This window comes from Peromyscus californicus, unplaced genomic scaffold, assembly GCF_007827085.1.
Source record: "Peromyscus californicus insignis strain IS unplaced genomic scaffold, ASM782708v3 Scaffold_21__1_contigs__length_65335640, whole genome shotgun sequence".
Classification (NCBI taxonomy): Eukaryota; Metazoa; Chordata; class Mammalia; order Rodentia; family Cricetidae; genus Peromyscus; species Peromyscus californicus.
Genome location: NW_026294514.1, coordinates 36,415,208 through 36,559,386, shown reverse-complemented (window position 1 = coordinate 36,559,386; position 144,179 = coordinate 36,415,208). Strand labels below are relative to the sequence as shown.

General features: G+C 40.4%; 2 protein-coding genes and 1 long non-coding RNA gene across 7 annotated transcripts in view; 2 read left to right on the top strand and 1 right to left on the bottom strand.

Moving 5' to 3' along the window:
• Window positions 1-5,666, bottom strand: part of Adcyap1 (adenylate cyclase activating polypeptide 1) — a 7,541-nt gene extending 1,875 nt beyond the window's left edge. The window contains exons 1-6 of one of the 2 annotated variants that reach the window (XM_052750087.1): window positions 5,530-5,666; window positions 5,082-5,193; window positions 4,601-4,711; window positions 2,391-2,522; window positions 1,839-1,937; window positions 1-790 (exon numbers count right to left, since the gene is read on the bottom strand). The exon at window positions 1-790 is cut by the window's left edge and continues 1,875 nt beyond it. In XM_052750087.1, the coding sequence (XP_052606047.1) occupies window positions 601-790; window positions 1,839-1,937; window positions 2,391-2,522; window positions 4,601-4,710 (531 nt within the window). In that variant the 5' untranslated portion in view covers window position 4,711; window positions 5,082-5,193; window positions 5,530-5,666 and the 3' untranslated portion in view covers window positions 1-600. Of the gene's footprint in view, window positions 791-1,838; window positions 1,938-2,390; window positions 2,523-2,813; window positions 2,927-4,600; window positions 4,712-5,081; window positions 5,194-5,529 lie in introns of those variants that run through there. The other variant, XM_052750088.1, reaches the window with a different exon arrangement.
• A 234-nt stretch (window positions 5,667-5,900) lies between these two features.
• On the top strand, window positions 5,901-17,361 carry LOC128117775 (uncharacterized). The gene is made up of 6 exons (XR_008220902.1): window positions 5,901-7,791; window positions 8,875-9,030; window positions 9,553-9,580; window positions 9,831-9,920; window positions 10,026-10,220; window positions 13,268-17,361. It is a non-coding gene; the product is annotated as an uncharacterized LOC128117775 (long non-coding RNA).
• A 54,271-nt stretch (window positions 17,362-71,632) lies between these two features.
• On the top strand, window positions 71,633-140,457 carry Yes1 (YES proto-oncogene 1, Src family tyrosine kinase). Of its 4 annotated transcripts, none has more exons than XM_052750084.1 (12): window positions 71,633-71,820; window positions 103,861-104,133; window positions 108,187-108,286; window positions 111,488-111,586; window positions 112,869-112,972; window positions 113,070-113,219; window positions 115,157-115,312; window positions 115,516-115,699; window positions 119,284-119,356; window positions 121,061-121,214; window positions 127,113-127,244; window positions 137,904-140,457. In XM_052750084.1, exons 1-12 carry the CDS (start codon window positions 71,724-71,726, stop codon window positions 138,110-138,112), a joined length of 1,731 nt encoding a protein of 576 aa, XP_052606044.1. In that variant the 5' UTR covers window positions 71,633-71,723; the 3' UTR covers window positions 138,113-140,457. The 4 variants fall into 4 exon arrangements, with proteins under 4 accessions (XP_052606044.1, XP_052606043.1, XP_052606045.1 ...); XM_052750083.1 differs by having other exon boundaries at window positions 71,635-71,820; window positions 115,516-115,695; window positions 119,280-119,356; XM_052750085.1 differs by lacking the exon at window positions 71,633-71,820 and adding an exon at window positions 71,899-72,263 and having other exon boundaries at window positions 115,516-115,695; window positions 119,280-119,356.
• Window positions 140,458-144,179: the final 3,722 nt, after the last annotated feature.

Sequence of the window (144,179 nt, the reverse complement as noted above, 5' to 3'; positions counted from 1 at the left end):
TTGCAATTGCCCGCAGCCAGTGGGACAATGCCCGCTTGAATTAGTTAGGCTGGGCTTCAAGGAGCCTGCCCCAGAGACTCACAGGGAAAGAAAGCCCTTCAGCAACTCCCCCAGTCATTACCTCAGAATTCCCCTGGAGCAGGGCATCATTGTTTTTTGTACAGTAGCAAATGGCCATTATTGGTATCTTCAGGCCTGTTGTGGATAAAAATACTATCCTTTAATTCCAGTTTACAAAAATAGGAGTAATATTCTAAACCACGATTGTCTATTTTTTTCTATTCATTTTATATAAAAACATAAACAGCTCAGGCGAATTTCCAATCCTTGTGCACGCTTATGAATTGCTCTCTGTTATACTTATATATATATTCTTAATATATATATTTATAATATATATCAATAATTGGTCCACAAAGTATATCTGTGCATTCTCTAGTGCTTCGTAAAAAGAAAAACAATATCATTATCAAAATAGTCATTTAATGGCTTTACTTCATACATAAATACATGTTTGGAAAGAACACATGAGCAATGACTGATCAGTCAATTTGGAAAACGATTTTTCATTTTATACACACCGTAGCTGGCAACTCATCGCTACAAGTACGCTATTCGGCGTCCTTTGTTTTTAACCCTCTGTTTATACCTTTTCCCTAGCACGGCCGCCAAGTATTTCTTGACGGCCATCTGTTTTCGGTAGCGGCTGTAGCTATCGGTGAAGATGCCGTCCGAGTGGCGTTTGGTAAGGGGCGCCGGGTCATCCGCTGCGCCGCCGCCTAGGTTCTCGCTGCAAGGAGAGGGGGTGGGGCGGGAGACACGTTAGTGTGTAAAGGAAACAAGTGTGCCCCACCCCCCACGCGGGAGCCCGCAGGACTCCGAACTTCCCGACGCGGCCCTCCTCTGCTGCGCCCCAGCTGGCGAGCATGCTGTGTCGGATGGAGACCCAGGGGGCCTTCTTTTCCACCCAGTTTCCTGGCACTAGATCTTTTAGATATTTCTAGATTATTTCTGAAGCATCCTGAGGCGTCCTGGAGAGTCCGCGCTCTTTAAGCTTTTCTCCAAAGGTTGCTTCTCAAGATTACACTACCCATGCTTCTAGATAAATTGTCCGGACTCGTACCTTTCCACCACCCAACAGATAAAGGTTCCCAAAGGCCTCGCGGGCTCCTGCCAAGTTATCAATTCTGCAAATCTAGGCAAAGAGGAGCACATCTCTCTCTTTGCCTACGTTAAGTTGAAAAACGTGATAGTGATATAAGGTGACAGGCTGTAGGCAATATTTTTCACCGCATGAATTATTCATGGTTAAAATGTAATCGGCTTCCCCGTGGGCTTTATTTAAATGTTGCCTTCGGCTGACACCAGCTTCACGCAAGACCTTAGCTCTGGGTTTGTCTGGCCTGAGCAAAAACCGTTTCTTTGAAGTATCCATTTTAGGGACTTCGTGCCCTGCGTTTGCCTTCGTAGTAAACGTAACACTCCTCCCCAAAATTATGGCATGCCCTTCCAGGAACCTCGAGGGTTTTGAATGACTGGGACGGGGGTTATCTGATTTGATTTGGTTCTCATCCAACAAGGATCCAACCCCCAATTTTCCTACCCCTCTTTCGCTCTTACAGGGTCTCTAGAACAAATTTCAACGCCCAACTTTTAGAACTCCGCCCGAGGCTGGTAGTATCCACCTAGATGCCAAGAGGCAGACACACCCTCGGGCGCACAGGCGTGCTGGCGCGCAAAAACGTAGAAACTGCCCCGCCCTCCCTACGCGCTCTCAGTATGGTCACCCACCCTGGCGCGCTCACCACTCGCGGGTTAACACTGTCACAAACTCTTACCCCACGCCCCTGGCCACGACCGACTGCAGGTACTTCCTGGCGGACAGCTGGTCCAAGACTTTGCGGTAGGCTTCGTTAAGGATTTCATGGGCGACATCTCTAATGGGGAGACAAAGTATGCGACCTGGGTCACTCACTGCCTGGGCCCTTCAAGGGACAGCCAAGGCCCCCCACTTGCTGGGTTTTCAAGGAGGCTGACCCGGCAACCACGAGTGACACGGGACCTGGGAGTTAACTTTGGGGAGTTCCTGGAGGTAAATCTATGATGGGATTTAGTCCTGGCCTCTGGGGTGACCTCGCTGGCCTGAGAGCTCCCCACCCACCGAATTGCACACTCACGGACACTTCCCGGGCCGCAGAGCTTTCAGTCCGCGGTGCGGCCTCAGGTTCACGGGGATCTGTCTGCTAATTTTCTGTGGCTTTCATGGATTCGCCCAGGGAGAAGGGAGGCTTGAGGACTTTCATAGGGGAGGGTCCTAGTTTGAGAGCCACTACCGGGTCCCTCCCGCCATGTCAGGCCCAAGCGGTAGGCGGAACCCGGGCGGGTTGTACCTCCTGTCGGCTGGATAGTAGAGGGCGTAGGCGTCACGCAGCGCGGAGGCGGGGCTCCCTACGCCCGGAGGGTCCCAGTCGTAGAAGTCCTGAAGCGGGTTTCCCTCCTGGTCGTAAGCCTCCTCTTCTGGTCTGCGGGACAGTCAGAAGGAGGGTCATTAAAAGTCCCTCCCCAATTCTGCCAAGTCCCAAGAAGGTCCCGTTGATTTTCTTTCTTCGTTATGGTCCCCCACGGAGAATTGTGATTTCTTCCAGAACGGTCCTAGGGACGAGGTAAAGGGAACTACACCCAGCAGCAGTTCCTTCTCCGCTAGGAAATTCGCTAACGTCTCCTCCGGCGGATCAATGATCTCCCCGCAAGAGGACTGAACAACCATGTAAACCCTAATACCTGGCCAAGTGAAAGGCCGGCCCTCTCCCCACCTGGTGCCCCAGGCTTCCCCAAGTAGCATTTAGAGCGCACGAGAAAGATCCTAAGAGATGGTAGGAGCCGAGACGGGGAGACCCAGTGCGGAATGGTAGGTACGATGCAGGAGGCCAACTCTGGCAGCAGCCACCCCCATCCAAGCCGCCCAGCCCAGGGGAGCCCTTCCCCGCGCGGATGTAGGTCACAGAGAACCTCCAGCTTCTATTTTGGGCTGGAGAGAATCTGCTAGGAACATGAATAATAGATGCCCCTAAAGTTAGCTAGTTTGGCTCATTCTGAGGTGCGGCGGAGCGCTCCAGTGCCTATCACCCAGGAAAAGTGCTAGGCACACGGAACTTTGAGAATAGCCGGAGGTGAAAAAAGAGGGCTTTCGAGCCCATTAAACAAAGAGTTCCTGGTGCTCTGTTAGCAATGGCGGGGAGGCTGGATTCCATCTCAACCACAGAGCGCAAGGAGAGGGTTTCCACTGGGAACTGACATTCCGTAGGTGTCCAGCGATCTCACAGTCTCCTTACCTATCGCCTCCATGCCCGACAGAGGACAGGCAGAGGAGGACAAAAAAATGCAAAGCCAGGTGGCTTTTGGCCCTTAGGGATACGCGGAACGCAAGAAGGACAAATAACCTTCTCCAGGCAGCGTCCAGTTGTACTTGGGCCGCTCTGTTGCCTTTACGCCCTCCCTGGAGAGGCCAGAGTCAGGGGAGATCTTCCGCACCGCCCACATCCAGGCTTTTCTTCCTAGTGTGCCCCCAGACCCCGAACCAGGATCTTTCTAGCCACCCTCTGCTTTTCCCGGCTCCCACATGCCAGAATCCTGATAAAGACGCTAGGATTCCTGTCTGCCAATACATCAATGGGCAGATGCCCCCTAAGGAAGAGGTTCTTGGGTGCGGCCTCAAGAGTCAGCTCAACGCCGCGTGCTCCCGGCTGCCCTGAGTGCCACCCCGCACCCATGTAACGCAGACCCACGCATTTTCACTGTCCCGCATACTGGTGGGGGGTTCTGGAGCTGCGGTAGGGAACCCGCGCAGCGTCGCACGATGAGAAGCAGATGCCAAGACAAAAGCCAGGTTTTCTGCATCCTCAAGTGGGCTAGGTTGTCCTCCCAACCCCTCCAGCCTGCTGGCTTTCTCTCCTTCGCATCCGTTTCTTCCCCCTCCCTCGCTGTCTCCTTCTTGCGTTTTCTGTCTCTCAAGTACCTATTCCTTAACTGTGACTGGCCAAGACCCCCACCCCCAAGACATCTAGGGCTCAATCTCTAGATGAAATAGGATTCATTTGAAAGAGAGCTGTTCCGGTGGAAAAGAATTCGAATGAGACAACAGGAAGGGCGGAGGAGCGAGAGACCCCGCCCCAATAGTCCAGAACAGGCAATAACAAAGCAAAGTGGAGCGAGCTTCACTCTCAGCCCCGGGCTTTGCTCAGGGAACTAAAGTTCTCCAACTCATCCGAGGAATAGGTGAAAGAAGCTAAGCGGAGGGAGGGGGCAAGCCCCCTCCCTCGGACAAGTTGGAAGAGGGAAGGTTTCTATAAGGGTCTGAAACTCACTCCCTTTACCTGGGTTCCTGGGCTCCACTGGCGAGGAGGGAGGGAGTCTTGCTGTACTAGAGCCTCCCTGACCCCTAGGCTTAGCTAGGGACCTGGTACCTAGCCAAAGGCTGTAGAAATGCCCTGGACGCGCAGGAAGCGATGCTTAGCAGCCTGCGATCCAGAACTGCAGGGAGGCGACCGGGAGGAGGTGTCTGGCAAAGGGAAGATCTAGCTCAGCCTAGGCTAGCACCTACCTGATCCCAGGGAAACGGAGTCCGGCGGCGGCAGGTGAGCAGGAAACGCTGCTATGCATTATTATCCCGTAGACCAGCAAGGCCAGCCTCGCTCCGCTACACATGGTCATTCTACGCAGGAGGGAAAAGAGGGCACGCAGTGAGTGAGATCGCCCCTGGCTTTCCACCTTCTAACCTCAAGAAACTCCTGGGAGTTGGGGGAGCCAGTGAAGCCGCGGCTCCCTGTGTTGAACGCCACTTAGCCACGCTGGTGCGTCCGGCCACTTCTCCCTTGGTATATAGTTTGAAAAAAAAAAAAAAAAAAGATAGCTATGTGTGTGCTCAGCACCCAGTAGCTAGCCAGACCTTGAACTAAACAAGGCTAACTCATACACTGATGCAGCTGCCAGCACAGGGAGGCAGCCTGTAGTCAATGAATCCGTTCGTATGGTATGGTAAGAGATCCCCCCCACCCCACCCCCATTTACTATTAGACTCTTACCGCGGCTAGGAGAGGGTTGGCTGCCAAGTAGGACGGAGGGCAAAGGGCTCCTTCGAGTTTCCGGGCTGGAATCACAACCCAAGAGGCATCACTCACTGTCTGGCGCAGGTGTCTGGAGAGAAGCCACGGGAATTAGCTGCAGGAGCTGGGGGGCACTTATTTGCCGAGGCTAAAAATTCCGCTCAAAACTTTGTAGACGCACAGAACTAGGAGGGAGCGTGACACTGAAGGAGGTGGTGGGCGAGGAGAGAGATGTAGAAGACAGAGTAGGCGAACAGCCAACGGGAGGGGAGCAGAGTGGGCTTAAGTCCGCCTGGGGAAAGAAGCTAGTGGGTAAGAAAAAGAGGGAAAGTCAAGGAAGAGAGGGGGATGGAAAAGGAGAGGGTAGCCCAGGCTGCCGGCCTCTGTGGGAGACAATCAGCAGCTTGCAAGAGTCCGAGGCAGGCACCTTCTACTCCGAGGTCTCAGGCTGCGTCTGAAGAAGATGCGGCTTCTGCTGCTGCTGACAGAGGTGACCGGCCTTCTGCTCCTATTTATATATGCAGTTAACAAAAAAAGCTATCCAAATGTGGTTTCAAGAGACACCTCTTTGTCAACATCTGTCTGCAATTGCCTTCAAGTACAGAGTATTTTGGTTGCACTGTTGCGCTCCGATTTTTATTCATGATATGACTTCCTTTTTTTTTTTCTCAGTCACGTAATGATCCGGTATCAGTAAAAGACGTCAGCATCCTAGTCCCTCAAGGAACATATTAACTATTCTGTGCTGTCCTCCAGGATGATAAGATCCGGAGTCATCAGCTTCTCATAAACACCTTTCACTCACACAATCCAATTTTTAAGAAGTCCAATTATTTTGATGATTTTCGATTTCACCCATTTCTCAAAGACAAGTGAAGAATTCGTGGAATTTAGGGGATGGTGAAGTCATGTTTTTATTGTGTCTCTGCTTCTTTTTACTTTTTACTCAAGCCCCATGGAGGACAGCTCTGATCTTTAGAATTAAGCACCACCAAGCTCTCCCATTAATAAATTTAATTTAAATCTCTTAATTTCTTGCTTATGTTGTTCCAGATAGGCAATTAAATGTGGAAGTAGTTTTGTGTTTTAAAGGGAAGTCTTAGAGGATTTTCAGTAAATGTCTAATGAGTGTGGCTGTGTTGACAGTCTGTCTCTCAGTAGATTGATGAGACAGGGAAGGCTGGCTGCCTCGGGAGCAGAGCTTGTGGCGCTGTCCAGGCTCTGGGTGCTGAACAATATTGGGCGCAGATGCTACAAACGTTGAAAATTGCCACTGGCTTAATTTTCACCACAGCCTCTAAATCTGAAGGATTGGCAGTGGTGCTCTTACTGTGGCAATTCATTGTCTAAATCGCACCGCTGTTCAGATCTATCTCCCCTTACATCCTGTGTCCATGAATGTCCCAGTGCTCAGAAACCTTCTTAATCCCTGCCTTAGATTTCAGTGCAGAGCTGTTTCTTCTTAGTTAGTCCTGGTATTTGGATCTCTACCTTCCTTGTTTGCACACTTTCACACTCTTTGTGGCTCTTACTGATTTTAAAAATTGAAACCATGGCATCATGTTTTCTGCAAGAATTGAAATTTTAAGACTGTGAGAGTGAGAAATGTGTGTCTTACACTTCTCTTATAAGTTGAATTCTGTTTAGGGAAATACAGACTGGGAATGCAGGATTCCTAGCACAAGTTTTCTTGGTGAAGGCTGCTACCAGGAACCTTTCCCTGGGAATAGTTAATAGCTTTAACTAAAAATAAAATGAGAAGAAGAAATAAATAAGGAAAGACCACATCCACTGGGAACTTTCTGAGCCCCTGAGTAGTTCCAGAAGATTCATAAATTTCTGGTCCACTAAGAGATCTTGAGTGTCTTCCTTTTCAGAGGGAAATAGAAGCATCAATAACCATTAGTGCACATTTTGACTATTTGGACCTTATACACACAAAAAATTAGAGGAAATTACAATTAAGTAGGAGTGTTTCCTGTTACTGTAATTTGGGGCTTGTGTTTAAATAAGCTGTTAGTTCTGCATACTTTTTCAAAGGCATAGTGTTTCTCATTTTTAATGCTATCCTCACTTTTTGAGATTTAATTCTTCCTCCAAGAATGAAACTTTTTCCTTATTTCCTGGCTAGGAATGATCCACAGCTGCCTGTTTCCTCTTTATTTCCTTCTAGCTTTATATTGCCTACTTTCAACAAATGACATTTCATTTCTCAGTGTGTTATGATACATCTGTTTGCTGGAGTATCTACATACCTGTATTACATGTTTGGTGACCACCTTCCCCAGCCCTCACACAAAGAGCCTGCGGTGAATAAGAAGGATAATCTAGCAGAACCGCCTTTCTTAACAAACTTGCCCAAAGCTATTGCCTACAGTGACTTTCCTGACTTCAACCTCTCTGCAAGTCAAAGGTGAACCCCATTAAAATCCTCACTTTTGCCTCCCATTTGAATTCTGAAATGAGTTCAATTTGGAAAAATCTTATAAAATCTCCAAGACTACTTGTTTAAAATTCACTGCTCAATGCCCAACTTTAGTCAAGAGAGCCACCATGTGGGGAGTTTTGATGACTTCAAGATCTGTTAAAGGAAGAAACCACAAACAGGAAAATTAAGCAAGCCTTCAAGAGTGCCAGCTTGCTTCCAGCTCACTGGGGTTGTGCCAGTCTCGCTCAATGGACCTCAAAGGTATTTGGGATCCAACACCCCAAAATCACATGAGCTGAGGTTGATTCCACTCACTAGAGTGAAAAACTCAGCAGAGAATTTGAGATTCTTGATGGATAAACTCCAGAGACCTGGTCTTTCTGGGTGCCATCTAAAGCCCACCTAGCCCTGCCCCGCAGTGGCCCAAGGACTAAAACCCTAGAGCTGGAACAGGCTCATTTCTGCAGATATTTTCATGGCCAATAGCCATCTTTAATTAGGAGAGTTTGGCCTCTGGAGATCGAGGAAACATTCCTATTGAGAGTTCTGGCCTGAGCCCTTGGTCAGAAATATTGGAAGAAGGGGAGAAGGCTGAACCCTTGGTTGATGAGAAGTGAGGGAGGCTGTATGAGAGAGAAAATAGTGAGAAGCTGAGGGCTGATGTTCTGAGAGCTGTGTGAGTTTGGGACTGCATCCTACTTGGTCAAATTCCTCCACTGGAATTCCTTTCTGCTTTGAATGGTGGGTGATATCTCAATGACCAAGAGTGGCTCCCTAACTACTCACAAGAGTAGGTATTTGCTGCTAATTTCAGGGATGTTCCAGGGCAGCCTTAAAATGCTGTGTCTGGGAGGCTTTTGAGTTTGGAGTTTTGAACTTATGTGCGGTGAGCAACTGTCAGCCAAAAAACAGTCAAGAAAGCTTCCCACCCAACACTGTCCACACTGACTGGTGTGCCAGAAAAGACTGGGTAGGAGACCAAAGCCAGTCACGGAGACTTGCTAATTAGGCATGCGCCTGGCAACTTGGACTAAGATGCAGGAAGGAGCCTAAGCACAGATCAGAGGGACCCTCAACAAAATAGCTGTTCCTGGGAAGAATAGGAAGAAGAAGAGGAGAAGAGAGGAGAATATGGGGGGGGAGGCCTTCTGATTTTTTTTAATCCGATTTCTATCCCAAGCGGATTTTTATATCCTCCTACCAGTGACTCTGTAAAGAACATGAGGAATTTCCTGATATCCTATATATAATTGCAAATGGGGGGGGTCGAACTTTCTAGTTAGATAGCACCAAGAAATGGAAAAATTTCTCAACACCCATATTCCTTCCTCTTCATCCCCACAGTTTGGTAGACTTCCCAGGCTGACCATTTCTCTCCAGACTACAAAACCCAGGAATGTTACATTAGCTGGAATCATATTATCATAGAAAAGATGGAAGAGCCAGGAAATCTTGGAATGCAAGCTCTCACCACTGTCCTCCAACAGGCAGTGGCTGAAGGTACCTGAGTCTAAGCCCCCTACTCTCTGACCTACCTGGAAAACAATCTTCAGAAATGTTTATTAGAAATGTAGAAAAGCCCTTAATTTCAAATTCCTAATATGTTGCCTCTTGTTTGCCCTGTTAGTCCTTCAGATGTGAAAACAAGTTTTGATCCAAAACAATGAACCAGCTAAAAATCAAATTAACATATTCCCTAAATTGTTTCTCCTGCCACATACATCTGCATTTTTGTTGTGGGAGCCTTGAATATTAAGTCACCACTCAATTCAAAGAACTTTTTAGCCTTCAAAGAAGTAGATTTTTGTATCAAAACCATTTTGGTCTTTGGAAACATGACCCCTGTTGAAAGTTTGAATTTACAGGTGGCTTTCCCCTAGCAAACACAATAGCATTTGCAGGGTCTTGTCTGTCAATCAGATTCCTGCTCTTTGAACCATCTCCACCTGAGGAATCGGTTGAGTGGGAATCTTCATCCATCAAATCCATGGTGAATTAAATTATCTTTTTGCCTTTATGCAGACCAGTGAAGTGGGACTCAGTTTCCCAGGTAAGGAGATTTCTACTCCTTTCCTCCTGACCCAGTCATTCATAGCACTCATAATTTCCCTGTGTCCCTTTCTCTTTCCTCTACTTAGCTCTCCACCTTACACACTGCCACCGTCTCTATGCCCTTCTCCATCAGGTTTTTTAATCATAAAAAGGACATGTTGGCATAAAGCATCTTTACACATTCATAGAATAAGCAATATTCAATAAAGATTTCAGAAACCATATGTTGTCTTTCTATTCTTTTCTAGTTGGCATTTAGCATCCGAACCAGGCTACTGTGAGCCCTTTTGGTGAACAAGCTTAATACAGAACATCATCCTCCTTGGTGAATGACAGAAGTGAGTTATACGTCTGTATTCAATTTCACTCTAAACTTTTTCTCTTCTGACTCTTCCAGAAAATGTGATGACTAATGACTCACTGCATACTGATTCCACCTGTAGGGAAGCCCAAATGTTTTGCCACAGAACATCATGACCATGGATTACTTTGCTGCCTGCATCATTCACTTCTAAACTCACTGTGAAGTAAGGAGAGATGAGCTTACCCGTAATGTGTCATGACTTCTCTGACCTTCAGAGTGGAATGCCTCCCACTCTGAAAACAACCAGGAAAGGGAGCCTCTCCAAACCACATGAGTAAGTATTTCTCTCTAATCCAAGAAAAGAATTGCATGTTTGCATGGCTAAGAAATTTGCTAATTTTTGAGACACAAAGCAGATAACATAATAATAAAAAAAAAAAAACCAGGAAGTGTGCTTTATGTTGTGGAGTTAGATCATTTCAGTAGCTTCATGGACATCTCTTCTAAGGCCTAATTAAGCTGCACATGAATCTACTGGTCACCAAAAACTATAACCCAGACTTCACTGTGTGGCTCCTGCCAAATTCTCCAGAGATTTTTAAAATCAAGAAGAAAGTGCTCTTAACTTGAGCTCCATTCTCTACTCACATAAGGCTTAAATATAGAAGTAAAATCTTGAAGAGTATCTAGCAAATTCAATATCCTAAATAGTTTAGCTGACAGCTTCTGAAAACACTGAAAGAGGGATATATGTACAAAGTCTTTGTATGTAAGTCAAAAGAACATCTTACTCTGTGGCTTTTTAACATCCCAAACCTCTGCCCGCTGAGCTCTGAGTCAGTCCTATCTGTCAATGAATATATGAATATTTGTAATAAGATTTTGTTTTTAAATTTGTTTTTATTATCCTTAGTACTAGTACTGTGTAGTAATATCTCTGTAAATACATTTTTAATGATGGGAATCAAAACCATAGTGTGTCATGCAAGTGCTCTAACACTGAGCTACATCCCTAAACCAAGTAAATACTTTTCAAATAATATTCTTTCTACTCAAACATATATTTGCATTAAAACAAACAAGCAAATAAAAACTATCACCTGTCTGCTTAGACTAAAACTACATTTGTCATGAGTTTAGTCTTTGATACTTATTAATTCTTTAAATTGTTTTAAATCCTTCTTTCCAAAATGGTTCTCTGATATTGCCACTCCCCATTAGTAACAACAATAATTTAGTGAATACTTGCCATGCTAGATGCTTGGCTAATATTATTTCCCCTCGTAATAGTTTTCTTTGTGGATACCAGTGCTACTTCTATTTGACACATGAGAGGCTCAGACTAAAAGATGCTAGGGAACTTCCCCAAATTCAAATTAAGTCTAAAAGACTCTGACGAGTTTTAATGTCAATGGTAAATTATATTGGCTTACATATTTATTTTCTCTAGAGTTATTATAAATGTAAACTACTAGTTTAATATCAGCTTTAGTCCGTGCCTTGACTCAATAAGAAGAAAGTCAACTTCTTATTCATTTTCTAATTAAAAGTCATGTATAATATAATAGAAATCAAATTCTGTTAACTTGGTTGGTACTGGCTAAGTTAGAACACAAACATATTGCATACTGCAGGGAGGGTTGTTTTATAGACTAGGCATTTATAGTGCACCACATATTCCTATTTCTATTTACTAAGAGGCTAAAGGTTCAGAAGTTTAAAAATATTACTGCCTTAAACCATTGTTGAAGATGATTTCATATTTAATAATGCGGCAAAAGTTTTAATACTGTGTTTAGTTAAAAAAAAATCTATGTTGTTTAAGTTCACCATTTAATATCCATTGTATCATTGTATCTTATTAAATCATCATATAATTCAATACCACAGAAGCCATATAATCACTGGTGACTCAAGACTTCAATGAGTCAAATGAGGTGATGTGTATAGAAATGATGCCACTGTAAACCCTAGGCCAGAACTGAAGGCAACCTGACATTTTCTTTTAGCTCCTTTGTTAATAGTCTGTGTTAGTAAATGTATTTTTCCCATCTAATCCTTTTCACTGACCTGGGAAACAGGCATGATGTTATTATTGTTCTGTCTTTACCAGTGGCTGAACTAGAATTCTTAAAGCTTCATCATCATGCCAGCAGCTCACAGCTAACAAATGACAAGGTCAGGTTTCAAACCTAGAAGCTTTCCCAAGTCAGAGTGTTTTCTACTATCATCCAGCCTTCCCGTTGTGTAATGACCATTAAGTCTAAGTGTAGATGAAGCAGAACCTTTCAAACAAGCACGGCTGTTTAACAAAGCACCAATTTTAAGGCTAACATGAATAAATCATTTTTGAGAGGTTTGTTGTTGTTTGTTTGGCTGGCTGAGTTTGAGTTTTCTGAGACAGGATCTTGGTAGGTAACCTAAGCTGGCCTGGAAAACTCAGTTGGTCTCAAACTCATGGCTTCAGCCTTACAGGTACTAGGATAAGAGAAGTGTGAGGTACTACATCCAGCAAGTTCTTACTTTTTCCCTGGTATTTGAAGATTGAATGGAGTTGATATCCATCATTTCCACTCACAGGTTTTTGTTTGATTGGTTCGTTGGTTGGTTTTTCAAGACAGTTTCTTTGTGTAGCCCCAGCTATCCTGGAACTAGCTCTGTAGACCAGGCTAGCCTTGAACTCATAGACATCTGCCTGCTTCTGCTTCTTAAGTGCTGGGATTAAAGGTGTGCACCACCAATGCCTGGCTACTCATGTGTATTTTTAAATGTGATAAGTATAGCATTTAAAACAGTATAGTGCTAGTGAAATAAAAGATCTTAGGAACAGTAAACCAAAACATATAGATATAAATTCTACTATCTAATTTCTAGTTCTAGTATCTAGTATCTAATTTCCAGTGGAGAAAAAAGTAGAATAGTGGGACTAATGGCTATACTAGATTAAGATTTCGTGTTTTCAACAATATGTTCAACTAGGTTAAGGACAGAAATATGTGAGAAAAATCACAAAAGTATTAGAATCATTTGTAAATAATTTTAGAATCATAAAAGAAAGTTTAAGGCTGGTAATTGAAAAATGGTTTCATAAAAAGAGATTGATAAATTTTGACTAAAATATTTTTAAATTATGTTTGGAGGGACTTCTAGGGAAAAGGGAGACTTCCACTAGTGGGCTTATTGCTCATTGGAATGGCTGCCTGGGGCAAGGTCCTGGGTATGGTATCCTAGCATTCACATCTTTAGAAGGGCATTGCTGTGGGTATCTTCTCCTCACAGCCGCTAGTGGGTGCTGTTAACCAATGTCAGCTGTAGATATTCTTCTACATGGTCATCGTTGGTTTGGCTTTCATCTTCAAGTTTGGAATCTCTTGCTCACAGCTGTCTATTGGTCAAAGTAAAAGAAACAGATGGCATCGCTGCTTCCTGGAAGGTCATTAGCAACAACAGCATGAACTGGAAAGACGTTTTGACTGTTGCTTGCTCAGCCTTACAGCCCTCTAAAACTACAAGATGATTCCTCCTGCAACGCAGTCTGCAACTTCAGGAATTCCATTTGCCAGATGTATGGGGGGGGAAAGTTTGTTAAATATTCAGATGAAGCCTTGAGACTCCTAGATTTTATTGGACTCTTTTTGTTGTTGTGGGGTTTTATTGTTTTTGAGACAGGGTCTTACTATGTACTCCCAACTCCCTGGAACTCACTATGTAGACCAGGCTGGCCTCAAATTCATAGATATCCACTTGCCACTTGCTTCCCAAGTGCTGGGGTTTAAAGTATGTAGAACCACCATACCTGGATGGACTCTTCTTTACAGAAACTTTAGATGTTTCACTAGCAGTGAGATTTTGGAATGGGAAAGATCCTCAAGCCAACCTCAGTGGATTTCTAAGAGACTTTTGGTCCTATTTATTTATTTGCTTTTGCACAGGGTCTCACTAGCTAACTCTGACTGACTTAGAACTTGCAATGTAAACCAGGCTGGCCTTGAATTCAGAGATCTGCCTGTCTCTGCTTCCTCAGTGTTATGATTAAAGGCATCCTCTAACCCAAGAACCTTCATTAGATAAGACCTTGTAACCCAGACCAACCTTGAACTTCCTATGTATTGAAGGATGACCTTGAGTCCCCGATTCTCCTGCCTTCATCTCCTAAAATGCTGGGATTCCAGGCAGTTAACAGGCTTTAGATCCTTCTGACTTTGCCCTGCCCTCTCCCAGCTTTAAAAAAAAAATGTATCTCCTCCCCCCTCTGTGTGTGTCTGTGTGTGTGTGTGTGTGTGTGTGTGTGTGTGTGTGTGTGTGTGTGCTCACAAGAACCAAAAGAAGGCCTCAGATCCCCTGGAGCTAGAGCATAAGCAGTTGTGAGCTGCCTGAAATGAGTACTAGGAACTTGGCTCCCATGCAAGAGCTGCAAATGCCCCTAACTATTGAGTCCTTTCTCCAGTCTGTCTCCCAGATTTCAATAGTCCCTTAATCCCTTAGTTTCTGGGAAATGTAAGGCCTTCACTCCCCACTGTAGTGGGTAGCCATTCCAGCTTTGATCTGGAAGTTCCAACCCCCATTGAGACTTCCGCAACTGTCACGCCTACAAGGCGGGGCCAAGGGAGGCGCCTGGAGACCTGAGATCTGGATGGGCTGCGCTCTCACTCGGTTCCGGGACCTTGGACGGTGAAGGTGGGCCAAGCAGAGCTCCAGAGAACACCGCTGGACTGCGATACACCTTCCCCAGACCCCGCGACCTACCTATCCCTTAACTTGTAAGGTACGCCATTAAATAAATCTCCTTTTAACTACGTGGAGTGACCTTAATAATCTCACCAATACCCCACACCTTTTTTTTTTTTTTTTTTAAGAAAAAAGGCTCTTTGCCACATCTCTTAATACTGATCAACTGAGAAACTAGGCTTTCCACCTTTACATATTTTGATGGGAGAAAGATTATGGGAAATAGAAAGGAAAACTTTCTGCCCCTCCCTAAGAGAAGAGAAGAGGGCTGGAGTCGGTCGTACCTGTTTCCCTCTCCTCAACAATCGAGCCTGGCTCCAAGAACAAACCAGAACAGCACCAAAGGACAGATGCAAGAATCTGTGTGAAAGACACTGATGGAGATGGAACCCAGGACCTCACCCATGTTAGACAAGTGCTTCTACCACTGGACTACATCACAGCCCCTCCCAAAGTTCCTGTAAAGGCAGGGTCCAGAATAAAGACAGTCAGTGGATATAAAAATAAATGCCATTTTAAAAATTATCTGGGTCAGTGAGATGGCTCTTGCCCTCAGACGTGATGTCCTGAGTTCAATCCCCAGGACCTGCTTAGGGTAATGAAAAGAGAGAACTGACTCTCACAAATTGTCCTATGACCTCCTCGTGTGTAGTATGGTACAGATGCATGTACACATATGCACATGTACACATGAGTAAATAAACATAATTTTAATTTTTAAGATTTGTTTAATATGTGTGTTGTGAGGGAGAGGGTGTACATGAGTTCAGTCTTCCACAGAGGCTAGAGGCATTGGATCACCCTGGAGCTGGAGTCATAGACAGTTTGAGCTACCTGACATGGCCTCATGAACTCAGGTCCTGTGCAAAAGCAGTTTATGCTCCTAACCTCTGAGCCACCTCTCCAGACCCATTAAAAACCATTTTCAACTTTCTACATTAAAAAAAAAAATCCACAAGCCACTAAAATCCCAGGTACTTGAGAGTCAGGGAGCCGGGGAATCACATGAGCTCAGAAGTTGGAGGCCAACCTGGGTAACACAGACCCCTTCTCAAGCAAGCAAGCAAACAAACAAACAAAATCTATAAATACATTTAAATGATACACATATAAACTTTGAGACAATATTGGCATCATTTGTGAAAATATAAGGCATTCAAGATTGCAACATAAAGGAATGTTTATTTATAAAGAAAATGCAGTCACACTAAATGTGAAGTTGGTGGTTGGCAGTGGTGGCGCAGGCCTTTAATCCCAGCACTCAGCAGGCAGAGGCAGGAAAATCTCTGAGTTTGAGGCAAGCCTAGTCTACAGAATGAGTTTCAGGACATCCAGAACTACACAGGAAACCCTGTCTTGAAATTTTTTTTAAAAAAGTGAAGTTGGTAAAGAGCATAAGTAAGCAATTTCAAAACTAGAAACATGACTGGGCCAGAAGATTTATGAAAATACTTCAAGAGAATTTTTTCTTTTTTCCAAATGCATGGGCAGTTGTGTTAATTACCTACTCCTCTTTGGAAACCACATAATAGGGCTTATTTACTTGATAATTGTGTACTTTATATTTGCTCCTTTGGTCAATTAGAGGTAACACAATGATTACATAAATACAAATAACAATACCTGTTTTCTCTTGCAGTTCTAAGAGTTGAACTGATTGACTTGAGCACACTAGGCAAGCACAGATATATCACATTATAAATCTGGGGAGGATTCATTTTCTTCTACTATGTCCTGTTGTCAAACATACGCTCAAACACTGCTGAGGAGTAGGTATTGATCCAGCCTATCCAGAGGACAGGTTGTCAATTGTGCATAAATTAAACTCACTGATTTACTGCTGGGGATTTATGCTGGGGAAATAAGCAAGCATGAACCAGCCCAAAGATTAACTGCAACCCTATTCATAGCACCATTGATTATAACACAAAACCTTTGAAAAATAAAAAAAAAAAACTAAGAGGGTGTCTTTTAAGAGGGAATTCATTCAACTTCTCTTAGTGTAGCTCTTCAAAGATGCATAATTTCCACTATGAAATTAAATGATTTTGTAGAAAAGTCCTTAGTGATGAGAAGGTATTTATAATATGTCATCAAATAAAAAGAGTGGGTTATAAACCCCAATATTTAGTAGAATACCAAACTTGTAAAAAACACAACACATTTATAGCTATACATCTGGGCAATGCATAATAAAAACATCCATTGTTAGTGTTGGGAATTATGGAAAGGAACCTGTGCTGTATTAATTTTCTTTTCATGCTTTTCCATTTTTTCTGAGTTTTTAAATGAGTGTTTTTGTGATTCTTCTTTTTTGCTTTGTTCCAATTACTTGCATTCTTGTTTTAAGATTCATTTTAAAATACATGTGTAATGTGTGACTTTTCCTTGATACCTGTTCAATAAAGGTGTACTTTCTCTTTTGTTAAAATTTCCTTTGTTTATATGGAACTTAAATAGTTGGGGTTGTACTTCCTTAGTGCCACCCTTTGACCTCGAACTGGAAGGAAAGCTAGAAGTAAACCATATCAGAGGCAAAAAGAAGAGAATCAAACCAACCATTAAGGGAGCCAGCTGAGCTGTAGCGGGTTCAAAAAGAGACCAGAGAGGAAGAGTCAAGCAGCATTACCGTCAGCCATTACTAGCACACAGACTAAATTACCTTGTGTTTAAGTCATTGTCGATGAGATTAATTGAATGTGTTGAATGAAATTTGTGCTGCATGAAGTTGAACTGTATCTTGGAAATCTACTTTACCCTGCATTAATCAGAGATGGATCATCCGACTCATGCTTTACTCACAACTCAGTGTTTTATGACCCAGTTCTGTTGTCCTGTTTTATGTCATCGTAGAGATCCAGGTACCTGATCAGTGTCTTCTGATTCCTTCTGACCTCCATAAAGTATATTCTTCTATGTCAGCGTTCAGGGCTGATTTGTATAAAAGCTGAATTATAGCTAGCAAGCAAGTGTGGCCAAGTGCTGGGTTTGAGACAATGAGTCAAAACTTCCAATGAGTGGTATTTGTGAGTTGAATTACGTACCTTCCCCCCGCCCTGCAAATTATGCTGATATCCTATAACCCAATACTTAAGAATGTGGCCTTACTTAGAAGTAAGGTCTTTGCAGATATAATGAAGTTAAAATGAAGTTGATAGGGTGGACCCTAATCCACCATAACTGATGCCCTTATGAAAGTGAGAAATTGGCCACAAACACAGACATATACAAAAGGAAGAGTACAACCATGAGATGGTTCACTCAGTAAAGTGCTTGCCAAACAAGTATTAGGAACCAAATTCAATCCCCCAGAACTCACCTTTAAAAAGCTGGGTATGACAGTACATGCCTGCACTCCCAGTACCAGGTAGGTGAAGACAGGGAGGTCACAGGCACTTGCTGGCCGGTGTAGCTGAAACCAGTAAGATCCAGGTTCAGTCAGTGTCAGACTATCTCAAAAATTAAGATGGAGAACAATTAAAGAAGACACTCAATATCAACCTCTGACCTCCACAAGCACCTGTATATGCTTATGTAACTGCACTCACATACACCCACCTACAGGAACACATGCACCCTCACACATGCAAACACACACACACACACACACACACACACACACACACACACACAAAGACTACATGAAGATTGCAGTTACGCTAACATAAACAAAATTTCTGAGACTTGGAAAGCAGGAAGAGGCAAGAGAAGATCTCTTCCCTCCAGTGTACACACCAAGAATGCCTCCAAAACCTCCACGGCAGAATTCTTGCCTCCATAAGTATGAGACAAGAATTTTCTGAATCACTTTATTACAGCTGACCAAGAAACTAACACAGGTAATAGAGTACCCCTTCCTTTAAAAAAAAACTAAAATGCAAACAACTCTGAAGAAGTACAGGAAACCTCCAGAACCTTCCAGTCTCGGTGGTTGCTGTAAAGCTTATCGTAGCAAATTCTTTAGCAGAACACCTTAATTTCTGTTTTGTGTCACATTTTATCTTTAAACAGATTTTGTTTGCCTTCTTGTTTGTTTGTTGTTTGTTTTTGGAGACAGGGTTTCTCTGCCCTGGAACTCACTCTGTAGACTAGACTGGCCTTGAACACACAAGGATCTGCCTGCCTCTGCCTCCAAAGTGCTCAGATTAAAGTTGTCAACCACCACCACCACCCACTGCTGTGTCTTTTAAAATTCAGTATCAGTTTTATTCATTTGAAAATTTCACAGATATGTAGGAAGAGGGCATATATATGTAACAATTATGTCACTGAGAAAAAAGACAAAAAGAGGAGTAAGACTGAATTTGACATGGAAATGTGTGTATGAACTGCTCACTTTAAAGCATGTGCTTCCTAACATGTCTAATGAAAGGACCAAGAAACAATGACGGAGTGACAGTTCTCCATTTCAAACATTTGGGTTTTGGTGCTCAAATCCCACTCTCTACTAAAAGCAACCAGAACTCATTGAAAACATGGTGACAATTTGAGAGAGAAATATACAAAATAAGGATAGAACATCTTTTACTCTAGAAATCAAAAAACCTATCAAATTCTAAAGAAGTTCTCACTCTCACAAGATGGGATCAGCTGCACAGTACAAGGCATATTGATGTAAACGGAAGTCTCAACTGCTTTAAAACCCTGGGTCCACCAGGTGGTGGTGGCGCACGCCTTTAACCCCAGTACTTAGGAGGCAGAGGCAGGCAGATCCCTGTGAGTTCAAGGCCAGCCTGGTCTACAGAGTGAGTTCCAGGGCAGAAAGGGCTACATAGTGAAACCCTGTCTTGAAAAAACAAAGCAAAGCAAAGCAACAACAACAAAAAAAATATGGATCCATAGCAATGTCTTTCTTTTTAACTTTTACTGATTCTTTGTGGATTTCATATCATATATTTTGATCCCGCTTACCTCCTGTCCCCCTTTCCCCTTGAATCTACCCTCTGCCCTTGCCAACCTCCCCCAAAAACAAAACAAAATTTAAAAGAAAAAACAAAAATCAAAGAAAAACCAAAGAAACAAACAAACAAAAAAAACCAGTTTGCCCTTTAGTCCGTTTATCTTTACTTGCAAGTGTTCATTGCAGTGAGTTCTTGGTCTGGCTCAAGGCTTCTGGCTTCTGCTCAGTCACCAATAATGGGCACTCACTGGGGCTCCTCTTGGATATCCTGTTGTTGTCCTGTGTCGTGGAGATCCTGCTGTTTAGAATCTGTAGGTTCATTCCCTTCACCTTCTCCAATAGCTCATAGATGAAGTGGATGTTAGGGTGGGCCAACTCTTAGCCGGGTTCTGGGCCTGGGTGGTAGCTGGGTTGGTCAGCCTGCCAGCTTTCCCTCATTGTCACTACCAGGGTGAGCTCTCCTGCACTGCCTCAACTAGCTCACCCAATGCAGTCTGTAGCAAGGGGAGGGGGGGGGCCTAGTTCTTCTGCTGTCGGGTCCTCAGATCCAGGTCACCCACACTCACAACACCAGGGCCGGCTCTACTGTTTTGCCCAGGCTCTCCCTCCTGATCATAGCAATGTCTTACAAAGTAAAATGAGGACTGAAAAGGTGGCTCAGCAGTTAAGAGCATTTGCTGCTCTTACAGAGGAGCTGAGTTCAATGCCCAGCTCCCACATCAGGTGGCTCACAACTTCCTATAAATTGAGCTCCAGAGGATCCAACACCTTCTTCTAGCCTCCTCACACATCCTCGTATATGCATCATACACATACAGGCACAAACATAGAAATAAAAATAAAAATTTTTTGAAATAAAATGAGAAGAATCTCACTGATCACTTCAGTGAGTGCTAAAAAGCCAAGCCACTGTTCTTATTTGTGTCTCTTTCTTTTCTTTTTCTTTCTTTTTTTTCAGAGCTGAGGATGGAACCCAGGGTCTTGCACTCTACCCCTTAGCGAAATACCCAACCCCATTCACTAGCTTTTCTTAAGTGGGCATACAACATGATGGATTTCACTATGGCATTTTCATGCCAACTTTCATCTTCCTCCTCCCTCATCCCCGACTCCTGTCCCTTTTCCCCAGTCCACTTCTGCTTTCCCCTCCTCCCTTTAGTAGCCACCCCTCATCGCTCTGCTTCCGCCTTCTTGTCATAAGTATTCCATTAAAGATCTTCTCATTTTTCCCTCCTTACCCTTACTAAGACTTCTACTATCATGGCTACCACCTACACACACACACACACACACACACACACACACACACACACACACACAAATAAATGTTTGTGAAAAGAAAAGTATACTCAGAAAAAAAACTTAGTGTGTTGTGAACCTAGACATTGTCCCAGGTTCTAAAGATCGATTCTTAACTAGAACCAAGGGGACTACAGAGATGGCTCAGCAGTTAACGATACTTACTATTCTTGCGGTGGGCCCAAATCTGAATTCCAGAACCCATATTGGATAATTCATATGCCTGTACTCCAGCTCCAGAAGATCTGATACCTCTGCCCTCCATCAACACCTACTTTCACACACACACACACACACACACACACACACACACACACACACACACACTTAATCAATCAATCAATCAATCTTAGGGGGAAATATGGGGGATAGGGCCCAAATGATCGTGGAACTATACCCTGGTGGCAGGGTGACAGAAGGTAAACACATCAATAAATAAATTACTAAGAGATTTTCAGACACTAGTAAGTCATGACTCATGTATCATACTTCCCCTCACTGGCCTGTGGAAGACAGATGTGATTAATCAACACTCCTCCCTCCTGAGCTGAGCTCAGAGTCAGAACCCTTCTCAGTGTGGCACTGGAAGCACATGAAATCCATCCAAGTTGTCACTTCAGTGAAGTTTCATTATTATCCGAAGCCTAGACTCTTCTATAAGACAGCTGTTTTCAAATTCCAAGAACCAGCTCTGGCAAACAGAATCCCAAACCATCACCAATTTCAGTGTTCCCAGAATTTGATAATCCTTGCTCTCGCTCTCTCGCTCTCTCGCTCTCTCTGTGTGTATCTCTCTGTCTTTCTCTCTGTCTCTCTGCCCCCTGCCCCCTTTGTTCATTTTGGAAATGACAAAATTGCATGTTAGCTACACAAAATTACTTTTATTCCTTTCAAATAATCCCTACTAAAAAATGATAAACATTCCTTTTTTAGATAGCCTCATATATCCCAGGATTTCCTCAAACTTGATATGTATCTGAGAAGAATCCTAACCTTCCAATCCTCATTCCTCCAACCCCTGAGTGCTGAGATCACTGGTGGACACCTCTACACTTGGGTGGGTTTTGGGTCATTAGTGCAATGTATTTTCAACATATTCACCCTTCCTTCCCCATTTCAACTTTCTTGTGTGTTCCCGCAAATTCATGTCCCCTTTTATAATTATTATTCACACACACACACACACACACACACACACACACACACACACACACACACACACACACACACACACACACACACAACTTGTGCTACTGAGTCCAGTAAGTGTTGTCTTAGGGGTATAGACTGATCACTTGCACATGGGCATCCTATCAGGAAGGTTGTTCCTTAAGAAAATTAACTCTCCTTCCCTTAGCAGTATGGACTTTTTGAAGTTCTTTCACTGGGATAGGGAAAAGCTGCAGGTGGGGTGCTGCTGCTGCCTTGAACTGGACAAAGACAGCAGCAGATGTTTTAAGGAGAAAAGGGAACTCTGTGCTAGGGTGAGTTGGTCAGTCCTGATTGGACAGGTTAGCCAGTGTAGCCAAATAATGAAATTTGATTGCTGGACCTTGGTGTCTTGATAGCTGGACCTTGGAGTTTTAGTCATACATAAGGAAGTAGCCAAATAAGGAAACAGACCTTGGTGACTAACTTTGGGAATATAATCTAATGGTTTAGCAAGGGAGAGGGAAGGAGGGAAGGCAAGACTTGCTGACACCATCTGCCGTGCTTGGGCCTTCTAGACCCTTTCATCCATGAGTCTCTAAAATAAAGAAAGATAATTTGCTTTACAGCCAGCTTATTCAAATGCTAATCTCATCTGGAAATACCTTCACAGACACACTGAAAAACATTTGACTAAATATCTGGACATCTGGCAAACCACTCAAATGGACACATAAAAACAATAGCATAACCAATCTCATCATACCCACATTTGTTTGACAAGAATACATAGTATTTGAAATTCAAGACCTTGTCTCTCACAACTATTTGATTATAGGGGTGTCCATTACCAATATTTTCCTATCTCAGCTGCCACATCAGGCCATAGATAACAGTCTATGTGTCCTCTTTACAACTGGAATGGATGTTAAAAGTAATCATATTATATAACCAATTCAGAAGACTCTTCCTAAAACGCATTCTTCTAAAAACCATGCTCAGTACCCACATTTCTATTAATTAGTCACGGCTCTCCAGAGTGGGATCAACAATCAGAGAAAGAGAAGGAAAAACAGACAAAGATAACAGAAAGAAACAGATTGACAGAGCTCTCAAGGAACAGGCTTATCAGTGGTGGGAGTAAGTAAGTCTGGAATCTCAAAAGAAGCAAGGAGGCTAGAAATGCTGAGCCAGGAGATAATGTATACCTTTAAGGGGATTTTTTTTTTCAATAAAAATGTTGGGTTTTTTTCCTATTAGTTGAGGAAGGGTTTTGTTTTTGTCTTTTAAGAGAATGAAGACATCCAGCTAAGGAATCTGAAGAACACTGGACAAATGAGACATGTGAAGAAAAAGGACAAATTGTACAGAAAAAAATGTCTCAAGAAAAAGAGTATCCCAGGTGGTGGTGGCACACACTTTTAATCCCAGCATGAGGGAGGCAGAACCAGGCGGATCTCTGTGAGTTCAAGGCCAGCCTGGTCTACAGAGCGAGATCCAGAACAGGCACCAAAACTACACAGAGAAACCCTGTCTCGAAAAATTTAAAAAAAAGAAAAAAGAAAAAGAATAAATTGGCCTATTGATATATCACATCTCCAACAGGATAAAATTTCATAAATCTTCCCAAATGTTTGTTTCTGCTGTTCTCTACAGACACATAATGCAAATGGTCTTTTTGTAGTCCTAGTTCAATTGAAAATTAAAGCTAACTTTAGAGTGTGGCTCTCTCCTTCTCTAAACCCAAACATGCTTGTCAAAGTAAAATCCAAAATATCTGTCTCATGCCAAGAGTCACCTGATATGGAACAGAAGAGAAACCAAAATTAGGGAAATTTTTATTGCCACTAATCTTATAATCCTTTGGTTTTATTTCGATTTCTTAATACTTTTCTTAAGGTATAAATATTATCTCAAAATTTATAAAATTTATATATATATATATTTTAAACATTTTGTCATGATATTAATGGTCATATAGAGTACTAACTAATTCTAGAAAAAGGCTTCATTTAGCTTCCTGTACATGATTTCAGGTTTGAGTCTCTATCAGGTAACTAGGAATTAAGTTTTTGTACTCTGGATGTACATAACAAATATTGATCCTTTAACCTCTTTGAGATCTGCTGCATATGACATTTAAAAAGTTTAAGTTCTCTGCAGTGAACCATGACCATGCTTAACAGCAACCTTTGAAGTCTCCAAAAGGAGGATGTGGTCCCACAACAATGATTCCACTTGGACTATGGTAATACCCCTAAGCTGACAAACACTACCTAAAGATCAGCTTTGGACTACAAACTACTCAAGACAATTTCAAGGTGGCTAGCTGAGATGATCCAGCCTCACAGACTACTCTAACAAGGAATTGAGTGCATTTTCCCATTACGCAGAGACTGGACAACAAATGGTACAGCTACCTCTCCCAGGACTTGATAATTAACCCAACTTTTTTCTTTTCAGGATCCCCTAAAGATGCCACCACCCTCAGACAGCAGGAAGTAATTTTAAGAACATAATGCCAACATTCCCAAGGGGGGTTGGTCTTTGGTCTTTCAGTGGTTTATGGATGTTTATCATTGTTTAGGGTGGTTGGTTACAAGTTGTTATTGGTAATGATTTTTTAAAAAGCTGAACAAAGGAGATTAGAGTTCTTATTCTGAAAAAAAAGAAAAAGAAAAAAGGGTGATATAGATATGGTAGGATAAAAGGGTAGATTATTGAATCTACTTTTAAAAACAACTACTTGTTTTAAATATTTTACATTGATATGGTTCTTGGTATATTGATACAAATTTAAGATTATTTTTGTTAGAACATACTGTGCATACATATCTAATCTAACTCAAAGTATTGTATCTATACAACTCATTTAACAATACAATGCAAATTTATAGTACTTGAAAGTTATTAATACCCTCTATAATAAGGAAATGCAGGTCAGTAGTTAGTCACCTACTACAATCAAACTTTTAGTCATAATTAGGCATGTTTTCAAGGTCAAACAGATATATTTTATATAGATAAGTCACCTTCAAACACTTCAAAGATCTACAGAATATTAAGATGTTTTAATAACATAGGTTCTTTTTTATGATAATGAGACATGTCTGCTCCTGGCAGTACCAATCTACTTTGAAGAAGATAATGGACATCAAAGAAACTCCACATGGAGTTTACTTTTTGTGGCAAAAGTTAGTCACTGGGTGAGAACGTGCTCTTGCCTCAACTGCTGACAGTATGCTATCCAAACTGGACAAGCAGGACACAAAAGAAAGTGACTGCTGAAATTTGCCAAGACAAGGTAGGACAACAATTCAGAATATCTTCACAGAATGCTTCACAGAAAAGTCTGTCAGATATGCTAGGCCTGTAGGCTGAAGATGGATGCTCCAACATTGCAGAAGAACCTTGGGTGACTGGCTAGGGAACCAGCTGTTTCTGTCATTTCTCATATTTTTTGGAAGTCACTTGCTTGCACTTCCTGCTTATTCAGGTAATATTATTTCCTTCTTGGGTCTCTGATGGAGCTGAAGACTTTATAGTTATAGTTAGCTTTCCTTGTTACCAGATTCAGAAAAGAAATTCACTAAAGAAAGAGGCGTGAAGTGTATAAGGTTGAAAGACATTAAAAGATAGTTTTGGTAATGCAAGTTAGAATAGAAAGTGAATTAGGTACAACCTTTTGGACTCACCAAGACAGGATAGATAATGGAGTGTTTTTTTCTGAATCTGTCAAATGTTTATGGACTAGACACATTGTTGATGTATTTATTGCCTGTATATAGTGTATATAGTTATTGTACTTATTTTATGTAGTTTTTCTCATATTAGTTATAACCTTTTTTATTTTAGACAAAATGGGGGGACGTGGTGGTATTTTGTTTGTGCTCTAAAAAATAAAGCTTGCCTGAAAATCAGAGTGTAGTGCTAGCCATTAGCTGACCACAAAGGTCTGGAGGTCTGTATAGACAACAGACAGGAAATGATGTGACTCGGCAGAGAGAGGAAGTGATGGGGCAGAGACAGGAGCTCAGCCCTTTTTGGTCTGAGAAGATGTGGAGGTAACAAGTGGCTTTGGCTGCTTCTTTACTTCTCTGATCTTTCAGCATTTACCCCAATATCTGGCTCCAGGCTTTTATTATTAAGATCATTTAAAATTTGCAATACACTATTAGATCTTTCAAGTGATTGAGGCCTCCCCACAATACTAAAAATAATTTCCTGTATTTAAAGTAATTTAATTATATCTACTAACCACATTTACAAAATAACCTCATAGCTACATTTAGCTTTGTATTCGACTAAAAATCTAGGTGTTACAGCCTAGCTGAGTTGATAGATAAAACTAATCATAATTTCTAATAATGGCTTTTTTAAAGCTAAATAGTGAATGCCAAGGTCCTCAGCATGCCAAACAAGTACTCTACCTTTGAGCTTTAGTACTCAGCCTTCCCATAGCAATTTCTGCTTTCATTATCACCGGAGTTTGGATCTAGAAAGTCACACACACACACTACAAAAGACTTCTGTGTTCAAGGTTTGCTCACCATCCCTACTGGGAGCTGGTGGATTCTTAAGAAACATAACTTAGTGAGAGGGCCTCAAGTTGAGGGGCTCACAGGAATAGTGGGGCCTCCATCTCTTCCTCTTTTTTTCCTGTCATTTCTCAGCCATGAAGCAAATGGCTTTGCCAAACCATATGTTCCTGCCATGATGTACTGGTCACCAGAGACCACAAAGGAGCCAGCCATGGACTGAAATCTCCAAAACTGTGAGCAAAAATTAGTCTGCTATCTCTGGCACCTGTCACTAAGACAGAAAGCTTACTAACAATTACAGTTAGTAGATAGCATAATTTTTTCCGTCATCCAATTTGCAAAAAGATGATTTTATCTAAACTGTGTTCTTAGTTCCCCACCCTCCCCAAATCATGAGGAAACTATCCTTTAAGTGGAGTTTACCTGATCACTATTTTTGCATGGTCAAACCCTACCTAAAGTCAGCAATCTCATATATAACAGCCCTACCACTAGGGAAAAACCATTAGTGGTTTGTGGATAATGTTCTGAAAACAGTTATTTATAGTTAAGATTTGCCAGAAATAACAGTCAAATTAATAATTAAATAGGAAGATCTTGTTGCAAAAAGAACAAAGCTAAAATAAATAGGAATTATCTGAAATTTTTAATATACAAACTCATAGAGTTTTTATTTAACTGAACAGTTATTATAATAATAACTAACAACCTAACATATTCCAAGTCCCCTGGAGCACATGGTCTAAATATGAGAATGTTGACAGGAATCGCCTACTAATTCACCCTACATGGGAGGAAATACAGGGAATCAATGGTATGATGTGGGGGAACTCTGATTTGTTTTGTATTATTACTTTAGAGGAGAATAATTTTTTATAGTAATAGACTCAAATGTGCAAAAATGTTTTTATTCTTCTATAACTGACATTAAATGTCTGCCCTGAGCTTCTAATACCACCCAATTATAGAAATTTTAATTAAATAATTTCTAGGTAAATTAAGTGACTCTAACAACTCAGTACAATGTTTTTAGTCACTTAATTGGGGTGCCAGAGGGCTTTCAAAGTGCCTGTATTCCAGTAGTTGTGGTATATAGCTTTTGATGGTTTTCCATTTTTCCAGAAGCCTCCATGGATATGTTAGTCATCTTGCTGGGTCTTTCATAGTGAATACCTGCCTATCCCTGTTTATCCCAGCTAGCGTTTCTCTTTCAAATGGTCCATTCCCCTGTGGACTATTTCCCTTTCATCATGATGTGAGTGGGGCAGGCACTTCTGCTTCATCAGTTGCTCTCAATCTTGCAACTCCTTTGAGAGCAGGGGCACCTCTAACACTCTCCTCTGGGACCATGAGAGGGGTAACCTCAGGCTTTCCTGTGCCCCAAAGACATTTACTACGGGCAAGAGGAACTGCAAAGTTTAGGCCTTACTGGGAAAAGAAGTAGCAACGCAGTCATAGCCTCTCAAGAGAATGATAAAGGGTAAGGGAGGGGGGAAACATCAGGGTACCATAACCTTCTAGTTTATAAATGTGTTCACCGACTGAGATGTTCACAAGAGTCTCCGTGTCTAAAGTTTTTGTTAAGAGTCTCATTAAATATCAAGCATGATTAATTGAATCACGGACACAAGAATGACTCTGATACCCAATCCTCTGTTGTCTCTACAGGTTGGAAACAAAATCATCTGATTCAATGTTTCAAACTGCTAATCACATTCGCTGTTTCTGACACAACCAGTCCCCATCCTGAAACTATTTAGAGACCCACCATGGTTACCTTGTTAATAAATGCAGGTTTTGCCTGAGTGCCTCGCCATGAATTATGGATATGTTTATCTCTGCATAAATCACAAAGGTTTAAAATCTCTGTCCCAAGAACCTGAAGTAAAGACCAGAAAATACAATTTGTTATGTAATGTAAGCTAATGCATACATCATAGTGAAACCCATTGTTTTATATGCCAAATAAAAATTAATTAGAAAGGTAACTAGCATAGAGAAATAGAAACTTTTTAAATCAGCATTATGAAACTCTTATACACTGCTTTATTGTATTCCCTATAGGTCTCATTTTACCAGCCAAATTACTTTTAATTCATGATCTCACAACAGGTATTAGCCAGCATTGAGGCATCAAGTTACTATCAATTAAAATTTAAAGGAAAATTTTAAGCATTGTTTCATTATTCCATTATGTGTTTTTTTTTTTAAAATTCTCCTTTGAAGTATTCAAAAAACTTTTCAATCACTTGAAGGTAAAATCTCTCTGGATAATTTTTCCATTTTTCTCAGAACTGGAAAGAATCAGATTTTCTGATCTAAGATCTTTGATAGTAAGAAGGATATGAAATGAGTCTTTAGCTTCACTAGTTATAGAGAGAAGCCATAAGCCCTTAATAAATAAGAAAGCTGTCCCGGCCGGGCGGTGGTGGCGCACGCCTTTAATCCCAGCACTCGGGAGGCAGAGGCAGGCGGATCTCTGTGAGTTTGAGGCCAGCCTGGTCTACAGCGCGAGATCCAGGAAAGGCGCAAAGCTACACAGAGAAACCCTGTCTCGAAAAACCAAAAAAAAAAAAAAAAAAAGAAAGCTGTCCCAACATCTATAATAGAAGGCTTGTTTCTATTATGTCAAAGTAACCTGATTTTGAATTTATCATAAATATGAATCCAATTAATAGAGTTAAGAAAAATTACCTGTCTCAATTGATATGTAATGGTATTAGATATGTTATTTAGCCAGATATAGCATGACCAATGTTAAGCAACTACATGTTCAGTTCTTTTATTGTGACTCCTAAGGCAGATTATTCCACCCAATGACTATGGACCAGCACATGATGAACTGTAGAGCGTCTGCCATGTTCCCGAACTGATGTTGCACACTTTTATTGAAACAGAATGCATCATTTTCATTTGATTCCACAAATCCAAACCATGATCCATAAAACTCCAGGAATCACTTTTGTGCAGAAGCCCTTGGCTAGAAATAGCCAGGGCTAGCTTGGCATGGTAGTGCACACCTTTAGTCCCAGCACTTGGGAGGCAGAGGCAGGCAGATTTCTATGAGTTCAGGGCCAGCCTGGTCTACATAGCAAGTTCCAAGACAGCCAGAGCTACATAGTGAGACACTGTCTCAAAACAAACAGACAAAAACAAAACAAAACAAAAAGAAATAGCCAGCCTTTATCAAAAAATAAACAAATAAAATTTCTATTATCATAGCCCAGAGGGCTGATACTAAATGTTCTCTATTTCTCCAGCCTACCATGATAATCATTTCACAAATTAGTAGACTTAAGCCTGCACCCCACATGATGTCTATAGATCTCCTCAACTTTTTTTGAGAACACTTAGTGAGTAGTTCTTATGTTTCTTCTGTTTGGCTTTCACTTAGATTTCCTATTCTGCTCACCTAGTTCCCTTTATTCTCTAAAGTACTGTTCCTTGCCTAGCAGAACTCTACTGAAGATTTTGGGGAAACTGAGTAAGACCATTTGTTAACCAGATCTCCAGCTCCTGTAACTTAATGCTCTAATATCCTTCCCATGCAAATGCTGGTCATTCCTTATTCTGAATTACAATATATTGACTGAGTGAACTGCCTCCTTCATTGTCTCTGCCCACAGGAAGTAGTCATCAAACAATCATTAATCTATACCCCCAACCATCTATTTTATGGGTTCTGCAGTCTAAGCTGCCACCACTGAGGTGTTCTAATCACCCCCAGGACCAGATCCTAGACAAAAAGGATCAACCCTATGCCCAGAATCTTCTGAAATGACTCACCAAATCCATCCTTCCACCCTAACTCAACAAAGTTTCCCTCCCACACCACAACCAAAGTTCATGGCCACAGTTCCCTGGAACAGAAGTTGTGGTACATTCTATTTGCTAGAATTGGATCTAGAACAGGCACATTTGACCTGCAACCATCAAGCTTTTTGTGTCCCAAGATAGTTATGAATGTGCCCCCTCCCCCTTACTCAATTTGTAGATAACAGCATCATGTCCCAATGTCAAAAAGGTTGGACATCTCTGATTATTCTGGAGCTTAGAAGCAGCCCATACTGTAGCCCTGTTACAGGAAATAGTAATCAAGAATATCACTCGACTTCAAATATCCTACTTGGGAAGGGAAAGGGAAGTTGGTTGTCAGAATCTACATATCTCAAACAAAAGATCATCATTAACATCAAATTACCCCCCCCTCCCCCCCTCCCCTCATCAACAATGAGGACGACTTTGTGATGTTTTGATTACATCAAAACTGTCCTTGCTTCTACATTGCACTCACAGCAAAACCTGTGTCATTCTATGGCCACGCTATTTGTTCCCTGAACTCTTGTCCTCCAGAGATGATTTTTTTACCCCAACAAAAGATAACAATGAATCACCGTTCCTATGAATATTTTCTCTATTATTTGGTCACAGCATGAATGATAGATTTCAGTACGTTTATTTCTTACATAAGCAAAAGTTACCATGAACTTAAAATGGTCAGTATCACAAATACAAACCATTGCTTTTATTCTCCTAAGGAAATTGTATTTTCTATGAATTACAGAAAAGAAAGACAAGTTTCACAAAGAATGGGAAGTCTATTGATATTTAAAGTCTTTTTAGAAGCAACTGCTTAGATACTTCAACAACTGAAAGAAAATATTACCCAGTGTTTATTCTACAACTTTTCTATAGCAACTATGATTAACACTAAAAATAATCTACAAATGTTCCCAGGTTGCTCAAGAAAAAAAATAAAATAAAATGTATTTAACACAGAAATGCAATGCTTTGTCCTGTGTCTTGTTAAAGCATTAGTTTTATAGGGCTGAAGAGTTGGCTCAGCAGGCAACAGCATTTCCCAAGGACCTAGGTTCCCTTCCCAGTACCCATAGGGTGGCTCACAACCATCTATCTGTAACTCCAGTTCCAGAGGATCCAACCCTCTCTTCTGACCTCTATAGACAATATACTCTTACACATTAAAAAATAAAAAAATATATTTTTTTTTTAAAAAATCTATAGCCAGGTACAGTGGTGCAAGCTTTTAACCCCATTATTTTCAAGACAGAGGCAGGTGGTTCTCTGATTTGGAGGCCAGCCTTGTCTATAGAGTGAGCTCCAGGACAACAAAGGCTACAGAATGAGACTCTGTCTCAAAAAAGAAAACAGAGTTCTTTTCCTGTGAATTTGCATGTGCAGTTTAAACCACCATCGGAGTCTCTTCAGAAACAGGTCATGAGTAGAGTGATTTTTTATCTCCCTGTGTGCTCAAAACGTGTACTTCTCCAGTTCCATCACTTATCACCTATTCTTGTGATTGCTCACTCACTGTCATCAGAAAAACACAATCTCTTTGAAGGTAGGGCCCATTACTGGTTCTCTCCATATGTGAGTAAATTATTTAGAGAGAATTTAGCAAGCAAGTCAAGAGTATGTATACATATAGTACAAAATATATCATGTCTCCAGGAGAGATCTTTATATAATTCTTCAATATTATATATGTTATTTGAAAATATGAGTGTGGTTTCTTTTTTTTTTGAGACAGGATCCTTCTACCTAACAACTCAGGCTGGCCTCAAACCTACAGTCTTCCTGTTTCAGCCTTTCCAATACCTGGGGGCAGCTTCTAATGTTATCAATGGAGGCTGGGATGAAATAGGGTGACCTGTAACCCAGACTGGCCATGAACTCTCTATGTAAGTGTGAACCATCACCCTTGGCTAGTCATATGACTTCAAAAGTTGCAACTAGAAGGTCATTGGCTTTGTTTTATTATCATCATTAATGCATACTAACTGCACATATTAATAGGTGTCACTGTGAATGTTCCATGAATGTGCAAATCACAGCTTTGGTTGTATCCACTTCCCCAGCTACGTTCATCTAAACTCCTCTTCCTCTCACGTCCCCCTACCCTTCCCTGGCAGCCCTTTACTTTCACATGGTCTTTTTTCTTTTCAGATGCCAAACAGGAGAGAAAACATGCAATGTATGTCTTCCCCCTTCTGCCTTATTTCACTTGATGTAGCGACCTCCGGTTCCATCCACTTTCCTATAAATCACATGACTTTTTTTTTTTTTTTCCCTATTTCCAGCCAATTCACACTACGGACAAAGAATGGGTTTATGGCCAATTTTTCTCTACGGCCAATTAACACTCCAGTATATGTGTATATGTTCTTTATCCGTTCATCTGATGGCCAGCACTGAGGCTTGGCTATTGTGAAAAGTGTCAGAAATAGCAACGGCTGTGCAGGTGATGTCCTAAGACTCCTTTAGGTATGTATCCTGGAGAGGTATAGCTGGGTCATGTGAGAGTTCTAAATTTTAGCTTCTTTATGAACCTCCATGCTGATTTCCAAAGTGCTTACCCTCATTGACATCCATGCCAATGATAAAAGGTTCCTCCCCCAACCCAGTGTCCTCCCCAATATTTGTGCATTTAAACATCTATTTTTAAATCCCATTGCTGAGATGGCTGAAGAGGTCCATTAGACAGGGCCTCATCTTCTCTTTTCTATTCTTTTTTTTTTTTAAGATTAATTTATTTTAAATCCCATTGCTGAGATGGCTGAAGAGGTCCATTAGACAGGGCCTCATCTTCTCTTTTCTATTCTTTTTTTTTTTTAAGATTAATTTATTACGTTGTTCTGCCTGCATATGTGCTTGCACACATGAAGAGGGCACCAGATCTCACTGCATATGTGCTTGCACACATGAAGAGGGCACCAGATCTCATTACAGTTGGTTGTGAGCCATTATGTGGTTGCTGGGAATTGAACTCAGGACCTCTGGAAGAGCAGTCAGTGCTCTTAACCCCTGAGCCATCTCTCCAGCCTCCTTAAACCTATTTTTATATTGAGTATTCTGACTTGAGGTGAGATGGAATCTCAATGCAAACTTGATTTGCATTTCCTAATAGGTGGCAAGGTCAAAAAAAATTTTTTTTGCATGTATCAGGTATTTGTCCTTTTCTTGGAAAGTGGTTGTTCATACCACTTAAAGCTAGGATTCCTAACACACTTAGCGCAAAGATAAAGTCTGATTTAATACTGTAGATAATTCCATTAAGGTCTTTTCTCTGGTGTTGGGGATTGAACCCAGGACTTGCAAAGCACTTTACTTACCACTGAGCTGCATCCCCAACCCTTTCTTAAAAAATCTACAGAATTATAGCTACTCAAATAAAATTTTGAAGTTTTCACACTTAAAACTGTAGGAATAAAAATCACTTCTGTAACCAGAGCATTATTCAATATATGCCATACTGTGAAATTTTTTTTTTTAAAAAGTGAGTTTCACATTTTACTTATTTTGTTGTTTGTTTTTGAGACAGGGTCTCACTAAGTACCTCTGGCTATCCTGGAATTATGCAGACCAGGCAGTCCTGAAACACTGCCTCAAGAGTTCTGGAATGAGAAGGATGTGCCACCACGCCCTGCTCACCTTTTCTTTTAGTAAGAGTTTAAGACTAGATAAACTATCCTTAGAAACGACTCCAGAGGGCTATGGTTCAAAGCCCTCAGCACTGCAACTGAGGAAGGGCCCAGAAAGTAGATCTTACGGAACCACCTGCCAGCTCCGTATTTAGCAGCTGATGTGCTCAGCTCCCCAGACCCCTCTAGCCACCGGGAAGTATTTCTGGCCACCTGAGGCCCCTTTGGCCACCAGTTTCTTGCCTCTCCATTCAGCTGTTTGGTGTCTCCAATTTCAGGAAAATTATCATACAAATGAAATCATAAATTGGTGTTTAAAAACTGAAATGTACTAGTAATTTTGACGTAGTGAGATTTTCTTTCCCCCGCCCCCCCCCCCCCCCCGAGGTTCTTTCCAACTTTTCCCAAGGGGGAAAAGTCTCTAGACAAAAGCAGTTTGTGGGCTTGACGAATTTCAGACCCAACAAAAGCTTAACAGGGAATTCTGTTGCCAGGCATCTGCCTCTAAAGACCATCCCTGCTTTCAACCTAGTTGTGAGGGACACAATTCTCTCTGCAATTACTTCCCAGGAAATGTAGGAGCAATGATCTCTTACGGTACAGCACTGCCACCTAGTGGTTATCGCCAAAACCACAGTACCTGACATTTGCTGCCTTTTTTTTTTCTTTCTTTTTTTTTTTTTCTTTTTTTTTAAGCGTTGGAACTAACTCCTGAAGCAATTTCTAACTTACTACTTGAAATCCTCTCACACACTAGGAGCCGTCTATATTAAACCCGTCTGAGACCAGTAACCCTTCACGTTGAGCAGAAGCTCAGTCATGACTCTCACTTTCAATATTTTAAGTATTCAAACTACATTGGTATTAAAAAAAAAAAAAACCTCATAATGCAGAAATGAGAACACAAAAATGAAACAGGGAAACACAACATTTGTTTGATTCATATCAACTGATAACCAAGGAGCCGTTTGATTACCCCCAAAAACATACAAGAATGGAAATCTTGCTTAATTTACAGGTTTACTTTGCTGTTCATGGAATGCTAATACTGAACTTGATAGCATTTGTTCTTGTACTGTGTGTTTGTGTGGACACTTGAGTTTTTGATGTATGGCACAGGACAGTGCAAGAAACAAAATCTCATCCTTAAGGGCTGGAGATGTTGCTCAGTGGTAGAGCCTTTGTTGAGCATGTTCAAGGCCCTGGGTTTGATCCCAGCACTGCAGAAAATAAATGAATGAATAGATAGATGAAAGAGAGAGAGAAATTTCAAAGAAAATGCCCACACCTTTAAAAATAGCAATGAGAGATCAGATCTGAAGCAGCCTTTGAGTGATAGAGCCCATAAATTCTATTTCGAATTAAAAAAGATTGTTGATGGGATGGTACTCTATAGAAAAAAAAAAAAAAAACAGAAGGATAACCTGAACCTTTCACCTGATTAATGTAAGAGCAAATCTGGTCATTTCAGATGAAAAGATACTAAAATTACTTAAGTTAGTGCCTACACTGAACTCATTCATAAAAGAACGTCTAATACATACAGCACCTTATTCAATCTTGGGGATAATACAATGCACACATGTATAAAACACTACACTACATTAAAATGTACAGTTATTTCTGTCAATTAAAAATAAAATAAGGGGAATCAGAGTAGCTGAGCATGACATGTGAATAATATGCACAAGGCTCAGGCTCAATTCCCAATGGCACAATTTTAATTTAATTTATTTATAAATAAAAAGAAAGCCAGTGGGTTTGGCTCAGTAGTACTTGTCTACTATACTACTATTCTAGCATACTACTATTCTAGGGATATGAGTACAGGAACAGCATCATCACTAAGGAATTAGAAAATAGTAACATATATGAAATTTTCTCCATTTATTATATGAAAAAAAAAAAAGACCCGCCATAAAGGCAGCAACTCTCTTAACTGAAGAAATCACTAATTTTGTGTGTTTTCTTTCGGTAGTAGATACATAAAATGATGCATGCATGTATGACACAAAAGTAGGGGTGAAACTGCTTAAGGTAACAAGGATGACAGATGGGGAAGGGGGAGAGAAAGAGGGGACAGAGGGTATGGAGGGATAGACTCAATATGTACTCCTATGAAAATGTCCTTGTGGGAACTAGTGAGACGCTCAGTCAGTAGAGTTCTTTCCATACAAGAATGAGGGCCTGAGTTTGGATCACCAACACTCATGGAGAGAACCAAGTGTGTGATGGAAATCCTAAGTGGGGAGCCGGAGATAGGCAGGGTCCTGGAGCTCACTGGCCAGCCAGCTTAGCCAAATTGGAGAGCTGCAGGTTTGGTAAGAGTTCCTGTCTCAAAAAATAAAGTAGAGAGTTTATTCAGAAAAATACCTGACATCAATCTCCACGTGCACACCAACACATACACTTAGACACACACACACACATACACACACACAATTATATACACACACGAAGAAACAATATATTTTTAAATACATTTTATTGTAAGAGTAATATATACATATCAGTATTTGAGAAATAAACTACTTTCAAAATACACCAAACAGCCTCAATGTTCTATGTCTTCTTAAATAGCTTAAACACGGTCACTGGGGGCCAGTCCTCTTTTCTCATTATCTTTCTCTTTTTAATAGAGCTGATTTGTGTGACATAAATTTTGCTTGCAGGCAGAACTCAATTATGACCCTTTTCATTGAGAAAATTCCAGATGCCCTGTGAGCACTGTCACTTCCCTTTCTTTCCCATCCTGCCTTGATGGATTATAAGACTGGCTTTTGTTGAACAGCCTAAGAGAGACTTAGTAAAAAATCAGAAATAGGGCTGGGAAGGAGGGGCCATCAAGCCCGTGGCCTAAAGCACATTTCATCTCTTCTCTCCTGTGCTTTTGCAGTCTTGCCGTCTGTGTGCTTATTATCCCTAGGAAAGGCAGTCGCTCCAGGTCTAGCTGCGGAACCTTTAGCGACTGGGCTGGGCTGGGCTGGGGTGTCCTTTAATGCAACAGCCCCACAGTCCTGGTTGCTAAGGATACTTTTCACCACAAGAATGTGAAATTGAGAGACACAGCTGAAAGGTGAGGGACCCTGATCCTATTTGCCCATGAGGCTGCTTGATTCATATTGGCTTTTTTTTTTTTTTACATCCAAGTGTTGTTTGAAAATAAATGGTATTGCATTCTTAAATGGCAGCCTAAACCCAGATTGTTTAAGAATAATTCCAAGACACTAAGAAATCAGTCTTAATAAAAAGGCAGATTCTATAGCCTGCCTGAAAGATCAGGATTACCACAGCTCAAGCCGGAATTTTCTAAATGACTATAGAATTCCACATAGAGTAGAAAGTGAAACAGGGTTCCTGATTACAGCCTGACAAGATAGAATTCATACATTGTTGCTGCCTGCAATTTCATTTCCTACTACTTCCGGGTTGTTGTTGTTGTTGTTGTTGTTTGGTTGGTTGGTTTTGGTTTTTGGAGACAAGGTTTCTCTGTATAGCCCTGGCTATCCTGGAACTCACTCGGTAGACCAGGCTGGCCTTGAACTCAGAGTCCACCTACCTCTGCCTCCTGAGTGCTAGGATTAGAGGTACGCACCACCACTTCCTGGCCATTTCCTATTACTTAATCAAGACCTAAGAGATAATTTTATACAAACTAAAAGAAAGAGTCAGGCATAGTGGTAGATGCCTACCATCCAGTCCTAGGGAGGCTGACATAGGAAGATCGTATGTTTGAAGCCACCCTGGGTTGTGTAGATCCTGTTCCAAAAAGCTAATAGGAAAACACACACACACACACACACACACACACACACACACACACACACACACACACTCACACACACACACACAAAGGAAGGAGAAGAAAAAGAATTATGATGTTATTTCCTTTTGTTATACCACACAGACTTTATTATTTTCCTGGACTATCTATTGAGAACTACATCTCTGAAAATCCTAAAAGTGTCAAAAGGAAAGAATAAAGAGATAAGTGAGTGCAGCTGCCGCCCCCAGACTGTCAAAAGACAATGGGCAGGGAAACAAGTACATGAGAAGCCACACAACTTGAAACTTTCTGTTTTAAATGATCAGGAAACACGCTAGTATAAAATAGCTTCTAGGTGCAAGAGTTAGAAAGAAGGGTGATTACAGGCATGCACCACACACGCTCTCCCTCAAATCCATCACTCATCTCTCTATTCTACCTAAACTTGCCTGGGACTCCGAGATTCCAGTGAGCTTCCTGCTTCAGTCATCCAAGTAGCTGGGAGTACTACACACACTTCTGGCTTTTCTCTCTGTCCCTGAAACAGAATTATTAATTTAAAAAAAAAAAAGAGTTGCATTTAACAATCAGAAGGTCAATGGGCAGTGGTAGCATACGCCTTTAATCCTAACACTCAGGAGGCAGGGGCAGGCGGATCTCTGTGAGTTTGAGGCCAACCTGGTCTACAGAGCAAATTCCAGGACAGGCTCCAAAGCTACACAGAGAAACCGTGTCTCGAAAAAAACCAAATAAAAATAAATAAAAATCAGAAGGTCTCTTGCCAAACAAAGCCCAGATGACCTGGTCCTATTTAAAATGAGATTTAGCCCTGCCGCTTATCTGCCATGTGGTAGTGTGGGTGGGGGAGAAATGCTCCCCACTCCTCTCCTATTGTCACCTGCAGTAAGTGGGAAAGTTGGCCCCAGGGTCTTGAGACTAGGAGAGCTTGTCCTCCCCCTTATCGGCTACAGCACTCAGGAGAGCAGGCCCTGCACCTCACCTGGGCAGCACAGAACAGCTGACCCCATTGGCAGGAGCTTGGGCCCTGAAAGTGTGAGAGAGAAAGAGCTGGTTGTGCCCTTCATCTGCCATGTGTTGGCATGAGCGATGGAGAGAAGCCCCACCCTCATCTCTCACCACCTGTGGCAGGTGGGAGAGCTGGACCTGATGTCATGAGAGCCAGGAGAGCTGGCCCTGCACCTCACCTGGGCAGCACAGTCAAGTTGGCCCTGATGGTATAGGTGGGAGTGAGCCAGCCCTGAGGGTGTGAGAGCAGGAGAACTGGCCCTGCCCCTTGCTGCCTGCAGCATCGGGTGAGCTAACCAGGGCAGTGCTGGAGCACTAGCCCTGGTAGTAAGGATAAGGAAGAGCTGGCAGACTGACCAACCTAGCTACCACCCAGGCCTAGAACAAGGGATAGGAGTTGGCCCACCCCCAACATCCACACCATCTATGAACTGTTGGAGCATGTGAAGGGGCCAGTTCTGCAAATCCAAAGCTGCAGGATCTCCATGACATGGGGCAACAACAGGATATCCAAGAGGAGTCCCAGTGAGGGCCCAGTATTGACAGGGTGGCAGAAGCCAGAGGCCTAGAACCAGACCAATGACTCTTTGCAATGAATACTTGCAAGTAAAGAAGTATGAACTAAAAGGTATACTGCGTGATGCATGATTCACTGTGACATACTACATCTTCCATAATGAGATTTTTTTCTTTTAAATTTTATTTTATCTTAATTGGGGGAGAGGGATTTGCAAGGGCAGAATGTAGATACAAAGGGACAGGAAGATGAATGGGACTGGGGTGCATGATGTGAAATTCACAAAGAATCAATAAAAAGTTATAAATAAATAAATAAATAAATAATAGACAAAGAAATAAATAAAATGAGATTTGGTAACCACGAACTGCAATCTGATAGAGCCACCATGAACTAGTTTTCTAGAATTATTGAAGTCATTAGTCCTGAAAGTATCAACATACGGTGGTTTTATTGAGGTAAAACTTGGATTAAATTGAATCCCTCCAACCTTGATTCCTGTATATCTCTTTAGGGAATACTATTATGCCATAAAATCTGATGCTCAACACATTGTCTTATCAGAATTATTACATAAAAATCAGTGATCTACAGCTTCATTTTGAGTATTGTGTACTATTGATGTAAGTTCTACCATTATAGACACTCAAGAATAAAAGAAAGGGCACTTCATACATACCACAAATACATTTCATCAAAGCTCATCCCTAGCTGGGTGGTGGTGGCACACACCTTTAATCCTAGCACTAGGGAGACAGAGGCAGGTGGATCTCTGTGAGTTCAAGGCCAGCCTGATCTACAAAGCAACTTCCAGGACAGTCAGGGCTACATAGAGAAACACTGTCTTGGGAGAAAAAAACAAAAACAACCCATTCCTAAGTTCTTGACAACACCAATTCATATATTCTTTTATTGAGAAATAATTTAAATAGGGATTTTTTTTGTTTGGTTTGTTGGTGGTGGTTTTTGGATTTGTTTTTTTAAGGCAGACTCTCAGGAAGCTCAGACTCTCCTGGAATTCACTATATAGTTAAAGATGTCCTTGAACTCCTGACCCAGGACCTCTGAAAGTTCAGCAAGTACTCTTAACCAATGAGCCATCTCTCCAGCCCTGAGGTTCTTTGTTGTTTGTTTGGTTTTGGTTGTTGTGTTTGTTGGATGGATGGATGGATGGATGGATGGATGGATGGATGGATGGATTTGTATTGTTGAGATGGTGTGTCACTATGTTTCCCAGGTACCTTCAAACTCCCTGTCTCAAATGATGCTCCTAGCTCAGTTTTTCCATTAAATGAGACTACAAGCACATGCCACTATGCTTGTGGTGATATTTTGTTTGTGCTCTAACAAATAAAGCTTGCCTGTAAGATCAGAGGGTAGAGCTAGCCATTAGTTTACCATAGAGGTCTGGAGGTTTGTATAGACATGGACAGGAAGTGATATGGCTGGGCAAAGAGAGAGAAATATAAGGTGGGTAGAGACAGGAGCTCGGCCCTTTTTCAGTCTAAGAAGTGGTGGAGGTAAGAGGTGACTGTGGCTAGCTCCTTTACTTCTCTGATCTTTCAGCATTTATCCCAATATCTGACTCTAGGTTTTTATTATTAAGACCAATTAGAATTTGTGCTACATCTGGCATCCATTTTTTTCTAAGAATAATCCAAACAGAATGCCCCTCCCTTCTGGACTATACAGAAGGTGTGGCAAAGGCAGACATTGGACTAATGAATGTAAATCAACAAGGGACAGTAAAGGTAACCCTTTGCCATCAGGAAATACCTTGAGGGGCCTCTTGCAGGCCCCCTGTCAAATTCAGTTCAGTCATTTCTTGTCATCATGGAGGAAATTCCTCCTTCCCAGAGCAATTAAAGAATCTAATGCCTATTATAAAACAAACAGACTGCTCTGGATGATAGAACAGCTATAGAAGAGAAAAGAAAAAATTAAAGAAAAACCATAAAGCAAATATTTTGGCAAACTTCTATAAATGAACAAAGATCAAAATTAAAAATACAAATAAATGAAACTGTCATTGAAGGTCGTGTAGTCATAGGTGCAGATATAACAATAATTGCACCAGAATCTTGGCATCCAAGTTAGCCTCTTCAGGAGGTAAATGTTCAGCTTCTAGGGATTGGAATTTATCTCAGGTAAAACAGAGCATGAGATGGGTCAAATGTACAGGGCCAGAAGAACAGAGAGGAAAAGCCATATGTAGCTAACATAGCTTTATGGGGACATGATTTGTTACAGCAACAGAATACTCAGATTAACACTCCTCCAATCTCAGAAACAAACCATAACTTAACATATGTTTCTGGGAAAAAATATTAGACTGGGTTATAAAGAACAGTCACTGACCATTCAGGTTGTACACGAACAAGGCACAACAGCCACTGATCTTTCAAAGGCACCAACATTCCTACCTTTAAAATGGTTAACAAACAAACCTGATGGGCTAACAATGGCCTTTAACATCAGAAAAATTGCCGACCTTAGAACAGCTGGTACAGGAGCAGTTAAATGCTCAGCATACTGAAGAATCAACCAACCCTTGACATTCTCCTGTGTTTGTTATTAAAATGAAATCTGGAAAATGGAGAATGGTAACAGATCTAAGAGCTGTTAATAAGGTGACTCAGCCAATGGGCTCTCTACAGACTGAAATTCTCTATTACCTAAAGGATGGCCTCTAACAGTTATTGATTTAAAAGACTGTTTCTTCACTATACTGTTACAAGAAAAAGATAGAGCAAAATTTGCCTTCACAGTGCCTACTTATAATAATTCTCAGCCTGTTAAGAGATATCAATGGAAGGTTCTCCAAAGGGAATGTTAAATAGCCCCACTCTGTGCCAATGTTTTGTATGACAGCTGTTGGAAATGATACATAAGCAATTTCTTCAATCTATAGTTTACCATTATATGGACGACATTTTACTACTGACTTAAATGTAGATACTTTAGAAAGAATGTTTGAAAAAGTAAAGAAAAATTTGCCTTGTTGGGGATTACAAATTGCTCCTGAAAAAAATACAAAGAGGAGATTCTTTAATTACTTAGGTTACAAAATAGATCTATAAAAAATTTGACCCCAAAAGATGCAAATTAGGAGAGATGAATTGCGGACTCTTAATGACTTTCAGAAATTGCTAGGAGACATTGCCCATCTATGGCCCACTATTGGAGTAACAAATCCAGAACTGAGTAATTTGCTGACATAGGTTCATTTTGTTTGTTTGTTTGTTTGTTTGTTTGTTTATGACAATGAGACATATCTGCTCCTGGCAGCACCAATCTACTTTGGAGAAGATAATGGGTATCAAAGAAATATGGACTTCATTTTTTGTGGCAAAAGTTAGTCACTGGGCAAGAACGTGCTCTTGCCTCGACTGCTGACAGTATGCTGTCCAAACTGGACAAGCAGGACACAAAAGAAAGCGACTGCTGAAATTTGCCAAGACAAGGTAGGACAACGATTCAGAATATCCTGCTTCAAAGAAAAGTCTGTTGGAAATGCTAGGCCTGTAGGCTGAAGATGGATGCCCCAACATTGCAGAGGAACCTTGGGTGACTGTCTAGGCAACCAGCTGTTTCTGTCATTTCTCATATTTTTTGGAAGTCACTTGCTTGCACTTCCTGCTTACTCAGGTAATATTATTTCCTTCTTGGGTCTCTGATATAGCTGGACTTTATAGTTATAGTTAGTTTTCCTTGTTACCAGATTCAGAAAAGAAATTCACTAAAGAAAGAGGCGTGAAGTGTATAAGGTTGAGAGACCTTAAAAGATAGTTTTGGTAATGCAAGTTAGAATAGAAAGTGAATTAGGTACAACCTTTTGGACTCACCAAGACAGGATAGATAATGGAGTGTTTTTTTCTGAATTTGTCAAATGTCTATGGACTAGACATTGTTGATGTATTTATTGCCTGTATATATTTTATACAGTTATTGTACTTATTTTATATAGTTTTTCTCATGTCAGTTATAACCTTTTTTATTTTAGACAAAATGGGGGGATGTGATGGTATTTTGTTTGTGCTCTAACAAATAAAGCTTTCCTGAAGATCAGAGGGTAGTGCTAGCCATTAGTTAATCATGGAGGTCTGGAGGTCTGTATAGACAACAGACAGTAAATGATATGGCTAGGCAGAGAGAGGAATATAAGGCAGAGACAGGAGCTCAGCCCCCTTTTGGTCTGAGAAGTCATAGAGGTAAGATGTAACTTCGGCTGTTCCTTTACTTCTCTGATCTTTCAGGATTTACCCCAATATCTGTCTCTGGGTTTTTATTATTAAGACCAATTAGAATTCATGATACATATGCCAGGATGAAAAATAATTTTGAAAACTACTTTTTTCATTTTTTATTAGTTCATTTACAAATTTGTAAAAGCATGAAACAAATCCCTTTCTCCACTGGAAATTTCCTGAGGCTTCTTTTTCTAAACAGCTACTTTCAAACAAACAGAAAAAAATGTTTCCACTTTAACCAACCACACTGGCAAACATTAGAAGCATGACATGTGGTCTAACTCCTGTAGAAAGGGACAAAAGTGTTATAAAAAGGGAAGTGTTCTCACTCAACCCAGAATGAGCAGATAAGCCTCAACCTGACTAATCATAGGATAACTTATAACATTAAACCTCATTTTGAAAATTTGTACTCAATAAGTTAATACATAAGAAAAAGAATCACTAATAAAGTTAATACAAGCATTATTCATAATATTGCAAATAAACTGATTACTTTCTGACCCTCAACATGCCAATCTCATACATCATTACCAGCAAATCTGCATTCTTTTTTTTTTTTTTTTTTTTATGTTTTTCGAGACAGGGTTTCTCTGTGTAGTTTTGCGCCTTTCCTGGAACTCACTTTGTAGACCAGGCTGGCCTCGAACTCAGAGAGATCCGCCTGGCTCTGCCTCCCGAGTGCTGGGATTAAAGGCGTGCGCCGCCGCCGCCGCCGCCGCCGCCGCCGCCGCCGCCGCCGCCGCCGCCACCACCACCACCACCACCACCACCACCACCACCACCCGGCAAATCTGCATTCTTTTAACTCAGGTCCGTATTTAAGGTAATAGCATGTTGCTCAAAGGATAAGAAGAATTGCCTAAAAGTCTTGATGCATCAGGCTTTGTTCAAACCCATGGGAGGCCTGCCCCCTTCTGAATGGAGATGGAGGAGTGAATGGGGGGAGGTAGGTGGGAATTGGGGTTGGGGGGAGGGAACAGAAGGAGAGAAAGAAGGGGAAACTGTGGTCAGTTGGTAAAATAAATTTTAAAAATGTAAATAAAATAAAATCCACTCTAGACTTCAGGCATAAAGAGGCTAGCTGAATACCATGGCACTATTTTGGTTTATGGATGATTGCTCTCATAATTGTCTTCTACAGAAGATGTCTCAAATAAAGTCCTTCCATTGCTTACAGTAAAACCCAATGATGGGTAGAAGGCCTAGGAAAACAGATTTCAGAGTAGATGGAACACCAGCAGTTCTCTAGGAATCCTCTGGGACTCTAGCATCAGATTGGGATTTGCTGAGACATCCAGTCTTTGTGGAGCAAACAACACTGGGATCCTTGACCTTTCTATCAGGAAACATCTATTATTGGACTACTCAAACCACAACCTGTAAGTCACTCTAGTAAATCATATATATGTAGCTTGAGTTTTCCTGCCTGGCCCACAGTCAGGACAAATCTCTCTCACCTGCCAGTCCCACAGCCGCTCAAACCCGACCAAGTAAACACAGAGACTTATATTGGTTACAAACTGTATGGCCGTGGCAGGCTTCTTGCTGACTGTTCTTACAGCTTAAATTAATCCATTTCTATAAGTCTGTACCTTGCCACATGGCTCGTGGCTTACCGGCATCTTCACATGCTGTTTGTCATCGTGGTGGCTGGCAGTGTCTCTCTGACTCAGCCTTCCACTTCCCAGCTTTATTCTCCTTGTCCCGCCTACACTTCCTGCCTAGCCAATGGCCAATCAGTGTTTTATTTATTGACTAATTAGCAACACATTTGCCATACAGAACATCCCACAGCATATATATATATATACACACACACACACACACACACACACACAAGAATTGCCTGAAAGTTCTCAGCCAAAGAATAATGAAATTCCTATCTTCCTTGGACCAGTCATCATTTGAGACAGCTACCTTAAGGTATAAATCAGAAGTGTGATTGCTAAAGTACATGAAGAGAATGAAAGCGAGTTCAACTCTCTGCCAGGAAACCTCATGAGGCATCATTCTTTTGGGAAGTCAAATGTCAGATGCAATCTGTGTCACTGACTTCAGCTGTCAGCCCCAACTTGAAGCTGAGGCTTGGAGGCCCTAGTTTATCCTAATGCTTTGTGACTTCTCTGAGAGAAGTCTTTCTCAAATGCTTCTGATCTGGCCTTCCACTCTGTTCAAGGCTTCCCTTTTCTGAGGGGGCTTAGATGATAAACAAGAAAGTTGGGCTATCAGGCATTGTGGAATCCCCACAGCTGGGCAGTAGAATCGAGACAATTGTGAGTTCAGGCCAATGTGGGCTGCATGAGACCTTGTCTTAAAAAAATACAACAAAAATATAAATAGATACATGGACAGATAGACAGATGATAGAAAAATAAGCCAGACACAGAAACGCAAATATTGCATTTTCTCTCATATTGGCAACCTAAATTTAAAATTATGGTGTGTGAACACACACATGTGCACTTGTTTATTTGTAAGGCATGAAATCAGAAAGGGGATCACAAAAGGGGTGGGAAAGATATTAGCCAAGGTGGGAAATAGGAAGGGAAACGGAATTCCTTGGGTGGAGAACTCACTTGTAGAATTAGAAAGGTGCCCTCTTTTTTCATAACATTGTTGGTATTAAGTATTATCTTGACATTTGAGCTAAGAATGGTCATATACACTTGAAAGCAACATGAGGAGCATTATATATTTTAATGACTGTTTTTAATTTGTCTGAAATATTTACCTAAAACCTAATAAGTAAAGAATAATAATATCAATTTCTTTCAAAGAGTGATCCTGTTATTCCATGTTAGTAGTACAGTGTAGCCAGGTGGTGGAGGCAGCACATATCTTTAATCCCAGCACTGAGGAGGCAGAAGTAGGCAGATCTTTGTGAGTTTGAGGCTACAGAGTGAGTTCCAGGACAGCCAGGTCTACACAGACAAACCCTGTCTTGAAAAAACAAACACAAAAAATAAAAATAATAAATAAAAAACAAAAAAATAGTGCAGTGTCATAAGTTCATGACAGGAGAGTTAACATAGTCAAATAGTTTGGCCCAGGTTAAATATTTCAAAAAAAAAAATGACTGGTAGGCAGTCAGTCTTTCTGTACCAGTCTTTCTGTGGTTGAAGCTTCAAGAGTTCTAAATGTGATACTCAGTTTCTTACCACTGTTACTGCCACTTACTGTCAGGAGACTGAACACAGAAGTATCTGGAGTCTAGAATTCAGTAGCACAAGACCATGGTTGTGTTAGATTCCCCATCTAACAACAAGTTAGAAGTGGGGAGGGAGAGCTGAGTGTTGGCCATGAGATGTTAGTTTGAGGTGGTTTGGTTTAAAAGTGTTCCTTTGCAAATAGGTATTAAAACCAGCAGAAAGTTCACAGACACAAGATAATCACATTTGCTTCCCTGTAATAAATGAATTTCCAACAACCCATAGTACTGGGGAGGAGGGAAAAAAAAAGAGTATTATTAGCCCAGAAAAAAAGAAAGGGATGGAAATTCATAGTGGCTGAATTATTGGCTGTTTTTATGACCAGGACTGGAGGCCTGAGTCTCACCAGGACTAATGGACAACATTTGTATAAGTGGGAATGATGCAGTGAAGAGCCAGCCAGAAGTGAGCAGCAATAGGGCTGGGAGAGAGGAAGGACCTTGGGAAGGGCCGGTGTCTTAACTAGGGTTAAGAGCTGTCATAACCATGGAAACGCTTACAAAGGAAAGCATATAATTGGGGCTGGCAGACAGCTTCAGATGTTCAGTCCATTGTCATCACGGAGGGAGGGAAGCATTTCGCAATGGAGGCAGACATTGTGCTGGAGATAAACAGCTAAGAGTTCTACATCCTGATCTACAGGCAGCAGACAGATGGGGGGAGAGAAGGAAAGACAGACAGAGAGACTGGGCTTAGCTTGAGCATTTGAAACCCCAAAGCTCACCCTTAGTGACACACTTCTAACAAGACTACATCTGCTCCTGCAAGGTCACACCTCCTAATAGTAACACTCTCTGGTGATCAAGCATTCAAAGCTATGAGCCTATAGGGGCCATTTTTATTCAAACCACCACAGTCCACTCCTTGTCCCCCAGAGGCTTATAGCCATATAATAATGCAAAAATGCATTCAGTCCAACTTCAAAAGTCCCCATAGTCTGTAACAGTCTCAACACTGTTTAAAAATCCAAAGTCTCTTCTGAGACTCAAGGCAATCTCTTAACTATAGCAGCCTCTAAAATCAAAATCAAAAAGTAGATCACATACTTCCAACATACAATGGCACATAATATACATTACCATTCCAAAGGGGAGTGAAGAGAGCATAGTGAGTAAATATTGGACCAAAACAAAACCAAAAACTAACCATTCAAACTCCAAACTCTGTATCTCCATGTCTAATGTCAAAGCATTGTTCAGCTCTCCATCTCCTTTCAGCTTTGTTGACTACAACACCCTTTTTTCTCTTGGGCTGGTTCCACACCATTAGCAGTTCTCCTTAGCAGATATCCCATGGCTCTGGAATCTCTAACATCTTGGCATCTCCAAGGCTTCACCTTCATAGCTTCACACAATGGCCTCGCTAGGCCTTCATGCAGGGACACCCTAGCACATGGCTGGCCTCAGTAGATTTCCTTAGTCAAGAAGGGAGATTACATAACCCCTTTCTTATATCCTTGACTCTAAAGCCAGAACCACATGGCTAAAGCTGCCAAGATCTGCTGCTTGCTAGGACCAGAACATGGCCCTCTCTTTCTAATAGATTTTCACCAGCTTTCTGTTTTCTATGGTTTCCTTCACTGTCTAAGCTTGGCTATCCTAAAACTTATACTATGAACCACACTGGCCTTGAACTCAGAGTTCCTCCACCCTCTGCCTCCTGAGTGCTTGGATTAAAGGTATACACCATCACACCAGGCCCTAATTTTTTCTTTAATTTCTCGAAGCTTACCGGGGTGGTATTTTGCCCTTAAGCCACCATTCCCTTTACTCCATTTAAGATCGAACTTTTCTTTAAACTTTCCTCAGGTGCTCTTTTTCTCCTCAAACTGTACGTTTTGTATTTTTCCATGCTCAGCTTTCTCTTTTCATTACAGATCTGCATAAAAGTGGCCACTAATAACCAAGTAACACAGTCAATACTAGGCTATCTAGAAATCTTCTCTGCAAACTTTTCAATTTAGTTCAAGCAGATTTTTCTTGGACAAGGGGGGCCAAAATATCACAAGAATGGTTTCTAGGACACATGCTAATATTTTTCTACTGATATTTTTCTTCTCTGAAACCTCTTGAGCCAAGCCCCCACAGTTCAAATCACAGTTAAAAAACAAAAAATAAAAATGGCCCACATAGGCCCATGGAGAGTGGCACTGTTAGAAGATATGGCCTTGTTGGAATAGGTGTGGCTTTGTTGGAGGAAGTGTGTCACCAGAGGTGGGCTTTGAGGTCTCAGATGCTCAAGCCAGACCTGGAGTCTCATTCTCTCTGCCTGCTGCCTATGAATCAGGATACAGAACTCTCAACTGCTTCTCTAGCACTATGTCTTATTTAGGGTTTTTATTGCTTTGAAGAGACACCATGACCACAGCAACTCTTATAAGGAAAACATTTCATTGAGGTGGCAGCTTACAGTTTCAGAGGTTCAGTCCGTTATCATGATGGGAGAGCACAGTGGAAGGCCAGCAGACATGTTATTGAAGAAATAACTGAGAGTCCTACATCTTGCAGGCAACAGGAAGTCAACTGACAGTCCCACTGAGAGAAACATGAGCAAAAGAGACCTCAAAGCCCACCCGCACAGTGACAAACTTCCTCCAACAAGGCCACACTTTCTAATAGTCCCACTTGCTTTGGGGGCATTTTCTTTCAAACTACTACATTCCACTCCCTGGCCCCCAAAGGCTTATAGCCATACTATAATGCAAAAAATGCAATTCAGTTGAACTTCAAAAGTTCTCATGGTCTATAATAGTCATAAACTTGTTTCAAAGTCCAAAGTCTCTTCTGAGACACATAGCAATCTCTTAACTGTAATCTCCCTGTAAAAATCAAAATCAAAAAGTAGATCATATACTTCCAACACATAATGGCACAGGATATGCATTACCATTCCAAAACATACTGAAGGGATCATAGTAAGAAAATACTGGACTAAAACAAGACCAAGAACTGACCAAGCTCCAACTCCTTTCAGTTTTGTTGACTACAACACACATCTTTTTTTTGGGCTGTTTCCATTCTGTTACCATCTCTCCTTAGTAAGTATCCCACAACTCTGGCATCTCTAACATCTTGAATTCTCCAAGACAATGCAGGCTTCAACTTCACAGCTTCATGCAATGTCCTCTCTACTAGGCCTCCATTCAGGGAAACCCTTGATACATGCCTGGCCTCAGCAGCTTTATTCCATAACTCCTTTCTTCTATCCTTAACTCTAAACCCAAAAATGTGGTCAAAGCTGCCAAATTCTGCTGCTTGCTGGGGCTAGAACATGGCCCCCTTGTTCAATTACATCTTCACCAGCTTTCTGTCTTCGACTGCCTAAGCTTTGCTGTCCTGAAGCTTGCTCTATAAACCTCAAACTCAGAGATCCTCCAGAGACTGTGTTCCAAGTGCTGGGATTAAAGGTGTGCACCACCACACCTGGCTCTAAGCTTTTCTTTAGTTTCTTTTCACAGGTTGGAAACTTAGCTGGTAGGATCTTGCCCTGAGGTCAACATTCCCTTTATTCCTTTTCTTAATCCATTTATCTTCTTGAACACAGATTTATCTATGTTCTACTTTCTGGTGCTCTTTTTCTCCTCAAAATTTTCACTTTGTAATTTACCCTGCTCAGCTTGCTCCTTCTCATTATAAATCTTTACTACAGTTACCACGAAAACACACATGACAGAGTCTATACTAGGCTGTTTTGAGATTTTATCTCTCAATGGAATTAATCCAAAAATCTTACTTAGATAGACTCTTGGGACAAGGACAAAAAGCAGTCACTTTCTTCACCAAAATATCACAAGCATGAACTCTAGGCAACATATTAAAATTCTTCTCCTCTGAAACCTCTTGAACCCTCATATTTCAAATAACCCTTAGCACTACTGTCTTCCACACTCCTACTAGTATGGACCATTAAGCAGTGCTTAAAGCATTCCACTGCTTTCCAAACCCTAAGTACCAAAGTTCAAATCCCTCCAAACACTCACATGGTCAGGCCTATCACAATTCCCCAATCCTGATACCAACTTCTGGCTTACTTAGGGTTTTATTGCTGCAAAGAGACACCATGACCACAGCAATTCTTACAAGGAAAACATTTAATTGAGGTTGCAGCTTACAATATCCGAGGTTCACTTCATTATCATCATGACAGGGAGCATGGTGACAGACAAATAGATGTGGTACTGGAGAAATAGCTAAGAGTCCTATATCTTGCAGGAAACAGGAAGTCAACTGACAGTCCCACTGAGGGAAGCTTGAGCAAAAGAGAGACGAGACCTCCCCTCCCCTCCCCTCCCCTCCCCTCCCCTCCCCTCCCCTCCCCTCCCCTTCCCTCCCCTCCCCTCGAATTGAACCTGTGGGGACCCCAGCGCTCTTAACTGCTGACCCATCTCTTTAGGTGGACAGTGTAGTTCTTTTGCTTTGTTTAGTTTGCTTGTTTTGGTTTTTTAAGTTTTGGTTTGGTTTGGTTTGGGAGGGGGTTGTTTGTTTTGTTTTTCAAGACAGGGTTTCTCTGTATAGCTCTGGCTGTCTTAGAAGTCGTTTTTGTAGACCAGGCTGACCTTGAGCTCACAGAGATCCGCCTGCCTCTGCCTCCCAAGTGCTGGGATTAAAGGCGTGCGCCGCCGCCGCCGCCGCCGCCGCCGCCGCCGCCGCCGCCGCCGCCACCACCACCACCAGGGCATAGAATGTGTTGTTCAGGCTAGCCCAGAACTCGTGATCCTCTTGTCTTTGCCTCCTTCAGCAAATCCCACTGGTATGTGCCCCCACAACCAGAGACAGTGTAGTCTCTAATCTATAACTTTCTTATGGAAATAACAAAGAAAGAAACTAGTGGTGGGAATATATCTCAGTGGTAGAGACCATGAGACCCGGGGATCCAAACCCAGAAAAGAAGAGGGAAAAGGAGAGAAGGGGGGGGGGGTGTTCTGAAGGAGTGAAATACTTCTAAGTGTAAAGGAACTAGAACTCTATCAAATAGTTCTTCAAGCTAACTTTTCAGAAGGTAAAATTTTAGACCCAAGTTTTTCTGACAAAAACAAAAAAAAAGAAACAAAGAAACAAAAACTGTGAATGCACATGAGAACGCTGTCCCTGGCCAGAGAGGCCTTCGCATCTCTGTTCAAGGCTGAACTAAGAAAACCTCCCTCTGACTTCCGCTTTAGTCAGTTTGTTTCGTGACGGCCTTTGTTGCAGACACCCCTATGCCCTTGGGCAGGAAATTTATAATCCAAGGCCATTTTCAGAAAACTGTTCTGAGAACCCTTCTGAATCAGACCACTGGCTCTTCGGAACCAGTCATCAACCCTCTTAAAGGTCATTTTAAATTAAGAGTCTGTCATGGTTCATTGTAAAGTGACCCTGACCTCATCTCTGCTCAGCAAGGGCTCTTAGGGAGTGCATATGCATCAGAGCATTTTATAACCACATTGGGAGACAAACGTAAGCTGGGTTGAAATATGAAGACAGAGTCATTTTCAAGGTCACTGTTTCAATAAAGAAGAAGTATAATTGAAGTAAACTGATTCCAAAAAAGTTTTGGCCACTATTATCGGCCTTCTCTCCCACAGGCTGGGCAGACCATAAATTATTCACGTGCATCAATGAGCTATTCCTATTTTCCTGATGAGATTCTAGCTACCATACCATGCCCAGCTCACCCACAATCTATTCTAACAGGAGAGCACTCTTATCCTGGATAGGGTCTCATGTCCTTGAAGAACCGACTGCCAAAACCCTAGCTGAGCTTCATGACAGTACTATTTCTGTAAACCACAAGGTGGCGTCCGAAAACTTCCTTGGCGCTGAACAACCTGGCTGCTGAGTCCCAACCCTTGGAAACTCTTAAATAAAAGAGATGTCAGGAAGATCATCTAATCCAATTTATCTATTTTGCAAATAGCACACTGAAGCCTAATGAATGTAAACGACCTAATCCAAGTCACACTTCCAGTTTGGAGAAGGCAAGATCCAAGTTCAAATCCTCAAATCCCCTTGCACTTCACCAAGAGGCAGTGCTTTCCAAAGCAAAGCAATACACTATTTTTTTTCTAACAGTCTTACAAATAAAATCTACTGCCACTATCCCTTCCACCACCCCCCATCAGGAGCCAATCTGATAAAATTGGCCTTGAGGCATTGCTGAAGAACCACCAGATTGTCAGACAAGTTTGAAAATGCTTGATGGGTGGAGTAACTGAAATAGGAATCTTAACACACGTTTGCCATCCTAACTGTCCCCTCCCTCAGGCCCCCACTGCATGTCCATCTAAACCTACCTAGAGAAGTTCACAGGACACCTTAGTTCAGACAACTAGGAACCCTTAATAAATCCCCAGTCTGCCAGCCCTTTTCTGGACCAAAAATAGTTAGCCTCAGTCATGAATGTATTTGGCCTTCTCCAGTCACTTGCCTTTCTGGTCCGCTTCCAATCTAATGGCCTTCCTCTGCTTCTCCTGCTGCTGCACTCTGCCAAAGGAATCAAACAGCAATTTCTTGCTACAAAATTGTGTCCAACTTTTACTGACCCTGACCCTCATCAACAGCTCCTTTGCAGATCTGGTGGCCCACACCCTACAGAGGATGCCCTGCCATCAAGCCCTGTCCTTGCTTCTATCATTGCTGACTCAAAAGAGAGAACCGGCAGCTGCCAAGGGTTGTTCTGAAACAGTCCATGTGCTGATGCGTTGTAGTCTTCACAACGGTCCTACAAAGATTGGGAGGGGGAAAAAATCCCCTTTTTGTAGATAAGAATCTTAGGCACAGAGATCCAGAGCTGGGGAATGGCAGAAGAAATGGAATTCTAACCAGGTAATCTGACTCCAAAGCCTTCACTCTTTGTCAAAGTGTGTGTGGCCTCCAATGGCTATGCCAGAAGCTTTATTTAGAAAGCAGAAGCCATGGCATCAAGTCCCTCCATTACCACCCATCTATCTAATGATTTGTTTATATTCCTACCGTATTTGTTACTTTCTCAAGTCCCTCCATTCCACGCAGCTAGCTAATACTTTGTTTATATTCCCATTGTACTTGTTACTTTCTCAAGTCCCTGCATTTCCCTCTGTATAATGATGTATCTGGTTCCCAATGTATTAGTTACTTTCTCATTGTCCTGACAAGATCACTCGTGACAAACACACTCATGAGTTTATTTGGCTCAGGGTTTAAGAAGGGATACAATCATAGAAAAATGATTGGCTGCTCACACTGTGTTAGGAAGCAGAATCCAGACAGGAAGTAAGAGCTGGTTTTAAAACCCCAAGGCACACCCATATGACCCACTTCCTCGAGTAAAACTCTCCTTCCTAAAGGTTCCATGACCTTTGAAAAGCATGCCACCAGCTGGGGATGGAGCATGAGGTACTTTACATTGAAACCACACCATCAGTGTTTGTTTGGGGTTTTGTTTCCAATCGTAGGAATAGAACCCAGGCCCTGGAGCATCATGGAACATTCCCAAACCTTCTACCAACAGCATCCTAATTTCTTCAGCATCCCAGAGGACTTATTCTGCCAGTGATTTCTCCTTTATTCCTGCATGGGAAAAGCTCTGTCAAGGCTTCTTATAAAACCCCACTTGCAGGCCCCATGACTGCCCCTTGGTGCTTGTCCTTCCTTACTGGAAGCTTCTCTCTTTTACCTTACAATGCACACTTTTTGTTGTTGTTGTTGTTGTTGTTTTTGAGACAGGGTTTCTCTGTAGTTTGGGCGCCTGTACTAGATCTCACTCTGTAGACCCGGCTGGCCTCAAACTCACAGAGATCTGCCTGGCTCTGCCTCCCCAGTGCCGGGATTCACCACCGTCCAGCACAATGCACACTTCTTTCCTATGCTTTTACAACAGAGATCTTCACTTGCTACTTTGCTTTCAATGGTTTGATCTATTTTGCAACTGTCAGGTAATTGTGCATATTTATGAAAGTCACATGATTATCTTGGTGTACTTATGCAGTATATAAAGGTCAGTTTGAGCTAGTCAGGTTATCCACAGTCTCAAACATCTATCACTTCTTTGTGATGAGAATATTCAAAACCCTCTCATCTATGTTGTTAACTGTAACTACATTCTGTTACAGAGCACAAGAACTATCTAGCAGTCACTTTGGATCCACTCTCCCAACTCGCTTTTTTTTTTCAGTGCAGGTGTGTGGAGACCCATAGAGGTTTCCTAGTGAGATCTGAGCTTGCTTTACCCAGCAGGGCTGCATAGAGGAATGATTGGACCATGGGCTTGGTTACCAGGTATTTGGAAGGGTCTGCATTTGGCTGTGCGGTATGCTGTGATCTAGCAAGGGGGAGGTCTTTTGCCCAACCCCTTGGCATTGTTATAAAAAGCCCTTTAGAAAAGACAGAAGGGGCTGGTGGGTTTTGATCCAGGCCCTCCCGAAGCTATCCTGTGTTTCTGTTTCTTCTCCGCTATCTTTCTATCTACAGGTTTCTTATTTCTCTCTCCTCCTCATAGGAACCCTTTAAAAGGTGGGGGCTGGCCTCCCACACAGGTGTTTGACCTTTTGGTGGTCTGCAGCAGTGGTTAAATTCTGTTCCCTCAGGCTCCGACTCTTTCACAACTATGAAGGGAACTTAACTAAACCTCTGTCCCTCTAAAGAACTCATGATTCAAAGGTTAAGGTGGAATCCTGCTCTTCAGAGAGGCTGAATAACAAGCAGCTCACCTCCTCTCCTTGCTCCAGTCCTCCAAAAAGCCCTGAAGCTGCTCCTCCCCACTCCTTAAAAACCCTGCTCCACCTGGTTCCTCCCTACCACTTCCCGTCAGCTAGCTGAATTCCTGTCAGCTAGCTGAATTCCTGTCAGCTAGGTGAAATTTATTTAATCAAACACATCTTTGCATTATTAAACAAATGTTTCAGAGCATAAACAAAAGTAACGCACCATAAAATAATGTTTTTACAACAGGAGGTGTGGCCTTGTTGGAGTAAATGTGGCCTTGTTAGAGAAAGTATGTCAGTAGTGGCAGGCTTTGAGGTTCCAGATGCTCAAGCTAGGCCAGTGGCTCGTGGTCTCTTCCTGCTGCCTTCGAATCCAAATGTAGAACTCTCAGCCATGTCTCCAGCACCATGTATACCTGTGCCACCATACTTCCCACCATAATGACAATGGACTAAACCTCTGAACTGTAAGTCAGCCCCAGTTAAATGTTTTCCTTTATAAGTGTTGCTGTGGTCATGGTGTCTCTTCACAATAATAGAAACCCTAATTAAGACAGAAATTGGTACCAGGGACTAGGGTATTGCTGGATAGACCTGACCATGTTTTCTTTCTTTCTTTTTTTTAGGAATGTGGACTTTGGGTCTTTAAATTAGGAAAGCAGTGGAATGTGATGTACACCTTTAATCCCAGCACTTGGGAGGCAGAGGCAGGCAGATCTCTGAAATAAAGGTCAGTCTGGTCTACAGAGTAAGTTCCAGGACAGCCAGGGATACTCAGGGAAACCCTGTCTTGAAAAAAGAAAACAAAAAACAACCAATCAACCAACCAAACAAATAAACAACCAAACAGAAATACCATAAAACTAGTCATGGTGGGCCATGCTGCTGATGTTAGCTAATTGGAAAGCTGGGATAGAGTATTGAGTCCAGGAATTCAAGATCAACATGAACAACACTGAAAGACTCTGGAGAGAAAGATGGAGGATTAAGAGGCCAGAGGTTTAGAGAGATAGAAGCAAGACAGAGCTTGAAGAAGAGGGAGAGAGGAAAGAAGGGAAAGTGATGTATCACTTCTACTCTGAAGCAGGTGAAATCTACTCTTCCTCTTCCATCTTTTTTATGTCATGGAACAAGGTGGTAAGTCAGTAGGTGTTACAGGATTCAGGAAGCCCCCCGGATGCTACTTGCATACTAACACAGCAGATCTGTATTGTGTTACTTCCCAGAGTTCTTAGTTTTCCCTAGAAGTCCCACCTATCCTCTCCTGCCTAACTATTGGCTGTTCAGCTCTTTATTAAACCAATCATAAGGTGCCTTAGGCAGGTAAGGTTAAACAGAGGCACATCTTCACACAATATACAAAAAGATTATCCAAACAGGGGTAGCTTACAGTTTCAGAAGTTTAATCCATTATCATCATGGTGGGACATGGTGGCATACAAGCAGACATGGTGCTGGAGGAGCTGAGAGTCCTACCTTGATCCTCAGGGAACAGGAAGTTAATTGTGACATTGGGCATATCTTGAGCATAGGAGAACTCAAAGTCCACCTCAACAGTGACATACTTCCTCCAACAATGCCACACCTACTCCCAACAAGGCCATACCTCTTAACAGAGCCACTTCCTATGAGCTTATGGGGACCAATTACATTCAAACTACCACAGTAGCCAAAAGAAAGTGACATGAGTATCATTAGTTCTACCCATAAGCACTTCTTGAAACTCTAGAGTGGAGCAAGCAAGATGGCTTAACTGATATAGTCACTTGCTGCCAGTATGAGGATTTAGTTTCAATCCCTCCTGGCCCCACATGGTAGAAAGAAAGAACCAGTTCCTGCATGTTTTCCTCTTACCTCCAATGGATTGTCCTGCCCATTGTTGTGTGAGTGTGTGTATGAATGTATACACATACACATACACACACCACAAAGGGACCGGGTAAATAGATGCAATTTAAAATAATAATAAGTTGTTTAAAACCTCCAAAGTGGCCTTTATTAAATACCAAGAACCATTAGAGGGCACAAGTGAGTTTTAGGAAACTGGTCAACACTGAATTTGAAGTGAGAAACAGAAGAAACATTAAAATAATTAAACAATGCAACAGAAAATTATTAACTTTGAAACAATTTCTTTCTCTGTTAGTTCACTGGCCATCTTTTTCCCTCTGGAAAAAATTAAAATATATTTTACATTTCAGTTTTAATATACAATCAATATTCCAAAGTACATAAAATACATACAGATAGGATTTGTTGCATAGAAAAACAAGTGATATTTTCAGTGTAAAAGGAGAGTTTGTTCTTTCCGTCTATATTTTTGCTTTCTTTGGATAACCCAGTCTAGGAACAGTGGCTTTTTGGTGGTGGGCTCCTACTGTGTCTAATTTGGTCAGTTGAGAAACCTGGGATTTCTGAAGATACGAGACTAGGAGAGGAGACCAGATGTTCTACACATCAAGCTGTTACAGGAAGCTTCCCACCCACTCCCAATGTCATGCTGAGTTCTTGACAGACTTCCCTTTCCTGTTTCCTTTTTCCCCCTTTCTAATTTTTTTCTTCAAAGTTTATTCAAAGGCTGCTGTCAAAGCCGTCTTCCTCTTTTGTCCCAGTGATGATGTCATTCCCTCCCCTTACTCGAATCTGCCTTCTTCCCACGAGCTTTGATCTCCTATTTGTCCCTGACTGTTTGCTGTTCCTCACCAATTGCCACATCGGATTGCCTTGTTTGCTTTGTTTGCTGGGTTTAGCAGAGAGGGACAGGAGGGATGGTCTTCATTTGCTAAAACCGATTCTCCCCGTATAGTCCCAGGCTAGTATAATTTTAATTTTTAAAATGTTTGGGTCTTAGACAGATGCTAGAGACGTGAAATTGCAACACTTTCTCACTTCCACTTCATTCCATGATGCTGTTTGAAAATGGTATGTTTTGAGTGAGCTTCAAATAACTCAGTGAATAGCATTACATCAACAGAGAACGTGTCCTGGTCAGAACACGAACTTCCAGGGGTTCTCCTTCTTGGCCTCCAACTTGCCACAGAGGCACTGGGGTTACAAACACACGCTACTCTGCCAGGCTTTACACAGGTTCTGGGGACTGAACGCTAGTCCTCACACACTTGTGCAGCAAGCACATGAACTGCTGGGCCATCCCCCCCACTCTCCACCTACAAGTTATCACACCTTTAGACTCCGCCTAGAACTGTGCTACCTGTTCTCCAGCTCTGCTCTGTGGTTTGATAACTCACAGTGCAGAAGAACGTCCCAGCTATGGTAACTATACGAATCGGTTCCTTATGATCTGTGTCTATGTGCATGCACATCGTATTGAATCCATTTCTCTGGAGAACCTTAATGGAAGCTTCTGAAGATTCACCTATGAAATTTTCCAAAAGCCAAGAATGCAGAAATGGCTGCAGCATTCCATGCTTCCTCTCTGAATAGGACAGAAATAAATGGTTTGTGCCAGTCATAAATTTATCACCACTAGATGTTTGACTTTGAGTAACTCACTCAATCTACCTGTCCTCTTCATTCATTCATTTATTCATTCAACAAATGCTGGCAGAATTCCTTTCATTTTTCAGGCACTGAAAGTATTGAGACAGACACAAAAGTGATATGAGTCGATAAGATAAAGTCCCATTTTTTTAAAAGCTCAATGCAGTGAAAGCAAGAGGTATTTTCTAGAAAATATCACATTTGGTGTGAAAGGTATAATGTTGAGTTACTGAATGTCACTCCTTCCTATTCTCCCCCTATACAAACCCTAGATTTCTGGCACTTTGAACACACTATTTTATACACATTTGGGATTCAAGCTATACCTATGCCCCTACCTTCTCTTTTTGGAATTATCTTTTCAGATCATATACCACTGCCTTTCAAAGCTATCTGCTCTCTCTGCCTAAGAGCTAACCCAATTCTAAATTGCCAATGTTTATTTTCTAGTCCTCTCACTTTCGAAAAAGTTAGCTATTATTCATGTTTGTATATATTCTATTGTTGAGTGTCTAAAAGTAGGGTATGTTCCTACATTTCATCCACTTTAGTAAGAATTTCTTGAGTAATAAAAGATTTGCTGTTGTTGCCTTAGCAAGAGAAGCTGGGAAATCATTTTATTTCACTCATAAGCTAGACAATATTTCATACTGGAGATATTTAAGATGCTTATGATTTCTAAGTAGGAAAAAGAACTATGTTACAAATATAATTGTTTATAATGTTCTCATAATAAGAAAATCACCAATATCTTTGCTGAGGATAAAAATCTCTTCATAAAAATCACCCAAAAGTATTCCTTTATGTGAGAATTCGAATTCTCTCCTCTCCATGGTGCAAGGGATTGAACCCAGGAGCTTGGACATGCTAGGCTAGAACTCCACCACTGAGCTACACTCCCAGCAAGGATCTGATCTATAGTTAAGAATTAAGCCGGGCGGTGGTGGCGCACGCCTTTAATCCCAGCACTCGGGAGGCAGAGCCAGGCGGATCTCTGTGAGTTCGAGGCCAGCCTGGGCTACCAAGTGAGTCCCAGGAAAGGCGCAAAGCTACATAGAGAAACCCTGTCTCGAAAAACCAAAAAAAAAAAAAAAAAAAAAAAAAAAAAAAGAATTAAATTTTAACTTCCGCATAACTCCTAAGCCACATATTACTTATAGGTACAATTTACCAGCATATGATTAAGGAAGTAGGTGCTGGGGAAAAAAAAACTGCAGGGCTGGCACAATTTAACCGTTCATAGAGGCAACAGTGCAACACAAAGGGCATCAGACTCCAGCTGTCCAGTCTGGCCATCTTGGTTCACACCCCTAAACCCGTTTCCTCACCTTAAACGTTTATAAGTTAGAAGGTATTCCCTTTTTAGTTGACCCAAAGGTATTTGTCACAAATAGGATATTTCTGACTGTCCAGACTTTCACTTTCCATTGCTACCTGAAAATATAGGATCAGTATAAGGGAATTAAAGGCAGTAGGAACTTGCCTGACACTTGTCAGTTGTGAAATGAATGGTACTTGCCTTCAGAAATAAACGACCAGGAATCCAACATGTGGCTGGTCACACAGGTTCTGCATACTTTCTACTGGCTAGCATCCCTGTTAAATGTGCTCTCCTATTTCTGTAATCTTATTTCCCCAAAGAAGTTTTTACAAACCAGAAATTCATGTCTCATTTTATGCTTTATCCAAGTGTCTTTTCTCTACCTTTCTATACTTCTTACATTACCTGCTGGGACCATTATTTTGAACATAATTCTCAGGAACGGATTATGGCAAGTGTGTGGGCATGTGAGGGGGAATCCACCTCAGCCAGGAGTCTCCATTCCTCTCTAAATTCCACAAAGAATTTGCAAAATTCTTCCTGAATAGCTACATTATTCCTGGTCTCTTAGGCATTAGCAGCCAGACTTAAATTTAACAAATTATAGTGTAGCACTGTAAAGGGAATAATAAGGGGCTGGAAACGTAGCTCAGTGGTAGAGTACATGCCTAGCATCCACGAGACCCTCAGTTCAATCCCCAGCAACAGATAAAAAAATCGAGAAAATGCTGTGAAACATTTGTGATTGCTAGATACAAAGTTAAATATTCAAGTTTGAGCTGAACTAAAGGTAAAAGAACAAAATATGGTAGACTACATCTTCTAAATGTGTAATAGCAAAATCCAGATTGCAGGATGGAATGTCTAGGCAAATATCTCACATGTTCTTCAATTAATGTTAACAATCTAAGTACATTAAATCAATGCATTTAATGTGTGATGGTGTATTCAGAGAGGCTCCAGAGTCCTGAAACAAAGGGAACTGCCATGCATGGCTCAGAAATCTCTAACTGAAGTTAGATCTTACAGCATCAATTAATTTAACTAAAGTTCAGTATGCTCATTAACAAAACAAGAGAACAAAACCTCATGGTAAGGTCTAATTTAAATCCATCCGTTTTACTAAAAAAAGATTCAAGTAAGCTTCCTTTAATTTTTTTTTTTAATTTTTAATGTTTTGATTTTGGACACAGGGTTTTTCAGTGTAGCCCCAGCTGTCCTGGAACTCGGAAATCCACCTGCCTTTGCCTTCCTAAAGGGAAGCAACATAATGGTTAAGCTTCCCACTTCTAAAAGCTGATTACCATGGATGTATTATTACTGGGGGTGGTCAGAGGTAACTTTCTGGGATGTGTTCTCTCCTTCCACCATGTGGGTCCCAGGATCAAACTCAGGTCGTCGTCGGCCTTGGCAGGCAGAACCTTTACTTGCTGAGCCACTTCGCCAGCTCAGGCTTTCAATTATTACTGCCAAGAGCCTGGAAGCTCCTTCACCATCAGTTCTCACAGGGGGAAAAAAAAAAAGATTGTTTTTGAATCACTACAAGAGGAGGAACATGTGTGCACACTCAATAAGAGACATCATTTAAAACAAAACAAAAAAAAAGAAGAAGAAGACAGAGAATTAGGCATTTGTACTTAAAAAAATATTCCAGCCATTCATCTAAATTTGGTTTTCGATTCTCAGGCATGCTATTATCATTTGCTTTAAAAGAAAAAAAGTTAATTAGAATAGTTCTGATCTCAGGACACAATGGACATGCTTGTGGCCAAAGAGAGCCAAACTAAAGCTGAAGGGAAAGAAATATTTTTGGGACAGGCTCTTTCTGTGTAGCCAAAGCTGGCCTTAAACTTCAAGCCCTGCCTTAATCCCCTGAGGTTCTGAGGTTAGGGGTGTGTATCACAGTGTCCAGTTCCTTTTTCTGTGCTGGGGACTGAAGCCAAAGGCTTTCTTTCCTTGCTAATGCTAAGCACATACTCAAACCCTGCGCTCAAAGGAATCTTCATACTAAGAGAAAAAGAATTACAGAAGTTTTACTTTTTCTTGAGGAAGAATTCCTTAATACAGAGACACCTGTTACTTTATTTGTATTTTAAAGTTTCTGATTCTCAGTGGAAACTTTTAATCCCACAAAGGGCGAAGGACTAAACTGACTTGAGGGCTGTACTTCCTCCATCCCCTTTAGTGGTCTCCCTAAATGAGGTTTGCTTCCTATCAGCAAAATGTTGACTTTTTACAAATGATATTTACCACCAAGCACCAAGTTAAAAAATACACTTGGTATATTTTTTAACTGAAAAATTGTATGCCAATTTTAAACTTAAAAATATATTGTGAGAACTCTAGATAGGATGTCGCAGTAGTTGAGGGGTAGCTCTAAAAATGAACTATTTCAGCTCAATTTCCAGCTATCTTCCTTTTGGTGGAATAAGTTTTGCCTCAATGATTATTTTTTCTTTCCCCGATTTCCTGCCTCTTGAATGAAGTTTTTAAATCATTTTCCGCTTTCTAGACTATTGTGAAGATTGACTTAATACATAGAAAGTTGAGAACAATGTCTGACACACTGTTTAAAAAAAATGCTACCTGTCAGTTTCACAAAATACAGTGAAGGATTCAGTACTTTCAAATCGTATAATGTTAAGATAGTTAAATTATATAGGAAGTACATTATAAACCAGCTGATAGCCAGGCATGGTGGCATATGCCTTTAATCCTAGCACTTAGGAGACAGAGGCAGGTGGATCTCTGTAAGTTTGAGACCAGCCTGGTCTACAAAGTGAGTTCCAGGACAGCCAGGGCTGTTAACCCTGTCTCAAAAACAAAACAAAACAAAACAAACAATCAAACAAAAAACAGCTATACTTGGTTTCTAACATTTTTACTGCAACCCATGGTGGAAAAGTATTTACATAACTATTATACATATACAAAGGAAGCAAATGTTTTACAAAACATGGCATAGAATATAATTCTTTGCTTCAACTTTTAAAAGATTTTAATTGCCACTAACTAAATTGATTTTTATCTTTCATTAAGAAATTGTAATGTAGCTCCAAAGAATATTGGCTTTGTTCAATCCCTTAATTTTAGAGTAGAAAAACTGATGTCCTAAGAACTGGGATATTTACTTACCCATATTAGACACAAAGCTACCGGATATGGGGATCAGAATGACTTCAATTGAGATATAATTTATATACAGTAAAATTTACCCTTAAAGTTTATAGTTGAGTAGCTTTTTAAGTACATTCATAAAGCTATGACTATTAGTCCCCATATTTTCATCACTCCAAGAAGAAATCCTGTGTCCACAATGGTACCAAAATTTATATTTTACTCAGAATCCAAAGATCTTTGCACTGCCATAGCCTTATATCACTATTCAAATAGATGATCCTAAAGGTATATAAACATGTCTAAAGAATCAAATTTATCACCCTGGCAGTGGTGGCACACACCTTTAATTCCTGAACTCAGGAGCAAAAGGAAGGTGGATCTTGGATCTCTGTGAGTTTGAGGACAGACTAATCTACATAGTAAGTTCCAAGATGGCCAGAGCTACATGGAGAGATCTATCTTGAAAAACAAAAACCAAACAAACAAACAAAAAACCAACCAAACAAACAAATCAAGTTTATCAAATAGATCACAAGATTTTGAACAACTGTGTGCTAAAAATCATCTCAAGGTTTCATGTAGATTTCTGTATTTTTCTCCCTCAACCCCATCCCTTCCAGCTTCTTGGGAGGACATGGTAAGCACTTAGGAATGGGTCCTATGTACATGAAACAGACTCAGGAAATACTTTGTTCTTTGGACATACATCATCTTAAAGGAATGAAACTGGTACTTTTTACAGGGAATATGTGAGGCTTTGAAAAAAACTTAACTACGTTGTTTATTCTGGAACCTTTTTATAAGATGTTTTTTATTTTTTTTATTTATTTTTTTTTTTTTGGTTTTTCGAGACAGAGTTTCTCTGTGTAGCTTTGCGCCTTTCCTGGAACTCACTTTGGAGACCAGGCTGGCCTCGAACTCACAGAGATCCGCCTGGCTCTGCCTCCCAAGTGCTGGGATTAAAGGCGTGCGCCACCACCGCCCGGCTATTTTATTTTTTATTTCAGAGTTTTCAAACAAAAATCTATTAGACAATAGACACCTAAGAGATTTGAGGGGAACCAAAACGCTTTCCTGGATGGAAGTTCAAATAAATTTTAAGTCATTCACCATAACATAAACTGAGTTTCTCATCTGTGGTGTTTTGTTATTTTTCCAAAACGTCCATTCCTTTGTCTCTTCCTTTCCTTCAGTTTTAACTTACTGTAATTAATTTTACATAAAGTGAGCACAAATATCAATGTACTGTATGCCAAAACTGTATGGTTTTCACAAGAGAAATCTCTAAGTGAAAGTTAATCATGTTTGTGTTATTCAAATAGCATCCTCCAAATTTTGAGAGCCATCACATATGATTTGAATCATCAGTACATAGCTGCTAATTCTTTAGAAAGCACAGTTTTGAGGAGTCATAAGAATGCCTGCCAGGTGGTGGTGGCACAGGCCTATAATCCCAGCACTCTGGAGGCAGAGGCAGGTGGATCTCTGTGAGTTCAAGGCCAGCCTGCTCTACAAATGAGCTCCAGGACAGCTAGGGCTATGCAGAGAAAATCTGTCTCAAAAAACAAAAAAATCAACAACAAAATGTCTAACCATGTAAACTCATCATCAGAACTCAGAGCACAATAATCGTGAAATCTTTGAGAATTAGCTCCCAGCAAAGACATGAAACATGATGGTAATAAGACTACAGGGCAGTTGAGAAATAGTGGCTAGGGTTTTTCTTTTTGTTGTTAAAACATACTATTTAAACCATATTATCTTTAGTGGGTACTTCAAAAAGAAAGCTTTTTTGTTGTTTTGGTTTTTTGACTGGGTTTCTCTGTGTAGCCTTTGGCTGTCTTGGAGCTTGCTCTGTAGACCAGGCTGGCCTTGAACTCACAGGCATCGATCTGCTTCTACCTCCAGAGTTCTGGGATTAAAGGCGTGTGCCACCACAACCTGGCTCAAAAAAAAAAAAGCTTCCGACAGATAAAAGCACGTAGGGTATTAAGTCCCTTTTCTTTAGAAATAAAGGCCCTAATCGTCTTTGAAAATCTGCTAATTCTGGTGGTGGTGGTACACATCTTTAATCCTAGCACTCCGAGGTGGAGACAGGTGGTTCTCTGAGTTCTTTAGTATATGTCTCACTCTCTTGTTTCTCTAAGTTACTAAAAACCACAAAAAGTTTACTATAGACTAAGAGATAATACACTAGGTGGTGCTTTGTAAATGTTCTATGAATGAATAAGCTGGTTTTAAGACATTAAGAATATGACTTCACATCATGTTATTAACTTATGGGGTCTTGTCACTATGGTTATCATGCAAAGCTTAACTATTATCAGCTAAACTTGGCAGGCCAAAATGGAAATGTTAACATATTTTTTCACTTGGTAAGATATTTTATGTATAATCATTTTTCAGGTTTTTGCTTAAAAACCATGGTTTATGCAGATTTCAGTGAAGTTTGAGTGAATAACTGCAAAATACTAATCATCAGAAAGCCTTATCTAATACGGTTCTTTTTAAAATAAATTTATTTATTTTACATCCTGTTGCAGTTCCCCTCCCTCCTCTCCTCTCAGTCCCTCACCCCACTCCCCTCTGATCCTACCCCCCAAATAATTCTTTTAAGACTAGTCTCATACACTTAAGCTTGTCCCAACCCTTTCTTAGGGATATAGTATTGTACTAGAATTTTTAATGAGTTTATAGAACCTCACGCTTACTGTTGTGTATTTATTTTTAAATTCTCATTTGCTTATATTTAAGAGATTTCACACCAGGTGGTGGCGGCACATGCCTTTGATCCCAGTACTCGGGAGACAGAGGCAGGCTGATCTCTGTGAGTTCGAGGCCAGCCTGGTCTATAGAACCAGTTCCAGGACAGGTTCCAAAGCTATGGAGAAACTCTGTCTTTAAAGAGAGAGAGAGAGAGAGAGAGAGAGAGAGAGAGAGAGGAGAGGAGAGAGACATTTCACTATTATCTCAGACTGGTCCCAGGTGCTGGAATTACAGATATGTCTACCAACTCGGTCTCAGCTATGTATTTTTCTATGAGCAATTTACCTATGGTTCTAGAATTAGGGAGAAATAACTGGTTTTATATGGTCACTGAAATATTTTAAAATAATTCTTGTGAGTAGAGGGGGGAAATACTTATTTTTTGAAATCACATTCTCAGTGCATTTTGGAGTGGCTCCTCTCATTGTGTTTGAGTCCCCCCTCTAAAACTGAGAGCTCCAAACTGAAAACAAGGCGGCTAACATACAAGGCTATTCGAAGGATTCAATGACTGCTGTAGGCAAGCCCTGTGCGTACAGTGTGGGGCTCAATAAAAGACAGGCCATGTTCTTGTTATCGTGGCTGGTGTTTTATCAGCTTTACTATCTGCATTGCTGATCTGATTAATACATTCATTCACACGACTTAAAACACATTTCATCAAAGCATGGGTCTTACTTTAAAGATTTAAAGTGTATGTATTTCTTTATTGTTTTTGTTTTTTTGAGACACGGTTTCTCTGTATAGCCCTGGTAATGCTTCTGCCTCCTAAATGCTAGGATTAAAGGCAAGTACCACTATGTGTTTCTTTTAGTAAGAAACAACAAAACAAAACAATTCAACTCATCAAAAGCCCTACTCACTTACAAGTCAAAGAAGAGTGAATGCATTTTGTTAAAGGATTAATGACATTTTAGTTTATGCTAATTCCTAAGGTATGGTGAGTCAAGTTTTAAAATCTGGTCAGACACAAATGAGAAAGTGATCACTGTAGCTGAAAACACAACAAAATGTTTGGTTTTAGAAAGAAGATTTAAAACAAGTTTGAAAAGTATAAATTCTAAACACAGTTTAAAACCAAGCTAGCATCACCTTGTAAAACATATAATTATAAAAAGCTCCCTAATATCAATCTGTTATGCTTCGTGGTCAGATTTAGTTAACTTTAAAGGTAGAGCTTGATTTAGTTTCTATCAGTTCCGGTAAACATTCTAACGTCAACGTCTTGCCTTCAAGCAAAGTTAGGTTTTACTATTCCTAATCCATGTGTAAAGATCTCGGGAAGTAGAAAGCTGGTAGCAATTCAGTGGAGTTTAAACTCAAAGCCAGGAACATTTGCCAATATTATTACACACCAGCTGCAGATATCAGAAAGGCCCAGGCCAAACACTCCACGGAGGCTACCCGTTCTAGGAACGGGTTATAGGAACTGCAGTTATGGAACTGCAAATACGGGTCATGGGGGGGGGAAACGACCAGCCTAGCAGGCAGGTACAGCAAATGGCTTTCAAGACCTTCCAGTTTCTGGGAGCTGATAGCAAAACCGTGGGGTGAGCAAAGCACAGTCTGTGTTGGGGCTCCTGCAAGATCCTATCTCCACTCCGGCTGTGTGGCTAACTTTTCTCTCTCTCTGTGAAAATCCCCTTTAAGTGCCTCACTCCTAGTCTGTACAGAAAGCAGGATATCCTGCCCTCACAGGACCGAGGTGACTGACAGAAATACAAAGTAGGAGACACTAAATTGTGTTTCGTTTTCTGGGAATTTCTGTTTTGTTTGTGACCCACTGAGCCTAGGTTAGCGTGGAACTCAGTATGTAGATGAGGCTGGCCTAGAACTCGTGATCTTTTGCCTCCATCTCTCAAGAGCTAGGTTCTAAATTGGGTTTCTTACTTGCAAAGAACAGACTTTCTACTTAATTTAAGCCAAAAAGGAATTTATTGGAGTAAGTTCAGAGAATCAACAGGAAGACTGGAGAAACAGGCTCAGTCAGGAAGCTAAGGTGTGGGGAATCCAGATCCGGCTCTAAGAATAATCTGAGTTACTTTCAAAACTCAAAATTCTAGAGGGCCAGACAGATGTATCAGCTGGTAAAGGTGTTTGCCACAAAACCCGAAGACCTGCATTCAATTCTCAGGACCCACATGGTAGAAGGGGAACCAACTTCCACAAGCTGTGTGTGGTCTCACCTTCCCAAGCACCATGGGGCATAGCTCTCCCCAAATTAAAAATAAATACTCAAAATTCCAGATTAAAGCCTGCTATTAGCAGTACAGGTACTCAGAGAGCAGGCTTAAATTAAATTCCAGCTACTGGTAGAGGACTAATTCTCAGAAAAATTTTAGATAGACTTCTCTCCCCGTATCCTTCTCCTTTTCAGTCAGGTCTCATGTATACCAGACTGGCCTGGAACTCAATACACAGCAAAGGATGACTTTGAACCTTCTGCTCCTTTGTTTCTACCTCCCAAGCTTTGAGATTACAAGGCTGTACCTCCACACAGGGTTTATGTAGTGCTGGGGATGGAACCTATGGCTCCATGTAAGCAGGCACTCTATCAATTGAGCTACATTTCCAGACCCATAGACACCCCTTTTCAAAAGGCATCAACAACCACTACTTTCTGTTAGGTCACTCTACAGAGGTCACATAGAGGGTGTCAAGTGCAAGTTCGGTGTAGAAGTTGCAGTTGAAAGAACAGAATGAAGTGTCAACTTGGAATATGAGTCTGGAAATGTAGGCAAGACTTTCTAGTAGAAGCATGCAGACTGAATAGTAAGTGCTAGAGTGGAAAGTGGGGATTTTGTTCTAAGACTGGGTCCAAACTAAAAAGCACTTGGATTGAAGTAAGAGAATATGTCAATGGATCCCAAAGTAGGTGTCAAAGCAAAACCTAGACTGTTACAAAACAGCCCTGGATCTGAGGGGGTACAGAAAGTAGGAGTGAAATTCTAAGATTATGTATCAAGTAGCCACAAGGTTAAAAGCGAGAGAAAGTAATAAAAAGCAGCAAGAAGACAAGAAGACAGGGTGGATTTGCTGAACCGAAAATACACGTATATTCACCGTAGGGCATATTCTCGTGCCTGTTACTCTGGTTCTCTTAGACAACTCTTGTCCAGTTGAGAGGAAATAAAAACAAAACCACCACGTCCATTACAAGGTAATGAAAATATGACATTTGAGAAAGCAATGGGTCACTGTAGTGCTTCAGAGAGCTTGGCACAGTAAGCCTCACACTCAAGAAGAAATGCCTGAGCCTACAACTTAAGGAGGCTCTTGTGCTCTTCTTGGATGGGCCCTTGGAGTAGGCATGGCCAGCGGGAAGAGGCAAAGCCAAGGTGGTACAGATAACGTTAGGTGCCATGTGGCTACAAGGATATCCTGCTTCCAAGGGATAAAAGGCATCTTGAAAATCTGTCTGGCGGTAGGGATGGCTGTTGGAGATCATACACCGCATGCACCTTGTGCAGAGCAGCTGGCTTTCCGGTTAAAGGAAAAGAAACTCATCATCAGGGCCTTAGTGATGGGGGTAGAGCTCTCCCTGACAGCAGGAAGTTTAACCTAAATAAAAACATTTCCAGGCAGAATCACAGGTTCCACTGGGTATCAGTTCAACTTCTAATAATTCAAGCTTCCAGCCAAGTAATTTTTTTTTTTTTAATTTGGAGATGAGGACTGAACCCAGGACCTTGCGATTGCTAGGCAAGCACTCTATCACTGAGCTAAACCCCCAACCCCCCAGCCAAGTAATTTTTAAGCACTAATAAACTTGAATAAGAACACCTTAGTTTTACAAATACCTAATATAGTTTAAATGTTCCCCTGACCTTCCCCTTCCTCCCTAGGGCTGACTTTCCCAGAGGTTTCAAGATAGGTCCTTATCACACCAGAACACTGTGCAAGAGGGAAACGTGGGCTGACATCCTTCACGTGTCCATTTCACAAACAGGTTTTTTTTTTTTTTACCTCAGACTAACTTCTGTAACACCAAACTCAGCAAAACTTTCCAGATTCTGACACTTTCTTTAAAAAAAAAAAGTTTTAAATATTTCTAAAATGAATGGACTTTAAATGTAAACTACAGTTTGCAGGTGTGACTTTGATGCCCTCTCCTCACCTTAACATACAGAAATTGTATGTGATGGCATCTACTTGCAGGCCCAATGACTGGGAGGTGGAGGCAGAAGCAGGGGCTCAAGGTCATCCGCTCCTACACAGCAAGCTCAAAGCCAGCCTGAGCTACACAAGACCATGTCTCAGAAACAAAGTAAAACAAAATAACAAAACATACAGAACGAATTCAAAGCAGGTTAAACTAACACAGAGTTTTTTGTTTTGTTTTTGAGATTGAGTTTAGGGTCACAAATATTTCTATCGTATCTGGAGGTTTAGAAAGGCCACAATAATTAAATATTTAATTTATCAAATAATTAAAGCTCTAGTTTCAAGAAACACGGAATATACATCTATATGAAAAACTTAATGCCCCAGCCAATGGCAAAATAAAGCACCACTCTGCACCACATGTAAGACTGTTCATGTGAATTCCCATACCTTTCTTTTGAAGAAACTTTAAAAAAAAAAACAACTTTACGCATTTAAGTTCCTAGAATACCAGAAGACTGACACGTTTGATGGCGCTATTTAGAATACGCCGAAGATGATTCTGAACTTTCTTGAAAACCACAAAGGAAACCAAGAGTCCCACATTAATACTTCGGATAACCCCATCAAACAGGAAATACAAACGGGAAATTAGGAGTCTGACAAGGCAGAAGTGCCTTCAGCCGGACTGCGTCTAGATTCAGTCTCTCGACCTTGCCTCGCTCATCTTTACCCCAGTTCTCCTTCTGAAGAACCCTTCCTTTCCCACGAGTGTGTGTGTGTGTGTGTGTGTGTGTGTGTGTGTGTGTGTGTGTGTGTGTGTGTGTGTGTGTGTGTGTGTGTGTGTGTGTGTGTGTGTGGCTAGCCTCAGTGTCCACATCTGTCAAAGCGGAGTCCCAGTAGTCCGGGTCCCCGCACTAAGTGAAAGCCATCATTCCGGGGGGGGGAAAGTCGCCAACACCGCGGCTTCGGCTCCCCTCCCGGCCAGGCCGGTTCGGCTCACAGTCAACAGGAAGCTTCTGGGGCAGGGACAGGATCCCGGCTTCGGAAAGGGGCCAGAGGAGAACGTTTCTGGACCGCGACCAGGGTGTCAAGCACCGCCCCGCCGGCTCACGCGGTGGTGGTGGTGGTGGGGGGGGGAGGCTGAGATTTTTTTTTTTTTTACTATCAGCGACAAAAGGCTTGCACGGACCCAAGGCTGCGAGCCGAATCGACAAGTCCAACTCTCTCCAAACAACTCCCCCCCCCCAACCCCGGCCACCCCCTCCAACAAAGCCCCCCACTCCCCCCCCCCCCCCCGCATCGGGCGCTCCGGTAGAGCATGGGGCCGAGCTCCGTCCGCTTCGCCCCGCCGCGGTTAGCCGGCGGGCGGGTGGGAGGGTGGGCAAGGACGGCCGCAGGCCTGGGCCGCTCGCTTTCTCCTCACGCCCCCTCCGGAGCCCGCCGGGGAGCCCCCGCCGCCATGTTGGGCCGGCAGGCGTGACACACGCGCACACACACACGCACACACACACACACACACACGCACACACGCACATGCACACAGGGCCCGGCCTTCCCAGCCGCCCGCGGACCCCGCACGGAGATCCGGCGCCGGAAGGCGCTGGAAGCCGGCAGCAGGGCGCGAGTTCCGGTGAGCGAGCGAGCGAGCGGGCGGGCGGGCGGGCGGGCGCAGGTAGCCGCCGCCGCTCCCGCCCCGCGCGCTGCTGCTGCTTCCCCCCCCCAACCCTCCCCCGTCGGGATCGGAGGGGCGGGGCCGGAGGAGGAGAAGGAGGAGGGAGACCGCGGGGTGCGGGCGCCCGGGATTTCCCTCCTCCACAAATAACGCGTCCGGGGGGCCGGCTGTTGCCGTCGTCGCTGCCTCCTCCTCCTCCTCCTCCTCCTCCTCCTCCTCCTCCTCCTCCTCCTCCTCCTCCTGCCGGCGCCCGGGCGGCGGCGGCGGCGGCGGCGTGCGAGCCGGAGGTGGAGAAGAAGGGAGAGGGCCCCCGCGGGCGTCCGCCGGCCTCGGCCGGCCACCTCCTCCTCCTTCTTCCTCCACCGCGCAGCGACCCGTGCTCGAGCCCGGCCGGACGGCAGGTAAAGTTGGCGGCGGGGCCTCGCGACGGAGGCTGCTGAACCTCTCCCCCCACCCGGGCCAGCCCGGGCAGCGCTAGGCCCCGGCGGTGGCCCCGGCGGTGGCCCCGGCGGTGGCCCTGGCGGCGTCCGTCCTCCCGCTTCCCCGGATTCTCCAGGCGCCGCGGTTCCTGCCGCCGCCGCCGCTGTCCTCCGTCTGCCGGGCCGGGAGTGTCGGGAAGTTGAGGAGAAACTTCTCCCCTCCCCCGGTCGGTCCGTCCGTCCGTCCGGCGGACGGGCGGGCGTGTCTCCTGGGCGCGCTACCTGCTGGCCCCCCAGCCCCGGTCCCCGCCCCGTCCAGTCCTTCCCGATCCCGCGAGGGGCCCGCTGCTGCTGCTGCTGCTGCTGCTGCTGCTGCTGCACCCTGCGTCCTACAGGGCGTAGTAGGGGCGAGCCGGAGGCAGGGGAGTGGCCCCCTTCTTGTCCTAGCGGCCTGAGAGGTCTGGCTTGCCTGACGCCCCGCAGCGACTGTCCGGACACGGGACGAGTGGGTGAGCGGCTGGCTAGTAGGCATGGTTTGATTGAAAACCGCGACGTGTTTTTTTTTTTTTTTTTTTTTTATAAAGTTTTTCCTTTGTTTGGGGTGGAGGGTGTTGGGAAATGTTGTGTTCAGCCGCCACTTTGAAGGTACCTTGCCACTCACTCTTGGCCACTCAACTCCTGTTGGGTTCGGCTCTCTGTCCTGGGTTAATGAAGATTTTGTTTGAGAGTGTGTTTTTCTTCTTGATAATTGCTTCCAGCTTTGGCTTTATTGGACCTGGGGAAGAAAGTGGGAATATCGTGTCTGGTACAGGGGACTGCTGTAGTGAATGGGGCACATCGTGGTTTTGATGGGGTTATTATTTTTTTTAACATAAGTGATTGAAACAGTCATGGAATGATTAATGGCAGTTATCAAAGTAAATAAACGAAAAGTCTGCAGTACAGCAACTTTGCAGCTCGGTCGTTTATTGTGTGTGCCTCATAGCTGCGCTTTCACATCGGTGATTTCACAAGACACTGTGGTCTAGTATATTCGTGCATTATCGTATACAATTACCATACCAGAAGTGTCTTGACAATTGAAAGTGCATTTAAATATCCTGTTAAATTTCTAAATTTAAAATGTTACTAAGTGAGCGTATGTGACTTACGAATTTAATGTGAAATACATGTCAAATCTATTAACAAGCACAATGGTGGTGGACAGGAAACATTTTGCGTGGACAGATAAGGGAATGTTAAAACCCAAAGTTCTGGTATGCATCACATGTGAGAGAACAAACTGTAGGAAAGTTGTTCACCAGGAATATTTTTTTCTTCTTCTTGCCATGTCAACATTTAGCTATATCTTATTTTTTGAATATCAGCAAAATCTCATTGAGGAATTTTAGAGACTGGTTGACATTTCAGAGGGTCCTCAATTTGAAAAAGCAAAAACGATTGCCTTTGATCAGAACCTAAATACAAGACAGTTTGTATCCTTGTCTCCAGGATAAAAAAAATAGAAGGGCTCTTAAAATATGTACTTTGCCATAACCACAGTAATGCTATCATAGCTTTAATTTTGCAGCTAGTTTTTGCTGACTTCACACACCACAAAATTGACTCCTTTCTGTGAAATTACAGCCCTGACCTGTCTTCCTGAGAGAGGTATAGAATTTGTCTTATGGTCAAAGGATAATATTAATATATAGTCAAAAATTTGTTTTTAGTTGAGGAAATTCTCCAAAAAAAGTCACTGTTTATGCAAAAAAAAAAATTCCACTTCATTGTGTTTATAAGTAAAAGGATACACTGAAAGAAGATTAGTGATCCAGTACAAGTGAAGTATTACTAATCCTTGTTTATTTGTAGTTCAAATTTGCATAGTTCTAGCCGTAAATAGCTTATTACTGTGGGTAATTTTTCTTTAAAAATAGTTAACTCCTATTGCTATTATTTAGGAAAGAGGCCTAAGCAGATTTTTTTTTTTTAAAGAGCATTTGCTAGGCTCTGATGTCTAGAAATGTAAACTTAAGTGATAAAACTATTATTTAAAAAGAACTACAAGGAAGTGATTTGCATAAAAACAAAGATTGGGAGGGAGGGAGGGAGGGAGGCAGCTGATAAGGGCCCCCACTTCTGAAACAGTAGGAAAGTTCTTTTAACCTTGGGGTAATGGAGGTGTTGGTCTTAATGTAATTCATCAAGTCTTACATTTGTGTGTTTCTCTGTACCTGGGTTTTATATTTTGCATGAAAATAGTTTCAAGAAGCCTGAGTATAATGCAGTATAGATGGTGTTTGGATTAAATTACTAATTTAAGTTTTGGGATACCCTGGCTTCTTGTCACATCCTTTAATCTTTCCCCTTTTTGTTAAAAAATGTAATCATTGGTGACTGACTTTAGAACACTCCCTGGGCTCTCCTTTGCTAACAGGTTTAGATTTTCTGCATCGTAACTGTCATATACTAGCTTGTGTATAACTGCCTTGAAAATACCACACACTTCCAAATGTACAATAATGAGAGAATTTTGAAAAAAAACGTATTTCTCATAGAAATAGAACTATTCTGGGGTTTTGTTATGTTGTTTTAATACTTTGAAAGAAGGCATTGTGCTTTACAAATTTTAAATGTGAGTAGTAAATAATAATCAAAATGTTTATTGAATGAATGGATGTTCTGTTAATCAAGTACCTACTTTTGAGAAAACCAGGTACTATGACATAAATGATAGAGCAAGTCTTGACTTTGATTCAGTTTTGTCCCCCTAGAGCAGTAATGCTTTAACTAAAAAATTTCATTGTTAGTTTTGATATAGTTTTGATATTTTCATGAGATTCTTATTGTGTAGTAATTTTTTCTTTCCGGAGACTTTATGAGGTGGGTAGAGTCTGAAGAAATAATACACTTTGGCTGCAGAAGAAAGCTGTGACGGTGGTGGTGTGTTTTGGAAAGGCACAGTAATTGCGTGGTGCTGCTTGGTTTATTCTGTGTAGTGGTTTGCTGTTTTAGCTGTTGATTTTGTTGCTTTACATTGTTGTAATGGAGTGCTAAAGAAGAGACTGCATCTGTGCCAAATTCTTATGTCACAGGAACTGTGCCATGTTGTAAAGGTGATGTTTGTTACTCTGGCCTTGTGTGAATATTTACAGGAAGTTTTCGTAAGATCTTCCATTGTTCAGAGGGCTGCATGGCTAGGTCACCTTTGTTTCACATTTAAACTGGTTTATAACATAAATACAACTCCTCCAGCAAGATCCAACTGCTTCTCTTTAAAGGAACTACTTTGTTCCTATTAAAGTATCTTGCTGTCTTCACCAATACCGTGTACAGCCATTTGTGTATGGCTACCGTAGGGTATATATTTTCTTTTCTCAGCTGCTCCAGTGCCACAATTAGCTGAGTATTGCTCAGCTGCAGCTGCTGGGTGATTATGAGCCATCCAACTCCTGTCTAAACTCAGAGGCAGATTTAGCAGAAGTAGCTATAGTGATAGTCGCGATAGAAAGGGAAGAGCCAGTGCTGCTGCCAGTGTCGTCTGAGCAAGTCTGTGCCAAGGGGTCCTCGGCTGCTGCAGCACTACCATTGTCTTGGAACCAGCCAACTTGGTGGCAGCGTATCTTTATCTGAGTTGAGCTTTACCCTTAAGACTGAGAAGCATACTCCAAGAAAAACGGAGAGTCCTGTGATTACAAAGTATAGCAGGATCTACTGAAGGCCTGAATTACAAGCCCCAATGCCTCGTCTCCTTGCCTAGCAGTGCCCTTCCGTATCTCTTGTTGAGTTTCAAGAAGCATTTAACTAGAAGAAGTATTCCATTCTGCTTTAACTACTGTTAGTATTTGGGGGAATGACTGGATTGCTGATGTACCAGTGTACATTCTCCTTTCTAACAAAGAGTGGAAGACCCTGGAGAGGAGTTAGTTCTAGAACTAGCTACCCATAGCTTATCCCCTGCTGTCTGAATTTTGAAAGTAGAAATCCAAAATTCTTTTTTCTTACTGTTGGTATTTGAGAACATAAGCCTCAACAAGTACAAGTACTAGCCATGCGTGAGAGTCTGTATTCCCACCTACTGGGGAGGAGGCAGAGATGGGAGGATTGGGAATTCAAGGCCAGCCTAGACCATTTAGTAATATCTTATCTCAAAAGTAAAAGAAGAAAGCAACATACAAATACAGTATCAGCTATGTATGGAGAACTTCAGACTGGAAGATGCCATGGGCAAATTTTGTTGCCTCTGAAATGATAATCGCAGTGTTTTATACTGCTTTTTTACAGCTATCTACTGAGATAGCAGGGACAATTCCTTTTCCTAGCCCTGGCAATACCAGGTGGTTCAGGGGTTGGCCAATTTGAGGTGGGGATTAGACAGAGTTGCGTAAGCCTAAGGAAGGAAGAGATATAGAAGACTGAACATAATCAAGTATACATTATCATTAACTTATCACTTAACAAGAGACTGGTAAAATATTCCCTTCCTTTGTGTTCCACAGAGCTCATATGACAAAGCATATTTCTCTTAAAATTGTAATTTCTTTCTGTGACTGTTGTAGTTGACATAGTGTTCCTGTGGCAAGGGGCTGTTTTATAGTAATCCACATAAAGAATTTTTTAAAAAGCTTTTGCATTTATGTATTTATTTATTTATTTATTTAGGGGGTGTGTGTGTGTGTGTGTGTGTGTGTGTGTGTGTGTGTGTGTGTGTGTGTAGCTTGTATATTCTTTCCTTCCATCATGTGGGTTCTGGGATTGAACTCACTGTTATCCGATCAGCCATTTCACCAACCTAAGAAATAATCTTCGAATTGTATCAAAGATGTAGTTTGGGTATAACCATATAACTATGGGCTTTTTTAATCCATAACAAACATCTTTATGTGTTTCTTTACCAAAATTAATAAAATTAGCATAGTGCTTTTTTTTATAGATTAAAGTTAAATAATGTCAGTTTTTTTGCTCTCAAAGTTTTGTTTACATTTTATAAAATAATTTTAAACAATCTTGCAGGTGAGAACTTTGAAGGTTTTCTTTATAAACTAAAAACTCTTTATAGTTGAAGTTAAACTTGTCTTTAGGAAAGATTATTTCAAAGAAATACTTTTTACAGTTCTGACGTTTTGGTTGTGAGCCTAGCCATTAATGACAGAACCATCTCTCCAGCCCTACGTGGGTTTTTTTGTTTTGTTTTATTTATTTTTTTTTTTTTACTGTTTTAATGAAAATCTTAACTTATAAAAAGAATCCTGGGGGCTGGAGAGATGGCTCAGCAGTTAAGAGCATTGGCTGCTCTTCCAGAAGACCTGGGTTCAATTCCCAGCATTCGAATGGCAGCTCACAACTGTCTGTAATTCCAGTTCCAGGGAATCTGACACCTTCCTACCAATACACATAAAATAAAGTTAAATTATTAAAAAAAATTAAAAAAAGAATCCTGATTTTTATCTGAAATACATTTGGTAATTTATCGTTCTAAAACTGACAGTATTATAATTTAGGTTCGTTTCTCCGTAGGATGAAAGGAAAGAAATGTATTCATTCACTATGATGTGTGTAAATGAATGCATAGTTCTTGAGACACATTGTGTTGGTTTTTTTTTTTTTTTTTTTGGTTGGGGGGTGGGGGCCAGGAAGTCCAGGAAGGAAAGTGCTGACCACTGAAACGTCAAGATTGTCTGGTTTTCAGCCTGTGTTTCTAACAGTGTATATATAGTCTTAGGTTGTTTCAGCAGTCTCTCTCTCTCTCTCTCTCTCTCTCTCTCTCTCTCTCTCTCTCTTTGTCTGTTAAATAATTTACAGTTTCTTAGCATTCAAGAGCAGTTGGAGTGAGGTAGAGTTGATGGCTTACATACATAAGTTAATACTTAGAATTGTTCTGAGGCAGATTTATTGAAGTCTAACCTTTGTTCATGTGATTAGTTTTTTACAGATAAGGATACCTTAAAGGAATGGCAGTCAGGCATATGGAAAGGAGCAGAGAAGGAAATGTGTGAGGAGAGAACAAAAAATGGCGAACTTGTGTAAAGACATGCTTTATTTTAAATTAGTGCACAGGATTCCACTTAGGACAGTGACCAGTTCCATAGCTTTGTCAGTTTAGTAAACTTCTTTGGTAGGAGGTTGTTGAGCCAGATGGTTTCTAATAACATTTTAGTATTGTGTAATGTGTAAAATGTTACTTTTGCTACTGTTGAAATTTTTGTGATTTTGATAAATTTTTATGAAAATGTTTTAGTCTGAAATTTATAATAAAATTAGGTGTCAAATACATAGAAATGGTAAAAAAATAAAAAAATATGACCCATGGACTTTGCAGTGAATTTTCTCACGCAAATACAATGTTATTCCATAAAACTATTCCATTAAATGAAAAAAAACTATGATAATTTTGATTATAAAAATGCTGTAACCTAACTTCTGCTTCCTAGGGATTCACGGTTGGTAGAATTAGCTATGATTATGTGGCTGTTGTAAATTTTATAAATTGGTAGTTATTTTTAGTGTGATATTACAATACTTTTGGATTTTGATGATTGTAGTGGTTTGAATAGGAATGGCCTCCATAGACGCTTGTGTTTGAATGCTTGGACCCTAAGGAGTGGCACTATTTGGAGGTGTGGCCTTGCTGGACTAGGTGTGTCTTTGTTGGAGAAATATGTCACTGGGGGTGGGCTTTGAGGTCTCAGATGCTCAAGCCTGGCCAGTGTGTCAAGTCTTTTCCTGCTGTCAGATGATCCAGATGTAGAACTCTCAGCTTCTCCAGCAACCATGTCTGCCTGCACACCCACCGCCCATAATGATAATATAATGGATTAAACTACTGATCCTGTAAGCCATCTCCAATGAAATGGTTTCCTTTGTAGAAGTTGCTATGGTCATGGTGTCTCCACAGCAATAGAAACTCCAACCAAGACAGTGGTGTTTAGTGTGTGATACTTCTGAAACTTTTTGGTTTGCTTGTTTTTTTAGTTTTTTGAGACAGGGTTTACCTGGAGCTCACTCTGTAGACCAGGCTGGCCTTGTACTCAGAAATCCACCTGCCTCTGTCTCCCAGATGCTGGGATTAAAGGCGTGTACCAACACTACTCAGCAGAAATTGATTTCTTAACTGTTCTTTGAAGCAGTTAGCTGTGATATCAGTTATCAGATAATCCGTGGCTATTTGGATGAGGACATTGCCACACTGTAACAGGAAAATAGCTATTGTCATTAAAATTCAGATTTAATTTGTAAAGATTTTGTTTATGTGAATTCATGATGGGAAGAAACATGCCTGGCACAGCATGTATCTGGAGGTTAGAGGACACAGTAGGTTCTCTCTCTTCCCACCTTCACTGGGTTTCGGGGATTGAATTTAGGTTACTAGGTTTACGTGGTAAACTTCTTTACCCAATGAGCCATCCTACTGCCCCAATTTAGGGTTCTTTCTATTGACGAAGTATAAACTCCTTGAAAAGGGTATTTATTTTTTCTTGAACAAATAATTGATATTTGGAACACAACAAGAATGGGTAGTAGAAGTCTTCACCTTTGAAGGTTTGCAGAATAGATTTCCTAGGGGAAAACCTAAAATTGCAAGTAGGTTGTGTTCCTAGTTTATTAGTTTTTTGAAATTGGAATATTTCCCCGGAATGTCTTTTCCTGTAATGTAACCTATCTGGTTAGATTTCTTTGTAGCCCATTAAAATTATCCTGTAAAACTCTAAGAAGCAGGTGTAACAGTATTTGGTAGTAGAGTGCTTTTTCTTTTCTTTTTTTTAAATATGTACTTTTTGAATTAATAAAATGTTTGTCTACAAATATTCTTAAGTATGAGGTAGATAACCTATTGTCTATTCTGTCACCCCCTTGGTACCTTTGCAGCCCCTACTCTTGTTAAGAATCACTGAGACTCCTAGTGAACCCTGAGTAAAGAATTACCCATAGTCTCTCTCACTTGCTTGGTAAGCTTTTTGATACCTGCTATTCTACTTTAGATGTCTCCTACTCTAACCCTACAGGACAGAGTGGAGCTTCAAAAATAAGAAGACAGGGGCTTGGGAAAATGATGACTGATGTGATGTTGAGTTTATAACTTTCCTCTCTATTCTGTCCTTTTCTATTTTCTATCTATTCCTTGGGCATTAAGTAATGAAAAAATGCCTGTCCTGTGACAGGTTTGTTGAGATACTAATATTTAACATGGATTATCATATTTAATATGAATTTTAATGTTTCCAAATATGCAGAAAAATCATGGACATACATATTCATTACAGCTGGAGCAACTGATGATGTTTGACTTACTAGAGATGCATACTCATGATTTAGCAGAACTAGGATTTGAATCTAGACCTTTATTCCTTGGGAATGAGAAACAGTGGTAGGAAAGGAGGGTCCTATCCTTTTCTATCTACTTTAAATTTATCTGTTTGAATTGGGAGAAAAGAAAAATTTTCACTTAGACATTTTTTTTGTTTTTGTTTGTTTGTATTCATGGCTTTACAGTGTAACCAGATTGGCCTTAAACTAGCTCTGTAGCCTAAGCTGGCCTCAGACTCTTAGTCTTCTTGCCTTTGCTTTCTGCTTCCTAGTGGTGGAATTAGCGACATCTGTCACCATCCTTGACTTTTTAAGGGAAGAAGCTTCTTGCATCAGATACTGTTGTTTGTGGGTTTATCATGGAAAATGATACAAGGATTCTTTATAAACATCCAGCTCAGATTAACAGAGATACTTTTTTATCATGTTTTCCCAGCATTTTTTTCCTCTCTAAATTTAATTCATTGAAAGAACAAAGAAGCATGCAAAAAATGATTTATTTACTCATGTAGCCCTTCTGTAGGTTTAGGCCCATATATTCTATATATAATCTGTTTATAGTCAAGCTCCCATCATGTAATTTTGTATACAGAAAATACTTGTGTATGTGCTCATAGGGCTTGTACGCAAATTGAGTTTCTGACTCATTTTGCTAATACGCAGTATTGCTTTGATGGCTGAATTGTATTATTTATTCTTAGATGAGTTAATAGAAATAAATCGGAGAGGGGCCTCATCCCCTCCACGTTTTAGATCATGCTGCATAAGGAGGTGTTTTCGAGGTTACCAGTTTTTGGATGGCGATTTCCTATTGTTAGATATTTACCAAGTGGTCAAGATACATTTGGAGGAAACAGTAGTTCTTCCATATTGGTTCATCATTTTTTTTTGACGGGGGTGGTTTTTCAAGACAGGGTTTCTCTGTGTAACAGTCCTGGCTGTCCTGGAACTTGCTTTGTAGACCAGGCTGGCCTTGAACTCACTGAGATCTGCCTGCCTCTGTTTCCCAAGTGCTGGGGTTAAAGGCGTGTGCCGCCGCCGCCGCCGCCGCCGCCGCCGCCGCCGCCGCCACCACCACCACCACCACCACCACCACCACCAGCTGGCCCACTGGTTCATCATTTTAATTCTTATTGCCTTCCATATGGTTTGTTTATGTAAATCATACTGCTATACAAATTCTTCACTATTTGGAAAAAAGTTCCCATCTAAAGATCTAAATGGAATTTTTGTTTGCTACTTTGGCCACATATTAAATTCTCGGCAGTTTCCTTCACTACTTTAGAAGTCTTTTTTGGCTTCCTTTCATGCCTGGAGTTGTAGCTGAGATTATACCGTTTGTTCTCCCTCATAGGCTAGAACATCATTTTCTAGTGGGAACACCAGCTAGACTTTCTAACATTATTATGCCACAGAGAATAAATGCAGTCCAGGTCCTTTATAAATAACTTCGGCAGTTTATCACTGTCCATGCTTGGTAAGTTTTCATATGAAGAGTGACAAGTTTTACTCTGTAGTTGTGCCAGCCCTAGACTAAAATGTAAGCTGCCTGGGGTAGGAAGTTGTATTTTAGCTCCTAAGGTTTTCATGAATCCAAAACAGTGACACTTACGGAGTGTTCTTTGAATGTAGGATATGCAGCCGGCAGTGTCTGCTTATCACAGACCCATCAACAAATACCTCACTAAACTCGTACAACAACCACAGATTTTTTTTTTAAATATTTGACTTTTGGGCATGGCAGACCTGATGTAAATTAGTGTAGCAGACATTTTCTTTGGGCTGCCAGCTCATAAATAATGACATGAAGACATTATTAATTATGAAAGCTTGGGCTTAATAAGTTAGGCTTTTTTAAATTTTATGCATATGAGTGCTCTATTGGCTTTAATGCCAGAAGAGGCATCCGATCTCACTATAGATGGTTGTGAGTCACCATGTGGGTGCTGGGAATTGAACTCAGGACCTCTGGAAGAGCAGCCAGTGCTCTTAACCTCTGAGCCATCTCTCCAGCCTCCTAGGCTTGTCCTAACTAGTTCTTATAACTTAAATTAACCCACATTTTTAAATCTTCATTCTTTTACATGACTAGATTACCTTACTCTGTACTGCCCATCCTGTTTTGTCGATGTCTGGCTGGCGTTCTGCCTCTCTTCTTCCTGAGACTTTTTGTCTCCAGAAGTCCCACCTAACCTCTTCCTGCCTAGCTATAAGCCATTCAGCTCTTTATTAAACCAGTCACAGTAACACATCTTCACACAGTGTAAAGGAATATTCTGAAACAAATTAGTGTCATTGTTTATTTTTCTCCTAAGTACATTCAAATAAGCATTTAACTTGACTGATGTTTAAATTGGCAGGAAGATGTAAACTTTAAGAGAAGTACTTAATTATCGCTAAGCACGGTTACTCATTTTTAGTGAAAGCATTCTGTTTATGTCTAGTGACCATGCTTCTTAAAAACTATAGCATACATCAGGTCCTATTATATTACATTAATGTAAACAAGTCATATGGGTTTACCAGATGGTTTTTAAGGAGAGTTGGGAAAAATAGTCTCTGTCAGGCCCCTAGCTACTCATAACAACTTTACACATAGGAGGAGAAAATGAAATTTTAGTGGACAATAGTTTTATCTTTGCCACAGAATGGCTTGGTAGTTAAACAAGTTGGATACTGTCAGGTCCCAAAGAAACCTGGGATAGCTCTCAGTACCTGTGGCTCCTCCCAGCACGTCTCACCGCACCACCCACTCTAAACTTCTCTTTCCCAAGGGCTGGGCTTCTCCTTCCCTTTCCCTTGCTTCAGATTCCTGTATAACGCAGCCATTTGGCTCTGTACCCTCATGGTCTCCTGGCTCACCTCTGGCCACGTGGTCCATTGCTCCCTCTTGTTCTACTTGCCACCTTCCTTCTCTTCCTCTCTCACTCCCCTTCCCCACCCCTCCTCTCATGACCCGGTTCAGTCAGTCTTCTGGCTATACTCAGTCTGGACCCTTCAAGATGCCCCTGGCTATTCTCTCCATCAGATCTACAATAAACTTCCTCAACCATACCTTGGAGCAGTCATGTCCTCATTTTTTCATCCTGATATCTGTATAGTATTTGTGGCTTTCTGCTTAGAAACTTCTAAAGCTTTATGTGACAATTTTGATAATCAAAATGTTTGCATTTTTAATAAGATTTAAAATGTTGACTTATGTGCATACAGTTAACATAAATTTCAAATTTTATTTTATTGAAGAGAGAGAGAGTGTGTGTGTGTGTGTGTGTGTGTGTGTGTGTGTGTGTGTGTGTGTACATGCATCCAGGTAAAAACCTGCTAAGCTATGTGCATGGTAACCAGAGGACAGCTTTCAGGAGTTAGTTCTTTCCTTGTACCACATAGACATGGATCCCAGGGAATCAAACAAACTTAGTCATCAGGTTTGGTGCCAAGTGCCTTTCCTTGCTAAGCCATCTCTTCAGGCTTGTTATGCTAATTTTCAGATTCACTCCCTAGCACTGCAAAAATTAATTAAAACAACAGCATTTAGATTTTCCTTTACATAAATGCTTATTAGAGGGAAAATTGATAATCATGTATCACACTTAAAACATATTTGGAGCTAGGGGTTTAACTTGATGGTTACAGTGTGTGTGTATCACATGAGGCACCAGGTTCAATCTCCAGCATCAAACAAAACGTTTAACTTACTTATAACAGTATTTTCCATCAAAATAACCATATATACAAAATGTCCTAGTTAGCTTTAACTGTTAACCGGACAGCATAGGATCACTCAAAAAGAGAGGCTCCCACGCCGGACGTTGGTGGCGCACGCCTTTAATCCCAGCACTCGGGAGGCAGAGGCAGGCGGATCTCTGTAAGTTCGAGGCCAGCCTGGTCTACAGAGCGAGATCCAGGAAAGGCGCAAAGCTACACAGAGAAACCCTGTCTCGAAAAACCAAAAAAAAAAAAAAAAAGAGAGCGGCTCCCTCCGGGGAGGTATTACTCAGATCTTATTGGCTTGTTGCCAGGTATGTTAGGTATTGTCTTGATTGTTGGTTGATGTGAGAGGGCCTAGTCCACTATGGCAGATGGTCCTGGGTTATTTAAGAAAACTAGCTAAGCTTGAGCCAGGCAGGAAGCAGTTTCCTTAATGGTTTCTGCTTCAGGTTCTTGTTTGAGTTCCGGCCCTCACTCCTCACAGTGATGGACATTGACCTGTAAGCTAAAATAAGCCCCTTTATCCCTTAAGCAATTTGGTCAGAGTGTTTATCACAGCAACAGAACTAGAATAGAACTAGAGCACAAAATAATTATTTCTGGTTATGTTCTATAAAATTACTGTTAACATTAAGTTAACAGCCACTGAACATTTGCTTCTTAGGAGAAACCCACAGTTAGGTTCAATAGAGTTTTTGTAAATACCACGTAACTCTTTTGTGTGTGCTTCGTTTAAAAACACCTTAATATACATTATTGATTTGGTAACATCGAACTCAAAAAATAACACATTAATTCATGCCTAAATGCAGCTTTTCTAACACTTGTGTTTTCTCTGTTAGACACAGCCTAGACTTCTTACATTTGTGTATTTTTATTTACTTTTGAACTTTTTAGACAGGGTCTTTCACAGCTCAGTGATTGACTAGACTGGCCAGCAAGTTCTAAGGATCTTCCTATCTCTTCTTCCATGTTGTATATCATTTTCCTCTGAGATTAAAGCCTTCCGTTTTGGAGGGAATCTTAAGGTATAGGATATGAAAAGGAAAGTGAAACAGCAGGATGCTCTAAGGGGAGGTGAAACACTCCATCCTGCAGGGAAGCTCCTTAGATAGGAAGTAAACTCAAAATAGCTTCTGGAAGTCCCTGAAACTGACCAGATTCTCCAAGAGTACTTAAGCAGTAAAGTCTCAAGACAAGCCAAGATACCCAAAAGACTGTCTGCCAGCTGTACTGTCTTGAAGAGACTCAGACCAACCTAGCTGCTGAAAGAAACATTGACCAACATAGCTGTTTATAAGGGGCTCAGACCAGTGGACTACCACAAAAGGACACTGTATCTGTTGAGCTGCCTGCAGGGCTGTGCATTGTGCTCCAGGTTTCCAGCTTTCTAGCTGGGGTGGACTTTTGGTGATGTAGCTGTCTTTAAGTCATTTCTGGTCTTATGAATAAGCCCTAACCCATATTCCTATAAGTAACCCCAGGAAAACTTTTTAGATCACTAAGTTGGACTTTGGTAGACTCTGGACTTGGTCTGTCATTGGCTCCCTATCTGGGGTGAGTAGACATTTATTCTCATCTTCCTAGGAACAGTGTCACATAATACCCCCTAGCACTGAGATTGCAAGCGTGTTCTGCCACCCTGGTCTTTACATGGATGCTGGAGATCAGAACTCAGGTCTTTATGCTTGGGTAGCAAGGACTTTACTCAGTTATTTGAGTTATTTCCATCGTATCTTATTGCACTTATGCATACTTCAGCATGAACCCTCAACACCAGGGCATTTAAACAACAAAATCAATAAAATGCACAAAAATGAAAAAAAAAAGCACTAAAGACCACATAAAGGACATTCAAGAAAGCAGTGGATCAGCTTGTTTTACCTATGCTAGGAATATATACATCTATCAACTCAGTTTTTGCAGTCCTTTTGAAATACCTTGAGTATTGATTCAGTGAGTGCCAATGTATTTTACTAAGAGAATGGATGGCCATGAGTATGTTAATAATGACATTTATAGTAGTGAATATTGCAGAACACTTTCTGAGCTAACCATAATAATAGGCAAAGATCCTATTCCAAGTTTCCTTTGTTCTTTTGAGTGCGTTGCTCAAACTCAGCAGTCATCTAGCATCTCTTTTCCACTATAGAAAAGGAAGAGAAGAAAATGTTTCAGTGTTTGGTGGTGTGGCAGAGAAGGAAATCAACCCCATTCCCTCAAATCTCCCATCTTTGAGTCCTGGTGGTTTTGGTAATTGTTCTATAGAGGGCAGCTTCCTGCCAGTAAGGCTAGTACTCCAAAAGTTCAAAGTGGAAGAGAAACATGGCATCTCTTATTGGCTTATTTCATCTATGATGCAGTAAGAAGAATAATTCTCTTGACTGATGCTTATTGCTTTACTTTGAGAGTTAAATTAATAAATGAAAACATCCAAATTTGGACAGGTTGTACTGCTTAGTATAGAGTTCACCTTAAGTCATGACATATTTTGACTCAAAACATAGTGCCTGGACCCTAACAGTTAGACCTGCGTTATCTTTGGACTCTATATCCTCAAATACAGCCAACTATGTGTCATATAGGGGTTAGGGATATAGCTCAATGATAGAGCACTTGCTAATATCACTTAAGACTCTGGGTTCAATCTCTAGTACCACAGGGTGTATGTGGGGGGGGGGTGTTGAAACAAACTACATCTGTACTGAACATGAGGACTTTCCTTGTCATTATTACCTAAGAAACATATTGTAAAATTATTTATGTAGTACTTGCATATTATTAGCTAATAGAGGTAAAGGTAACTTAAAAGTATATGTGAGAATAAGTTAAATGTACATGGTTCACTCCTTTTTATAAGAGACTTGAGAGCCCATGGATTTTGGCATCTTGATATAATTTGGATATATTGGTACCATTCCTCCATGGATACTGAGAGATTATATGCTGATTGCAAGTCTAGGCATGGTAGAAGGCATCATCATGGTTCTCCAAGATGATCATATCCTGTGAATTCCAGGAACGTGTGACTAGATTACATTGTCTTAGTCTGTTTTTGTTACTAACGATACAGTGAGTGGTAGATTATAGAAACTAAGAGTTTATTCAGCGCACTGTTTTGAAGGCTGGGAGTATCCAAGGGTTGTATCTGATGAGGGCCTTGATGATGATGACCTTATAGAGTCCTGGGGTGGCACAGAGCATTACATGGGAAGAGGGATATAAGATAAACTGAAATTGATTCTAATAAGAGACCTACTCTCAAAACAAACCATTAGCTTATTAATGGAGGAATAGTTTAATTCATTCAAAGGAGGACCCTTTCTCAACCATCTTATGGTCCTGCTTGGTCTGTACCACCTCTTAATCCCTCACAATTTCAACATGAGTCTTGGTAGGGACATTTAGTTAAACTGTTTCAGTAACTTTTCCTGTACATAAAATACCATGACAAAAACAACTTAAGGGAAAGGGGGGGTTATTTTGGCTCATAGTTCAGGGGAACAGTCTGTTATAACAGGGAAGTCTTGACTGTAGGAGCTTGAGGCAGCTGGTCACATTTCATCTGCAGTCAGGAAGCAGAGAGTGATAAATGTTTGTGTTCAGCTTGATTTCTCCTTTTTAAATCTAGGACCCCAACTCATGGAATGATGCTGCCCAGTGGATCTTCCTCACCTCAACCTAATCTAAATAATATGCCAGTGGCATGCCTAGGGGCTAACCTAGTCTAGATAATCATTCACAAAAGGTTGGGTGCAGACACATGTGTTTGCAGATGCAGTTAAGCTTGCTAATAAAATGAGAATTTGCTTAAATTTTGAAATAATGAATGAGTACCTCCTGGGATATCTGGGTAGATATTAAAGTTTTGTTTTTGTTTTTGTTTTTTTCTTTACTCTGTGTGTGTGTGTGTGTGTGTGTGTGTGTGTGTGTGTGTGTGTGTGTGTTTCCATTCTAAGGTGGGACTTAGGTTTCTGGTTCAAAATTTTTCTTTTGACCTTGAATTACATGAAATACTTTAGTACCTTTTATTGAAAGTCCCCTTGTTGCTTAAGCTACCTAGTCAGATATGTTCTTTCATTCTGAAGTTTTGTTTTTGTTTTTCTTGACAGGGGTTCTCTTTGTAGCCCTCCGGGCCTGGAACTCACTCAAGAGACCAGGCTGGCCTGGAACTCAAAGAGATCCTTCTGCCTCTCCCTCTGGAGTGCTGGGATTAAAGGTGTGCTCTCATTCTCATCTGGCTCATTCTGGAGTCTTAATGAAAGCAAATATCTGCTTTTGTTAGGATATGTGGTATGTGGTTTTGCATATAATATCAGTTCTTGCAACTTCAAGATAGGTACTATTCTTGCAGGTGTGGGCTCAGTTGGGGTTGAGAGTGGGGAAGAAGTTGGGTTTAGAAAAGATTAAATAGGGGCTGGAGAGATGGCTCAAGAGCACTGGTTGTTCTTCCAGAGGACCCAGGTTCAGTTCCCAGCACCCACATGGCAGCTCACAACTGTCTGTAACTCCAGTTCTATGGGTTCTGGGACCCTCACACAGACATACATGTAGGCAAAACACCAGTGCACATAAAACATTTTTAAAAATGTTTAAAAAAAAAAGAAAGAAAAGATTAAATAAGAATCATAAGTGGCCAAAGCAGAATTGAACTATAGATCTAAACCCAAAGATATTTCATTTTTATAGTACATGGGTACTATATAAAATATTCATTGGGTATGTCTGTGGTACAGATATTAGGCCAAGTTACAAAAGAGACACCCCCCACCCCCAAATAGTTTTTCTAAAGCTTAGAGTTCAGAGAAGGATGGAGGCATAAACAGGCAGTGATAATTCCACACAGTTAATCCTTTGGGGGAAGGAATAAAATGGGCTGTGAGAACACAAGAGGACTTAGGGAAGATCCTTAGACTGCACAAGACTAGAGAAGGGTGAGGATAAACTAAGCATAAAATAAAAGATTGTGCCAAACAGTGAAGAAAATATTTTGGTGCACTTGAGAATCTAAAAAAACCAAATTAGCTGGCCAGGAAGATAAAAATATAAGAATAAAGCCAAGTGTAATGGTACATGCCTTTAATCCCAGCACTCCAGAGGCAGAGGTAGACAAATCTCTGTAAGTTTGAGGCCAGCCTGGTCTACAGAGCTAGTTCCAGGACAGCCAAGACTACACAGAGAAACCCTTTCTCAAAAAACTAAAAACAAACAAACAAACAAACAAGAATAAACAAGAAAAAGCCCGGAGAGGGAAGTAAAGTAAGTTGTATGTATAGCGTGTTAAGGAGTGGACTTTACAGAATGGACTTTACAGAAAAGGAAGGAAAAGGTAATAAAAAAGATTGGAGAACTAACACTTAGAGACAGGATTTGCAGTGAACTAGACATGACCAGTAGCCAGGGGAGTAGTAATTAGCTTAGGGGAGAAGTAGAGTATTTTTTACTAGATAATAGATTGATTTGTGCAGATTTTAGTGACTGAGTGACTGAGGCATGGGATGAGTGAGACCAAAAGTGACTCTCAAGTTTCTGAGGGTAGATGGGAGTGCCGTTCTCACCATTTCATAGAGCATTTGTGACAAAAAGGGAGTGGATTGTTGTGATAGGAAAAAAATGACAAGTATTACTTTGGACATGATAAATTTGAAATTCCTGGAAAAGACTCCAATGGATGCCCAGTAGACAACTTTACCAGTTTCCAAAGAGCATTTGGGCTTCTGGAAAAGAATATTTGTAGGCATCTGTTGTTAATCAGCCTTGCCTTTCAAATACCTAAGAGAAATCAATTAAAGGAAGTTTATATTGACTCACATTTTCAAAGGTTTTAGTTCATGGTTGGCCAGCTCTTCTACTTTGGGGCCAAGGTGAAGGAGAACATCATGTCTGAAAGCATACGGTAAAGCAGAGGTGCTCATCTTATGACATCCAGGAAGGAGGAAGAAAGAGAGATGAGGAGTAAGGGAGGAAAGAGTGCAGATCCAGGAACAAGATAGAACCCTTCTCTGACGTTCTCCTAATGACCTGCTTCCTGCATCTGGACCATAGCTGGTTTCTACACCACTTCTAGTGATGCCCACAAATTATCAGTCCATCATTGAATTGATCCAACATCCTCAAGATCCAGTCACACAGATTAATCTATTAAAACCAAAGTGAAATTTTAGAACTTTGCTGCCAAGCACTGGAGGTACTACTGACTGCTCAAGAGTTTTCATCCTTCATCTCATTACCATGAAGCCTGTACCTTGCAAGTCCTCCAAACTCCAAAGGACTGACTTTGCCTAAGCATAGGGGTAAACAGGGTTCCTAGTCATGAGAGGAGACTAGGGAAAAAGCCAAAGGCACCCAGTATAGAGTAACCTGAGGACCTTCAGGGAGGGGTCTTGGTCTTCTCAGTTTCTCCAGTATCCATAGTAGTCAAAGGTTTGGAAGTTATCTGCCCTGCAGGATACATCCACACTAATACAGTGCAATTAAAGAAAACCCAGTTAAAAAAAAAGGGGGGGGGATTAAAATAGCAATAAAAACATCCCAAAATATAAGTCCTGTTACTTCCCAAATCTGTATCAGCAGGCAACCAGGCCTTTAACAAATGAGCCTTCAAGGAACATTTTAGATTCAAACCATGTCTTAGTTTTGTTTCCTATTGCAGGGATGAAATACTCTGACAGAAACAACTTGGGGATGAAAGCATTTATTTTAGCTGACAGTCCATCGTAGCAGAGAAATCGAAGTGGCAAACTTGAAGCAACTGATCACTCTGTAGGCAAGAACAGAGAGTGGATGTGTATGTACTTACTTCAGCTCACTTTCCACTTTGTCACTCTTTAATTCTCTCTACTCTTTTTGTTTTTTGAAACAGGGTTTCTCTGTGTAGCCCTGGTTGTCCTGGAACTGGCTCTGTAGACCAGGCTGGCCTTGAACTCAGAGGTCGGCCTATCTCTGCCTCTTGAGTGCTGGGCACGGTCCTCCCTCCATCCCCCACCAGTCTCTCCACTCTTAAGACAACACAAGCCTGTAGGGTGTTTTCTTAAATAGTGATTGATGGGGGATGCCCAGACAATTGTGGGTGGTTCCATCCCTGGGCTGGTGGTTCTGGCTTCCATAAGAAAGCAGACTGAACAAGCCACGGGGAAGCAAGAATAAGCAGCACCCTTCCACGGCCTCTGTATCAGCTCCTGCCTGCAGGTTCCTGTCCTGCTTGAGTTCCTGTCCTGACTTCCTGTGACACCTAGGGACACTTGCCACTCACAGTGGACAGGTCTTCTCACCTCTGTTAAGACAATCCTCCCACCTCCACCACATCAACTTGCTCTAAACAATCTTTCATTGAGATTCACTTCCCGGGTGATTTGAGTTTGGGTCAAACTTACAATTAAAACTAACCATCACAAACCATGGCAGCATCTAATAGGTTTTGATATTTTAGTTGATCTGAGACTTTGCTTGTTAAACAGTAAAGTTGTGGGGTTTTTTTCCTATGCTATTCTGTGAACTTTTCGGAGGAAACAAACCTATTTAAAAGGTAAAATTGGAACTTGCTGTATCTTTTTAATTTGTAGGTACCTATGGAATTGTATTAGCATTTATAAAAGCTAAGAAAATTGGATAGTAAACATTTAGTGAACACAGTATATACAAACCACAATTTTTTATGTCTTTAATTTATTAATAACAGGACAGAACTTTCTTAATGGAATTTTTAAGTTGAGAAAAACATCTTTTAACACAATTGGCTATTAAAATGTCAAGAGATTTCAAAACTAGCCCAGTGGTAGTGGTGCATACTTTTAGTCCCAGCACTCAGGAGGCAGAGACAGGCCAACTTCTGAGTTCGAGGCCAGCCTTGTCTACAGAGCAAGTTCCAGAACAGCCAGGGCTACACAGAGAAACCCTGTCTCGAATCCCCCTCCACCAAAAGATAGGGTCATTCTGTGTAACCCAGGCTAGCCTAAAATCCTCCTGCCTCGGTAACCTTTGCGCCAATAATACATATATAAATGTAAACAATTGTAAATGTAGGTACAGTGTAACATAAAAGAAAACAAAAAAAAGCTAAATATAAGGGGATGCAGGACTGAATACAGGTACTAGACATGAATTATAGAAGCTGATTGTTTTTCTAATTCTGTCATGGACTTTGGTTTTGGTGGTAGATAAGTGTATAAAATATATTTGCTGCTGAAAGTGTAAAATTTAATGGGTTCAAATGCCAATTCTAACTGTCTAAGTTCATTAACTTGTGTAGAGTATAGGTTTAGTTAATTTTAGTATGTAATCTTTTTATTTGCAAAGGTTTTTTTAAGTAAAATTTTAAAAAGTATTTTTAAAAGGTTCCTATAGATGTCAGAATAGTTTAAGTTCTCAAAAAATGGGATAAATCTGATGGACTGATACCCAGACGTGTACTTATTTCTAATGATTGTCTCAAGTCTTACTGAAGGTAATTAACTTTGTTCCCATAGTTATCAATTGGAGATCTGTTGTTTTAATTTTTTTTTTTTTTTTTAAGTTTTTCAAGACAGAGTTTTTCTGTGAAAACAGCCCTGGCTGTCCTGGAACTCACTCTGTAGACCAGGCTGGCCTCGAACTCACAGAGATCTGCCTGCCTCTGCCTCCCGAGTGCTGAGATTAAAGGTTAAAGGTGTGCAACACCACCACCCAGCAATATTTTTTATACAATATATTCTGATCTCAGTTTCCCCTTCCAAATTCTCTTCACTTTCCCACCCTTCCAACTCCATGCCTTCTTTTTCTCTCTCTTAAGAAAACAGACAGGCCAAAAAACAAGCAAACAAGAATAAAGCAAAATGAATAAACAACAATAAAAACAAAGAGGACAAGAAGCACACACACACACACACACACACACACACACACACACACACAACATAAAATTGCAAGATCAGAAACCATAATATACTAGCAAATGACCAGTAAAGCAATAAACACCCATACGAAACAAAGGATCTTCAAAATTACCTTTGAGTTCATTTTGTTGTCCATCTATTACTAAGCATGGAACCTACCCTTAAAGTGTGGTTTGTTTGTATATGCACACTAATTTTTCCTTTTCAAGCAGTTGTCGATTGGAGATGGCTTTTTGGTTAGGAATGGTTGCTGATGTCTACTTCCCCTTTTCAGCACTGAGACTCTGTCTGGATTAGATCTGTGCAGGCCCCTCATATGCTGCTACATTCTCTGAGTTCATATGTGCATCAGTTCTGTTGTGTCTGGAAGATAACTGTTTTCCTTGGTATCATCCCCTCTGGCTCTTACATTTTTTTGCCTCCTCTTCCGCATAGTTCTCTGAGCCCTGAAGGGAGGAGTTTGATGAAGACATCCCATTTAGGACTGTGTGTTAAGGTCTCTCGCTCTCTGCATATTGTCCAGTTGTGAGTCTCTGTATTAGTTTCCATCTACTGTAGGAGAAAGCTTTCTGGTGACTGAGTGAGACACTGATCTGTGGGTATAGCAGAATGTCATTAAGAGTCATCTTATCACTTTGTTCCCTTAGCAGAACAATAGTAAAATTTTTAGATCTTGAGGCTTTACATTAATTTGAAAGGTTGTTGTTGTTTTTGTTTGTTTGTTTTCAAGACAGGATTTCTCTGTGTAGTTTTGGTGCCTGTCCTAGAATTGGCTCTGTAGACCAGGCTAACCTTGAATTCACAGAGATCCACCTGCCTCTGTCTCCTGAGTGCTAGGGTTAAAGGCGTGTGCCATCACCACCTGGCAATTTGAAAGTTTTTAAAAATTATATCCCACAGCAGAAAATAAATTATGAATTATTTACAATTCTTTGCATATTGTATATCAGGTCAGGTCCTTCTCAGGGCAGTCTGTTAAAGGCTTCATTAAAGAAGCTGTGAACTGGGCCTCGTGGCACTGGCCTGTATCCCAGTGCATGGTAAATGGAGGCAGGAAGATCAGAAAAGAAAACAGGAAGCTCCAAGGACTTAGCTTGTGAAGGCTTGTTTCTTCAAGGTCGGTTGTTTGTGTAAAGTGTGTGTGGTGAGGGGAGGGGTTTGTTCCCAGAGTGAGCCCTGCAAACTCAGTTTTCCGTAGATCACATTTTCGGTCTTTAAAGAGACTCTTGGAAAATGAATTAAGTTCTTTGTTTGCTTTTAGGAGACAGTGTACATACCCCATAGCAGTCTGCCACTTCCTCCTCTCCCTGTTTTCTGTTTTATGGTCCTGCCTGTCCTTTGTGCTTTGTACTGAAGGAGGTTTTAAAATGAAACCAGAGAAAAATCATTGACTATTTATAATCCATTGAATTGCTTGACTGGTAGAGATTGCTTGTTTTATATCTTTTAAAAGTAAGTTTATAAATTAATTTCTATAAGTTTTGTTTTGTTTTAATACTGCAGACTGAACCCATTGTCTTACCCATGTTAGGCACATACTCTACCTAATCTCTAGCCTTCTGAAGGCTTTCTTAAAGATTCAGAACTTTGTTATAAACTGGAACTGTCTGGGCAAAATGCCAAACAACAACTTAATCCTCTAGCTGGTTACAACATGTGATGTCACAATTGGTTAGCTTGCTAAAATTGGAAAGACTGTACATTTAAATCCTTTTTAAAAGTTCTAAAGTGTTAAGTCTGAGAGTTTTTAGTCTCTATTACTAATAATAAAGGGACAAGTTCCTGGTGAGAGGTGGGAGGCTGTTTTCAAAGTGAGTGGATTTGTGTTGACCAAATAATGAAGCTGGCTGCCAATAAAGTTACCCTATTTATAAAGTTTTACAAAGAGCTAATATTTCATAACTTATCTATGAACATTATGAATATGAAATGTACACAAGGCTTCCCTAGAGAGTATGTGAATAGTAGGAAAACATGTAGTTTAGATGGCAGAAAACCTGGGTTCCCACTCAGCTACATCTCCTTTAAGAAGACAGCTTTCCTCAGCTCCAGGTTCCTCACATGTAATATATAGTAGCTGTGTCTGCTCCTCCTAGTAACCGGTTAGGATTGTGTGGGAAATAAAACTGGGGAGATAAAAATTACTATCATCATGTAAAATACTGTTTTTACGTGAACTTAACATGCTGTATATCATGATACTCTATTCCGGCTTCTGGCCAAGCCAGATGCATTAAAAAACCTACCTCAAATTCATTCCAGCTTTACCAAAACACTCTTATAAAGCAGGTTCTAATAAGTGAATTCTTTAAAAGAATTATTTTATTTATTCCTTGAGACAGGGTTTCCATTTTTTGTGTAACCCTGGCTGGTCTGGAACTAAGGAATCCATCTGCTTCTGCTCCCCAATGCTGGGTTTAAAGACATGTGCCTCCATGCCCAGCTAAGGAAATTCTGATATTTAGAAAGTTGAAAAACTTTGAGTTATAGAATTGATGTAGGAAAATTATTTCTAGAACTTATGCTATGTTTGAGTCTAGGAGAAATATAAATATTAGGTTGGTTATTCTGTAAAATTGCTTAGACCTAAGTTACAGTTCATTGATTTCTTTTAAAAGAAAGCTTAAATGAACACGTAAAATGTGATTTGTGGGAGGAAACAAGAGTTTTTGAGACAGGGTCTCCTGTAGGCTAGGCTGGCTTTTAGCTCACTGGGTAGCTGAGAGTGACTTTGAGGTTTTGGTCCTCTGCCTCATCTCCTCGTGTGTGCTGCGGTTATAGATGTGTGCCACCATGCCTGGTTTCATGTGGGCCGAGATCAAATGCAGGGCCTGGTGCATGCAAGGCACACCATCTTAACAAGCTGAGCTACATCCCCAGCCCAGTTCAGCATGTTTACTAGCGGTATTTGACTTCATTGCTTCTCTTCCTGTTCTTATGCTCTACTTCCAGCCAGAATTACTTAGGGTTTTAAAAAACCATCTTTCTTTCTTGTGCATGGCTTTGCAACACCCTGTTGTCTCTTCTTACAAGAGTATGTATCTCTGCCTCTTGATTTTCTCAGATAAGCTCTTGCTGGTCTTTCTCTAAACCCCAAGACTATTGCTGGAAAATAAGCAGGAAATGGGAAGTTACCCTGGAATGCCAGATCAAGGGTCAGGTTCTGTTGTCTGGTTCCTACGAAGCCCTATGGGGTGCTATGGGGAGAACTGATGGGCAGGCCTCCCAAATTTTAAATTAATGGAATTAGCAAGCAATAAAAATATTTGGGTTATATTTTAAGTAAAGGTGAGAAACCAGGAAGTTGAATTTGCTGGAATAAATGTTGGGAGGTAGGCAGTATTTAGAGGCTAGAGATTTGAAAACAAGTGCTTGGCCATTTCAATACCCAGCAACATTTCTTAGTACTGCCACAACTTTATTTCTTACAGGATTTTGAAACAAGATAGATTTTAAACATGTATATAATCTGTTTGATCATACTGGCTCCTGGGTCCCTTGCATCTCTCTTTCAACTTTGTGCCCCTCCTCCCCCATGTATAACCTGTTGAATCCAGTAAGAGGAGCTGTCCCTGTGTACTTGGGTGTAGGGCCATCCACTGAACCATTGGCAAGCTACTAGAGGCCACATACCTGAAGAAACCGGACTCCCACTCACAGTCAACTGCCAATAGCTCTCAGCTAGGGAAGGGGCGTCATAAGTGGATCCCCATCAATGCTGGAATTTGCCTCTCTGGATCTTGTGCAGGCAGCTACAGCTGCTATAGTTCAGGTTATCAATGACCCAGTCATATCCAGAAAACTCTACTTCACAGTAGCCCTTTCCAGCCTCTGACTTAGTCTTTCCCCTCTTTCTGATATTCCCTGAACCCTGCAGGGAAGGGATGATACGAGGATACTAGATACCATACTTGGGACTAAACACTCCATGGCCATTCATTCTCTGCACTTTAACTAGTTGTGAGGCTCTATATTAACTGTTGTCTACTGCAGTAAAACAAACAAAACAAAACAAAAACCTCTCTAACGAGGCAAATTAAATAGTGGTAAGATTGTCTGGTAGTAGCTCAGGTCTCCACCACTAAACTAGAACTCAGTGATTAACTTGTTGTTCTAATGGTTTTTAATAGTTTTGTAGTAAATGTATTTAACATCAACTCATCCAGATGCATTTTGTATTATTGGCTTCCTTTTGATATCAGTAGGTGTCAATTGTAAAGCTTTCTAAATAGAGTGAAATGGTAGCTATATTGATGTTTAGATCTGTCCATATACATAAATATGTATCATGGCTTTTTGAGAAAGAGAAAGAAAGAAAGAAAGAAAGAAAGAAAGAAAGAGAAAAAGGAAAGAAAGAGAGAAAGAAAGAAAGAAAGAAAGAAAGAAAGAAAGAAAGAAAGAAAGAAGTGTTATATATGTAAAGCAACTGGAATTCACATGACTGTGTGAGGGCTTATAGTAAAACAGATTATATAGAAAATAGATAAATACCTTCATAGAGCAAAGGAGTCTTTAATTTCATCTCATATGACCAAATAGTTCCATTCCTACCTGTTGCTGAGGCTGGGGAGAAAAAAAAAATAACCCAAAGATTTGCTGGAATATTTATAGCCCAAAACTGGAATAAATAACTCATTTAACAAGCAAATATCAATACAAATTAATGAGTTAATTATAACATTGTGGAGCTATCTCAGATACACAGTATTTGATTTTTAAAAGATACGAAAGACTGCTTTTGTGATTCCCTCTATGTGAAACCCTAGAAAAGATGAATCTTTAATTAGAAGCAACTGATTAGTGGTACCTAGGGCTATGGTTGGAAATTGTCTGAGGTAGGGATGATAAAACCATTGTATGTTGTGATTATAGTGTTGGTTGTGAAATTTTACACATTTGCCAAAACACAATTGAACCTCTCATACAAATGGGTGCATTTGAATGTATGTAAATTATACCTCCATTAATGGGGGGGGGCATTTTATGTAAAAACTGTGATAGTATCTGAGAGGAAGGATTTCCATAATTTTCATTCTTAAGTAAGTTACTACTCTACATACTCCCTTCTTTACACCTCTTCCTTCCCTCAGCATTCAGGGCTTCACTTACACGCTCTTGTGTTCTATGATATTTTGTACCTCTCTCCCTTCTATCACTTTTCAGATTTCACAGTATTATGCTTCTTACACTTTGTATGGGGCCTTTTTTAAAAAGAGAGGCCATCTCCTCTTGTGGTCTAATAATTTATGTTAACATATACCTCTTAAGTTAGTAGTATGGAACTCAAAGCAATCAAAGCATAAAAAAAATCTGGTCTTTTGAAAATCTGCGTTTATTGTGTATATATTCATGTGAACCATGAATGATACATAATACACATGTAAAGATCAGAGGACAACTTTCAAGAGTCTGTTCTTTAAAAGGAACAAAAAGAGAAAAAGTCAGATATTTGACTGAAAAGATGGCTCAGTGGTTAAGAGCACTGGCTGCTCTTCCAGAGGTCCTGGGTTTGATTCCCACACCTATATGGAAACTCACAATGCCTATAACTCCAGTTCCAGGTGTCTGTGGACACCAGGCACACACATGGTGCACAGGCATACATGCAGACAAAACACCCTTATACATGAAATTAGCAATTTAAAAATTTTTCTTTTTAATTGCAAAATGCCTCCTGCCTTGTTGAGGCAATGTCTGTCTTGTTTTTCCTGTGCTGAGTATTCCATGGCAGCGGGCCCACAAGTTTTCAGTTTATTTTTCTGTCTTTGCCTCCCATTTTACAGTAGGAGTGCTGGGATTACAGATGTATACCACGACATCCGGCTGGTGAGTTCCTGGATTGGAAGGAAGTCTGTTCATCAGATTTGGGACAGGGATTTTCTGTGTAATAGCCCTGGCTGGCCCGGAACTCACTTTGTAGACCACACTGGCCTTGGACTCAGATCCACCAACCTCTGCCTCCCTGAGTGCTGGGATTAAAGGTGTTCGCCACCATGCCCATTTTGAGTGGCAAGTTCGTTTGCCCACTAAACCAGTGGTTTTCAACCTTCTTTTTTTTTTTTTGGTTTTTCGAGACAGGGTTTCTCTGTGTAGCTTTGCGCCTGTCCTGGAACTCACTTGGTAGCCCAGGCTGGCCTCGAACTCACAGAGATCCGCCTGGCTCTGCCTCCCGAGTGCTGGGATTAAAGGCGTGTGCCACCACCGCCCGGCGGTTTTCAACCTTCTTAGTGATGCCATCCTTTAATATAGTTCCTCATGTTGTGGTGACCCCAACCATAAAATTATTTTCATTTCTACTTTATAACGGTAATTTTGCTACTGTCATGAATCGTAATGTAAATATTTTTGGAGATTGGAGTTACCAAAGTGGCTGATACCCACAGGTTGAGAACCATTGCATTAAACCATCTCACCACCAAACCCCCACTCCCCACCCCCTAGTCATCACCAAATGTCTTTTAACTCTTGTTTTTGTTATGAATTATGCACGGGAACCCCAAGGGTATCCCACATGTGCAGGGAAACATGCTAGCATGCTGGGCAGATGCAGCAGCAGGCTGGCCGGTGACCCATGCCATGTAGGCATGGCAGTGGAACAACGGGTGGACATTTACAACCCAGACACTGCATTTGCATGGAAATGGTTTGTTATAATAGAAAGAGAAAGAAAAGATAGGAACGAGGCAGTAAAGAGAGAGAAAGTGTTGTTCGTATCTTAGATGGTCTTTTAATAAGCCAGAGCCAGATATCAGGGTGAAAGCCGAAAGATGAGAGAAGCAGAGCAGCCAGACACTAGTTTTTACCTCTATGAAATCCTCAGCCTAAAGAGAAAGTTCCTGTTTCTTCACACCTTATATACACTTCCCTGCCCTGCCATATTACTTCCTGGGATTTAAGGCGTGTGTGCTTCCCAAGCAAAGGCATGAGATCTCAAGTGCTGGGATTAAAGGTGTGTGCCTCCGCTGGCTGGCCTCTGTCTAACCTAGTGGCTGGCTCTGCCCTCTGATCGTCAGGCAAGTTTATTAGGGTACACAATATGTCACCACAAGAAAGAGGGGGGGAGAGAGAGAGGGGAGGGGAGGGAGAGAGAAAAAAATTGAGGGGTGTACACCTTATGGGAGTGGAGAGAAAGAGAGAGAGGAAGGCGAGGGGTTTTTCCTTTACATCAGGATACAGGGCAGCCCCAAGTGGAGGGAATTTCAAGGGGTGGGTCAGCATATTAACATTCCTCTGTTTTGATTATTATAAAAAGAGATGAATGGAAGCAAGTGGGAGAACAAGGGCGCTGAGTTCCCGAGACTGCTTCAAGCTGACAAAGGGTGAAGTGGGGAGGGAAGAGAATGGCAGAAGATCTAAGGAGTGTTCCTTGAGAGGGCTGAGGAGGCAGCAGCGGTGTTCCAGGAGCTTGGGGGGAAATGGCACACCAGATCAGGAGTATAGAAGCCATGGCATCTGCTGTTTACCTGGAGGTCAGGCAGGAACAATGAATCTGTGAATATGCTCGAAAAATAGGTGGGGGTCAGAAATGAACTATGGAGATAGTTAGTTTTCATTAGACCAGATTTCTTGATGCAGTTAGCACAACTTTTCCCAGGAGCCTGTAGGTACCTGTAAGACAGCTGAAATGGATTTACATCATGGCAAAAGGAATAACAATCCATTTAAGAACTCTTTGTAGTCAATGTTCTATTAGTTTATCAAAGCTGCATTTATCAGTATTAAAACTTTGTACCTCTGGAATTATATCTGAAACCAGTCTACTCTGTACCATGAAGTCTGTGAATAAGGCATACCTGTCTGTATTTGGAAGGCATATATATATAAAATCTTGGGATTGGGGCTGTTAAACTGATAACCTAGTCATCAAACATCATCAGATCTGAGAAGGATAAATTTAAGGAGAAGTGAGACAGCTTTCCAGTTACCTAGGCAGCAGTCCTAAGTCTCTTTGTGGTCATTGGGGGGATAGAAGCCCCAAAGGCAGCACTTGTTCAGCTGATAGGCACCAGAAGATCTGACAGATTTTTTTCTGTGGATTAGAAATTTGGGGAGACTGACCCACCTTGATTTTGCGGTATGAGGCAGTTGGTCCTCCATTGTGCCTCTTATTCACAGTCTGGACAGGATCTCAGCTTTTCGCTGCATGGCCAGCCTTGCCATAAGCTTCTGGTGGAAGTTCTTCTGCGGCCATCCATCTTCTTGGAGATGATACAGGATGCTGCCAGGAGCTGACATGTCTCTTTATCATAAAAAGACTTTTATATTAAATGCCACATTCTCAGATCTCTACATGTGTTTGAGGACTGGGGGAACAAAATCTGTTAGATGTATTTATAACTTTGAGAGCATATATATGACTTAAATCTGAATATACAGGTTTCCCAGTTACAGCTTAATGAAGTTAGCGAGGACAGGGGGGTTGATCTTTAGTACTGCCAGATTAGCAGAGACTGGAGGAGCATGGGCCAGTGGACAAGGAGGGAGCTGGGATGGGGTAGGCACAGTTTTCCACAATGAGGTATAAGGCCCAGCAGACTGACCTCCAACATCTCAGAGGGTCAATGAGGGCCAACGATAATGGCGCAAGATAGCCAATGCACCATCATAACAAAGGCTATGGGCTGTAGAATTGAGTGGGCACAGGCCATCTCCATATACCATCACATAGGGGCGGGGGTTGAAAGACACGTGGTACCAGCAAGTGAAACAAGACAAATCCTCATTTGTGGGAAAATGGCCAGAAGGGAAGGGAGGAATCTTACTGATCCAGTAGGGTGAAGCGTCCCCATCAGTGCTCCAGCCAAAAAAGTGGTGGGTGGTACAGGATCCCAGAGCTTGTCAGACTGCTCGTGGGCAAGAGAAGGAAGTGGGATTGCCCGGCGACGTTGGGCGCCAGTGTTATGAATTATGCATGGGGACCCCGAGGGTATCCTGTGTGTGCAGAGAAACATGCTGGCATGCTGGGCAGATGCAGCGGTGGGCTGGTGGGCAATCCACGCCATGTGGGCATGGTGGCAGGGCAGCGGGTGGGTGGACATTCAAAACCCAGACACTGCATCCACGCCGAAATGGTTTATTATAATAGAGAGATGAAGAGAAGATAGGAAAGAGGGAGATAAAAGAGAGGAGAGAGGAGGTTCGAGGGGTACCCACCTCGTGGGAGTGGAGAGAGAGAGAGAGAGAGAGAGAGAGAGAGAGAGAGAGCGCGAGCACGAGCAGAAGACAGAGAGGAAGGGGGAGGGGTTTTTCCTTTACATCAGGATGGGGGGGAGATTTTAAGGGGCGGGTCAGAATATTAGCAGTTTACACCTGACAGTTACTTTAAAATAAAGCATACCTTACATTTTTAACATTTGAAATGAGATGGACAGCAGTAGTGGCTTCTATGTGTCAGTGTCATGTGCTGATGGAACTGGACTGACAGTGGTATTGTGATATTGAAAAGGATAAGTAGGTTGACAAAGGAGGGGAAAAAAAGAGGTATATAAAAAGTAAAATAATCAGGATTCAGATGATTGATTTGACTAAGGAAGAGGGAACATGAAGGAAAATTATTTATATTCACTATAAGGACCAAGAACATATTAAGAGGAAATGGGAGAAGACGTCAGGAATCCTAATAGAAGACTTCATCGGTGAGCAGAAGAAAGTGTGGCTCTTCAAGGGATAGGGTGTGTGTAACGAGTCTTGTTGGACTTTCTTTGTACCACCGGCCCCCAAATAATGACAAGGAGACTTATTATTTTTATGAAAACTTGGCCATAGTTTAGGCTTGTCTCACTAGCTCTTATAACTTAAATTAACCCATTTCTATTAATCTGGGTTCTGCTACGTGTCTCTTAGCCTCTCCTCCATTCTGTACATTCAACTCCTTGTGTGCCAAGATTCAGCCCCTGAGTTCCTCTCTCTGCCAGAAAGTCCTGCCTAACCTCTCCTGCCTAGCTATTGGCTGTTCAGTTTTGTATTAAACCAATCACAGTGACACATCTTCACACAGTGTACAAATATCCCACAACAGATGTAGACTTAGAGGAGTGTCTTAGGAGGTAATCAACCACCTAGCTAAAGTCATACTGCATAAAAGTAGGAAATAATTAAGGAAACTGCCAGAGGAAATGGGTGGTCAGTAATTGCAGTAACCTTTTATGAACGGATAGAACATTTCACCATTAGTCTACCAGCAGATTTAAAATAGTGTTTTCTTTCATATTTTCAACTGATATGACTGCCATTCTTTCAGACTTTAATTTAGTTACTAACAGTTCCGTAATACTTAGACTTTGTATTTAGATAATTTTATAAATTTGTTATACTAATATATTTATGCAGTTTAATGTATTTTGTGGGTATTAATAATTTTTGGATAAAATTCAGCCTTAAGTATTGAGTTAGACTTTTCCAAAGTGATAATGAAAAAAGGTAACTTAAAATTTGTGTTGACTGGGAAGTTGAACACATGTTCTTGTTAATTGCTCTTTCATATGTTTGCTTGTTGGTTTGTTTTGCTTTGTTTTTCCAGGCAGCGTTTCTTTGTGTAGCCCTGGCTGTCCTGGAACTAGCTCTGTAGACCAGGCTGTCCTCAAACAGAGTTCCGCCTGCCTCTGCCTCCGCGGAGTGCTAGGATTAAAGTCAGCAACTGCCCTACTCAATTGTATCTTTTTGAAGTTCTCTGTATGTTAACTAATTCTCAAATACTTGCCTTATTGCCTCTGCAGATTTGATAATGGGCTGCATTAAAAGTAAAGAAAACAAAAGTCCAGCCATTAAATATACACCGGAAAACACTCCAGAGCCTGTAAGCACAAGTGCCAATCATTATGGAACAGAACACACCACAGTTGCCCCGACCTCTTCCACAAAGGGAGCACCGGTCAATTTTAACAGTCTTTCCATGACACCATTTGGAGGGTCCTCTGGGGTGACTCCTTTTGGAGGCACGTCTTCCTCGTTCTCAGTGGTGCCAAGTTCATATCCTACAGGTTTAACAGGTGAGATTTCAATGGATAGTTATAGAAGATATAACCTTGGGCTTTACATAGGTCTGGCCACTGCTAGGGAAACTTGCTTTTTAGCAAATTTCCCAAAAAATTGTGTGAGCAAATAAAGTCTGTAACAAAAGGCAGTCTGACTCTGTAGCCGCACCACCCTCAAATTTTCAGGTGTTTTTTTTTTGGTGGAGCTGGGGATCAAAAGCAAGGCCTCCAGCATAACATGCTAGGCAAGCATGGAGCTGTACCTCCAGCCCTGAAGTCTTAATATATATATAATAGGGTTCTGGGAAATTTGATGAGAACTGACGGTGACTATTTACTGAATTATACCATAAATTGTTTCATTAACTCATTATCTAAGTAATTATTGAGCATCTACTATGTGGCAGACACTGAGAATATGGAAATTTAAAAACGTTCTTCTTTCTGTACCCCAGCAATTTGCTAGCTCTTTAGGACTGTAAAATGCTGTATTGTTTATTTAATAAATGTTAATATACGTTAGTTTATTAACACAGCACACTGTTTTCTATCAGATACTGAGTTTATTGTATTTATTTATTTTGTGTGTGCACTCTTGCATGCCCCATAGTGTACATGTGGAAGTCAGAGGACAATTTGCAGGAGTCAGTGCATTTTCTCCTTCCACCATGTTGGTTCTGGGGATTGAACTGAGGTCATCAATGTTGGCAGCAAACACCTTTATTAGCTAAGCCATCTCACTGGCCCGGGTGCTGATTTTCAAAAGGAAACTCCTGAAGCTTAGAGTTCAGATGGTTTTCCTCCAGAGTCACAGTTGATAAGCAACAGATTTAGTACCCTAGTCCAGAACTCCATTTATTACATTGTCATTTCCTTTCAGAAGATGGCAAGAAGTGATAGTTGACAATCTTGCCATGGAATCAGGTAGTCCTAAAAGTGTCGATTTTAAGAAGAAAGAAAATAAACTCATTTGCTCAACGTCCCACATTAGGATGCTTTTCTCTTAAAATAACAAAGCACAGCTGGCTTAGAAAAGAGTGATCTCCAGGGTTCCCTGATGTGAGGGTTCCATGATGTCAGCAAGGCATGGTGTTAATTTTATCTCTCTCCTCTAATCTTTGGAGTGCCCACCTTAGCTTTGGGTGAAAACAGGTACCAAGGACAAATGGAATGGCTCCTGACCTTATTAATAATCAATGGGGGCAAAAAGAGGAAGTCCCTTCCACAATCATGGACTGTATGTACATTTGTCTTCCTCAGTCTGCTCACTTCTGGACCAGTAGAAGTAGCCAAAGGACTTTAATACACTAGATCTTTTAGATAGCATTTGGAGAGTGGTAGACATCACAGTTGATCACAATTCTGATCTCAGTCAACAAGTGACCATGGTGCTATTTCTGATAGTTAACACAAGCCTTGAAATTACTTGGGAAAGGTAGTAATTAAAAATGGCTAGAGTAAATAAATGTTGATACAAAAAGACATTTCTTTAGTTACTTAAAGCAATTTTTTAAAATACTGTATTTTTATTCGTTGTGAATTTCATGCATGCATACAACGTATTTTGATCCTTTTCACTTTCCACAATCCTGCCCCTAACTCTTCCCAGATCCACCTCCAATACTTAAAGCTATTTACTTATTTGAAATATTCCATTCATGGGTGTTCATTTAGTAGCTAAAAAATGGGGTGGGGGGACCAGAATGTCTTGTACAAGACATAGAGAGGTGAGCAACATAAATGAAGTTTCTGAACCTGGTGAGATTTATATTGTAATGTTTGAATAATAATTAGTGAATAAACAGCTAAACAGTGATCATTAGTATTTAAGTATTGTGCAGGCAAAAACAAGATGATTGGTGAAGGACCCACTTGAACTGATACTTAATTGATAGATATGACCTATGAGAAAGAAGGAGCAAAATAACAAGATTAGCAAACACAAAGTTCAAAAAGTATAAATGTACTTGGAACTTTTGAAGACCAGTTAACACAAATGGAAGAATTGTACAAGGCTAGACAGTTGGACAGGACACTGTGATTACTTAGGGCCATAGACTATATAGAAGGGGTTGTTTGAGTGTTACTCAAAGCTAGAAAGAAGCTTTGAGATTTAAGGAAAGGATTTTGCTTGTTGGGTTTCTTCTTTAAAAATACTCTAGGGACTGTAGAGATGGCTCGGCAGTTTAGAGCACTGGATGCTCTTCCAGAGGACCCAAGTTTGGTTCCAAGCATCCATATCAGGCAGCTCAAAACTACCTGTAACTCCAGCTCAACACCCTCAGGCCTCCTCAGGCACCTGTACATATATGGCTTACACTCATATACACATACACTTAAATAAAAATAAATCTTGAAAAGTAATTAAAACTCACTCTAGTAGCTGTGTGAAGAATGGATGATAGTGAAGCAGAGTAGAAGCAGGTTAGGAAGGTAGTTTCTGATGCCAGCATTCCTAGTGAGAGGTGGCCAGAGTAGAAGTGGGAAGTAGGTAAACCATCTATTTTAGAGCTAGAACTAACAGTCCCGACTCCATCGTACTCCCCTTTCCTCAGAGAAAAATGACTTGGGCAAATACAAATTAAAGGAGAAAAATCAAGAGCTTCATTTGTTTATTATAAATTTTGAATCCTTACTAGATGTTGAAGTAGAGATGTCAAATAAGCAAATTGATTGATGACTAAAGCTTAGAGGAGAAACCAGCTGAGTGAGCTGATGCTATGTATGAATGTGTTCTTATACCTTTGCTTTTCTCCTACTTTGTATTTATATGTAGTAAGTTTTATTTTCCATGTCATTTCCATGCATTTTCCATGCCACAGTATTTGTATTTATCACTCATTTGTAGTTACACTACCTGCTTTTTCCCTCTCTCATTTAAAAAAAATACTGATGGATGTAAACTAATAATGAATGCAGCAAATCAATTGAACTATACAAGATAGAGTTTATACATAATTGAGTTAAGACTATATTGGTCAGCTAGATGTAGTGACACACATCTTTAATTCCAGCACTCAGGAGGCAGAGGCAGGCAGATCTCTATGAGTTGGATGCCAGCCTGGTCCACAGAGTGAGTCTTGTCTCAAAAAGAATATGTTCGTCAGAGGTCAGGTCTAAAAGTATAGCTCAGGGCTGATCTTGCATGTAGGAGGCTAAGGATTTGATCCTCTCACACCCTTTTCAGAAAAAAGTTGGTAAAAAGATATAAATTTTCAGTAGGAATAAGTTCAAGGATTTCATTGTACAACCTTGTGACTGCTTAGTAACAACAAATTGTATTGAAAATCAGTAAAAGTAGGTTTTAAGTTTCTTGCCTAAAAAAGATGAATAAATAATATAACCTGATTTAACCATTCCATAATTTATTCATGTTTCAAAACATTTTATTATACTTGATAAATATATATATCTTTAAAAAGTGATATAATTCATTTTTAAAACTATAATACCTACTATAAGTATTCTAAACACTGCAATGTCATTTTTATTGTATATATGCTCTGTTCTGATTGCACATACTAGATTAGATATTAAATATGTTTATCTTTTAACTATATTCACACATTGCTAGATCTGACTTTTTTAATTTATAGTATATAATTCATATTAACCATGCCCTTAACTTTTAAGACAAATATGACATTTTCATTTGTAAGTATAAAGTGAACCTTAAGAAAACCTTAATGATTGCTGTTAATGCTTGTAGATGGAAATGTCTTCATGTTTGCGGTCAGGAATTGAAGGCAGGTACCAGTAGTCTGTGTGCTTTTCCCTCCCAAAGAATTGATCTGCAATGTGGCTGCTTTTTCAAGCTACACATACTGTTTCAGAAGTGAAATTATAGTTATTTCAGAATTTATAGAATTTTAGAATTTATACGGTACAGTATGTGGTTTTACAGGAAGCCTTTGGAGAACATTTTATCAAAACCCAGCTTCTAAAAAAATAAATACTAAATACTAGAGCAAGGAGGAAACTGAGCCTAAGCTTTTACTAGCAGTAATTGTTTATTTCTTTCATGCATTCAGGTTTATTATTTACCTTGGTCTTTTTTTCCTGTGCCAGGTGGTGTCACTATATTTGTGGCCTTATATGATTATGAAGCTAGAACTACAGAAGACCTTTCCTTTAAGAAGGGTGAAAGATTTCAAATAATTAACAATACGTAAGTTTTGTATGTTTTTTGTAAGAGGGAACCTGGTCTCTGCATTGGACCACTGATGGAGTTGATGATGTGGAGATGAGAGTGGTGGGGTACGGGTCTTTGTCTTTGGGTTAGACGATGATGCGTTTGGCTTCTTGAGACACATTGGATAATGTATTGCTACAAGCAGAAGTTACTACTTTTGCGAATTGTGCTTATGGAGTTAGTCTGTAAAGAGATTTTAGAAGAAAGGGTTCTTTCTAGGTGTGGTGGCACTCACCTGTAATCACAGCACTGGAGAGGCTAAGACAAACAGGTCTTGAGTTTGCGGCCAGCCTAGGCTGCATAGTGAGTTCCAAATCAACATGGGCTGCATACTTACCAAGTTCCTGTCTCCAAAATGATGCCCCTTATAAAAAGATCTTTAGGAAGTAAAATCTATATTCATATAAATACCAGATGACTTTAAAACCTTGTTTGTTGGGGGAGTGGCTAGGATATGGAAACCTTGTACTCTGAAACTTACCAAATTGTGTTTTTCTTATGTTTACTCTTAGACTTTGTCATTTAGCGGTCTGCCATAGAAAATTTGATGCTTGTTATGCAGCAGATTTCATAATTTCATTAACAAGCATAACAAATACTTTGTAACTTCTCAAAGCACATACTTATGGTCTTCTTTGCTTCTAGTCATGTTTCCCTCTATCGTTTTGCCATCTGTTACCACTTACTGTTCCAGAACATGAACTGTGATTGTGTGTCTCTGCCTTAAGATCCTTCAGTAGCTGATGATGCTATGAAGACTTAAAGCTACCCAAAGTACTTGCAGTATTTTGAGTACAATAGTTTCTCACCCTCTTCATGCCTTTACACATACTATTTCTTTTTCTAGAATGACTTTTGGTCTCTTTCTTTCTTTTTTTGTGGAGTGGAAGGGTTGCTCATTTGAGATGGGGATAGAATCCTGAGCCTCAAGCATGCGAGCCTATGCTCTGTCACTAAGCTATGCTTGATCCCTTGTTTCTTTCCTCTTTCGAGTTCGCCTTCCTCATCCTTTAAAAGATATTTCCTATGTCCTTTTCAGTGGTTCCTCTCCTTGCCTTCTTCTTCTCATGCCTGGCTCAGTTCCCACACCCTACTCTATGAAGTGTTTCTCGTAGGTATTTGCATGGTGCTCTACAAACCTCAGTCATGGCTGTCATCACATTGTAAATTACAGTTTTTAATTTTAATGTCTAGAGATATTTTTGGTTGTCACAGTCAGGATGAGAGTGTGGCTGTTGTCACCTGCATAACAAACCACAGATATTGGTAAAGTCCTGCTATGTACATGACAAAGATTCATCAACTCCAAAGTGTCAGAGTGTTAGTACCATTAAAGTTGTCAACCCTGCTCCAGAGTCAGTTCCCAGCTTAAGGACTGCTGTTTGCCTTACACTTAGTAACACTCAGTGAATGACTCAGTTAATGCAAAGTTTTAGTCTAAGAAAGGATTACCACAGATTCTAGGCCAGCCAGGGCTACATAGTAAGACTTTATAATGAATATGAGAAAAGATTTAATATATTCTAGGACACCACTAATCAATGTATCTATTTTCAAATAGTTAAATTATCAAAAACTTTCTTAATTCTTTTTTTTAGAGAATAAATTCACTTTAAACATGTATAAAATTTTCAGTTTGTACAATAACATGTAATCTTTAGTAGTGAATCACATATATAACTTCTTTTTAGAGATACTTTCATAGGAATTTTGGAAAAGCCAAGGTTAATATATTCTAAACAATATACAGTTCTCATGTTTTGAATTATAGTATTAGTCTTGCTGATATTTGGATATCAGTTTTTGAATAACATGCTTGTTTTATTTAAATCAGGGTCTTGCTATATGGCCCAGTCTGACTTTGAACTCACTGTTCTGCCCCTCATCTCCTGGGTGCTAGATCATAGGCTTTTGCCACCACCACTAGAAATTCAACTTTTAAAGGAATAGTTTTGTGAGAGAAACACACACACACACACACACACACACACACACACACACACACACACACACACACACACACTGTGGGCATGTACGAGTACCATGGTACACGTGTGGAGGTCAGAGGACAACTTTTGGAAATAGATTCTCTGTCTCCCTACCCCCACCCAGGACTGGGGATCACTCAGGTTGTTAGACTTGGAAGCAAGTGCCTTTACCCAGTAAACCATTTCACCAGCTCTAGAAAATCAACTTTGGATTGTTATTATTCATTGTTAAGTTTTTGGCTATAAGCATACTAAGGCCATTTATTTTATTCCTTAGGTGACTTTTTAAAATTTACAATTTTATATGCTATTAAGAAGGAAGCATTTGGTAACAACAACAAAAAAATTAACCGACATAGGCTAAAATATGGGTGAACGTTAATAATATTATTCTAAGAAGGCTGTCACAAAAGACTTCATAATGGTCCCATCTCGCACAAAAAGCATGTCCATAGAGATTAGTTAGAGAGAATGTGAGGGGATGGGAGTGACGGATGAGTAGGCGTGGGCTTTCGATCTTTCTACCTTTATTTTCTTTCTTTGTCAGTATGTGTCTGATGTGTGTGGGGGTGCACACATGGAACCCAGAGGACAGCTTGGTGTAGTTGGTTCTCACCTTCCTCCTTTCCACTGGCTCTGGGGACTGAACTTAGGTCAATAGCTTGTGTGGCAAGTGCCTTCACCCACTGAGCTATCTTACCAGTCCAGGGTTTTTATGGTGCGAAATGTTCTAAAATGTATTATTTTGATGACTGTACAACTCTGAATATATTAAAACCCTTAAATGTTGTCCCTTAAATGTGAGATGTGTATGGCATACAAATAAAATCTCAAACTTCTAAAATTCTATTTAAAATTAGTAAATTTCTTTATTCAGCATAGTTCATCAGGTTTAGTTGAAAGAATTAACATGAAAAAGGTAAGTAGAATTCAAGTGTGCAGTATTTAGGGGTTTTCTGTTATTCCTGTTGGTTTAGAACAGATAGGTGCAGTTGTGCTTTTATGTGGTCTTAATTCATTTAACCAGCTTTTAAAAATACCCTTCTTTGAATTCAGCTCTTTGTTTGATTAATCCATAAAAAATTGAGATTAAAAATGAAAGTGGTTCCTGTTCTTTGCTTGAGATAAGAATTACACCTGGGGTAAGCGTCTGCATTATAGTGATTGTTGGTTTTTTTTTGTGTTGCAGGGAAGGAGACTGGTGGGAAGCAAGATCAATTGCTACCGGAAAGAATGGTTATATCCCTAGCAATTATGTAGCACCTGCAGATTCCATTCAGGCAGAAGAGTATGGTGCTACTTCATATTTTATTAATTTGACTTTTAAAATGTTTTGATGCACATTCTACTTAACCACAACTTTACACACAGTTATATACCAGTCCTAATACAGCTAATGTATCATATTAATAAATGCTGTTTGAGAATTAATAATTAATGTGTCTGTTCAGAGACACACAGTAAGTAAATCTGCATTAGTCATTGTACATTGTATTTAGTCTCTTTCCTTTATTCTTCTGTTTATTTTTAAAACTCCTTTTTTACACACTCTGTAGACTATCTCTTCATCTCCTTGCACAGTGTATACATTTGTGATACTTGTTTGTTTTTGCTGATACAAATTGTCACCGCAGTGCTCTTTTTCTGCTATGACTTTTGTTTGGTTCTTTGTCTCTAGTACTCTGTGAGCCTTCCCACAGCAGTGACTGTCATTTTTGTCACAAAGCTTTATTAAATCAAACCCACACGAGTTTGGAGTCCCCTATAGTTTGGGTATGATCTCCTTGCATCTTACTGAATACAAGTGATCATACTTGTTTCCAAAGAATTCATTACCCCTCACTGACAGATTTTCTGTCTTTCCTTCTCTATTTGCTGGTTTACTGGCTGGTAAGGGGAATTTAAGAGACATACTGAATAGATAGTACATGGAAAAACTGTTAGAGCGTATTTCCACAGTTCTGTTTTTTGTTTTGTTTTAGTTTGGTTTTTTTTGAGACAAGGTTTCTCTATTTAACCCTGGCTGACCTGGAACTTGCTCTGTGGACCAGGCTGGCCTCGAACTCACAGAAATCTGCCTGCCTCTGCCTCCTGACTGCTGAGATTAAAGGCATGCGCCACCACTGCCCAGCTCATAGTTAATATTTTTATACTTGATCTAACATTAATACTTTTTGGTTTTTCGAGACAGGGTTTCTCTGTGTAGCTTTGTGCCTTTCCTGGATCTCGCTCCGTAGACCAGGCTGGCCTCGAACTCACAAAGATCTGCCTGCCTCTGCCTCCCGAGTGCTGGAATTAAAGGTGTGCATTGTTTTTTTGTTGTTGTTTGTTTTTGTTTTGTTTTGTTTTTCAGAACAGGTTTCTCTGTGTAGCTCTGGCTGTCCTGGAACTTGCTCTGTAAACCAGGCTGGCCTTGACCTCACAGAGATCCTCCTGCCTCTGCCTCTGCCTGGGATTAAAGGAGTGTGCCACCACTACCAGGCTGTCACACTCCATTTTTATTGATACATGTATGTAATTTTTCTGATCCTCATACCTTTTTAACCCAAAACATCATTATTTTTTTTTAGATGGTATTTTGGCAAAATGGGGAGAAAAGATGCCGAAAGATTACTTCTAAATCCTGGGAATCAGCGAGGTATATTCTTAGTAAGAGAAAGTGAAACCACTAAAGGTATGATTATTATATTAATATGTGCATAATGTGCTTTAGGCATTGTTTGAGGAAGCTGGAGTGAACGTGTTCATCTCCCCCTCCCTCTCCACCCCAGGTGCTTATTCCCTCTCGATTCGTGATTGGGATGAGGTAAGGGGTGACAATGTGAAGCATTATAAAATTAGGAAACTTGACAATGGTGGATATTACATCACGACCAGAGCTCAGTTTGATACTCTGCAGAAACTGGTGAAGCACTACACAGGTAGGTGAGCACTTCAGAGGTAGGAATTAATCTCTGATGTTCTATTTTGTGAGGACAACTCTTTATCTCTCTTAAGCTTTAATATGCTCATTTATATTTACACACAGTAAATCTCTAATAGATGTTGGTGTTCTGGGTTGGATTTTTTTTTAATTATTTATTTAGTGTTTGTGCATGTGATCGTGTGTATGCACAACCATGCTGTGGTACATGTGTGAAGGTCAGGGAGCGACTTAGGGACTCAGTCCTCTTTTCATAACTTGTGGGTCCTGGGGATGAAACTTAAATTACCAGGCTTGGCCACAAGTACCAGCTGAGCCATCTTACTGGTGCTGTGCTCTGGTTTCAAAATGAGGAACAAGAGTCACATATGGCCTAGGCAACATAGCAGAACCATAAATTGGGCGATTGGATATCATGCTCAAATCAGACTGTAATTGGAATCATTATGCCTTACTGGCATAGCTTTTGCTTTGGAGTTCTAGATCATAATGTATAAATGCTAAGATAGATTGTGACAGTAAATTACAAAACATGACAGCAAATATTTATGTATATTAAGTAGCTAAAGTTAAGTTTGTAATATAAAAAAGTTATCTCAGAGCTAGGATTGTAGCTCACTGGTAAAGTGCTTACTTACATATGCTAAGGTTTCCTCCCCAACACTGCAAAAAAGAAAAAGGAGTAGAGTCAAAAGTTCTCAGATGTCTTCTTTGATTTCCTTCTGTAGAAGCTGAATCTTTTAAGACTTTCTAAAATATAAACCCTACAAAATCCAATTTGAAGATGCTATTTCTTATCCAAGAAAATGGACCTATAGCAGCTATAGGCATTCTGGTCTTTCATGGACCTTTGAAAAGTATTCTGATTTGCAGTCTTGGGTCTTAAATTTTTCATTGCCGATTGGATATGTAAATGCATCTGAAAGTCTTTAAATAATTAGTACTACAAGGGGGAAGTTTCCATGGCAATTCTTCTTCTATGACAGCTAGCAGCAAACTGAAATTATCAAGTCAATCAGCAAGCTTGAAATTAATGGAACATGTTTCCAAGCTGGCGTTAACTTGTAATTGCCATTGTTAGAATGTGAATTTGAGTGGTTGCTTGGTAAGAATGGGAGGAAATGTGTCTCACTTACAATGAGAAGTTTTATATAAGCAGGGTACACAAACCAAGCCATTATGAATCTGGACTGGCTGCCTTTAGGTCTCCTTTATTTAAAATTCAATCACTTACATCAACTTCTTCCTTGATTTTCAGAGTCTTACAAATTAGTGGTTATTAGAAATAACAACTAATGATCATCCCCCTGGGGAAATACATGAATCCTAGTGGTCTAAGCAGAGCTTTAAGCTGTGATGCAGGCCTTTAATCCCAGCATTTAAGAGACTAAGGCAGGAAGAACCTGAATTCAAGTCCAGCCTAGAATATATAGCAAGACCTTGTCTCAGACACCCTATCTACCTGCTGAAAAGCATAGTGGAATTTTGGAGGCAGACAGATAGATCTGTGTTTGAATCCTCTCGTTTACTAGCTGGGACATTGGGACAGTTCTCTAGGTTTTCCAAGCTCAATTTATATGAAAGATTTACATAGTACTGATGGACACAATAACATAAGCATATGTAGTCAACAAATATTAGCATAAATGTATTTCTAAAATGTTTCACTTGTATATACTTCATATCTTTCTATGGAAACCTTCCTATTATACATGTAGTTTTAGAGGAAAGTTGATAGCTTATAGGAGATTATGACTTTAATTCAATGACTTAAGCTTTTTTGAAAAACCAAATAATAAGCCAGGTATGGTGGCATACCCCTTTAATCCTAAAAGCAGGTAAATCACTGAGTTCATATATGTATGTATATATACACACTAATTGTCTTAACTTTGAAAGTAATTCATTTACAGTGTGCCCTGTTCATTTATCTAGAACATGCTGATGGTTTATGCCACAAGTTAACAACTGTGTGTCCAACTGTGAAACCCCAGACTCAAGGTCTAGCAAAAGATGCTTGGGAAATCCCTCGAGAATCGTTGCGACTAGAGGTTAAACTAGGTCAAGGATGCTTTGGTGAAGTGTGGATGGGTAAGAAGCCTGAGCTTTGTTGTTACTTCATTTTGTTATTGTGGAACCATAAATTAAAATAGCAAAATATGATAAAATATGTACAATATGTCCTTAATTATGTAGGATAACTTTTATTGTTGGTTGAATTTTGGTCTAAAATCCCTTCAAATACAGATTCAGATACAGAAATATTGAAAGAGTTAAATAAATTGTTTTCCTAGGAACATGGAATGGAACCACAAAAGTAGCAATCAAAACACTAAAGCCAGGTACAATGATGCCAGAATCTTTCCTTCAAGAAGCTCAGATAATGAAGAAATTAAGACATGATAAACTTGTTCCGCTGTATGCAGTTGTTTCTGAAGAGCCAATTTATATTGTCACTGAGTTTATGTCAAAAGGTAAGTGCATATGAATTGTCTTTTACATGGTTCTGTTGCAATTAAACAACTTCATTTCTGTTCTTTTTTAGATTAAAAAAAATCATACAATATATTTTGATCATAATTCTTTCCCAGATACTCAACCCACTCACCCAACCAATTTTATATTCTTTCTCTTAAAAAGACAAAATAATTGAGAAAAACCCAAAACGAAATTAAAAAACAAAAACATGGAGTCCATTTTGTGTTGGCCACTATTCCTGAGCATTCAGCCTTCCCTGAGGTGTGGTTGATATACCCATTTTCTCTCCACTGGGAAAAAGAAAGAAAAAAAAAAAAAAGGTTTTTCCCTTTCCCAGCAGTTGTCAATTGCAAATAGGTTCTTGGGTAGGAGTTGGACTATTTGCCCACTTACCCTTCTCTTTGTTGAGATTTTGTCTGGTTTAAACTTGTGCATACTGTCACAGTCTTTGTGAGTTCATATGTGCATCAGACCTGCTGTGTCTGAAAAATACTGTTATTGTAGAGTAATCCACCACCTCTGGCTCTTGCATGGATCCCTGAGCCTTGAGGGAAGGGGTGTGATTCCATCTAGATCTCAGTGTTTCAAAGTCTCTCACTCTCTGCACGTTGTCCAGTTGTGAGTCTGTGTTAATTGCCTCCTGCTGTAAGAAGTCATCTCTCTAATGAGGCTCAGTGATACACTTTTCTATGGGTATAGCAGTATGTTGTTAGGAATCCTTTTATTGCTTTGTTCATTTAACAGAATAATTGTAGATTTTCTCTGGGGTCCGTGATCTAGCTCTCAGAGGTTCTTGGTCTCATTAAGTGTCAGGTATGGGTTCCATCTTATGAAGTGAGCCTTTTAAGTCCAGCCAGAAGATGGATGGTTACTCTCATAACATTCATGCCCCTATTACACCAGTGAGTATACCTGGCAAGCAGATTGCTAATGTAGCTCACAGAATTCACTTTTCTCCCTTAAAATTACATTGATTTATATATTTTGGATGCATACCTGTATGGGTGCCATGACACATATGTGGAGGTCAAGGGACAGCTTGAAGGAGTTGGCTTTTTCCTTCTACCATTTAGGTCTTGGGGATTAAACTCAGGTGTTACTGGTCTTGGCAGCAGGCACCCTTACCCACTGAGCCCTCTTGCAGGCCCTCTATTTTTATACATACAGATTTTTGTCATATAGTACTTTCTAACTTAAGACTTTTCTGTAGACTTTTGAAAAGAGGAAATGTAATTTTTTTTTAATGGAATAGTGGTTATTCCCAGTTATTCCACAGGATCTTATGAGACTTTAAAGGAAAATTAGACAGACTGAGTCTTTTCATAGTTGATTTAACTAAAGGAAATGGAATTGCTAGAGCAATAAAAAAAGTAGACTAATTAAACCAAGAGGTATAATTTTTATCTCATTTTATATAAACATAGTTCTTACATACTAGACTTCCAGAAACTGTTCTCCCCTGCTGTCAATTGAAATTTTTCATCCTCGCCAGTCCAGGCACAGGTGGGCTCTTATGTAAGGCTAGTTAGAGCCAGGGGCAAAGCCAGACAAGGTTGATGCTCTTCCCTGTTTATTTCTAGGACATTGATGCTTTTGAAGAGGATCTAGTAAATGATGCTGATTAGCCTGAATCTACCCCTTTTTAATTGGATCTATTTTAAAATTTTTATTTATTTTTTATTTATTCATTTATTTTGGTTTTTCAAGACAGGGTTCTCTGTGTAGCCCTGACTGACCTTGAACTCAGAGATCCATTTGCCTCTGCCTCTCAAGTGCTGGGATTAAAGGCGTGTGCCACCACTGCCTGGGTTATTTTTATTTATTTTTTTGAATCAGACTACTTAAGTAACTCTTATGTCACCTTCTCTAGTAGTCCCCCTTGGCTGGTGATACAGTTCCTGCTAGTGGTGATGGAGGCATCTACACATTCAAATTTGCAACAGGAGGGAAAAAATTCTTTTAAAAGGACTAAAGCCAAAAGCCTTTAATCCCAGCACTCTGGCATTTGAATGAGTGCATTAGATGAACTAGAAGAGAAAGTGAGAAAAGAACAAGAAAGAAACGTAAGTCAAGATATTGGCAGCATAAAAAATCAAATGGAGAAGACTAGTGGACCATCCACAATTGGGAGAAAATGCTAGAATTCTGTGTTGTTACATAATTAGGTTAAGATTATTTCCAGGTGAGAGATTTAGAATATAAAATAGTAAAAGTTGTTTCTGGTTTTAAAATGCAGTAATTCCTCACTCATTAATATTCAGTAGACCCCTGTAATCCATTAAAGCTTATTGCCTCATGTGCTTTATCATAAATCTATTGTTGCAGACAGATTTTCTTGTTGTCCTTGATTTCCATGTTGTGTTTTTTCCTACTGTTGTGGTGACAATCAAACCCAGGGTCTTGTATATTCTAAGAACACACTGTACCACTGAGCCATGTTGGCCCCAGCTTTGCCCTGAGTCTGTTCATATTATTCTCGATCCTTAGAATTTGTTTCTCTCTCTTTGCCAGTTCTACCAATTATACTTTCCTGATCTAGTGTGGAATCCATGGTCAAGCCCAATATTTAATTGCTATCTCTCTTTTTTTGGTCCCCCCCCCCCCCCCCAGCCCCCAGACAGGGTTTCTCTGTGCAACAGCCCTGGCTGTCCTGGAACTCACTTTGTAAACCAGTCTGGCCTCGAACTCACTGAGATCTGCCTGCCTCTACCTCCCAAGTGCTGGGATTAAAGGCATGTGCCACCATGGCCCAGCTCTTTATATGCCTTTTAATCTGAAATTCTCAGCCTTTCTTATGAAAATGAGTATTTTTGTTGTTTTGTTTTACTTCTATAAAAATGTGTCTTTATTTGGTTTTATCTGATGTTGTATGCTTTTTCACTCATAGTAGAGGGAACAACCAGACCTCCCTTCCTAACCTTTCACTTTGCTGAGTTCATCAGACTTGGCTATCCCCATGGTGCCATCTCCTGACACCAAGGAGCTATCCTTCAAGCCAGCATGAGTTGCTTGTATATAATTGTAACAATTCCATGATAGTCCCAGTTGGCTGAATACTAGTTTCAAACTGACTTTTAAGATACGTAGTTCTAACACCTTTTTCATCACAGAATCTTGATCAAAGTGTATGGTGGGGGAGTAACTAATCTGGTGATATTTTCTCCTAAGATAGGGAAGTGGTAGTTTTTTTTCCTTTAAAATCTGTTATTAAGAGAATTTTTAAAATTTTAGTTTGGTACTCCTCTGGAATCCTTAATAGCTCCAAAAGTGCCCAAAATATATATATATATATAAAAAAAAAGCCAGGCAGTTGTAGCGCACGCCTTTAATCCCAGCACTCAGGAGGCAGAGGCAGGCGGATCTCTGTGAGTTCGAGGCCAGCCTGGTCTCCAAAGTGAGTTCCAGAAAAGGCGCAAAGCTACACAGAGAAACCCTGTCTCGAAAAACAAAACAAAACAAAACAAAACAAAACCTTGAAAAGTTTTCTGGTTTAATGATTTGTTTAAAGAATTGAAGAATATTCATTTCCATTTTAATGTAATGTTTGAATTTTTCTGGAATATCTTTCTGTTTCTTACAGGGAGCTTGTTAGATTTCCTTAAAGAAGGAGATGGAAAATATTTGAAGCTTCCACAGCTGGTTGATATGGCTGCTCAGGTAGTTGCATATATATGTATCAATTTGAAACAAAAGCATATGCTTAAAATGTAGAAAAATCTTAGTATAATATTAAAATTGGTGCAATGAAATACTAGAATTTTAGAAGAGGAAGGAACATTGGAGATGGTTCAGTGTAAGCCCCTTAGTAGCTGAGCTAGTATTAGAATATTAGAGCTCTTCCTGTCAGGTGCTGCCTTGTATCATATGGCCTTTGACACAATGCTTCCACAAATACAATTTATGTATTTACATTTCAGCAAATAAGTTTAAGAAAATTAAGATGGGCTGAGAGGTGGTGGTACACATTTTTAATCCTAGCACTCAGGAGGTAGAGGCAGGCATTTGAGGCCAACCTGTTCTACAGAGTGAGTTCCAGGATAGCCAGGACTACAGAGAGAAACCCTGTCTCAAAAAAAAAAAAGAAGAAGAAGAAGAAACAAAACGATAATTAAGATGGATGAGAATTATTCCAAATATTAAACCTGAAAGTATATGCTGAAGTTCTTTTGTTTATTATACTCTAAGACAAGAATTCAGATAATATACAAGTAAGAATTAGTCTTGTGTACTTCTGAATTTTTGTTGCAAAGTTTCTATTAAGATAGAGGATAAGTATTAAAGGCACCATTTATTGCCTTCAGTTTATGAGCTTGCTTCTGCAGTGTAGGCAGAAGTTTCTGTCCCTTCAGAAACTCACAAATACATGGCAGCTGCTTCCCAAATTACCACACAGAGGCTTATGTTAATTTTAAATGCTTGGCTGATAGCTCAAGCTTGTTACTAGCTAACTCTTATACTTAAATTAACCTATATTTCTGTTTATGCTTTGCCATGTGACTCAATGGCTTGTTACCTCATTTTTTTGAATGTCCTGCTTGTTTGGTGGCTGGCTGGCATCTCTCCTGACTTCACCCTTTTTCCCATCATTCCCAGTTTGGCTTTCCTGCTTAACTTCCTTCTCAGGTACTGGCCTGTCAGCTTTTTATTAACCAATGAGAGTAATACATATTCATAGTGTAGAAAAGGATTGTTCCACAGCACTGTGGCTCTTACCTGTCAGTGAAAGTCCACATGTCCATAACATCTGATAATGTAGACAAACTTCAGAGGAGACAGGCATATGCCAGACCCTGCATTCAATCAAGGCTCTTAGTCACTTTCTCTTAGAAAAATGGCAGACCTTTTAGGCTTTGCAAGGCACATACAAACTCTGTTGGGCCTCATTAGTTTTCACAGCCCTTTAAAAAAATGTAAAAGCCATTTTTTTTTTAAACTTCTCAAGGCATGTGGGAATAGGCTGTGGCCACATCTGACTTACAAGCTATAGTTTGTTGGTGCTTCAGTGCCTTAGACTGTCTGGTATCGACCGTATGAGTTTCTCTACAGAGACTGCAGACGCCATCCTCTTGTGACCATTGACAAGACAGTAGGACATTGTGCTGGTCATGGTCACTGGATATACTCTGGGCATAAAATATTGGTCTTCAAAATATATGTTGATTGGTTTTTCCTTGCAGTGTTAGGGATATAAAGATTAATTTAGCCTTTTTTTAATTGTAGTTTTTTTTCTGTTGTCTTATGGACTGTGTCTGTTACTATAATTTTTTTTAACTACCTAATTTTTCAACAGTCCCTTTAATTTAAACAAAATTTTTCCCTTTTATCATATATTTTGCCTCTCATTTTGTTTCCTCTCTTAAGATTGCTGATGGTATGGCGTATATTGAAAGAATGAACTACATTCACCGAGATCTCCGAGCTGCTAATATTCTTGTAGGAGAAAATCTTGTATGCAAAATAGCAGATTTTGGCTTAGCAAGATTAATTGAAGACAATGAATACACAGCAAGACAAGGTAAAATAACATACATAGATGCTTATAATCTAGTGCCCTATACTTGTCTTCTTAACACTGTTTTGAACACCCAGGACTTTATGCAGTACACTAATAGTTATCCAGGTTCTTGCCTAGCTGGGCTGTCACCAAGGTAGGATGTGGATGCAAGAGCTTTTTGTTGTGGGAAACAGGGCACGACTAGGTAGAGAGACTACCTTTTTGCTTAGCATGTAACATGCATGTTTATGTGGGCCTGGCAAGAAACTATCTGTAGACTATGTGCTTTTGTGTGAGTGTTTTCCATGTAGCAAAGCCATCTATGAGATCTGTTCATGGTCAACAAGATTTTGGGGAAAAGGGATCAGGAAGATGTCTAAGCAGGTAAAAAACACCTGAAACTCTTGAGGAGGGAGAAGTGAGAAATATTTAGATAGAAGGATAGAGGGGAGAGAGACAGATAGAAACACAGGATAGCTTGGGTGGACCTGGATCCTTATCCACTGGCCCCTTCTGTTTCTTCTAACGGGCTTTTTAAAGGAATACCAAGGGGCAGGGCAAAAGACCTCCCTTTGCTAGATCAAAGCATACCACACATCCAAGTGCAGACCCACGTACGTGGTCAAGCAATCCTCTAATGCAGCTCTCCTGGGTAAAACAAGCTCAGATCTTACTAGGAAACCTTTGTGGGCATATCCCCCTTCTTGATATAAAAAAGGTTCCCCCCAGGCCCCTCAGGTAGACTGCGCCTGTGTTAGTTCACCCTCCTTGATAGATCTTCCTTACCTGTCGTGGAGATACACTTTCCATCAAGCATACTCTGCCTTAGGTTGAAAGCTATCAAGAAGAAAGTTGCCCGTCTTTGCCAGGCTCTGGCAAGAGGGGATACAGAGCTTGCAAACATCCACAGTCATCTCCATAGCTGCCACACCTCCCAGTAAAGGAGTAGAGGATAATAAAGATGGAATATCCTTCTTGGAATGGGTCTAAGGTGATTACAGCAGTCTTAGCTGGATCAAGCCCTTTTCCTGGATCAAAATTCTCTCCTAACAGATGTTCAATAAAATATTCAAAAGACTATTTTGATTCCCAGGAGAAAACAGTCATGTCAAACCATTTCAAAGTGTCCACTCAAGTAAACAAAAACCATGCTAATTATAAAGACACTTTTACAAATTCGATTATGGGAGGCTTATCCCTTTGTGGGAATCCTACCCCTTTCTAAACAGAAACAGGAGTGGAAACTTCTAGGAATAAGACAGAAAAACTCCCCTAATTATGACACCTTCAGTTAAGTTTTCCAGGGGCTACTGAGATAAAATTGTATTTTAAGCTATTATAAAAAGTATTCAGCCAGGCGGTGGTGGCGCACACCTTTACTCCCAGCACTTGGGAGGCAGAGCCAGGCAGATCTTTGTGAGTTCGAGGCCAACCTGGGCTACAGAGTGAGTTCCAGGAAAGGTGCAAAGCTACACAGAGAAACCCTGTCTCGAAAAACTAAAAAAAAAAATAAAAATTTAAAATAAAAAAAAGTATTCAAATATATCTGAAGGTTTGAGTAACAAAAACTTCACATGCTTCTAATGTGATCGATTGGTTTATCCTTTAAAAATTAATGTTACCTAATTTTTCCAGACTAGACACGCTCCAGGAAGATGCTTGCCAACTGCAGGAACCCTAGTATTCCTGGGATGCACTCAAACTCAGAGGCACTTGCCCCCTGGCCCTTTGCTAATTGCTTCCCGACTGCTGGTTAGAAATGGAGATATAGCACTAACAGTAAAAGTTAGCAATGCTTCAGGAGATTGTTTTCTATACTAGGGCAGTTACGAGTGATTCTCCCATTCTGATAGATGTTTCTTCAAGGTGAATTTAATTTTTTGCCCCTACAGAAAGAGAAAAAAAATCTGAGAAAGAAAGGTCTGAAAAGCTTTTAGTTTCTTTGAGAGATTACTAAGTCTTTCCCAAAATTTCTGTTCTCTAATCTTTGACTTCATAGTCAAACTGAAACTAATTTTGATTGTATGGTGTTATAATGGTGTTTACTGGTGGAGCAGAGGGTTTTGTTTCATCTGCATCCACCTCAGGAAAAATTCCCCATGCTTTTCAGGGCTTGATTCTAAGCGTCTCCGGGCCAAAAACTGCCATAGGAATCTTTTTCTGCCCATTTTTTTTTTTTTTCTCATCTTTGGTAGGTTTTTCTCTGATTCTTCCCCAGGATTTTGCACTCACAGTCCCATAGTTGGAAATCAAGGACATAGTTCCTCTGTCTTGTTGTTTATCTTATCCTAAATTTTTTCTTAAATTTTATTCTTAACCCAGTATTTCTATATTCTGTGTTACTCTAAAATTTTTTAAATTTTTTTTTTTTTTTTTTTTTTTTTTTTTTTTTTTTTTTTTTTTTTTTTTTTTTTTGGTTTTTCGAGACAGGGTTTCTTTGTGTAGCTTTGCGCCTCTCCTGGAACTCACTTGGTAGCCCAGACTGGCCTCGAACTCACAGAGATCCACCTGGCTCTACCTCCCGAGTGCTGGGATTAAAGGCGAAAATTTTTTAAATTTTATAGGTAGAAATTAAGAGGAAAAAAAGAAACGGAGATAGAGAGAGAGATATGCTGCAGCTTTACTTTTCAGCTTCAGCATTCCACTGCCTTACTTTCACTCCCCAAAATAGAATACCCCTGCCTTAATTTTTCAGCATAACCGTACATGCCCAAACTTCCTGCGGGGGGCCTCCCCCCCTTTCGCCAAGTGCCTGGTCCCTGTTTGGGTGCCTCTGTGGGAGACCCACTCCCTCTTTTACCCCAGGGTACTCTTGAGGAGGGAGAAGTGAGAAATATTTAGATAGAAGGATAGAGGGGAGAGAGAGAGATAGAAACACAGGATAGCTCAGGAGGTCCTGGATCCTTATCCACCAGCCCCTTCTGTTTCTTCTAACGGACTTTTTTTTTTTTTTTTTTTTTTTTTGGTTTTTTCAAGACAGGGTTTCTCCATGTTGTTTTGGTGCTGCAATTTTCTAATGCAGCTCTGCTGGGTAAAGCAAGCTCAGGTCTCACTAGGAAACCTTTGTGGACCTCCACAACACATGCTTGACACAGTAAGCACACAAAAGTCAGAATACAGCCTTGGGCTTTACTCTCCCATCTTGAGAATGGGTTTCTTGTTTCCCAGGATAAGTGCCAGATTTAGCTGTCTCTAAACGTCCTGACATTTTCCTGTTTCCAGTTACCCTCTCATTGTAAAAGCACTTGGATTACACACACAAGTTACATGGGTTCTGGGAATCCAAACTCAAGTCCTCATGGCTAACAAGCACTTGACCCACTGAGCCATCTCCCTTGTCTCAGATAAATGTTTTCTATTTTTTTTGTTTTGTTTTGTTTTGTTTTTCAAGACAGGGTTTCTCTGTGTAGCTTTGCGCCTCTCCTGGAACTCACTTGGTAGCCCAGGCTGGCCTCGAACTCACAGAGATCCGCCTGGCTCTGCCTCCCAAGTGCTGGGATTAAAGGCGTGTGCCACCACCGCCCGGCTCTATTTTTTTTTTAAACAAACTTGATGAGTTGTTATTTAAACTATTGTCTTAGATTGGAGGTGGTTCCCAGTCAACCATTGTCTCTTCCTACCCCAAGGAGACCTCAGCAATGTCTAGAAACATTTTTTGTTGTTCCAATTTGGGGACTATTGTCAGCATCTGGTAGGTAGAGGCTAACATACTGCTAAACGTGCTGTAACATACAGCCTAATAATCACACACACAAAAAAAATAATTACCATGCCCAGAACAGTTAGCATTGCCAGAGTAGAAAACCCATGATTTAGCTCCAGTCTGAAAAAGGGTTTATGTTTATTTTGTGTGTGTGTGGGGGGGGGGGGGGGGGGTGTTTTGTTTGTATGTATGTCAGTGCACCACATGCGTGTAGTACCCGTGGAGGCCAGAAGAGGGCGTCAAATCTAGAACTGGAGGGACGGATGTTCGCTACCTTGTGGGTGCTGGGTATCAATCCTGGATCCTCTGGAAGAGTAGCCAGTACTCTTAACTGCTGAGTCATCTCACGACCCTCTCCATTTCTTTTCTATCTCTACCCTACATATACTTTCCTCCAACTAGTCATGTATTCCTGTAGTCCTTACTTAGAAAATCCTAACCATTTGTTTAAGGCTAAATTTAGTTGCCACTGTTTAATGAAGACTTGTTATGTGACAAATGAAAATTGAACTAGTTTTCATAGTATCTAAGAACTCTTATTTTACAACACACACACACACACACACACACACACACACACACACACATATAAAATCACTTCAGGTATATATAGCATAAAAATATAAATTTCATGAAAGCTGTATTGTTTGTGTATCCACAATAATTAGCAAAATGCTTGTGTTTTAAAGCCTTACACTAAATATTTGTGTAAATTAACAAAGTGTTTTAAAAATGCTAACACAAGGGCTGGTGCAATGAATCAGCTAGCAGATGTGCTTGTTACTCAAGCCTGGTGACCTGAGTTTGGTCGTTGGAACCCACACAAAGGTAGAAAGGTAGAGCCAACTCCACGGAGTTGTCCTCTGACCTCCATGCAAGTGCCATGGCACATGTGCACTCACACAAACACACAATAAAAAATATGATACAACAATAAAAAACTGTAGCAGGAATCCTAATTAGTCTTAAATAAAAACCTGGAGCCAGATATTGGGGTAAATATTGAAAGATCAGAAAGACAAAGGAGCAAGCCACAGCTACCTCTTACCTTGCCAACTCCTCAGCCTGAAAGTGGTTCCGCTCCTGTCTCCTCCCGCCTTATATTGCTCTCTCCACCCAGCCTTATCAAATCCTCTCTCCACCTCCCTAGTGCTGGGATAAAAGGCATGTGCCTCCCAAGTACTAGGATCAAAGATGTGTGCCACCACTGCCTGGCTTCTGTGGTTAACTAGTGGCTGGCTCCACACTCTGATCTCCAGGCAAGCTTTATTTGTTAGAGCACAAGCAAAATATCACCACCACAAAAAACTTCTGCAAAGATAGCACAAAAGTACATAAAGGTTATGAACCAATAGCCATTAGACCCAGAATGGGTTTTCAACCGTAATTGGTTACAGCCACTGGATGTCGTGAACTTAAAGTTGTAGATTTTATAATAATGTAATATCTCATGTCTCTAAACCTAGCACTTGGAAGTTAGAGGCAGAAGGATCAGGAGTTCATGGTCTTTCTTCAAAAAATAGCATGTTAGAGACCAGCTGACGCTTTCTCAAAAAGCCACACAGAGGGAGAGACTAATGCATGAAGTTTTAATCTTTGTTCATCACATATTTTACACACACACTAAAAACAGCAACAGATTTAGCTTGATTTAGCAAATTTTTGTAATCCCAATTTTCAAAAGGCTGACACAGTATTGTGAGACTTTTTTTTTTCCAAGACAGGGTTTCTCTATCCCTGGATGTACTGGAACTTGCTCTGTAGACCAGGCTGCTCTTAAACTCACAGAGATCTCCTACCTCTGTCTCCTGAGTGCTGGGATTAAAGGTGTGCATCACCATGCCCACCCAGCCATAATTGTGAGAATTTAAGAGTAGCCTAAAATAAATATAGCAAGATCAGGATCCCATGTGCTCCCCTCTCCCAAATTTTCAATTTTACAATCCATGTTTTTGTCTTATTAAAACTTCTGCTGTTTTATTGGATCATGTTCTGTTCCCACCAGCAACTTTTTATAGCATTAAATATAAGAAAAAACAGATTTATTTTAGTGTAAAAATTTAAAGTCAGTGCAGTTTTCCACATATTTTCTGTGTTTGAAGATTTAAACTTAAGACACACAGAATTGGGTTATTGATAGAGATTAGACCCGTATACCTTACATTTACACAGATAGGCTCTTCAGAAACATTTAAGATTGTCACTATTATTTTTAGGTGCAAAATTTCCAATCAAGTGGACAGCTCCTGAGGCTGCACTGTATGGTCGGTTTACAATAAAGTCCGATGTGTGGTCATTTGGAATTCTACAGACAGAGCTGGTGACCAAGGGGAGAGTGCCATATCCAGGTAAGCTTGTGTTTCTCTAGCTCTTTAGTTATCCCAACAGAGACTTTAATGAGGGGTACACTCAGCAAGAATGTGAGGGAGAGAGACTGTTTCTCCTTTCCTACCCGTTTATTTTGGCACTGGGTATGTAGCAATCCATGAGAGCTGGAATCCTTGAGCAAGCACAGGAGGTGTGTCCTACATTCACTTCGACTTCTCTAAGATGTTTTCCAAAAAAGCCCTTTATATGTTCTGTACTCTCATATCAAAAGCATATCTTAAATATCCTAGGTTATATCTGTCCCCCCAAGTATTCTTTTCTAGAATTGTGATATTCTAGACTCAAAAGATTGTTTTGAGAAGCATTGTTTCCTCTTGTAATAAGAGGAAAAATAAACTATTTTACTGTAAAAATTAAGACATTGATATAGGTTTTTGGTGCAAGAAGAATTTTTAGGCTAGTTGAAATTCAGCTATAATTGAATATTCCTTCAGCATGTTAGCTCTCAAGCACGTCCACTGAGGTCTCCTGACAGTTGAAGAGTGTGAAAGCATAGAAAATCCAGTCTTTGAGAAGAATTGCTATAGTGATCTCTTACGTGCCATTCCTTAATCCTTGCAGCTGTAGATGAAGTGTTGTCACGTTCTGTAGCCACATCCTTTCATTATGTGCTGATGCTTAACCATCCAAATTCTCGTCACTCAATGGTCATTCCTCATCACCCTGTCAAATGAGACTCCCTTCCTATCTTAATTCGTGGTCATCTTTCTTTTTTTTTATTTACTGAGTTTTTTCATTTCATATAAATATATGTAATATATATATATATATATACACACACACACATACACACCATATATATATATATATATATATATATATATATATGATGGTTTTTCGAGATAGGGTTTCTCTGTGTAGCCCTAGCTGTCCTAGAACTCACTCTGTAGCTGACCTCTAATTCGGAGATCCACCTGTCTCTGCCTCCCAAGTGTTGGGATTAAAGGCATGCACCACCACTGCCTATATTTTTTATCATTTTCCACTCCCCCAACTTGTCCCACATCTTCCCCTCCTTTCTACCCACCCATCTTTGTTTTTTTTCCTCTTTCAAAAAAAACAAAAACCAAAACCATAGAAATGAAAATCAAAATAAACAATCAAAAGACCAGTAAGACAAAAAAAAAAAAAAAAAAAAAGTGCCACACTGTCCTTTAATCCCAGCACTTAGTAAGCACAGTGGTAAGTGAATCTCAAAGTTCAAGGCTAGCCTGGTCTACAGGGCTAGTTCCAGGATACACAGAGAATCCCTGTCTTGAAAAACCAAAAGAAAAGGTTACAGCGATATCATTGAGTTCATTTTGTGTTGGCTAACTACTTCTAGGCATAGTCTGCCCTAGACTGTGGTTGATACACAAAGTGATACTCCATTAGAGAAAACTGATGTTTCTCTTTGTTTGCAGGTCTTCAGTTGCAAATACCTTATTGGTTAGGGATGGGATGCCCTGTCCATTTTCTCCTTTCAGTGCTGGGACCCCATCCGGCTTTAACCTGTACAAATCTTGTGTGTTACCACAGTCCTGTGAGTGCATATGTGCATCAGTCCTATTGTATTTGGAAGACACTGTTTTCTTGGAGTCAACTGTCACCTCTGGCTTTTACAGTCTTTTCTGCTTCCTCTTCCAACATTAATTCCTGAGCCTTGAGGGGAGGACTTTTATGAAGACATCCCATTTAGGACTGAGTTTTCTAAAATCTCTCAATCTTTGCACATTTTCCAGTTGTGGGACTTTGTTAATTCTCATCTTATGCAAGACGAAATTTTTCTGATATGGCTTAAGTGAGCTGCTGATCTACGAGTGTAGTACTATGTCATTAGATTACTTATGTTCCTTTAGCCAAATAATAGTAGGTTTTCCCCTAGGCCCATAGCCTATCTAGTCTTAGTTTCTTAGCTACTTTAGCAGTGTCAGATATGGGTTCCATCTCATAGAGTGTGCCTTAAATCCATTCAGAAAGGTCATTCCTGTCCCATTTATGACACTATTGCACCAGGGTGTCTTGCAGGCAGGTTGCTGTTGTAGGTAGCTGGGTGATATTAATAACCTTTCTCTTCTAGTGCATGCAGAGTACCTTCCAGCATCATGAACGCTAATCAGTAAGGGTAAAACTTCTAGTTAGGCACCAGCTCAACTTCTCTGTGTTCGATGTCGTAAGTGTTTTTTTCAGCAGTAGGACCTTACCATCAGGTTATGGAGAACAGCCAATAAGCCTTGGCAGTAGCCTGTGATGTTTAGCGGTAGTGTCTCTATGGGACCCCTTTGGCCAACATCAATATTCCTGGCACTGGTGGTTTTACTTGGTGCTAGAAGATGTCTAGTTGGGATATTGTCTCCCATAATATTTGGTGCCTAGATTGTTTTTGTTTTGAAACCTCAATTTCACATATGTACAGACACCTGATTTTTGACAAAGAAGCCAAAAGTACACACTGGAGAAACTGAATGGCTCCATGTAGAAGATTCCAAATAGATGTGTATCACACTGTACAAAACTCCAGATGGATCAAGGATCTCAACAGAAGATCAGATATCTTGAATCCGATAGAATAGAAAGTAGGGAAATGGCTTGGACTCATTGGCACAGGAAAAGACTTCTAAACAGGGCAACAGTAGCACAGGCACTAAGAATAACAATAAATGGGAATCTCATGAATCTGAAAAGCTTCTATACAGCAAGGACACAATAGTCATCTTAATACATATGTCAGTGGTTCCTCCCATTCTCTGATCTCATGGCTTGAGCACTTTTTGTATGTGATCTTGTCATTTCTCACACTTTCAACCTTAACAATACCTATAACTGTATTCCTCTCATTGCCACAATTTCATGTGCCCCTTATCTGACTCCTACCTTGCATCTTTCTATCCTTTTCTACCCCAGCTTTAGCAATTTCTTGACACTACCAAGATCTTTTATGTATTGGTACCAACTTTGCCAGACCCTCATCCTCTTCATAAAACCCCTCTGTTCTTAAACTGTATAGTCAAACAATATGATCACTCCCTTGGGTTTATTTTATCCTTTATCTTTCTTTTACTTTATTACTACTTAAGTCATAATTCTGGATAAAATCCAGTTTTGTCCTCTCTATACCAGTAAATAAAGTCAGAGGTGAAAAAACAGTTATATTAAGTCATTTCACTTTGAAGTTTTAATCATGGTGCACTTTCTGTTTTAGCCACAATAGAGAATCTAATATCTGCTATCTCACTACAAATAAATACAGAATTAGACAGAAACATAATACAGTATATTTCACAGCCACCAAGGAAGAATGCAATCTTTTTTTTTAAATGAGACCTACATTTATATCACAATTATAGTGGGCATATTCATAAAGTCCAAGTGAAGACATCAGTTTTGGTTTTTTGGGGGGGGGGTTGTTTGTTTATTTGTTTGTTTTTCTGAACAAAGGAGAAAGAAGTACAAGTGCTCCTAAAGAGGAAGGAGCCCCAGTAAAAGAACTGAAATTCTGGGCTTGGGGATTTAGCTCAGTGGTAGAGTGCTTGCCTAGCAAGCGCAAGGCCCTGGGTTCGGTCCTCAGCTCCAGGAAAAAAAAAGAACTGAAATTCTGCATTAAATAGTCCCTATAAGCTCTTTACAGTAGGTCCTCCTAACACGGAAAGGCTGTGGTTGGGAGTCCTAACAGAAAACAGGTACTCAAAGTCTGAAAGCTGAGCTAAACTGAGCTAAGCTAAACTGAGCTGAGCTAAAAGCACAGAGTGATAAAGAGTTCTTGCCCAGCCAAAATGAACAGATATTAGGGAACATTTTATGCTTTTTGTTGAGACCCTAGAAGGCAATGCGTCACCACAGGCGGTGGGACCTGGGGAAATGGAACCGATAAATGAGGTGGTAAACTAAAGTTTCATGCCAACTTTATCAGCACCACAGACAATTTATACTCTGAGTGTTAAGAAAGGTCACATGAGTAAAGTTCTTATGAGTTCAAGCTATATAAAATTTCCATTGAGGCATATAAAGGATAGTTTAAACATTTAATTCAATAACAACAGCAAGCGATAATGAGTTATCTGAAGTAAACTCACTCCTGTGCTACACCTGGGAGGAGCACACCCAGGAGGGGCACAAAAACATATTCCAAGAATAGTTTTGTGTTTTTGAAGAAACTGAGGTTACAAGACTCTTGTCTTGTTTTCTTGGAGTGTTCTCACAAGCACTCAGAATTCTCCTCACATAATTCCATTCCTGGACAGTGTTCTGACATCAATGCTCTAGTAGAAAAGGCAAAATTAAAGAACACCTAAAGCAAAGTATTGCCAAGGAAGAACCAGGTGATCTGACAAATTTACTGGTAAAATCAAACCTAATGTCTTGAAGAAAAAGAAATAATTCATAGTGTGTGATTCAGAATGTCAACCTAAAATAGCTATTGACGCAAAATTTTATATTCTGTGAAAGAAAACTAAAGCCCCAATCATTTAGTTATCAATGTTCCTAGTGCTGTGACCCTTTATTTAGTACAGTTCCTCATGCTGTGGTGACCCCAACCATAAAATTATTTTGTTGCTACTTCATAACTGTAATTTTGCTACTGTTATGAATTGTAATATAAATATCTGATATGCAGGATATTTGATATGTGACCCCTATGATAGGATCATTCAACCCCCCCAAAGGGTTGCGACCCATAGGTTGAGAACTGATTAGGGGAGAACCATGTCTTAGTTATTGTTCTATTACTGTGGAGATACAGCATGACCAAGACAACTCTTATAAAAAAAGCACTTAAGCAGGGCTTGCTTACAGTTTAGAGGATTCGTCCATGGTCATCATGACTATGACTGGAAACAGACAGGTCTGGCGTAGGAACAGTAGCTGAGGGCTTTATATCTTATCCTCAGGCATCACGCAAAGAGAGAGACATTAGGCCTGGCATTGGCTTTTGAAACCTGAAAGCTCATTCCTAGTGACACACCTCCTCCGACAAGGCCACACCTCCAAATCTTTTTCAAACAATTCAATTAACTGGTGACAAGCATTAAGATATTTTAGCCTATGGAGGCCATTCTCATTCAAACTGCCAGAAGTCATGTGTGGTGGTGCATGTTTTAATCCTAGCACTTGAGACACACAAACAGGTGGATCTTTGAGTTCCAGGCCAGCAGAGTACACAGTAAGGCCGTGTGTCTAAAATATAAATAAATAAATAAATAGATGACTGATTCAAGAACTGAAAATTACTAGGCCCTAAAGAGAACCCCAATTATAAACTTAGTAAAGAACTTCAAATTAGTGCTTTGTGTGTGTGCATGAGTGTGGTATGGTATGGTGTGTGTGTGTGTGTGTGTGTGTGTGTGTGTGTGTGTGTGTGTTGTCTGAGGCAGGTCATCCCTTTGTAACCCAAGCTTTCCTTGATCTTCCTATTTAAGATAGCCAGGCTGGCCTCAAACTTGAAGTGACCTACCCATCTCAGTCCCTAGACTGCTGGTACTATAGGTGTACATGACCAAAGCTAGCAATACTTAAAACGAAAGAAGTGGTTAGCAAAATGATATGAAAACTGGAGAGTTTCAATAGAATTGGAATCTATAAACGAAATAAACAAAGCTGGATGTGGTGGTGCACACCTGTAATCCCAGCAATCAAGATACTGAAGCAGAAAGATCACAGCTTCAAGGCTACCCTGGGCTGCTTAGCAAGACCCTGTCTCTAATAAGTAAATATCATGTAAGAACTGTAAAATACTTTGTAAAATTCACACATTATATGGCTGCGGAAGACAAAATTAGTAGATTCATAGGTTCATTATTAGAAGATTTCTCGAGACAGTGTGTAGATTAAATACCTGGGGGTGGGGATGGACAATGTATGAACTAAATAGAACATAGTGAAAAGGTCTCATTTCTCTGTACCTGGAGCCCTAGGAGATGGAAGAGTGGAACAGTAACAAGTATTACTAGAAAAGGAATAGCCAGAAGTTCCTTAAAAAAAGATAGTTTTGGTTAACTCAGTGAACTTGAAGCAGGATAAAGGAAGTTTAGTGTACTTCAGTCAAGTATAGCATTACCAAATTATAAAGGTCAAAGCCAAATAAATAGCCCTAGGGAGTTGGTATATACTTGCCTTTTCCTCACTCATATGGAAGCTGGAAATAAGTGAAAGATCTTTATTATGTTTTTATTTATTTGTGTATATGTATGTGTGAGGACACACATGGAAAGATCAGAGGACAGCCTGTAGGAGTTAGCTCTCTCTACTATGTAGATTCTGGTGCTCCAACTCAAGTCACCAGATTTGGTAGCAAAGCACCCTTACCCATTAAGCCACCCCTGCCCAAAATTGTCTTTAAAGTGCTTAGGAGAAAATTGTTGACTTACCACATTTATGGTACGTCTAAAAATAAATTCAATGGGGCTAGAGAGATGGTTCAGTGATTAAGAGCACTCAGTGCTCTTCAAGAGGACCTAGATTCCATTCCCATCACCCACATGGTGACAGCTGCCCATAACTCTAGTTACAGGGGGGCCAGTGTCCTTTTCTGGATTCTGTGCATGTGGTACACAGACATAGATACAGACAAAACCACCCACACACTTAGAATAAAAATAAATCTTTAGAAAGTAAAATAAAATAAATTCCATGGTAGTAACACAAAGGTCACAGGGTATAAAACAGTAGTAGGTAGATAGTTCTGAGTTTCTGTTAATATGTAGAGATTATAGAAGTACTTATTTAAAGTAAAGCGTAAGCCCCAGAGAAGCATATTGCAATTCCAGTAGAGTGTGGTTCAGTGGTAGACGACTATGTGGAGTATAGAGTGCTCACTTATCATGCACTAGGCCATGAGTCTGATCCCTAGCTCAAAAACAATCCACTAAAATGTAATGATGAACAGTGCTTGCTTAATCAAAATATAAGGAGGACCAACGAATAGATGGGACAAACAGCAAGTAAATGGGATGATAAACCTGGCAATGGCAAATACCTTTAGTTCCAGCACTCAGGAGGCAGAGTCAGATGGATCTTTTAAGTTTGAGGCCAACATGGTCTATACAGTGATTTCTAGGATTGTCAGGGCTACATATAGAAACCAGGTCTCAAAAAAAAAAAAAAAAAAAAAAAGGAAGAAAGATGATAGCTAAACCTATACCCATAATTACATTGTATGTAAGTGCACTAAATATTCCAGTTAAAAGACAAAAACCAGATCTTAAATATATGCATCAGTGCCAGACCTCTAGTACACCCCTATCACTCCTCATATTCCTTTTGAAGCAGTGTCTCTCCCTGGAACTAGTGCTCATTTTTTTTTCTTGGCCAGGCTAGAAACTGACAAACCCCAGAAATCCTCTTTATCTGCCTCACCACCCATCCCTGGCCTTGCAGCTGCCATCACAAGTGTGCATTGGCCACCTAGTTCATTACATGAGTGCTGGAATCCCAGCTATGAACGGTCCTCATGACTTTGTAGTGCTCTTAACCACTGAGCTATCTTTCCAGCCCCTATAGTACTATTTTTAAGAGATACACTTTAAATATATAAGCTGTACAAAATGATAAAAATTCAGAGGGTGGAAAGAGACGTACTATGCAAAATATTAGCCAAAAGAAAACCTGTGCAGCTGTGGACTTCAAGACAAGAAATATTACTAGAGACAAAATATCATTGAATGATAAAAGGGTCAGTTGAACAGGGAAACATAAAACTCCAAACAGGTATAACTAATTACATATCTGTAAATATACATTACATTAATAAACATTTAAATAAGCAGAATCTAAACAATTTCTAGATTTTATTTTGGCAGGAAAGTGCTAGGGGTTGGACCTAGGACCATGTATGCACTAAGCCAGCACTCTACCACTGAGCTACCACTCCAGCCCCCAGATTCCAGGCTTCAAAAAAGGAAAAGATAATAATATATTGTCCATCTTTGATTACTGAAGAGGATTAACATGTAGCACCAACAGTTTCTATTTGCTACTATTGTTTTAGCAAAATAACCTCAACAAATGTAAGCAATAATTAAATACTTCATTGACAGAAAGCAAAGCCATTACAATCGGTTTTAAGTATTAAGTGTTAGAGGTCTATCTTCTTTTTATTAAAAAGCAGTTATGAAAGAATTGACTTCCTGCCATGCTTCAGAGTTATGTCTTACTCAGCGTCTTAGAAACGATTGTCTTTCTGAAGATTGAGTGGAGGCCATTTCTGCCATGCTTTACTTTTAGATGTGTTGGCATAAAAACTTTCATTAGTTCCGATTATCAGAAAATTCTGAAGGATCAAATCTTGAATCAAAGAGTTGTTAGGAATTAGGACTGAGGTATAGTTCAAAGGTAGAGCATGGGTTCAGAGACTGGAGAGACAGCTTAGTGGTTAGAGTGCGTTGCTCTGCTAGAGAACTGGAGCTCAGATCCCAGCTCCCACATCTTACAAGACGCAGCTGCTTGTAACTTCAGCTCCAGGAGTTCCAGTGTCTCCTTCTGTACTCTGCAAGACCCTGTTCTCTCCCTCACTTCTTTACCCTCTTCCTCTCCATTCCCTCTCCCTGTCCTCCCCCCCCCCCCTGTCCCCCCCCCTCTCTCTCACACACACACACACACACACACACACACACACACACAATTAAAAATAGAGCAAATCTTTAAAAACAAACAAATAAAGGCCCTGGGTTCTATCTCCAGCACACACCTCCCCCCACAAAGGAGAAGTAATTGGTACTTAGAGTTGGTTTTGTGGGTTCAGGCTTATTTAGATTAATTAATATTAGTCTGTTAAGAAGTACAAAAGCTCATAGGCGTATATATTCAATAACAAAAGTTCTCCAGTTACAGTAAGCCCTCATCAAATGTTAAATATTGGGTCCTTTCTGCATGTGTGTAACAACTTCTGGCTTTATTTCTGTAGCAGAGAAATATATTGGATTTCACTAAGAGGTGCTATTTTCTTAGATGAAAATATTCTTCAGTTTTTAAGATTTTAAGTATTTTGAGGAATCCCTTATTCCTTAGAAAGTCATAACTAAAAATGGAAATAGTTCTATCATGTTTCATTGTTTGAAAGCAATCATAGTTGCTGGGCAATGGTAGTGCATGCCTTTAATCCCAGCACTTGGAAGGCAGAGGCAGGCAGATCTCTGTGAGTTCGAGGCCAGTCTGGACTACAGAGCAAGTTACAGAACAGGCTCCAAAGCTATACAGAGAAACCCTGCCTTGGGGGAAAAAAAAAAGAGTAATCATGGTCAGTGAACAGTCTTACTGCTGGTGGTCAGTATAAGATGACAGGAAATACGGGATGGCCTGTCTTGGCTGGCAGGGAAGGTGATAATGGGATGTGGGAAAGAGTCAAGGGTTTGCTGGCATGACATGTGTATTGGTTGCTTTACATGTTGCTGGAACAAAATACCTGACTAAAGGAAAGAAGAAAGGGCTTATTTTAACTCACAGTTGAAGATACTATCCCATCATAGTAGTGAATCGTAACTGTAGAAGCGTAAGATACTGATCTCATTGTATCTAGTCAAGAAGTAGAGAGAGATGGAAGCTAGTGTTCAGCTCTGTAGCCGGGAGGTTCCTCAGCTGCTTATAAAATAATTATTCAGAGGCTTAATATTTGTTATCAATTGAATGGCCTGTGGTAAACTTCTTACTAGCTAGCTCTTATAACTTAACTCATTTCTATTAATCTATAAGTTGCCATGTGGCCGCAGCATTATCGGTCTGCTGGCATCTTGCTGCTCCTTCTGCGGAAGCTGGTGTCTCTCCAGACTCTCCTTTCTTGTCTCCGTATATCTGCTTGGATTTCCCACCAGCTGCTAAGCTGTCTTGCCTTAGGCCAATTCAGCTTTATTTATCAACCAGTCAGAGCAACACATATTCACAGCATACAGAAAGACATCCTACAGCACAGCTCTTTCTCCTTTATATTCAGTCCAAGACCCCCCCCCAACTCATGGAATGGTGCTGTCCACAGTTAAATGGGTCTTCCCACCTTATCCTAGCCTAGATAATCCTTCATAAGTATGCCTAGAGGCTATCTTAATCTAGATGATCCTTCACAGCTATGCCCAGACATTTTCTCCTAGGTAATTCTACCATCACAGTGAGTCAATATCTAGAAGAGAAATTTAGGAAGAGTCCACTTGCTACTTGGGACAGTGCACAGTAACTCATTAATCATGGGAGGAAACTTACAAAAGAATAAAAGAAATAAAAGTTTAAGTGGAATGAAAAATTGATCATATTAAAATATAGATTATCAGCCCAGTGTGGTGGTGCATGCCTTTAATCCCAGTAATGGAGGGAGAAGCAGGTGAATGTCTGTGAGTTTGAGGCCAGCCTGATCTATTGAGTGAGCTCCAGGACAGGCTCCAAAGCTACACAGAGAAGCCCTGTCTTGAAAAACCACGTGTGTGTGTGTGTGTGTGTGTGTGTGTGTGTGTGTGTGTGTGTGTACATACACATATATCTATAATCATTTCTCAGCTTTTCTTTAAATAAATTGATGTTTAAATTTTATTCTAGTCTCTGTTGAAAATGTCTTTTCACTAGGTAAATTTGGTATGTCTTAGTTAATGGCTAGGGTATTTACTCTGTTTTGCTCTTCATGGCTAGGACCATTATTTTTAACGTTTGAATGTTAACCTTAGGTATGGTAAACCGTGAAGTTCTGGAACAAGTGGAGCGAGGGTACAGGATGCCTTGCCCTCAGGGCTGTCCAGAATCCCTCCATGAATTGATGAATCTTTGTTGGAAGAAGGACCCTGATGAGAGACCAACATTTGAATATATTCAGTCCTTCTTGGAAGACTACTTCACTGCTACAGAGCCACAGTACCAACCAGGAGAAAATTTATAATCCAAATAGCTGTGTGCACAGATCTGCCAAAACACTTGTGTGAGTTCCTCATGCACAGGAATGAGAAGATACTCTTCACTCTGCATGTTTCTTGTGGTAAACTGGAATTCCAGATATGGTTGCACAAAACCACTTTTTTCCCCCAAGTGTTCAACTCTAAAGTACCAATGATACATCTTACAACTTACTTCAGGGTCCAAAGAAAGCTAAGATATTGTGACTGTGGGTGATAGCATGGTAAGAAAGAGCAACAAGACTACTGGTTAACCTAGTCACTTCCTTTTCTTCCCCAAACTCAGAATTGCTAAAAGAAAACTATTTATTGATATGGACAAAACTTGGGCTGTTATATCACTGTAAAATCTCAAATCAAAGAACTTCATGGGACCAAATAATTCCATTCCAGTTTTTAAAAATCTTGCATTTTTTTCCTCAAAAGTTAGGTTTTTGTTTTGCTTTGTTTTGTTTCTCTATTTAACAGCTGGCATGTAGTCTTAACACAGATCTCCTTTTGTGTGGAACGGGCCAAGTCTTCCAAAAGCAAAAAAATGGATTATAAACAGCATCAAAAACTTGATTAAATGTTAGATCACAGCCATGGAATTTGGAAGCATAATACACTGTGTTCACATTTAGTTCATAGAACTGGAAAGTAGAAAAACAATTTTTTTACTTAAGTCATTTCTTGAATTGTTCAGCTTAGAATAATAAGATAACCAGAAAGTGAGTTAATCTTTTGCAAGGTTGTATTGATTTTTTTAAAGGCAATGTACAATTGAAATTATACTATCCAGTCCAAGGGAAAATCTTTTAATATTTGCATAGCATGAAAAATGAAAACCCAGCATTTAAGCAGTCCATTTTTAAAAAATAGATGGTGTACTGTGAGGTGTTGCTAGTATGTTTTTATGGTGATGGGCTCCACAATAGAAAACATCACTAGATCAGGGACTTGAATGCACTTTGCTTGTATTGAGTATAGAATAGGAGAGAGGAAAATGTATTTAAATAAATATGAGAGAAGAAAATGGGAAAGTTTTACAGGTATTGGGATAGGATGGAATGTTTAATGTTGGTGTTGTGGAGTGACAACATGGCTTTTCTGGCACTCAGAGCTCCTCATTAGCTATTTTTAGACTTTAAAAGTTGTAAAGTATGACTGTAAAACTCATTTTCTTAACGTATACACTAAATAAGTTTTACATCCTTAAAATAGTGAAGATAAGGCTTAACACTAATTTCAGTGGCCCATTTTTATACAGAACCTTTTTAGAACTCCAATTTTCAAATCTCTGAAATTTCACTTACATTTCAGATATACTTGATGATTATCGTATTTTCCTTTCATAATATAATTAATTTGAGGGAGAATACTTACTCTGAGTAACAGTAATTTAAAGAGGAAAATTTTTGCCCACTCAAAGTGCAGAAGTAAAACATTCAAAATGAGAGCTTTTCTAACTCAGAAATTATGAAATATTAATTTGAATTGAGTAGTGTTAATGGTTTAAGGGTCTAGCAAGGGAAAAACTGTCTGCTAAATAAAATAAAAGTCTAATATTTATGTTTTTAAATGCTGTATTTTATAGTTACACTTTAAAATGTTATATCAAGTTGTCTTATTTTCAGCATATAATTTTAAACTACCATCATTTTAATCACAAAATTTAAAGATCTGTGCCATGGTAAATTATGTTCAAATTTAAACCTTTTTAAATGTGACAAGTGAACTTCATGCAAGTTGGCAAAAGTTCTGGTACTAAAAGTTGTGTTTGTTTTCTTTTTACTTAACCTATTCAGTACTGAATCCTCTGCCAAGAGGGTCTCCTGATAAGAATGTCGTCCTTATTTGCCCTGATGTCTATGGTTTGTGACATGAGTGTTTTAAAGGGCTTCATGTGAACTATGGTATTGTAGTTTTTCTAAGGATTCTTTAAAGAGTAATAAAATTACATTTATGTACTAATTCTGATCAGAAAAATAAGGCAGGAAAAGTTGATGGCATTCTTTAGATTTTAAATAAACTGGATGGAGCAGTTCTTATACTAACACTTGTATAGTAAGGATACAACACTAACTTAATGTGTATTCAGTTTAAATTGTTATGTATTTTTGAATTGTCAAGAAAAAGTTTTGTACATTTGAAGATTTTTTTTTTCCAACAGCTTTCATCTTTATTGTCTTAACTTGGAACTTTAACCCTTACCAAAAAAGAAAAGTTGGCAAAAGCAGCCTTCTAGCACACTTTTTTAAAATAAATAATGGTAACCTAAAACTTAATATTTTTATAAAATGTTGAAATATTGTTTTGTGGATAATTAAAATAAAAATCTTTGTTGAATGCATCTATTTATCTTTTCAGTTGCTCTTTATATTTCCTCATTAATTATGTAAATATTGGTTATTCTGAATTTATTCTTCCATTGGGAAAAAAATTTTCAGTTAGAAATTGTAAATCCCGAACAGAGTTAAAATCAGTTCTTTCTTTCTTAAGTTTAGAACACTATTGAACTTATTTCACATGATTAACTTCCTGTGTACAGTAAATGACATTTTCTAAAATTGTATCAGCAAATACAGCCACTGTATCACATAGAGAAACCTGGGTGATTTAAGTGAAGCTATTTGCAGACAATAGGAAAGATATAAAGTAGAAAAGTCACTTTACTTTCCTAAAGTTGCACAAACATCTCTATGTGTTCTACAAATCTCTTTTCACAGATTTAATTAAAATAAAATTTTAAATGTCTAGTCAAAAGCTTTTGTGATTTTCAGTTCTACATTTGTGTTAATTACTTTTTACTACTACTTCATGTGAAATTGTTGCCCCTTTTCATGATTTCCAAAAAAAAAAAATCACAAATTACAATCAACACAATACTTTCTTCAATTCATTGTTTATGTAGTATATTAACAATCTACTAGAATGTTTTTCCAACTGGGCATGGTGTACATTCTTCTAATCCCAACACTTGGAAAGCAAATCTCTGATTTCTACACCAGCCTAATCAACATACAGAGTTCCAATCCTGGTGTGGGATGTCTTTTCTGTACTCTGTGAATATGTATTGCTCCCATTGGTTAATAAATAAAGCTGCTTTGGCCTATGGCAAGGCAGGATAGAGCCAAGTGGGAAATTCAAGCAGAGATACTGGAGAAGAAGGTCAGAGTCTAGGAGAAGCCAGCCAGCTGCCCAAGGAGTAAGATGCCAGCAGACCAGTAATGCCACGGCTATGTGGCAATACGTAGATTAATAGAAATGGGTTAATTTAAATGTAAGAGCTAGCTAGTAATGAGCCTGAGGCATTGTCCAAGCATTTATAAATAATATTAGGCCTCTGAATGGTTATTCGGGAACTAGTGGGAGGGAGAGAAATTTCTGATTACAAATGGTACCCAATGTAGGGCATGTACATCCACATAAAACCTGAGAAAGCTTTAAAAAGATTCTAATGCACAGAAATGGAGCCACAATGGGCTTCCTACTCTTTCATGCCAGCCACAGTGTAGGTGGAAGTTTCTCTGCCACAGGCCTGGTCTCAAATACCCAGCAGCTATTTTTTAGATAATTGACTCCGAGGCTTAATATTACTTATACTCAGCCAGTAGCTCAGGCTTATTACTAGCTAGCTCTTACACTTAAATTAACCCATAATTCTTATCTATGTTTAGCCATGTGGCTTGGTACCTTTTCTTAGTGCAGCATTCTCATCTTGCTTCCTCTGTGTCTGACTGGCAACTCCTTAATCTGCCCTTTCTTTTTCTAGAATTTTACTAGTCTGGTCACCCCTCATATACTTCCTCCTTGGCTACTGGCCAATCCTTGTTTTATTAAACCAATTCAAATGACAAATCTTTACAAGACCATTTTCCCACAGCACCATGGTGCCCTCGAAATAGAGCTGGCTGCCAACCGCCATGAGCCAAGCCACACAACAGGCTTCCATAGTCTCTCACAGGAGCCACTGCCTGCTGGCTTAAGCTATCAGTACAAACTCCAGCAGCGTTCTGCAGGGCAGGTTAAGGTTTTTGCTCATATAGACAAAGGGTCAGAGATAAACAATAGAAACAGATTCAGACAAAAAAGGCCTCTAAATGGGTCACAATATGTTTGAAAAATATACATAGGCTTGGAAGAGAAAAGGTATAGACAGTCATAAAAAAGAAATACATAATTTTAAATTAAAATCCTTAAAGGGGGAATAAAGGAATATAAAAAAAGCGACATAAAAATGAAAATGAGATTCTGGATACTGTATGTTATTGTCTTTGAATTGTTTGTTGAGGAAGGAACAACAGCTGCTAAAAGATGTTTGATTATAAATGTTGCTGGACTAACCCAACTTAAATATTTAAAACATGTCTTGACTTCAGAATTTACTTTGGGAAAGAGGTTTTGCTTTTGTTTCCATTGGAAACTAGAGGCTATGGGTTTGTTCCAGGTTTAGATGGACCAGATTTGATCAAGGGAGACCTGAACCTTGACAGGTGATACCTATCAACAAAGGTTATAACTGGTCTTCCCAGGACATGGCCATTATCTCATATTTTCTCAGGGACCCTAAAGATAGCTCGTCCACAGACAGCAGGAACAGTTTGGAGAAAATGACGTCCACATTCTCAAGAGGTGGGGGATACGGATGGTCTTTGGTTATTTGGTGGGTTATGAATGTTTGTTATATTTAGGGGAATATAGGATAAAAGGGCAACTATTAATCTCATATTTTGCATTGGCATGGATTTTGGTATAGTGATACAAATTTAAAGTTAATTTTGTTACACTATATGTTTCTGGTTTAAAGGATTTTTGTATATTGATACAAATTTGAGGTTATTTTTGGCACAACAGTGTATATATGCTTCTACTCTTGTTTAAAGTATTGTACCTATGCAGTTCATTTAAAAATGTAAAATTCTGGTTTTTGAAAGCTATTATTATAAACTATTTAGGATAATCAAAAAACGTAGGTTAATAGTCATAACAGTCAAATTTGTAGATATGTTAGACATGTTTCTAGATCATACAGAGATATATTTTAGATAGATAAATGGTCTTCAAATACTTCAAAGACCTATAGAATATGGCATTTGAAATGTTTTGTTAACTTAGGGTTTTTCATGACAATGAGACACAGCTGCTCCTGGCAGCACCAATCTACTTCATAAAAGGATGATAGATATTGAAGAACCTCCATAGGAGTTTGCTTTCATTGTGGCAAGGTTAGCCATTTAGGCAAGAAACAGCTTTTGCCTTGACTGCTTGACTATGCTCTCTAAACTGGATGTGCAGGACCCACAGGAAAGTGAATGCTGAACTTTGCCAGAACAAGATGGGACAATCCTTCAGGGTTCCTGCTTCACAGAAGAAACTGTCAGATATTCTTCAGGACACAGAGGAAAGCAACTGATGAAATTTGCCAAAATAATAGGGACAGTCTTTCAAATTTCCTACTTCACTAAGAAGTCTGCCAGATACTCTAGGCTTATAGGCTGAAGATCAATGCCCCAACATTACAGAGGAACTTTGGGTGACTGTCCAGGCAGCCAGATGTCTCTCTCATTCTAGAATTTTGGAAGTTGCTTGTAGTGCACTTCTTGTTTACTAAGGTAATATTATATCCTCCTGGGGTCTTTGATGGAGTTGAAGACTAGATAGTTATAGTTTTCCTTAGTTATGATAAAAAATAAATTAGATAGGAAACTTTAGACTCACAAAGATAGGATAGATGATAGAATATTTTTCTTTTATTTTGCCAAATACAAATAGGTTAAATATTGTAATTGTAATTCTTGCTTAGTAATTATTTTGTTGTATGTAATTTTGCTATGTTAAAGTTAAAACCTTTTTTTGTTTGACAGAAAAGGGGAAATGATGTGGGATGTTTTCCTGTATGCTGTGAATATGTATTACTCCCATTGGTTAATAAGTAAAGCTGCTTTGGCCTTTGGCAAGGCAGCATACAGCCAGGTGGGAAATCCAAGCAGAGATACAGAAAAAGGGTAGAGTCTGGGAAAATCCAGCCAGCTTCCCATGGAGCAAGATGCCAGCAGACCAGTAATGCCAATG

Excerpts from the sequence above, each read along its gene's own strand:
- Yes1 (XM_052750084.1), top strand. The coding sequence starts at position 71,724 with ATGCACACAGGGCCCGGCCTTCCCAGCCGCCCGCGGACCCCGCACGGA. Across the intron at positions 111,587-112,868 it reads GATTCCATTCAGGCAGAAGA|ATGGTATTTTGGCAAAATGG; the intron begins GTATGGTGCTAC and ends ATTTTTTTTTAG. Across the intron at positions 113,220-115,156 it reads ACTGGTGAAGCACTACACAG|AACATGCTGATGGTTTATGC; the intron begins GTAGGTGAGCAC and ends TCATTTATCTAG.